At 36.5% G+C, this 106,978-nt stretch overlaps 1 protein-coding gene across 1 annotated transcript; it reads right to left on the minus strand.

Annotated features, from left to right (window-relative positions):
* Positions 1-4,789: 4,789 nt before the first annotated feature.
* On the minus strand, positions 4,790-82,089 carry LOC125827284 (CHD3-type chromatin-remodeling factor PICKLE-like). Its single transcript, XM_049506601.1, has 31 exons — positions 82,040-82,089; positions 81,588-81,737; positions 75,658-75,795; positions 75,388-75,542; positions 75,013-75,174; positions 67,348-67,592; positions 67,166-67,261; positions 66,843-66,979; positions 66,530-66,742; positions 66,338-66,445; positions 63,113-63,163; positions 62,918-63,017; positions 61,805-61,947; positions 61,632-61,729; positions 56,225-56,363; positions 55,956-56,125; positions 32,552-32,618; positions 32,275-32,397; positions 27,862-27,971; positions 26,840-26,921; positions 13,831-14,028; positions 13,468-13,624; positions 13,271-13,376; positions 12,997-13,071; positions 12,237-12,298; positions 12,047-12,123; positions 11,183-11,313; positions 9,330-9,795; positions 5,652-5,784; positions 5,486-5,559; positions 4,790-5,349 (listed from the first exon to the last, which is right to left on the minus strand). The coding sequence occupies exons 2-31, from the start codon at positions 81,732-81,734 to the stop codon at positions 4,921-4,923; spliced, it is 4,392 nt and encodes a 1,463-aa protein (XP_049362558.1). The 5' UTR covers positions 81,735-81,737; positions 82,040-82,089; the 3' UTR covers positions 4,790-4,920.
* Positions 82,090-106,978: the final 24,889 nt, after the last annotated feature.

Raw genomic sequence — 106,978 nt, forward strand, 5'->3', positions numbered from 1 at the left:
GGGTGGTTCTTAAAGAAAGGATTGTAAATGCAGAAATGAGAGTTAAAAAAATGTTGTGAGTATATATGAAGGTTCCCCAACTCATTACGGAGGTCCTTATAAAGGTTTTTGAGAAGAAAAAATTCGGGTGATCCGAGCGCCAGTTCCATGGGCTAATACTGACGACAAATCGGGGAATTTGGGTAGTTCTTAAAAAAAGGATTGTAAATGTTGAAATGACCGCTAAAAATGGTGTGAGCATACATGAAGGTCCCTAACTCATTACGGAGGTCCTCATAAAGGTTTTTGAGAAACAAATGTTGGGTGCTCCGAGGGCCTGATCTATGGGCTAATACAAATGAAAAATCGAGAAATTTGGGTGGTTTTTAAAAAGGGATAGAAAATGCAGAAATGAGCGTTAAAAAATGGTGTGAGTATACGTGAAGGTTCCCCAACTCATTACGGAGGTCCTCATAAAGTTTTTTGAGAAAAAATATTAGGGTGCTCTAGGCGCCAGATCAATGAGCTAATACACATGAAAAAATGAGAAATTTGGGCGGTTCTTAAAAATGGGATTGTAAATGTGGAAATGAGCGTTAAAAATGGTGCGAGTATAGGTTCCCCAACTCATTATGGAGGTCCTCATAAAGTTTTATGAGAAAATTTTTGGGTGCTCCGAGTGCCTGATCCATGGGCTAGTACACACGAAAAATTGGGGAATTTGGGAGGTTCTTTAAAAAGGGTTTGTAAATGCAGAAATAAGTGTTAAAAATGGTGTAGGTATATGTGAAGGTTCCCCAACTCATTACAGAGGTCTTTATAAAGTTTTTTGAGCAAAATATTTAGGTGCTCCAGGAGATACACACGAAAAATTGGGGAATTTGAGCGGTTTTTAAAAAAGGGCCTGTAAATGTGGATATGGGCGTTTAAAAAATAGTGTGATTATACGTGAAGATTCCCAACTTATTATGGAGGTACTCATGAAGTTTTTTGAGAAAAAAATTTCTAGTGCTCTGGTTGATAGATCCATGGGATAATACACACGAAAAATTAGGAAATTTGAGTGGTTCTTAAAAAATGGCTTGTAAATGCGAAAATGGACGTTAAAAAATAGTGTGAGTATACATGAAGGTTTCCCAACTCATTAGGGAGGTCCTCATAAGGTTTTTTCAGAAAAAAAATTTGGTTGCTCCGGGCGCCAAATCCATGGGCTAATACACACGAAAAATTAGGAAATTTGAGCGGTACTTAAAAAATGGCTTGTAAATGCGGAAATGGACTTTAAAAAAATGGTGTGAGTATATGTGAAGGTTCCCCAACTCATTACGGAGGTCCTCAAAAAGTTTTATGAGAAAAGAATTTTGGGTGCTCCGGGCGCCAGATCCATGGGCTATACACACGAAAAAATGAGAAATTCGGGTGGTTCTTAAAAAAGGGCTTGTAAATGCGGAAATGGGCGTTAATAAAATGGTGTGAGTATTCGTGAAGGTTACCCAACTCATTACGGAGGTCCTCATAAAGTTTTTGAGAAAAAAATTATGGGTGCTCCAGGCGCCAGATCTATGGGCTAATACACACGAAAAATTGGGGAATTTAGGTGGTTCTTAAAAAGGGCTTGTCAATGCGGAAATGGGTGTTAAAAAATGTTGTGAGTGTACATGAAGGTTCCCAACTCATTACAGAGGTACTCATAATTTTTTTTGAAAAAAAAACTCCGGGTGCTTCGGGCGCCTGATCCATGGGCTAATACACACGAAAAATTGGAGAATTTGGGCGGTTCTTAAAAAAGTACTTGTAAAAGTTGAAATAAGCGTTAAAAAATGATGTGAGTATACGTGAAGGTTCCCCAACTCATTACGGAGGTCCTCATAAAGTTTTTTGAGAAAATAATTTCGGGTGCTTCGAGCGCCAGATAAAATAAGTCAGATATTTGTGTGTCTATATATCATTTTATAAAAGGTAAAATGAATATTTTAAAATTAAATTATTACTAAATCTTGAAATGTATCATTTTTTTGGAACAGACTCAAAAAGAACGTAGGTCATATAAATTGGGCCAAGGAATGTTAAAAGGCTAGAGAAAGTTCTGTTTTACCTCTACATTCTGAATAATTCAACAAAAACGCATCTGCATATTTTATCATAAAAGAATAGATTCTTAAACTAAAAAGTTGAATTTCCTAAATATTTTTTAATTAATTTAATATTCTACTTATAAAAATTAAGCAAAAAAATAACAAATAAAAATACCATGTTAATATTCTGAAGTGTTTTCTGCCAAAAGTTGTATTCTTATGATTAGTATAACTAACTTCCCTCAATGACAAAGACCTTAAATGGGTCGTTTAGTTTGAAAACAAGTTATGATGAAATTATTTAGTACTTATAATATGTGGTTTCTATAATTTATACATAAGTTAATATTGAAATTATTTCTTATTGAGTGTTTGATTTGTTATATTCAAAATAATATGCATTGCATAAATTTTAAGAATAAGTTGTTTGTTTTCAAAATTACCCTTCACTTGATTTAGTTTTTATATTTTCTTTGAAAGCTTTAATTATTCATTTTTAAAATAAAATTTTCATTTATTTAGCTTAAAATTTGTGTGTACATTCCCACGATTATATATATGTATTTAAAAATATATATTTTTTCCTATTTAGCTTAAAATAAAATTTACATCTTAAATTTGATAAAGCAAAAAGATTTATGAGAAATCAAAATATAAATAAACATAAGAATTACAAATAAATTCATAATAAAAATTATATTTATATGGTGTAATTTTTTAATAGAAAAATATGAAAAATTATCATAAAAATAAGTAGTGGATATTATTATACATGACATTAAAAATAATGTAGGGGGTGGGGGTGGGGGGGAAGAATCGGGAGGACATGTGTTAATATTTTTATTTAGTGAAAAAATGAATTTATAATAAGATATGTACTATAATTTTGTATTACATCATATTTTTTAGTAATAAGTTTTTCTTTTTATAAAAGAATTATATAAGATCAAGGAGGTTGAAGACTTTCAAAAATAGTATATGAAAAGTGAGGTATAAATAGAGTTTAAAGGGATATATTTGTCATTTATGTATTTTATTCCGGATTTACTATACAACCCAAGGGAAGGGATAACTTATCCCAATACTAATTATTAAGCATGCGATAGGTTATCCCAAGCTTTGCAACCAAACAAGGGATTAAAGGCTACTTAAAATTTCTCCCGGGATTAACTCCCTCTATCAACCACACCAACGGTCCGTAAGAGTTTGTTTTGCATTGCTGTTGGGAAGTCAAAAACACTTATTTTGATTAAAAAAAAGGTGTTTGCTAATAAGTAAAACTGCTTTTAAATAGAAGCAAAAATAGTTTTTCTGCTATTGGGAAGAAGCTAAAAGTTTTTGTTTCTTAAAAAAGCAGAGACTGAAACAAAAAATTATTCATTTCAAGACCAAAAATTTTCTGTCATATATACATATTTATCAATGTATCCCTTATACTTATTTATTTTTATTGTGAATTTTTTGTATGTAGTGATTTAATTTGTGAAATGATTTTTAAGTTTATTTTGCTTGATATTTTAAATTACATTTAAACTATCATGTTAATATTATATCGATATTTGAATATTTACATTTTAATTTTAAAAAATATTTTAATTAAAAATTATACTAATATTTAAATAGATGCATCTCTATAAAATAATCTTAATATTAAAAGTGCATTGATACTTGTCCTTTTTCGTAATTTACTCTCAAACGTACTTTTCTAAAAAGTTAGTCAAACACAATTTGCTTATCAAAAACACTTTCCAAATGAATTAGCCAAACACAAATTATTATTTTTTTAAAAAACACTTTTCTGAAAATCTATTTTTAAAAAATACTTCTAAAAATAAGTAGTTTGTAACAATAATACCAAACAGTCTCTAAAACAATTACATTCATTCTTTCGAACCAGCTTATTCCATTTTCACTACCAACATTGAAGAAATATTTGCATAGATACATTGTGGCTTTGGACAATTATTTCATCATATGTATATGTGTTGTCACTCTTGAAAACTAGTCAAAAGAATATTCTTAACATTTTTTAGTCTTGAAAACAAACTTTTAATAAATGTTTACATTTTCTTTGATGTTGAGTTTTTTCCTAAATAAAGACTCTTCCTTCTTCATTCTACTACTACCTGAATTTATGTCCCATCATCAATATTCTCTCAATTTAATTTTCTGACAAAGTTCTTATGGTCACTTTGTGGGTTGAATCTTAATTAAAGAGCTTAACTTTTAATTATCTAAAGATTATAGAAAGGAAATATATTAAAATTTAATTGATAGTATGATGTTAAGCATAAATAGAATTGTTCGAGGGTGCGATCTTTCTATATCATATTTTATAACTAAATAAAATATCCTTCCATCCATGTATAAAATATACTTTTACGTACATAGATTCTTGAAAATATAAGATAAAGTAACATGTAACGCACGTGCTGAAAAACTAGTTAGTTACAAGTGAATATGAGGCATCCAAAGCTTTGCCAAGCTTCCCAAGCACATAGACCGTCTATGATACACAACATCAATTTAAACGAAATGAAAAATAGGCCAAAAGATTTGTCCTTATTATTGGTGAAGCAGAACATTTCATGTCAGCGATGAAGATGGGAAATTAAAAGACAACTAAATATATTCATCATTTTAAATCAACGAAATAGAGTTCTTTCGAGAATACCCAGCAAAACTGTCTGAGCTCCATCAAGGTTTCGTTCGACTGCAATTATGCTGAATCTCATTTTACATAACCCACTTAGCAACTTGGGAAATGAATTTGTCAATTACAACAGTCAGTCTAGGAGCTACCCAACAAAAGTACTTACTAATCTTCATCTATACGAACAACCTAAGAACCTAATCTTCTTTTCGGTCAGGCATTTGAAGTGGAAATGTCCACCATTTCTATATCAGCATCTCCAGTTGATATACTACTAGGTCTAGTCTCCAGAACTGCAGGAGTAACATTGTGGTTCTCAGTCATACTTCCAACTGTACAACTGCTAGCACTCTTGGATCCAGATTCTGGCTTTTTTAGAACACTGTCATGTTCTTTCTCAGCATTAAGCACCCTATCATCTACTTGAGAAGGAACTGGATAACTGGATTTACTAGCTTCAGAATTCCGATCTTCTTGAACCAGTTTCCTCTCAAAATTAGGAGTATTTTGCTGAGGAGAAGAAAGAATTTGGTTCATCTGTTGACAAATTGCTTCCAACGGAACGATGTTCTTTCTCATCCATGTACTAGGGTGACTCTCATTAAATGAGTCTTGGACATTTCCAGAAAGTACCAGGCACATCTGCAGAACAGACAGAAAAGGATTACATATATCATCTTCAGAATACTTTCCGGAGAAATGTGGTTTTATTGTCTTTATACTGGAAAGTAATTATACATAGATGAAAATAAAGTATGTTTTGGAGTGAACTATTCACCTTGTTATAAAGCTCTGCAACACTTAAACGGTCTGGTTTACCATCACAAGCAACTTGAGAGATTCCTTGTGGAGCTGAATGCAGATAAGTTCATGATTAGCTGCTAGGCCAGTACATTTACAACATGAAATACAATAGAAGCTTGAGAGGGCAAATGACTACTCACAAATTGCTACTAGTCTTGGGGAATGGTCAGTCATTTCAGTATTGGCTTCTTCAACATTTCGATTTGGTTCATCCACAACCTTGGTATCACACACCATCCCTTCATTGGGCAGTTCATGAGATTTTTCATCATCCTATAGGAAATGCACAACGATCAATATACCACACGAACAAGTGTAGATCCACAGAAGTAACCAATCGAGCTGACACCCCTAGTGACCTAGATTTCTAAACTAGTCCTCGAACACGTGTATCCCATTTTAAATTGTTCAAGTTTTTTTAAAATCACACACAAAAAAAAAATGTTAAACAATGTGTGATGCATAACATAAAATTCAGAAAAATGCTCAAGAACACAACATACAACATAACACAAAAATTAATCAATACTGTAACTACAAACCCCTTTAAGATAAGTAGCGAAAATTAGGCTAAATAAATCAAGTAGAAAAAAAATCATTAAAAAAATAAATTGAAACATAAATAAATCAAAAGCCCAAAATAATAAATAACGAAAAAAATCTCGAAGCTATACAACATAACAAATAACTTAACTAAGAATTTAATAAGGAAAACAATGAAAAAATATGTATATTTACAAAAGTCGAATTGAATTCTATGAGAGGCTACGAGCTTTGCTATCAGCCAAACCTTTATTTTTACCATGAATGGCCATAATCTAAGTAGGCAACCTAATTCCAAGAATGTGACTCACGGCATCAAAGAGTGCATGTAATCAAATTTCAATTTGAAGTTGAGAACACTTGATCAATAGAAAAAAGAAGATATCATTCACCAGACGTGAGAAACCTCCTAATTAAGGATGGAGGTGCATCATATAAGAAGTTGATACTACTCATGTTAGAACATGAATAGGTTTATACAATCCTATTAGAATATGAATAGGTTTATACGATCCTATTAGAGTAGGAATAGATTTATACAATCCTATTTACAATAGGAATACAAATAGAAATAGGAAATAGTATCTTACTTGGTAAAAGATTGTATTCTAGTGTCTATAAAGAGGGTCTCAATGTAATAATGTGGACACAACAACAATTCAATAATATTTTTCTCCTATATTTCTCACATGGTATCAGAGCCTCTACGATATTGGTAGAGAATCAAAGAGCTTCCGCTGCCGACGGGTGGCTATTACCCATATATGCTTCCGCCTGGCCAATGATTATGTTAACAAAAGTAGGATCAATGATATATGAACATATTCAAGGGAAGAAAATTCAGACAGACAAGTCACCGTGCATCGATTTGACTTTCTAGGGTTGTTTTGTGTCACCCCCATATCCATCGGTATTTGTGTAGCACCGTGTAATCTTTTTGGTGACAACTTTTTTCATATTTAATTTATGTAGCACTGTGTCATCTTTTCGGTGACTACTTTCCCATATCTAATTTGTGTAGCACCGTGTCATCTTTCCGGTAACTACTTTTTCATATTTAATTTGTGTAACACCGTGCCGTCCTTCCCATGACTACCTTTTTTTTGCATATTTGATTTGTGTAGTACCGTGCATCACTCTGGACTAAATTTAATTTGCATAGTACCATGAATTTTTCTGAACTACTTTCACATATTTGAGTTGCATAGCACCGTGTGTCTTTTCGGTGACTCCTCAGATTTGATTTGCATAGTTCCATTCGTCTTTCCGGTGACCCCTCAAATCTGATTTGCGTAGGGTTGTGCTACCATTCCGACCCTACCTATATTATTTCTCTTTATCAATAGGGTAGTGCCATCAATCCGACCTTTTCTATATAATTTCTATTTTCTAGTTGGGTTGTGCCATCATTCCGACCCTACCCATATAATTTTATTTCTTAGATTGTGACCAGTTTCAGCCATCAAATCTAATACTCCGGCGTATGAGCATGTTCCGGCCAATTTTTCGGTGACTTTCTTGTTTACTATCGACCCATCTATTGACTCCAACATGATCCATATACTTTATACTAGATTTTGAGCACTTTCCGGTGACGCTGCATTGTGAAGAAGTCTAAATGGAGCAATCACCTAATTTTGTTGCGGGGTGGGGGTGGGGAGTGGGGGGGGGGGTTAGTAGCCTTGTATGTCAATTTCGTAAGTCACTCTATGGTCTGAAACAATTTTTGCTAGCCTTGTTTGGGAAGTTCAACACTGTAATTTTATCACTCTGTATTTTATCGGCAATATGCATCAAATTCAATATTTCATGAGAAGATTAAACACATTGAGATTGACTTGACATTATGCATCAAATCTAGTATTTAATGAGAAGACAAACACATTGAGATTGACTGTCAATTATGTGAAGTCAACTGATCAACTTGCAAATATCTCACTAAGCCCCTCATCGGTCCTCGTATTAATTACATTTGTAACAAGCTAGGTACATGAAGTGTATGCACTAGCTTGAGGGGGAGTGTTAGACCATGAATAGGGTTATACAATTCTATTAGAATAGAAATAGGCTTATACGATCCTATTAGAGTAGGAATAGGTTTATACAAATTACAATCCTATTTACAATAGGAATATGAATACAAATAGAAATAGGAATAGTTAATAGTATCCTAGTTGGTAAAGGATTATATTCTAGTATCTATAAATAGGGTCTTAATGTAATAATGTGGACACAACAACAATTCAATAATATTTTTCTCCTATATTTCTCACAACTACTATCATATATAAGTAAAATAATTGATTCTTTAAAGAAGAGGAACCAAAAGGTCCACAATTACTGGGAATAAAAGTAACTTTGGGTCTTTCCTCTTCATGTCTTCTTTTTTCTTTGAAGCAATACCCGTAATTAAAAACACAAACACTTACTGCAAACAAAACAACATTAAATAACAATGAATTGTCAATAAATGGTATCTTTGTAATAACATTTGGAAGATGAAAGTAATTCAAACGTGGGTTGAATATAATGAGTCATTAAAATGACTTGATAAGGGTAACTAAAAAGTCTTAAATTGTGAATATATATGTGTGTATATATATATATATATATAAAAGAGGATAAATTATTATTTTGCTGGTGAGAAGGTACAAATAATCGTTTTCACTATATTTGTAATTAAATATTTAATAGGAGGTTATAACTAATTAATATTTAATTAATTAGATGTTTTATAATATTTTGATTTATTGCTGGGGAAAAATCGTAATCCAACTTTGAAGATAGGAGCTTCTCGCTTTTAGAATAAGAAATATATATATATATATATATATATATATATACACACACTAGTTCACTGACAGAATTGTAAGCAATTAAGCAAGTCCATGAATTGTAGCGAGTTCCAAACATGTCCAACAGTTGTTCCTCAAGAGAAGGGGTCATATTATAAAGGCCTGATTAATTATAGAGGAGAATATCCTTATATACAGTTGGGAATCCACAAGGTTCTATACTAGTTAAAGTGCAAATAGCTGAGAACATGCAGTTCCATTCATGAGCTAAACCAGCCAAACCAGGTTAGCTCATGAAATACTTGGATCTCAGAGAGTAAAAAATACTTGGAAGTGACATTCCTTTGATTAGTTTTCTGATACTGACTTGACATACACTGAAGGACAGAAAAAGGGGTCAATAAGCCCTTTGGACATGTCCATGACAGATAATAAGCAATCCAACATCATGTATTTTAAGAGTTTAATAAGACAACTTACACAGGCTTCTTTCTGATATTCTGCATTAAGGCCCTTCTCAAGAAGCAGCACCCTTTTCTTTATGAATTCAACTTGTCTTCTCTGCATCTCTCTAAAATGATGATACAATGAAGACGAATCTTGGATAACTTGTCGGTTTGAAGGATCACTTGTCCCATGCGAAAGTTCAGCTCCACAGATATTCCCATCACCATCACCTGTAACTTTCACCTGACCTCCAACAGACCCAGCATTTGCTGTATTTACACCATGTGGTGGTTGAGAAGCTCCAGGAACAGTAAATTGTGCTTGGGGAACTTCGGAAGCTGGCAGTTCCTGGGAAGGTCCTGGAGCAGGAGGAACTTGTGGTTGAGAAGCTCCATGAACGGGTAAATTTATGACGGGAAGATTCAGTTCTTTACAGATGATCTCTTGGATCCTCAACTCCTTGTCATCAACAATTGTCTGCCATCTTCCATAACCATGTCTGCACAACCATAGACCCAGAAAATTGAAAACAATATCAGCAGAACTTAGCAATTTGCCGCAATTATTGAATTTAATGTTTGTGCTGCCAGCTCCCGAAATCCAGAGATGAACTTATCAACTTAGATGAAGTTAATAAAAATGCACAGTGAAAAAGACGTGACCCTAAATACATTAACTTGTGTTTCAAGGAGCAAATGTGAAATGACGGTTTACATGGTATGGACACACAAAATTATCGAAAGATGATTAGTCAGCAAATATCAGGACTTGACAAAGTGCAATAGTTACAAGTTCATTCTAGAACATATGCAAAAGAGTTGCATGGCAATCTTGGATGTCAATCAGTGAAAATATTGATATGAAACATGAACTGATGAAAGCAAAATTTTCTGTTAATCAGCAAAGATTTGGGGCATTTTCACAAGTTTTACTTTTCCTAAGCTACTAAATTCTCCAATCAAGTTTTGAAGTAAAGGGTATAAGTATCTTATATTTTATGGAGAAGGGTCAAAAATGCCCTTTTTCCAAATAAATATACTATTTATTTTCTTTTTGCACACTTCTCATTCTTAATAATATTTTCTTATTAGCAAATGTTTATCCTATATCAATTTGGAAAAAAATATCTTATTTTATTATATTTATTTTTTATTGTTATCTAAAAGAAAATTAATGATGGTTTTACTATGATATTATATATTTGGCATATTATCCGTTAAAAGGGTACATTAAGTTATTCTATTTTAATTGATAAAATGAGATTAAGAAGAAAAAAATCATTTCCAAATTTTATTAGTTAAAGTGATTTTAAAAGAAAGAAAACAAGAATAAGGTTTCTTTAAAAGTAATATTTTTACGAGGAACAAGAAGTGTTTAATAGGAAAAGAAATAATATATTTATTCAAAAAGGTCATTTTTGACCCATGTAGTAACAATAGAGGCATTTTTGGACCAAACTATTAACAAGGGCATTTTTGGACCAAAGTACTGACGGCAAGGGCACTTTTAGACCAAACTATAAACGGAGGGCATTTTTGTTCATTTCACATAGTTTAAGGGTATTTTTGACCCTTTCCATATATTTTACTGTGAATTTGTCTGACCTACCGTTTCACTTTTTTTATAATTTTAGGAAATGGTTCAAGTAGTTGTGATAGATGAAAAGAAAGTAGGCCAATTAAATACTAAAGATCATCTATTCAGAGCCTTCATCCCTTTAATTCAATAGACTTTCACATGCTTTTCACTACTGGTAAATGCAATCTAATCAACTCCTGTAAAAGTCTTTCTTTATAAAGCGCAATTTCAGAACTACAGCCTTATTTCAGCTGGTTAAGTGATTCCTAAATTCATTGTATAGATCAGCAGAGATCAAGGTTACATACTTTAACAATGCCCGTAGCAGCAGCAGATCGTGCTCATCCTTCCAATGTTTTCCACCTTTCAATCCAGGGTACCGAGACATAATATCATCGGCAAAAAGAGAGCCACCTGTCATTTCTGAAAAAGCCTTCACCTGAAACAACAGAACATACTTATCAACCTTTAACCATGAAAACATCTCTATAGTTGTAGCTTAATGAAGATATGCTGTCATCTGACAACGCAACTGATGGTAGAAAGCTTCAGTTTTAACTGGAAATTAAAGATCTCAAATAAACATTTGACAGTGTCACGATGACTACACGAAAACCGAGCAAATGTCATAGTTCTAAATTATTTTAGACATTACAGGCAGAAGAAATTCAGCAACAGCACTGCATTTTACTATTCTATTTTTGGACAAGTTACATTATATTTATACCTGTCTGATATCTCAACCACATTGCAAAATAGCACTAGCCATGAAATAAGACACTTCCATTTTTCGTCTTTTCAAACATGAGAACAGAATCTTGTGGTTTCATGCCAAAAGAGCAAGTGGCAGTGGCAGTAGCACAAGTGAGGATGCAAATGATGTGTCGGATGTGAAACAAAAGATATGCTGATTGGAGCAATTTATAAAGACGTGAAACAAATTCTGAATTGAATATTAAGTTTGATCGTTATGATTTAGTTGTTGCCACGATAGACAAAAAAGTTGTTTGAAGTAAATAACAAGACAATGGGAACAGATAGGACATGAATATCGGAAAAGATCGAATACATTCTATCAAAGGTCCTGTTTGAGATACACCCTGTTACAACCACACATCAGTGAGAGTTCGATACTGCAAAGCTATATAGGACACTGGGGTATGAAAACTTGCCTTGTCCCTTATAAGAAGCAAGACGGCTATCCTAACAAGCACATCTGGTATTCTAAGTCCTTCTTTTGGAACACCATCTGCAATCAAAAATATTTAAATGTTGCCTGACCCGCCAGAAGGAAAAGGAGATTTGAAGCCCTATAAATTAGAATCATAAACCACGATTTGAGAATCAATATAATTTCTTAACCTGAAAATGTTGGTGAGTCGGTGATTTCTTCAGATATGTGTGACAAAAAGAGAGCTCCATAACTGTATAACAGTGATTAGAACATGTCAGTACATATGATCTACCATGGCTGTCCAATAAGAGACGTACAATACTAGGAATTTGTCAAAATAAAGATTCATGAAAAGAATCTGTGTCTTGGGGGAATAAGTTATACTGTCACAGTGATATTTCTTCACTTTCAACAGGTGTAATTTTACTTATAGTTACCATAACTTGAACATAATATAGACTGAAGATGTAATACCTATCAAGTTGTCTACTGCAATTGATACGGCATCAAAAATTGCACTTCCTTCGTTTCAATTTGTTTGTCTGGTTTTGACTTTGACTTTGCACAGGGTTTAAGAGAGTAAAAAAGACTATTGAATCATGTGGTCTTAAATTAAAGATATGTAGAATGTACCAAATGCCCTTTCATCTTGTGGGCTTAAGCATGCCATGTGGAAAGTTGAATTAAAGAGTTGCCAAAAGAAAGAGACATTCTTTTTGAAACGGACTAAAAAGGAAAATAGGACAAACGAATTGAAACAGAGGGAGTAGCAATTATCAAATTCATGATGAGTGACTTTCAAGAACAGAAAGTAGTAGTGGTTCGACATGGAACGTTTGATCTACGTATACCTTTGGCTGAGACATAGCTACAGCCTAGAGCAACAGAGAGTTTAAATGTACTAATAATCAGGGAATAGACAACTTCAAAGTTAATGTATGCCCATACTCTTGAATTTCTTCATAAGTTTTCTGCTTCAATCGTGGAGTGAAGTCTGCCCAGTCAAACTCACCAGCCCCAAATCTGTAAAGATAAGAAGTTATCTCCAACATTTTAAAAATTTTGCATGCACAGCAGATGTGAATACAGAATAGTAGGAAATCAGCACTACTACATCTAAAACAAGAACAACTATGTTCCAATATCAAACTCATGGTAGGAAGTCGTGAGAGGAAAATATAAAGAAAAATGTAGCAGAAAAAAAATACAGAAAAATTGAAACCTCATCAAAATTTGGACAAATGCTGCCCTTTGGCTTTGATTGAACCCCAGTACCCTAAATGATCTTCCTTCTCCTTCCATCAAAGGGAGTGGTTCAGCAGACTCAACTGTCAAAAGAAAATATATTCTTCACTAAGATATTGTTTTCCATTAGTCGTAACTGAAATTCAAAAATGAGATTGAGAACCCATATCCCACCGCGGGCTTTCTTTCTGTGAGCCTTCCTCACAACTGGCGCTCCCGGTGAAGCTGTCTCACCATCACTCGAATCAGCTTCAGCTTCATAGTTGTCATCCTCTCCGTCAGTGCTCACATCCTCCAGACCAGCAAGATCATCGTCCTCAACAGAAACCATCTAGGAAAAGAATAAGATATGAAACATGGAAATCAAAAAGGGAAAGTATCAAGAAATTACTAGACTAACGTGTCCAAGAAAGAGCACCCACCAGAAAATATCAAAGAACGTGAATGAGAAAGTCATGACACAGTGTCTAATAGCCCATCAAACATATTCAGAAGAACAAACAAAAAATTGAATTAACATGCAAAAGAATTTCACACCTGCTTACGACTCCTCTTGCCCTTCCCCATGGTCTTGAATTCTTCAACTTGATGCACTTCATATTTATCTCGTAGCAGTTCTTCCCAATAAGATGCTCTCTCAGAATTGTTTACAGTTGCTTTATTCTCTACAGGGGCAGTTGGGGCTTCCTCTTCTGCTGTTGCTTCTGCTTCTTCAACGTATTCAAAATTAGCAACCTAAGGCATTCATCAGTTTATATCAGCAAATGAAGAAAAATGGCAAACATTGTATATCACAAATTTCAAAATGATAGCACTTACACAACTAAATCAGAAATTTAGTATATCAATCGTCATAGCATTGTTTATTAGCTATCCTTAGTCCTTACAAAAAACCATCTAACCCATCAAACTAATTTCTTTCTTATTTAAAGCCAAATATTTGTAAAAAAAAAAAATACTCTTCAAATTCCTTTACTATCTTACCTCTTCAAATTCCTTTACTATCTTACCTCTTCAAATTCCTTAACAGCATGCTCTATTACAGATACGTTTGGGACATCCAAGTCTATCCAAACTGCAAAAGATGGTGCCTAGTTTGTCTAGTTTATCCACATTAGATTGTGAGTCGTGTCAACTTGGGAAACACACTCGTGCTACATTTTCACGTATTACTGAGGGTCGTTCAGAGTCTATTTTTTCATTAGTTCATTCTGATATTTGGGGTCCTAGTAGAGTCAGTTCCACCTTAGGATTTCGTTATTTTGTTAGTTTCATTGATGATTATTCGAGATGCACTTGGGTTTTCTTAATGAAAGATCGTTCTGAGTTATTTTCTATATTCAAAAGTTTCTTTGCTGAAATACAAAATCAGTTTGGTGTTTCTATTCGTACTTTTCGTAGTGATAATGCCTTAGAATACTTATCATCCCAGTTTCAGGAGTTTATGTCTCATCAAGGAATTATTCACCAAACATCTTGTCCATACACTCCTCAGCAAAATGGTGTAGCAGAAAGAAAGAATAGGCATCTCATTGAGACTGCTCGCACTCTCCTCATTGAATCCCATGTTCCACTGCGTTTTTGGAGTGATGCAGTCCTTTCATCTTGTTATTTAATAAATAGAATGCCGTCTTCTTCTATTCAGAATCAGGTTCCACATTCCATACTATTTCCTCAGTCACATCTCTATCCTATCCCCCCTCGTGTCTTTGGGAGCACATGTTTTGTTCATAATTTAGCCCCAGGGAAAGATAAATTAGCTCCTCGTGCCCTTAAATGTGTCTTTCTTGGTTACTCTCGAGTTCAAAAAGGGTATCGTTGTTATTCACATGATCTTCATCGATACCTTATGTCCGCTGATGTTACGTTTTTTGAGTCTCAACCTTACTATACATCTTCTGATCATCCTGATGTATCTATGGTCTTACCCATACCTCAGGTTTTACCTGTGCCAACCTTTGAGGAATCTACGATTACTTCTACATCTCCAGTTGTAGTGCCACCACTACTGACTTATCATCGCCGTCCACGTCCAACCCTAGTCCCAGATGATTCATGTCATGCGCCGGACCCTGCTCCTACTGCGGACTTGCCTCCTCCTAGCCAACCGCTTGCACTTCAAAAAGGTATACGATCCACTCGAAATACTAACCCACATTATACCTTCTTAAGTTATCATCGTCTATCATCACCCCATTATGCATTTGTGTCGTCTTTGTCCTCTATTTCCATTCCTAAGACTACAGGTGAAGCACTTTCTCATTCTGGATGGAGGCAGGCTATGGTTGATGAAATGTCTGCTTTACATAAGAGTGGTACTTGGGAGCTTATCTCCCTTCCTGCAGGTAAATCTACTGTTGGTTGTCGTTGGGTTTATGCAGTCAAAATTGGTCCAGACGGTCAGGTTGATCGACTTAAGGCTCGCCTTGTTGCCAAAGGGTATACTCAGATATTTGGGCTAGATTATAGTGACACTTTCGCTCCTGTGGCTAAAATAGCATCTGTTCGTCTTTTTCTATCTATGGCTGCCGTTCGTCATTGGCCTCTTCATCAGTTGGACATTAAGAATGCTTTTCTGCATGGTGATCTTGAGGAAGAAGTCTATATGGAGCAACCACCTGGTTTTGTTGCTCAGGGGGAGTCTAGTAGCCTTGTATGTCGATTGCGTAGGTCACTCTATGGCCTAAAACAGTCTCCTCGAGCTTGGCTTGGGAAGTTCAGCACAGTAATTCAGGAGTTTGGCATGACTCGTAGTGGAGCTGATCACTCTGTGTTTTATCGTCATTCTGCACCAAGTCTATGTATCTATTTGGTTGTTTACGTTGATGATATTGTTATCATTGGTAATGATCAAGATGGTATCACCAATTTGAAGCAACATCTCTTTAAGCACTTCCAGACTAAAGACCTTGGCAGATTGAAGTATTTTCTAGGTATTGAGGTTGCTCAGTCGAGATCAGGTATTGTTATTTCTCAACGCAAGTATGCCTTAGACATTCTTGAGGAGACAGGAATGATGGGATGTAGTCCTATTGACACTCCTATGGATCCGAATGCTAAGCTCCTTCCAGGACAGGGGGAGCCACTTAGTAATCCTGAAAGGTATAGACGGCTTGTTGGAAAGTTGAATTATCTCACAGTGACTAGACCTGACATCTCTTTTCCTGTAAGTGTTGTAAGTCAGTTTATGACTTCCCCGTGTGATAGTCATTGGGTAGCAGTTGTTCGTATTCTGCGATATATAAAGTCAGCTCCCGGTAAAGGACTACTCTTTGAGGATCAAGGCCATGAGCATATCATTGGATATACAGACGCTGATTGGGCAGGATCACCCTCTGACAGACGTTCGACATCCGGATATTGCGTTTTAGTAGGAGGTAATTTGGTGTCGTGGAAGAGTAAGAAACGGAATGTGGTTTCTCGATCTAGTGCAGAATCAGAATATCGAGCAATGGCGACAGCAACTTGTGAGCTAGTTTGGATCAAACAGTTGCTGGGAGAACTAAAATTTGGCAAAATTGATCAGATGGAACTTGTGTGTGATAATCAAGCGGCTCTTCATATCGCATCAAATCCAGTGTTTCATGAAAGGACTAAGCACATTGAGATTGACTGTCACTTTGTCAGAGAAAAGATACTCTCGGGAGATATTGTTACGAAATTTGTGAAGTCAAATGATCAGCTTGCAGATATCTTCACCAAGTCCCTCACATGTCCTCGTATTAATTACATCTGTAACAAGCTAGGTACATATGATTTGTATGCACCAGCTTGAGGGGGAGTGTTAGAATAGAAATAAGTATTTCCTACTTAGAATAGGAATAGGAATAGAATAGGAATAAGAATAGGAATCCTAGTTGGAAAAGGATTCCAATGTAGTGTCTATAAATAGGGTCTCAATGTAATTATTTAGATACACAATTCAATATTATTTTTCCCATATATTTCTCACAGGATTGATATTTTTGGCTCCAAGAATATAGGTAGTTCAAGTGCTATGATCACTTCAGAACCATTAATGGGAAGCTCAAACTATTTAGCCTGGGCTTCCTCGGTTGAGTTATGGTGCAAGGGGCAAGGCGTTCATGATCACTTAACCAACAATACTTGTGTGGTAGATTAAAAGGCAAAGGCTAGTGAGACAGATAATAACGTCAAAGCACAATGGGAGAAGGTTGATGCTCATTTATGTAGTCTCCTAAGGCGACCTATCGATTCCAAGTTGATGCCCTTGTTTCGCTCATCCCAAACATGTTATTCAGTTTGAGAAAAGGCTCGTGCTTTATATACTAATGATATATCTCGATTCTATGATGTGATATCTAGAATGACTAGCTTAAAGAAACAAGAATCCAATATGTCTACTTACTTGGGTCAGGTACAATCAGTCATGGAGGAATTTGACACGTTGATGCCAATCACTACAAATGTGGACAAACAACAAGAACACAGACAGACGTTGTTTCTAGTTCTTACACTTGCTGGACTCTCTACTGACCATGATTCAGTGCGTGATCAGATTTTAGCTAGTCCTACAATTCCTACAGTTGATGAATTATTCTCTCGTCTACTTCGTATTGCCGCGCCTCCCAACTACAAAGTAGTTTCATCACCGACCTTTGAATAAACAAAATGGTGTAGCGGAAAGAAAGAATAGACATCTCATTGAGACTGCTCGCACTCTCCTCATTGAATCCCATGTTCCGTTGCATTTTTGAGGTGATGCAGTCCTTTCATCTTGCTATTTAATTAATAGAATGCCCTCATCTTCTATTTCGAATCAGGTTCCACATTCCATACTATATCCACAGTCACATCTCTATTCTATCCCTTCTCGTGTATTTGGGAGCATATGCTTTGTTCATAACTTAGCCCCAGGAAAAGATAAATTAGCCCCTCGTGCTCTTAAATGTCTTTCTTGGTTACTCTCGAGTTCAAAAAGGGTATCATTGCTATTCACATGATCTCCGCCGATATTTTATGTCTGTCGATGTAACATTCTTTGAATCTCAACCTTACTACACATCTTCTGATCATCTTGATATCTCTGAGGTCTTACCCATACCTCAGGTCTTACCTGTACCGACTTTTGAGGGACCTACGGTATCTTTCTCCATCTCCAGTTATAGTGCCACCACTCCTAACTTATCATCGACGTCCTCGTCCAGCAATAGTCTCAAATGATTCATGTCATGCGCCGGACCCTGCTCCTACTGTGGCCTTGCCCTCTGCTAGCCAATCGATTGCACTTCAAAAAGGTATACGATCTACTCGAAATACTAATCCCCATTATACTTTCTTGAGTTATCATCGTTTATCTTCACCCCATTATGCCTTTGTATCATCTTTGTCCTCTATTTCCATCCCTAAGACTACATGAGAAGCACTTTCTCATTCTGGATGGAGGCAGGCTATGATTGATGAGATGTCTGCTTTACATTCGAGTGGTACTTGGGAGCTTGTCTCCCTTCCTACAGGTAAGTCTACTGTTGGTTGTCGTTGGGTTTATGCGGTCAAAATTGGTCCAGATGGTCAAGTCGATCGGCTTAAGGCTCGCCTTGTTGCTAAAGGGTATACTCAGATATTTGGGCTAGATTATAGTGACACTTTCGCTCCTGTGGCCAAAATAGCATCAGTCCGTCTTTTTCTATCTATGGCGGCCGTTCGTCATTGGCCTCTTCATCAGTTGGACATTAAGAATGCTTTTTTGCATGGTGATTTTGAGGAAGAAGTCTATATGGAGCAACCACCTGGTTTTGTTGCTCAGGGGGAGTCTAGAAGCCTTGTATGTCGATTGCGTCGGTCACTATAAAACAGTCTCCTCGAGCTTGGTTTGGAAAGTTTGGCATGACTCGTAGTGGCGCTGATCACTCTGTGTTTTATCGACATTCAGCACCAAATCTGTGTATTTATTTGGTTGTTTACGTTGATGATATCATTATCACCGGCAATGATCAAGTTGGTATCGCTAATTTGAAGCAGTATCTCTTTCAGCATTTCCAAACTAAAGACCTTGGCAGATTGAAGTATTTTCTTGGTATTGAGGTTGCTCAGTCTAGATCAGGTATTGTTATTTCTCAACGCAAGTATGCTTTAGACATTCTTGAGGAGACAGGAATGATGGGATGTAAACCCATTGACACTCCTATGGATCCGAATGTTAAACTCCTTCCAGGACAGGGGGAGCAACTCAGTAATCCTGAAAGGTATAGACGGTTGGTTGGAAAGTTGAATTACCTCACTGTGACTAGACCGGACATCTCTTTTCCTGTGAGTGTTGTAAGTCAGTTTATGACTTCTCCTTGTGATAGTCATTGGGATGCAGTTGTTCGTATTCTGCGATATATAAAGTCAGCTCCTGGTAAAGTACTACTCTTCGAGGATCAAGGCCATGAGCATATCACCGGATATACAGACGCTGATTGGGCAGGATCACCCTTTGATAGACGTTCTACATCCGGATATTGTGTCTTAGTTGGAGGTAATTTGGTGTCATGGAAGAGTAAGAAACAAAGTGTGGTTGCTCGATCCAGTGCAGAAGCAGAATATCGAGCAATGGCTGTAGCAACTTGTGAGCTAGTTTGGATCAAACAGTTGCTTGGAGAACTGAAGTTTGGAGAAACCGGTCATATGGAACTTGTGTGTGATAATCAAGCGACCCTTCATATCGCATCAAATCCAGTGTTTCATGAGAGGACTAAGCACATTGAGATTGATTGTCACTTTGTAAGAGAAAAGATACTCTCAGGAGATATTGTTACCAAATTTGTGAAGTCAAATGATCAACTTGCAGATATCTTCACCAAGTCTCTTACCGGTCCTCGTATTAATTACATTTGTAACAAGCTAGGTACATATAATTTGTATGCACCAGCTTGAGGGAGAGTGTTAGAATAGAATAGGAAAACACAATCCTACACAAACTAGGAATAGTTATAGTCTCCTGTTTGGTAAGGAATTGTATTATATAGTGTCTATAAATAGGGTTCTCTATGTAATTATTAGAACAACAATTCAATAATATTTTTCCCATATATATTTCTCACAATAGCAACACAAATTTCTATCACTTATTTTAGACCACAAGTTTCAAAAATCTTCCTTTTTTACTTAAACTCTGTGCAGAGTCAAACTAACTCATATAAAATGGGACGGAGGGAGTACAAAAGATACTTGAAAATATATGAATTTAGCGCTTATAACATCATCACTAGTACTACAACCATCATTACTACTTTCAACACCTAATACATAATAATATATTGATCCCAACTCAACTCAAATGTTGTTAAAATGTAAGTAGAACAAGCCCACAGAAGAAAATTTTCAATTGCAAAGTTACGTTTCAGTTTTCAATTTGTCAAACACAATATAGAAATAAGTCTGATATGGCCCCACCTTTGAAGACATATTTTAGAAAATGAAAGCATGAAAGGGGAAATAGAGAGTCTGGAACTGGAACTGCAGCCAAACATAAAGTAACTGCCTCTTAGATTTTCTCCCGCAGTTACCAATATTACAACTCCTATCAAATTAGGCTATAGAGTTTTCTAGTTGTTTGTTGTAGATAATACGTATCCTATAAATATCTAGATAGGATTATTTTTAAGGAGGATTGAATATATGTTTGAATATCAGTTTCTGGAGCTTTGTCCACTCCATATGAACAAATTTATTGGTTGTAAAATGTGTTTAAGATTCTTGCACAATAATAACCAGTAGCAATTTCCTTTCCTTCTCATTTACCTTCATAAGCTTTTCCAGCATCTAACATTTTGGTATAAGACCAGACCGATCCGACATGGTCAATACTAGATCTTCTACTTCTCAAGAAGATGTTCCCAATGGTCAATCCCTTGCCCAACAACTATGTGCCATAGAATCAAAAAATTAAATACAACTGATTCATTGGCAGCAGATGTTGCTACACTAAAAGCCCAGACTGGTCGCACCCAACAAGTTGAAACCAGTTACCGAACTCGTAATAGAGGAAAAAACGCAAATGATTGGCAAGAAGAAGAAGAAGACATCGATAATACAGGGTGGCCAAAAATACTTCTCGAAGGTCATACACGAAGACGGATTTTCCAGATTTGAAGGAGGGGACCCTAGAGGTTGGATTTTGAAGGCAGAAAAATATTTTTGCTACTACCAATTCAAGATGAACACAGTTAACATTGTTGCTATGTATCTGGAGGGTGATGCTCTTGATCTCTTCTCTTGGATTAATCGTGAACGAGTTTTGCTCTATCGGGAATAATAACTTGTTAAAGCATTGTAAGAAAACTATGGCCCTACAGAGTTTAAAAATTCGAATGAGTATCTTTGTAGCATCCAACAAACAGGTTCGATACAGGAGTACCCTCAAGAATTAGCAAAACATTCATCTAAAGTCACAGACTGGCCAGACCACTGTCTCTTAGGGGTTTTCATGAATGGGCTAAAAGAGAAACTTAAATCTGATGTTCAGATTCACAAGCCTAGAACAATCTATAGGGCTATGAGTTTGGCACTTGAATTTGAAAATAAATTAAGCCCAATGTGCCGCAAAAGAGGACCCAATTGGACCCCAACCAGTAGACCCACGTCGAAAAACTCGTCGCATCCTATGAAAAATACCCAGAACAATGCTACTTCTTTCCTCTACAGATCATAATTCACAAAGTAGCATTTCTTCCAATCTAATCACATCCCTACCTACTCAAACATGATCATGGGACACCTAGAGGAGAAATATGATGGCAAAGGAACTTTGTTATTGTTGCCATGAGAAATTTGCACCCGGTCATAGATGCAAATCCACGAAATTGTATCTTACAGAAGGGGATCTATTGGACGATGTTGATAAAGTCAATGCTACTAGTGGTGATGATGGCGACCCTCAAGAAACTGACATTACTAAAATTTCTTTCCATGCCATCTTGGAAAATTCAGTTGGTAATACAATGAAGCTTCAAGGTGAAATCAATCAGAGACGGGTTTTGATACTTGTGGATAGTGGTTTCACACATAATTTTGTCGCAGAATCCATTGTAGAGGAGCATAAACTTCCAATGGATACAGTTCCAACATTGAGTGTGCAAATAGGGAACGGGGACATTATCTGTTGCAATAAAGTCTATCGGAATGGCCCCCAAGGCCTACCTCGAGTGGAAAAAGGTGGAGGATTTGTGGCTTAGGTCACAGGTTCAAGCCCCACACCACGCAAAGCGAAGCCTAGTATATTTAGGTGGAGAAGGGTAGAGGGGCGGGCCCATTATCCACCGAGTTTAGAAGGCTGTAATTGGTCCAAAAGGCTGGTCATCGGCAGATTTCTCAGTTATCAAAAAAAAAATGTCTATCGGAATCTTCAAATTAAGTTACCAAGTTTTACCATCACTTAAGATTACTACCCATTTGCAATTGGAGGGGATGATTTGGTCTTTATTATCAAATGGTTAGCTTCTCTGAACACCATTCAAGCTTAATTGGAAGGATATGTTTATCATTTTCAAGTGGCAAGGGAAAAGTTACAAACTGCAAGGAGTGAGATCAACAAATTCCACTACGGCTTCCCTTCAATCTTTTAACAAATTGTTGGAAAATCCAGGTAATCCAATTCAGGCACTTTTAGATGAGTTTCAGCTGTGTTTTCGGAGCCAACATCTCTTCCTCCATTTAGAGCACATTCTCATGTTATTTCTTTGTTACCAAATTCCAAACCTCCTAACATAAGACCTTATCAATACCCTCATGGCCAAAACACTAAAATTGAGAACCAAGTTGCTTTGTTACTCGAATCTAGTCTCATTCATCCTAGTCATGTCCATTCGCAAGCCCAATAATGCTAGTGAAAAAGAAAGATGATTCGTGGAGGTTTTGTGTTGATTACCGCACCCTCAATAAGGTAATTGTAAGCAGATAAATATCTAATTCTCAATATAGATGAGTTACATGGGGCCAATATTTTTTCAAAGATAGATCTTTGTTCAGGGTACCATCAAATTCATGTCCAGCCAGCAAATGTCCACAAAACAGCTTTCCGAACTCTTTCAGGGCATTATGAATTCCTTGTAATGCCTTCAGGACTCACTAATGCTCCCGTCACTTTCCAATACACTAAGAATGACCTTTTTAGACCATATCTCAGAAAATTCATCTTGGTTTTCTTTGACGATATTTTGATCTATAGTCCTACCCTTCAACAGCACCAAAACCATCTCCAGATAGTTCTTCACCTTGTTTCCACCAATTCATTTTTTGCTAATCCCAAGAAGTGTGTTTGCACAACCTCAGATTGGCTTCCTAGGTCATGTAATTTCTAGAAAGGGAGTAGCTGTACAACCAGAAAAATATCTTGCAGTCTTGGATTGGCCTCTGCCAAAGAATGTGAAGGAACTTCGAGGTTCTTTAGGACTTACGAATTTTTTTTTTATTTTATAAAAGTAACAGTTAGTCTATATTTATCCACAGGTATACTACCTCAAAAGTGTAGTTCCCCTTCAAAAGTGTTGTAGTTACATAGGATCCTATACCTACCAAGTTACAGCCAGTCTATAGTTGTGCTGATTACTTCTGAGCTATCTAAGACTACTTGTTTACACCAAAAATAATACAGAGCTAAACATTTAAGCTTAAATCTTTGTATGTTGCTCTGCTTTCCTTCATGACATCTTTGGTTCCTCTCTAGCCATACTGTCCACCATATACATGATGGGACCATCTTCCATCTCTCCTCCTTTCTTCCTACATTTCCATCTCTATTCCAGCACTTCAAAACCTCTTTGATCCTTCCTGGTTTCACCCATTTAATCTCTCTCATATTGGTGAACATTTGCCACAGTTGGGTTGTCCACTTGCAGTGTAAGAAGAGATGGTTGACTGTCTCTCCGTGCTCTTCACACAAAAAGCACCTGGAACACAGGTGAACGCCTCTTTTGTTCAGGTTCTCATGTGTCAAAACTGTCTCCTTAGCTAACAGCCAAGTAAAACAATTTACTTTATAGGGTATCTTGGTTTTCCATATCATCTTCCAAGGCCATTCTACTTCCTCAAAGCCAACTGTGTTGAGATTGTGGTATTCTTGCTCATCCATGGACATATTTGACCAAAAAGGATGCTTTCATAAAAAATCCAAAGGCTGAAGCGGCTTTCAGCATCTTAAAGGAGTCTTAACATCAACTCCCATTCTTCTTCTACCAGATTTCACTCAACAATTTACTGTTGAATGTGATGTTTCAGCTGATGGTGTTGGTGCTATTCTACTTCAACAAAGTCATCCTCTTGCCTATTTCAGTAAGGGATTTTCCTTCTCTAATCGGGTTCAAATCTACATATGACCGTGAGTTATTGGCTTTAGTTCTTGCATTACAAAAGTGGAACCACTATCTATTGGGTCAACATTTTGTTGTCACAACTGATCATTGCAGCCTAAAATATCTCCTGGATCAGAGTATAACTACTGCTGAACAACAACGTTTGTTGATGAAGCTAATGCCGTTTTACTTCACTATTGTCTATAAAGCGAGTAGTGAAAATAAAGGAGTTGATTCGCTGTCTCCTCACCCTCAATATGCTGATCTTTTGACTCTAGCAATGCCGGTTTCATAGGATTTTAGCACTTTAAGGGAAGCACTTGAAGATGATGCATATACCAAGCAGCTTTTAGATCAACTCTCTGCTGACCCTTCTTCTCATTCGGATTTTTCACTGTCTTCCAGCCATCTTTACCACAAATCCAGGTTCTAATTCCTGATTATCCCTTAGCTTAAAGCCAAGATTATAGCTGAGGCATGTGATTCACCAACCGGAGGTCATGGCGGATATTTGAAAACTCTCGAAAGAGTTTCTGCAAATTTTAACTGGCCATGTTTAAAGCAGGATGTTAAGTTGTTTGTCCAGAACTGTTTAATTTGCCAGGAAAATAAATATGAAACTTTGGCTCCAAGTAGTCTTTTGCAGCCTTTGCCGTTTCCAAACCAAGTTTGGAAAGACATTTCCCGGGACATTATTGTGGGGCTTCCTTCTTCAAATGGTTATGACACTATCCTTGTGGTAGTGGACAGGTTCAGCAAATATAATCATTTTCTAGCTTTATCTCATCCGTTCACTGTCAAAACACTGGCTGCTTTGTTTTGTAGGGAAATTGTCCAGTTGCATGGCTTACCTCATTCTATGATTTCAGATAGTGATGTTATTTTCTTGAGTGCTTTTTGGCAAGAACTTTTTTGTCTTAATCATACTCGTCTAATATGGGTACTTCTTACCATCCCCAAACTGATGGCCAAACAGAGGTGGTTAATCGGTGCCTTGAAGCTTATTTGCGTTGTTTTGCTCATGAAAAGCCTACATCATGGTATCAATATTTAGCTTGGGCTGAGTATCCTTTCAACACGGGCTACCATTCATCGACAAATATGACTCCTTTTCAGGTTGAGTATGGGAGGGAGCCACCACCGTTGCATCATTTTGTTCCTGGTGAAACTAAACTTGCTGATCTTGAAGTGCAACTTTTGGCAGGTGACCAGATGTTAAAGTTACTGCAGTCCAATCTCTTGAAGGTTCAATCTCGTATGAAGTCCCAAGCAGATTCAAAGCGACGTGAATTGTCTTTTAATGTGGGTGATGTTGTTCTACTTCATCTACAACCTTATCGTCAAAAAAGTTAGGCCAAACGTCCTGATGAGAAGTTGTCTCCTCACTACTTGGGTCATATAAAATTGTTCGCAAAATGGGTCCTATTGCTTACGAGTTGCAGTTGCCTCCAACGGTGAAGGTACATCCAATTTTTCATGTTTCCTTGCTTCGTCCTGCTCATGGATATGCTGATATGCCATCACCCCCACCATTACCGCTTTCGGCTGATTTGGAATTCATGGTGGAGCCTGAAAAAGGTTTACGCATGGGTGAAAGGACCTGGGATTTCAACTTTAAAATTACTCATTCAATGGCATCATCATCCTATTGAAGAATCTAGTTGGGAAGAATGACTTACTAGCTGGTCAGTTTCCTTCCCTTTGCCTTGAGGACAAGGCGTCTTTTCAGGGGGGTGCACTGATACGACCCCGCCTTTGGGGACATATTTTAGAAAAAGAAAGAGTGAAAGGGGAAATAGAGAGTTTGGAACTGCAAATGGAAAGAGTCAGCCAAACATTAAGTAACTGCCACCTAGATATTCTCCAGCAGTTACCACTTACCAATATTACAACTATTATCAGATTAGGCTTTACAGTTTTCTAGTTGTTTGTTGTAGACAGTATGTATCCTATAAATATCTAGTTAGAATTATTTTTAAGGAGGATTGAATATATGTTTGAATATCAATTTGTGGGAGTTTTCTCCACTTCATACGGACAGATTTATTGGTTGTAAACTGTGTTTAAGATACTTGCACAATCTATTACCAGTAGCAATTTCTTTTCTTTCTCATTTACCTTCATAAGCTTTTCCAGCATCTAACAAAGTCGCAACACTTTACTTTAGTGAATTTTGCTATAATTCGAGTCAATTGCAAGAAAATATTCAAAAAATCAGTTCCCTGTCATAAAATGCTAAAATAGATAATAACCTTAAAAGCCTTCAGAAATGAATCCTCCTCTTCATCATTTGCTGCAGCATCCTCATCTATAACTTGCTCACGATCAAGTAGTCTAAAAAATAATAGAATGAATAAATTACTTGACTTATAATTATTATAAACATATACTCCCTCCGTCCCAATTTATGATGCACCATTTTACTTGGCACAAAGTTTAAGAAGAAAAAAAAAGACTTTTGAAACTTGTGGTCCAAAACAAACTTCAGATGGTTGCTTGACTATAAATCATTTCATTAAAGATAAGAGAGAATTTGAAAGTTAAGTTATTTCTAGTTATAGAAAAGGTACATTCTTTTTAGGATAGACTAAAAAGGAAAGGGTGTCACATAATTGGGACAAAGGGAGTAGTGCTTAGGTACTCCACTGACCCAACAAATCAGACCCAGTTTCACCTGTGTGCAATTTCAGAATAAAATGCTTGAGAAAAAAATAGTACATTGAATGTGAAGTCATGCTAAAAATTACAGTTTAAAATGTGAAACACCGAGCAGTACAGAATACAGTAGAATCAATATAGAAAGTTAGAAACAATATAAACTAATACCTTCTTCTTGGAAAGAAAGGTGGAAATAGGAGTATGACGGAAAAATAACTCAAAGTGTTGGTTTCAATTTGAATACCAATTTCTTTATGACTCAAAATTTATATAATTAGAAACTACACAATAAGACTACACTACATAATTTATTATAATTAAAAATACTTTTAAAATGCAGCAGAAAATCAAGGTAAACAAAGAAAAGCAGATCGACTCCACCAAGTTATAGTGCTATATAAAATAAAACAGAAAATTAACACTTCATATTAATTTTCTCTCAAGGGAGAAATATTTTCCATTTAAGGATAGGTCAGATTTCGGGATGGATAAAAAAGGAAGGTCCAACTTAATGAGATGGTGGGAAATGTATAATGCAAAATTTAAGAAATTATACCCCAAAATTATGTTTAAAAAGAGAAACTAAAGAAGGAATCTCTGGGTAAACAAAACTTACCTATCTATTGCAGCATCATCATAATGAATTTGTCGGGATTTTCCAGCCTCATCATTGTCATCAGCAAATAATTCTTTTGATCCATACCTTATGATGTCATCTAATTCTTCCTGCATTAGGGAACCACTCAAGAAGGAAGGTACATCAGCATTTTTTTTTTGATGAAATAAGAAGGAAATCATTAACAAAAAGCATCAAGAATATGCAAGCATTACAAAGAGATCATCAACTCCCAGGAAGGGAAAAAAAAGCTATCACAACTATCAACATAGATCTATGGAGCTGATAAATTCTAGGAAAGATTCAACAGTAATTACAGAGTAGTTGTTAACCCAACTAAAAAGACTAATCAAACATCTAGCCTTAAGAGAGGAAATGGGAGTTGGGATACCATCAAAACACCTTTTGTTCCTCTCTATCCATAAGCACAATGAAAATACAAGCAGGAATCAAAGACCAGATCTTTTTGATGGACTTCCTACATCAGCATTATTGTTGTACAGGGAGAAAGCAGAGCAGTAACAATTATTCCTGAAGGGACTTTAAAGAAGGATGGGGTAAGATTGCATTATAGATTCAAAGATTCATTAATGCTATACATACGACAGATAGAAGCTGGATATGGATTCATCTTTTGGGGCTTCCTCAGAATCTGTGGTCTCAAAAGGTTTTCCAAGAAAAAGAAACTTTTGTGGTGGATGTATCGAAACTGAAAAAGAAACCAGCTTAAGAAATCATTTGCGATGGGCGAGGATAAAACTGAAGGGAGATGGGGGAAACATTCCAAAAGTAAGAGGAGGTTGAAAGCGACGGATATGTTTACACTATTCTGATTTGGTGAGCAAATTCAGACAAGAGCAGCAGTCGGAGACAAACTTGGTGATAAAATCTCTATAGTAGCTATGAAATATAGGGCCAACAGATACTATAAATTGGGGGGCAAGGGGCATGGATTTCACATCAGATCCTAGATCATGCGGCCACATCGAAGGAAGCAAACAATTTCGACGTGAGGAGGCATGTGACATTTTGAAGTCGCCAATACCCGATGCTCCACTCAGCCACAAGTCTTTGGGCCATTATTTATCAGGCCCAACTGATCCTATAATAATTAAAAGGACCAAGGACCCTCTGGACATCTAATATAAACACACCAAATATCTATATAAGTATTCATTATTCTCACTGCGAACAATACAGGAAACATCACAACTCAAATTCAACCTTTTCTACCTTCAATTCCTCAGGGACAGTACAAGACCAGAGCAAAGGTGATCACACTGTGGTAACAAGCATCGAAGAAGGAAATATTTCTCACAAAAACGCCCAGGCGACATCAATCATGCAACTAATTGAAGTTACAATGGAACATCCAACGGTGATTGAACATGCAGAACCAATAAAATTTCAAGATGATGAGACGGATGCAACCCTCAGCCTCTTGGCAAGACTGTGTGCACTCTACCCTAAGAGGGGTCTCCCTGGGTATGTTGTTGTTGTTGTTGAGATGGATGCAACTCTCAGGGTGCATAGCAACATAATTAAATTGATCAATCAATTTGGAGAGGATGTCAAGGGATATGAAAAAGAGGCCTTTGCTATTTTTCCAGAAAACTGATAGCAACAAAAAGATTAACAATCTAGTGCCAAAGATTCTTACAATTCCAAGATGGAAAGGTTCACAAGAACTTACGAATTTAGTTGCTCTTAATGTCAAATTCAGAAGCAATAGGGACCGAAGCAGGGAGAAGTTACAGTCAGTTGTTGGTCCTTGAAGATGAATACAATCTCTTGGACCGTTAGGGGGATAAACAAATAGGAGGATATGAAGAAGTCCCATACTTAATGTAAATTGAACCCAACCCAAGCTAGGCAAGTGATGTGTAGTAATTGTAAAAAGAGAGAAAATCGGAACAGAGTCATGAAACACTATTTTCTTAGCATTGAACCTTACTTCAATGACTGGAAAGCTTACGACATAGGTAATAGAACAAAGCCTTAGGCTGATAACCATCAGTGGTCAAATGGATGGTCTCCTTATATGGTCTTGGGTAATCCATCTCTCAAACTAGCTTCAGGGGTTGAGTTAGGCCCAAAATTCATTTCTTTACGTGGTATCAGAGCAGTACCCATCTCACCTGATGTTGGGCCCCATATTAAATTACTCACGCTCCAAATGTTCACCCCTGCGTGGAAGGGGGGTGTGAAAAAGTCCCACATTTGTGGTTAATAGGATGGGTGGTCTGCTTGTATGATCTTGAGCAATCCTCCCCTCATGAGCTAGCCTTTGTGGTTGAGTTAGGCCCAAGATCCATTTCTTTAGAGAAGAAAAGAGCACTTTGCAGAGTTAAATACACAAGGGGAGGGACGATATTTACTGTCTACAAGAAACTAAAGTCAAAGAGAATATAGATGAATATGTGAAGCAACTTCGGGCAAATAGATGGGTGAAGTATGAATATTGACAGGCAAGTGGCACTAAAGGGGGAATTTTAACGATATGCGGACAGTAGAGTATGGAAAAGGGAAATCTGTTCCACTGGGTTACATTCCCTAACTGGTATCTTCATGTCACTGACTCAAGATTTTACATGGAATCTAACAGGGGTATATGGACCAAACAACAGAAAACAAAGACGTAATATTGAGGAGGAAGTTGGAGCATCCAGGGGACTCAGTGAAGATTTTAACACTCCCAGATTCATTTCAGAAAAGAAGAATTGCACTTCCTTCTCCAGCATATGACTGACTTATCAAAAATCATAGATGACATTGAGCTTGTGGATCTTCCACCAAATGGGATGAGGAATTCAAATGTGGCATGCAGTCTATTTTGCAGAGGGTAGCCTCAGACCACTTCCCTTTATCATTGTAGAGTGAGGATTTGGACCACAGAAAATCCTACTTTAAATTTTAAAATTGGTGGTTAAGAAGAGTTGACGGTTTTAATGTGAAAATTTAGTGGGACTCTATTGAGGTGGATGGCAGACTAGATTACATCTTGACTAGTAAACTGAAAGCTTTGAAAGGAAAGCTTAAGGAGTAGGACTTAACTAAACATGGGAAGGAACTAATCAAGTTTTTCCATCACTTCCCAATCTTTTCCCAAATTCTTCGTCAAAAAAGAATCAAAATTCTCACAAAAAAGGGGAAAGAAGAAAACTGAAATAAGGACTGCACTACTTCCTCAAATGGTTATGCTTAGGTGTTAAGATTGCGTAGTTTCAGCAGCATATATGTTGCTGACTCCAATAAGTTTTAATTGTCTCCAATACAATACAGCTTCACTACAAACTCACAATTTCTGCATGGCAATCGATCTCCCATCCCAAAACAAGAGAAGTAGGAGACCACGCTGAAGAACATTCTACGGGTTTTGAGAGAGGAAAGGGGATGTCTGATCATAAGGCGTGCAAAGGGAAGGTTCTTCAACAGAAACAAAAGGAACTACAAAAGAGACTTAGTGGATGTTTGGATTGACTTATTTTTAGTGACTTTTGGCTCACTTTTTAGTTTCGGAAGTGTTTGGGTAACACAAAAAGTGCTTTTAAACACTTTTTTTAAAGCTGAAAAGTTCCAAAAAAAAAATAGCCAAAAGCCAAAAGTTGGGGGTTCTGAACTTATGACTTTTGGCTTCTAACTTATAAGCCACTTTGAAAAAAAATAAAAATCCAAACACCCCCTTATAATAAGGAAAATGACCAATAGAGAACAAAAATCACAAGAATTACAGTCAGTGCTTAATCTTTCAGACAAACCTAAAAGGAAAACCTCATACTTCGTATGTCAAATACAACTCAGTTTTGAATGTGAATTGCATGTTATTCTACGTAATTTCAGTCCTTCCCCAGAATTCTCTTTATAACTCCCATTGTACTAACTTGCATTAAAATATCATTCTGATTGATTAACAAGGACCAGAAAAGCAACTTTTTTTATGGGCGTCTTTCTTCTTTGTTGATACTCGTGGTGTCTGGGCAAGCTTTCACGCACCTCAAATAATTTTGTGGGATACCTATCACCTCCCACAAACAAGGATAGGACAAGACTAGGACAAATAGAAAGAAATCACCTGGTAATGGCATTTTTGTCTGGATTTGAACATGAGGCCTCATAATTCTTAACCCACTGCATTGACCACTAGGCCACAGGTGTCTTGTATTTCCCCCACACACTTTTGCATAAAAGCTAGAGGTTTTTGAGCTACAATGATATACAACTTCCCTTCAGCACATTGTGACTGGTGAAACGGGTCAAGATCAGACTACAATAGTAGCAGGTACTGAAAATCACAGCTTCACTAAGAGGGAGAGTAGGACCTTATTCTAAGATATCTAAGACTATCGACCTTATTTACCAATGCATATTTGTGTGGTCTTGATGTACATTAATTCAAGCTTATGAATATGTTACCTGATTGATGTTTTGAGCTTTGAGCCGTCCAACAACGAGATGTTCCAAAATCATTTTCTTCTTAGTCATCTGCATCATTCTTTCTTCAATTGTTCCTCTTGTTATGAGTCGGAAGATCATCACCTGCAACAGACAAGTATCAGCTATCAATTCATCTATAGGTCAAGAATTCAATAAGCAAATTCAGACCATCTCCATTTTTGCATGGAAATGAGGGCTAAAAGGCTTATTATCATTTTAGGTGTGAGGTGGAATTTGGGGGAGCAAGACATATAACCTTATTTGTTTGTCCAAGCCGATGAGCTCTGGCCATTGCTTGTAGGTCAGCATGGGGATTCCAGTCACTGCAATTAACATCCAAGTAAGAGATCAGCTAGTAATCGGAGGCATCAGGAAATTAAAGTGGCAGGAATTTGTTCCTCCACAAACTCTTCTGTTTCAGGGAGAATTCCTGATATGAACCAGCAGCATGAAGTTCCAACATGGAGAAACAATTGTCCATACTGTTTTAGCTTTGTGCAGATTCACTTCGCTATATGCTTACCAAATGGACATTTATCACAATAAACAATGCACTTACCAATAGAATCTTATCATTCTTCTCACAACCATATTCCTAATTTACTCACTAAAAAGCTCACCAAGTGAATGTAAAGCAACAAAGATTGCTCAAATAGCTCTAATATTCTTGAGCAACACTTTTGTTGAATGTATTACACTGGGTATGCCTCCAGTGCCAAATTTCTATTGAGGTATTACAAATCTTCTTGCACTGTTGTTCATGCACATATGGCAACACTAAGGGCTCCAATGACCAAGTAAGACCCCGCAATTTCTGTTGAAACTGCTCAGTCTCACAAATAAAAGAGAAAAAGAGGGGAACCCCTAAAAGATGATAAATGAAGAGCAAAGCAGCTTTTTTTTTAATTACAGTGATGTCTGGGCCAGCTTTCGTGCACCTCGACTAATTTCAAGGGATACCAGCCACCTCCCACCAGCAACTGGTAGCGGGTAACTCTACCCACTAAGGCCAGGACAGATGGGACACCTAGTGTCTTTTGTCTCCGCTGGGAATTGAACCCGAGACCTCATGGTTCTCAATAACTAGGCCACACCCTTGGGTGCAGAGCAATGCAGGTTGTTTTCTTTTATGTTCTTACAACCTCCAATGACCTGGAATTTAAGGGAAGAGATTTGGATTCTCATGACAGAAGGATAAAAATAAAAGGAAACTAAGGCTGAAGAATTGACAAAAACGACTGGTAAATCAATGATAATAGGTATTCCTACTCCAGGGGAAAGAGAGCTAATTTGTTATTGCCTACTTTTAAGGATACCCAGAGGAAGAAAGAAGGGTAGGCCAACGTGATAAATTTCCATAGACTGAAATGTGTGACATTTTGACTAATCATAGACTCTTAGTTCTCATACAGCCTAGTCTTGTTTGCTGTCATCCAACCAATTCAAACAGAATTATGTGTTTCCAAAAACTTACACAACCATTTCACCTAAATGAGCAATGTTCTTTGAAATCAAATTATCCAAGACGAAACGATCATCTTAGAAAGGTTTCAACAAGCTATATGCCTACATGTTGAAAAAATAAGAGTAACCCACCGTGATAAATTTCAATATGTGACATTTCACCTAATCATATCATCTTAGTTCTCTCTCAGCCAAGGAACTGTTTGCTTTAATCAACCAATTCAAACAGAATCCAGATCTTCCAACATCTTACACAATCATTTTCTTAATTGAGTGATTATTTTTTTTAGAATGGTAATAATCCATATATTAACAGGTATTGTTAGAATAGAATAGGAAAACACAATCCTACACAAACTAGGAATAGTTTATAGTCTCCTATTTGGTAAGGAATTGTATTATATAGTGTCTATAAATAGGGTTCTCTATGTAATTATTAAAACAACAATTCAATAATATTCTTTTCCTATATTTCTCACATGGTATCAGAGCAATTGTGAGAGAAAAAAAAAATCGTACAGTTTTTTTTTTTCCGGTAACCTAGTGGCTGTCCAGGTATTTAATATTTTCCGTCACTGTTTTTCAAAAACTAACATCACCACTAGCTGAGGAACTTCCCGGCGAGCAAACCCCAATCATCCCTGCTGGAAACCAGTGCTACACGCGCCGTCACGCGCCGCCGGAAGAATTTCTCCGGCGAGTTGACAGATCCACGCGCCGGCGCGTGAGACCTGTTCCGGCCAGTTTTTCGACCAATTTTTTTTTTCATTGCGGTCGCCTCTCCATTCCGAGGCAGACTGTATATTTATTTTCTTATTCCGACCAGTTTCGGGCAGTCAGACCTAATTTTCGGCGACTGCACCCTTTTTTTTCCAGATTTTGACCAGGACCAGCCTTATTTTTTTTTATTTTTTTTTCCTCTCTCTAAATTCATAATATGTCTTTAGGGATTGATATTTTTGGCTCCAAGAATATAGGTAGTTCAAGTGCTATGATCACTTCAGAACCATTAATGGGAAGCTCAAACTATTTAGCCTGGGCTTCCTCGGTTGAGTTATGGTGCAAGGGGCAAGGCGTTCATGATCACTTAACCAACAATACTTGTGTGGTAGATGAAAAGGCAAAGGCTAGTGAGACAGATAATAACGTCAAAGCACAATGGGAGAAGGTTGATGCTCAATTATGTAGTCTCCTATGGCGATCTATCGATTCCAAGTTGATGCCCTTGTTTCGCTCATCCCAAACATGTTATTCAGTTTGAGAAAAGGCTCGTGCTTTATATACTAATGATATATCTCGATTCTATGATGTGATATCTAGAATGACTAGCTTAAAGAAACAAGAATCCGATATGTCTACTTACTTGGGTCAGGTACAATCAGTCATGGAGGAATTTGACACGTTGATGCCAATCACTAAAAATGTGGACAAACAACAAGAACACAGACAGACGTTGTTTCTAGTTCTTACACTTGCTGGACTCTCTACTGACCATGATTCAGTGCGTGATCAGATTTTAGCTAGTCCTACAATTCCTACAGTTGATGAATTATTCTCTCGTCTACTTCGTATTGCTGCGCCTCCTAGCCACAAAGTAGTTTCATCACCGACCTTTGATTCCTCTGCTCTCGCATCTCAAACTATAGAAAAACGAGTATATCAATCTATGGAGAATCGACGAGGAGGAGGTCGTCTTGGAAAACCTCGATCCAAGTGTAGTTATTGTCATAAGTCTGGACACACTCGTGACATATGTCATAATTTGCATGGTCCACCACCCAGTTATGATCCTGCTACTCTAAAGGAATATAATGAGTTCCTTCGTAATCGTGCAAGTAAGCATACATCTTCACAAGAAGCATTTGTTGCTCCGCCTGATCGACCATCCCATAATGCTCATATTGCTCAATCAGAATATGATGAGTTCCTTCAATATCGAGCAAGTAAGCAAATGTCTCCACAAGTAGCTTCGGTTGTTCAACATGATGTTGTTGCGGGTAATTCTTTTGCTTGTGTTTCACAGTCTAATACTCATGGATCATGGGTCATGGACTCGGGCGCTTCTGATCATGTTTCTGGTAACAAATCACTTCTGTCAGATATTGTTTATTCACAATCTCTTCCTACTATTACTTTGGCCAATGGGATACAAACAAAACCAAAAGGGGTTGGAAAGGCCACACCCTTATCTTCTGTCACTCTAGACTCTGTTCTTTATGTCCCTGGTTCCCCTTTTAATCTAGCATCTGTTAGTCGTTTGACACGTGCCCTACATTGTGGCATAACCTTTTTTGATGATTTTTTTTCTCATGCAGGACCGCAGTACGGGACAGACTATTGGCACAGGACATGAATCACAAGGCCTTTACTATCTTACCTCTTCAAATTCCTTCACAGCATGCTCTGTTACAGATCCTCCGGACCTCATTCACAAACGTTTGGGACATCCGAGTCTATCTAAACTGCAACAGATGGTGCCTAGTTTATCTAGTTTGTCCAAATTAGATTGTGAGTCGTGTCAACTTGGGAAACACACTCGTGCCACATTTTCACGTGGTACTGAGGGTCGTTCAGAGTCTATTTTTTCATTAGTTCATTCTGATGTTTGGGGTCCTAGTAGAGTCGGTTCCACCTTAGGATTTCGTTATTTTGTTAGTTTCATTGATGATTATTCGAGATGTACTTGGGTTTTCTTAATGAAAGATCGTTCTGAGTTATTTTCTATATTCAAAAGTTTCTTTGCTGAAATAAAAAAATCAGTTTGGTGTTTCTATTCGTACTTTTCGTAGTGATAATGCCTTAGAATATTTATCATCCCAGTTTCAGGAGTTTATGTCTCACCAAGGAATTATTCACCAAACACCTTGTCCATACACTCCTCAACAAAATGGTGTAGCGGAAAGAAAGAATAGGCATCTCATTGAGACTGCTCGCACTCTCCTCATTGAATCCCATGTTCCGTTGCGTTTTTGGGGTGATGCAGTCCTTTCATCTTGCTATTTAATTAATAGAATGCCCTCATCTTTTATTTCGGATCAGGTTCCACATTCCATACTATATCCACAGTCACATCTCTATTTTATCCCTCCTCGTGTATTTGGGAGCACATGCTTTGTTCATAACTTAGCCCCAGGAAAAGATAAATTAGCCCCTCGTGCTCTTATATGTGTCTTTCTTGGTTACTCTAGAGTTCAAAAAGGGTATCGTTGCTATTCACATGATCTCCGCCGATATTTTATGTCTGCCGATGTAACATTCTTTGAATCTCAACCTTACTACACATCTTCTGATCATCTTGATATCTCTGAGGTCTTACCCATACCTCAGGTCTTACCTGTACCGACTTTTGAGGGACCTACGGTATCTTCTCCATCTCCAGTTATAGTGCCACCACTCCTAACTTATCATCGACGTCCTCGTCCAGCAATAGTCTCAAATGATTCATGTCATGCGCCGGACCCTGCTCCTACTGTGGCCTTGCCCCCTGCTAACCAATCGATTGCACTTCAAAAAGGTATACGATCTACTCGAAATACTAATCCCCATTATACTTTCTTGAGTTATCATCGTTTATCTTCACCCCATTATGCCTTTGTATCATCTTTGTCCTCTATTTCCATCCCTAAGACTACATGAGAAGCACTTTCTCATTCTGGATGGAGGCAGGCTATGATTGATGAGATGTCTGCTTTACATTCGAGTGGTACTTGGGAGCTTGTTTCCCTTCCTACAGGTAAGTCTACTGTTGGTTGTCGTTGGGTTTATGCGATCAAAATTGGTCCAGATGGTCAAGTCGATCGGCTTAAGGCTCGCCTTGTTGCTAAAGGGTATACTCAGATATTTGGGCTAGATTATAGTGACACTTTCGCTCCTGTGGCCAAAATAGCATCAGTCCGTCTTTTTCTATCTATGGCGGCCGTTCGTCATTGGCCTCTTCATCAGTTGGACATTAAGAATGCTTTTCTGCATGGTGATCTCGAGGAAGAAGTCTATATGGAGCAACCACCTGGTTTTGTTGCTCAGGGGGAGTCTAGAAGCCTTGTATGTCGATTGCGTCGGTCACTATATGGTCTAAAACAGTCTCCTCGAGCTTGGTTTGGAAAGTTCAGCACAGTAATTCAGAAGTTTGGCATGACTCGTAGTGGCGCTGATCACTCTGTGTTTTATCGACATTCAGCACCAAATCTGTGTATTTATTTGGTTGTTTACGTTGATGATATCATTATCACCGGCAATGATCAAGTTGGTATCGCTAATTTGAAGCAGTATCTCTTTCAGCATTTCCAAACTAAAGACCTTGGCAGATTGAAGTATTTTCTTGGTATTGAGGTTGCTCAGTCTAGATCAGGTATTGTTATTTCTCAACGCAAGTATGCTTTAGACATTCTTGAGGAGACAGGAATGATGGGATGTAAACCCATTGACACTCCTATGGATCCGAATGTTAAACTCCTTCCAGGACAGGGGGAGCAACTCAGTAATCCTGAAAGGTATAGACGGTTGGTTGGAAAGTTGAATTACCTCACTGTGACTAGACCGGACATCTCTTTTCCTGTGAGTGTTGTAAGTCAGTTTATGACTTCTCCTTGTGATAGTCATTGGGATGCAGTTGTTCGTATTCTGCGATATATAAAGTCAGCTCCTGGTAAAGTACTACTCTTCGAGGATCAAGGCCATGAGCATATCACCGGATATACAGACGCTGATTGGGCAGGATCACCCTTTGATAGACGTTCTACATCCGGATATTGTGTCTTAGTTGGAGGTAATTTGGTGTCATGGAAGAGTAAGAAACAAAGTGTGGTTGCTCGATCCAGTGCAGAAGCAGAATATCGAGCAATGGCTGTAGCAACTTGTGAGCTAGTTTGGATCAAACAGTTGCTTGGAGAACTGAAGTTTGGAGAAACCGGTCATATGGAACTTGTGTGTGATAATCAAGCGACCCTTCATATCGCATCAAATCCAGTGTTTCATGAGAGGACTAAGCACATTGAGATTGATTGTCACTTTGTAAGAGAAAAGATACTCTCAGGAGATATTGTTACCAAATTTGTGAAGTCAAATGATCAACTTGCAGATATCTTCACCAAGTCTCTTACCGGTCCTCGTATTAATTACATTTGTAACAAGCTAGGTACATATAATTTGTATGCACCAGCTTGAGGGGGAGTGTTAGAATAGAATAGGAAAACACAATCCTACACAAACTAGGAATAGTTTATAGTCTCCTATTTGGTAAGGAATTGTATTATATAGTGTCTATAAATAGGGTTCTCTATGTAATTATTAAAACAACAATTCAATAATATTCTTTTCCTATATTTCTCACAGGTATAATATACCAAATTGTATAGTCCCCTGAACCAAGAAATTACAAAATATAGGAAACTTAATAAGAGGGTGTTTGGATTAGCTTAAAAGTTGGTCAAACTTACTTTTTAAGTCAGTTTTTTACATCTGGAAGTGTTTGGCAAATATAAAAATAACTTAAAATAAGTTAGGGAGTGTTTCGCAAAGTTAAAAATGACTTTAAGAAAATTAAAAAAAAAAAAAACAAAAGTAGGCCTCTCCCTACTTTTTATTTTTCGACTTAAAAGTCATTTAAGTTTGATTTTTATATTTTTTGACTTAAAGACTGCTTTTTTTAAGCCAATCCAAATGGGCTCTAAGTATGTTCCTTCTTACATGTTGTCTAAACCATCAAAAAATATCTTCAGTTTGCACTAGACGTTCCTCTTACACCAAAAGTAATATAGTGCTAAGAAGTTCATCTTCAGATTTAGGATGTTGCACTGCTTCTCCTCAAAACACCTCCAATTTCTATAATCCTGTAGTCTACCAAGCACAAGGTGGGACAACCCTCCACCTCTCTTTCTGATTGGATAGAATTCCTTCTCTACCCCAACTGTCTAGTGCCTCCTTTGTGCATGGCATCACCCATCTGATTTCCCTCAAGTTGAGTGATGTTCATCAACATCAAATTACCCAAGGTTCAAAAAATCCTCTTAGAAGGGTCTCAACAAGTTATAGAGTATAGACCTACAAGTAAAGAAAATCCATACACTAGCTACTTTATCTTATTTTCAGATCTTTCAAGGATTTTGAGTAAACCCAGCAAAGTGGTCTAGTATTGTAAAAGACAAAAGCAAGTTGTACAATTCCTTCGAAATAGGTGGCCTAACACCGGTTAACATACCATTAAGCATGGCTCTTTCTTTGATACCATGTTAAGAAAATAGACATCAAACCTAACTCAACCACAAAAGCGACCTCATGTGATGATTGTTCAAGATTGGATAAGGAGATCACAGAACATACAAGGAGATTACATGCCATGCGCTCGACTGGTATGGGATTCTAACAAGTGAAGAACTACAAGAGAGAAGAAAATATATTGACGACTTAGTGATTTGATGAATACAACAACACTTATTATGGGTTGAATACAAGAGATGTAGTATTGGTTCCCAATGGGGAAAATATCTCACATGGGAACATAACCGTTCTAACATTTAATCCCAACATGTTCCCTCAAACTCAAAGTTGAGAAACTAACCTGAGTTTGTCTATTTTGGAAACATAAAAAGGTATATATTTACAAAAAATACACCAAAAACCAAGGAAATCTAATTGGAAAAGCACTGCATGTCAGAAATTTTTTCCATAAAACAATGCTCAGAAAATCTGCCTCAATACCAGAATGATCATTGAATCAATGCGACGTCACTAGAGTTGAAGAAAAGAGTCACCATGCAACCGAAATGACATCAAGAAGAGACATGGCGTCTTCATAACACTCGGGAAAAAACTGAATGCGTCAGAAGGATCACCATAAAGAGTTGCAATGTCACAGATGCAGCTATCAGAAAGAGGTATTGTGCCACCAGAACAGCCCCCAGAAAGAAGCTAAGTGCTGCTGGAGCTACTGCCTGAGATGTGAATGCCAGAGAAGATGATAGCACTAATTGCTAAAAAGGAAGGAAATAAGAATAATATTGGCCGAGCAGGCAGCATAAGGCAGCACACCAGTAAACAAGCTTCATGAGTTACTACCAAAACAGTAAAGGAGAGAAGAGGTAAGAAGAAGAACATTGCCCACTGGAAACAGTTATTTGAGTCTCTTTTTTTTTTGAGAAAAGGGTAACTTTATGTTCACACCAAACAATTCATCATCCAAAAAATGATGAATTGGAAACTTATATCACCCAGGAGGGTATTTTTACAAGTTTCCTATAAGATCAACTAAATCTTCTATCTCCCCTACCAGTTTCTTTTTACACCAAAAATATAAAAGGCTTGTACAATTCATTCTAATCTTCTGTAAGTTACTGTTGTGACCATCAAAACACCTTGAATTTCTTTCTTTCAATAAGGTCCACCATATACTTGCTGGGATAGTTCTCCACCAGTGCTCCTTTCTTCCCCTGTTCTCAATACCTTCCCAGCTACTTAGAAGTTCCATTGTTGTCTTAGGCATCACCCAATTAACTCCTAGCAGACACAAAAACATGTTCCATAAACTCATAACTGCTTTACAGTGCATGAATAAATGAGCATTGACCTTTGCATCCTGCTTGCGCAATGCACATCTTGAGCAGATCAGCCAGCCAGCCCCTTTTCTGGAGTGCCTCATGGGTTAGGCCAGCCCTTTCGCATACCAACCAAGTAAAGCAAGCTACCATAGGAGGACATTTGGTCTTCCACACTAGCTTCCAAGGCCATATGTCTAGCATTGTTTGTAGTGTGTTGAGTTCCCAATAGCAATATTTTACTGTAAACACTCCCTTGCTGTGTAGTTTCCATCTAGGTTTGTCAGGCCTCATGGATAAAGTAGGGTGTGAGTTAAGTACTTCCAGCAACTTGGCCACTTCCCCAATTTCCCAATCATTAAGTGCACTTCTAAATACTAGTCCTTTGTAGACTTAAAGTGTAAAGGTGTGGGGAAGAAGTTTCTAAGACTGTTTTCTCCAATCCACACCTCATTCTAGAAATCAGTTCTTAAGTCATTTCCAACCGTGAAAGAAACATTATTGTTGATATGGGGCCATAATCGTCTTATGGTTTTCCAGACACTACACCCAAAGGAACCCATGACCTCCTCCGTTAGGGTTGGGCATTCGGTAATTCGGTTCGGTTTCGGTTTTTTTTTTTTTTTTTTTTTGAACTGGTAACATTGTATTCCTCAGCATTAAGGGCTATGCTGGCCACCTCCAAAAGTGTTAGTTACATAGAAAAACCAACAAAAAAAACAGGACTACTTACAAAGCTCCTATGAAATCCACTAGTTGAATTTCTTCTTCTATGTTCATTTCTTTACACCAAAAACCTAAAGTGGTAATTACTTTCCACTTAATCTTCTCTATAGTGCATTCTTTCCCTACAAAAATTCTCTAATTTCTCTCCTTCCAAATGATCCACCAGATACAAGCAGGTACTGTTCTCCACCACCTCCTCTGGCTCTTACTACCTCCCCTTCTGACCCAACAACTTAGTAGGTTTGTTGTATGTTCTGGCATAATCCAATTTAGGCTCTTTATATTGGTGAATACAACCCATACTTGTGTTGTTACTTTGCAGTGGAGAAACAGATGATTTTTGGTTTCTAGAGCCTCTTTACAAAGATAACATCTTGAGGCAATAATTTTTCCCCTCTTTTGAAGTTTATCATGTGTCACGCAAGCTCTCCTAGTTACCAACCAAGTGAAACACTTCACCTTAGTAGGGGCTACACTCTTCCATATAGCACTCCATGGCCCTGATTTTTTCCCCGCAATTGTGGCTAGATCCCTTTTATACATTCTGTTCACATAGAATTGACCATCAGTATGATGCCTCCATAGTAATTTATCTGTATTTGTGCCAGGAAAATCTCCAATCAAAGCTAGCATATCCAATACCCTCTCTATTTCCCAATCATTAAGAAATCTCCTAAAGAGCAAATTCCATCTGTATTTGTGCCAGGAAAATCTCCAATCATAGAGCTTGATCTTCCAAATTGTATCTCCACAACCATTTGGTAAGTAAGTTGTTGTTGTGTATCTTTAGGTTTCTTACTCCCAAACCCCCACATCTTTTGCTCTGTTGAACCGCCATCCATTTAACTAAGTTGTAGCTCTTCTCAATCTTGTTACCTTGCCAAAGGAAGTTTCTCCTCAATGAGTCTACAGCTTTGACTACCTTGCCGGGAATGGGAAAAAGTGACATCACATATGTTGGCAAAGAGTCTAAAACAAAATTAATCAAAGTGACTCTTCCTCTCAAGGATAGATATTGGGATTTCCAAAGTGCCAATCTCCTCTCTGATTTTTCTAGTACACCATCCCAATGCTAACTGCTTTATGCTTAGCACCTAATGGCAGACCTAGATAAACTGTAGGCAACCTCTCTATCTTGCACTTCAATATATTGGCCAAAGCTTGAATCTGTTGGACCTCTTTAATAGGAAAAATGCTACTTTTTCTCCAGTTCACCTTAAGTCCAGAGCATGCCTCAAAAATTACAAGAATAATTCTGATGTGACAGAGTTGTTCCTGCTCTGCTTCACAAAAAATTATTGTGTCATCCGCATACAATAAATGAGTCATATCCATCACCTCATTAACCCTATTTTTGATTCTGAAACCCCTAATCCAGTTGTTTAGAGAAGCTCTCTTCATCAAACTATCCAACCCTTCCATAGCAATGATAAACAGCAAAGGGGACAAAGGGTCTCCTTGTCTAAGACCTCTTTCAGCAGGAAAAAAACCTACAGGTTCTCCATTAACCAAAATGGAAAACCTGGTGGTTTTAATACAGAACTCAATCCACTTGAGCCATGTAGGGCCAAAACCCATTTGTCTAAGAATGTTGATCAGGAAGTCCCAATTAAGATGGTCATAGGCTTTTTCAATATCCAGTTTGCACATTACCCCTGGCACATCTCCTCTAATCCTAGTATCAATACATTCACTAGCAATTAAAGCAACATCCATTATTTGTCTCCCTTTAATGAAAGCCATTTGATTTTTGTTGACTAGCTTGTCTATCACCTTCTTCAGCCTTTCCGCCAACACTTTGGCAATTATTTTATAAACCCCAGTAATGAGACTGATTGGTCTGAAGTCTCTTAGATCATTTGCCCCCACCTTCTTAGGAATTAGAGCCACAAAGGTAGCATTGAAACTCTTCTCAAAACTTTGGTGGCAGTGAAAGTTTTGGAAGGTTTGCATCAGATCTTCCTTTATGGTTTCCCAGAATGCCTGAAAGAAGGCCATGGTGTAACCATCAGGCCCAGGTGCTTTATCATAAGCACACAATCTTATCCCTTCTAGCACCTCATCCTCATTGAATTCTCTAGATAACCAGCTCTGCTCCTCCATTGTTATTCTCTGTACATTAAGAATATTTAGTGAGGGTCTCCAAGTTTCTACCTCCTTATACAAATTCGGTTCGGTTCGGTTTTTGTTAATTCGGTTGCTGCCTTGCTGGTGGTCGCCGCCTCGCCGGTCGGTTGCTGCCTTGTTGGTGGTCGCCGCATAGCCAGTCGGTTGCTGCCTTGTTGGTGGTCGTCGTCTCGCTGGTCGGTTGATGCCTTGTTGATGGTCGCCACCTCGCCGGTCGGTTGCTGCTGGAGACTGGAGTGCTTGTCGGCTGCTGGTCGGTCGCTGGTTGACGCCGAAAGTGGGAAGTGGGAAAGCGCCGGAAGTGGGAACTGGTGATGTGTGAGGTGCGACGCTCATGTTCAGCAGGTTCTGAGAATTGAATGAAAAAGTTTGAAAAGAGAAGTTGAGTCTTTGACCTAATTTTGGATATAATATTTATTATTTAATATTAATAATTAATATAATATTAATATATATATTATAATCCGAACAATACAAAAATCACATACCGAAATACCGAAAAATACAAAAATCTATACCGAATACCGAACCAAAAACCGAAATACCGAAATACCGAAATAATTCGGTTCGATTAGGTATTTATGCCCAGCCCTATCCTCCGTGGTCCATTGTGTGAGTAAACCATCTCCCCTACCCCTTTTTCTGAGCAAAATCTCCATAGCCATTTTTGCAATAGTGAAGTGTTCTGTTTGTTGAGGTTCTTTAAACTTAGACCCCCTGCTGATTACTAAGGGCTAGCACATCCCACTTCACGAGATTATAACCTCTCGTTTCCTTGTTTCCTTGCCATAAAAATGATCTCCTTGCCCTGATGAGTTTCTTTACGGTGCTTTTTGGTATAGGAAAGAGACTCATCATGTAAGTTGGAAGTCCATCAAGTACTCACTTGGTAAGGGTCAATCTGTCACCTAGTGAAAGGTAGACTTTTCCACCTAGACAATTTCTTGTCGCACCTTTCTATCACCCCACTCCACACCTCTAATGCTTTATTTTTAGCTCCTAGTGGCAATCCCAGGTACTTAGTTGGCAGAGAGTTGCTTTGACAACCCAAAACCTCAGCCAATTCATTCAAGTTTCCAACCTGGTTGATAGGGAAGATGTGGCTTTTTAGCCAGTTTACACGAAGACCTAAAATTCCTTCAAAAACTGACAGGATGGTTCTCTGATGCCTGATTTGACATGACTCTGCTTCACAAAAAATTAAGGCATCATCTGCATAAAACAGATGAGAGATTTCTAGTTCATCCCCTCTTCCTGTCTAAGCACTGAAGCCTTTCACCCATCTATTTGCATTTGCAATCCTGAACATGTGATTAAGAACTTCCATAACTAACAAGAATAGGAAGGGTGACATGGGGTCCCCTTGCCTAAGACCCCTTTGATATTGAAAAAAGCATGTGGTGTTGCCATTAATGATGATGGAGAATTTCACACCAGAAACACAAAATCTGATCCATTTTAACCACATGTTCCCAAAACCTTGTCTTTTAGAATTTTGGGGAGAAAACTCCAATTGACATGATCATAGACCTTTTCAACATCCAATTTGCAAAGGATCCCTGGTTTCTTCTGTTTAACCCTTGAATCTACTAATTCATTAGCCACCAAAAAAGCATCAAGTATTTATCTCCCTTTCAGAAAAGTCATTTGGCATTCATCAACTAATTTCCCCATGACTATTTTGAGCCTTCCAGTTATGATTTTAGAGATGACTTTGTGGACTCCCCCAATCAGACTAATAGGTCTGAAATCCTTTGGCTCTACAGCCCCAGGCTTCTTTGGAATCAGTGTTATAAATGTTGCATTGAAAGATTTCAATGATCCCCCTTTGGTGAAAATTGTTAATAGTTTGCATTAGGTCCTCCTTCAAGATGTCCCAGCATGCCTTGAAAAAATTCATGGTGAAACCATCGGGTCTAGGAGCTTTCTCTCCATCACACAGTTTAATTGTTTGCAATACCTCTGTATCTGTAAAAGGTCTCTGAAGCCATTCATTCTCTTCTCTGGAGATTGTAGGACAACTTGTCAAGTCGAAAGAAGGTCTCCATGGCTCAACTTATCATTGCTTTCTTGATTTATTCAGGTTCCTATACCTCCTCCCCCCTTACCACCAACCTGTCAATTGTATTGTACCTTTTGTGTGTTGTTGCTATTCTCTAAAAAAATCTTGTATTCCTGTCCCCTTCCTTTAGCCAGAGTGCTCTAGATTTTTGCCTCCATTTCTCTCTTCATGTTTGTCCAGTACTTCGAGTTCCACAAGTATTGTTGCCCTAACCATCATCTCGTCCTGGGATAATTCTCTATCCTCCTGAGACCTATCCAAGTCAGACAATTCTTCAAGTAAGCTATTTTTTTTTGCTGGCCATTTCAGAGAGTGTTCTACTCCAGTCTCTCACTTTTCATTTCAACATTTTGAACTTGGTGTGAAATTTATAGTCTGGACATTCCTTCGACCATGAAGCCATTCCACCAATCTTGCACCAGCTTATTAAATCCCTCAACCCTGAGCCACCATTTTTCAAATTTAAAGTAAAACTGCCTTTGTTCCGAATCACCACACTCCAAAATGATAGGGTTGTGGTCAGAGGTTACTAAACTCTAGGCAGAATCATTTGCCTGATGTTCTTGAAACTTTCCTCCCATTCCATAGAGTAGAGAAATCTATCCAACCTTGCATAGTTCTAGTGTGTTCCAGGTTTATTTACTACCCCCAATTAAGATAGGGTCATGGATTTCCACTTTTTCAATCCATTTGGAGAAGTTAGCCATGACATTAGAGATTCTAGAGCACCCCCTTCTTTCCAACATATGTCTCACTGTATTAATGTCTCCCCCTTTTACCCATGGCCCTTAGCTCAAACCCCTCATTCCAGCTATTTACTCCCAGCAGTCAAGCTTCTCCTTTCTGGTGTGAGGGGCATAGACACCAGTAAAGGTCCAGAGGAAAGAGTCATGAAGAGCCTCAAATTTATACGTGATAGAGAAGTTGCCTTCCTCCACTTTGGTACCCCTCCACACCCTGTTGTCCCACATTGCCTTACTCCTTCACTTACCTTAGTTTCTTGCAAACATATCACATCGTCCTTCCAGTTTTGCAAACAAATCTTAACCAAGTTTTTTGTTGACCAATTATTAAGACCCCTCACATTCCATGTTAAAATCTTAACCTTCATTTAAAGGTTAAAAATAGGTTTTTCCCCCTACTCCTAGCCCCTTCCACCTCCTTGTCAAAGACTGGATTGTAGATTTTTAAGTTCATTCTTCCATATGCCTTTGCTTTTCGGAGTTGTGGAGCCTTTCACCTGTTTCGTTTTGTCAATTGCCATCTTCCTCATCAATTTTCATGAGAAGGTCTAGATTTTCACTTTCAAACCCCTCAAATGCTACCCCGTAAGTAATACTTAATTCCAAAAAATGAGAGTTCACCTAGTTTGGCGCCTTTGTCTCAGTCACCTCAAGTTGTGTGGAAATATGCATGTCAACAGGTTCTGGTTGATGCACTTGTTGTATTTGCAATTCTACTTCTCTTGTCCCAGATTGGTCAGAGGTTTTAGGCTTGCTTTCCCCCTCTGTTTGTCTCGACGTATCATTGTCCTTGGCATTGCAGTCCTTCGACTGGGATATCATGTTTGCAGTCTCCTCTATAGCAATGTCCGCTTCACTTCTCCCATTCGTCTCCATGAACGTAGTGAGCTCCCAAGATTTCGGTGTTGATATGAAATTTTTAGCTAAGGATTTGATGTCTTTAAGCCCTTTTAATCAGCCCATGTGTTGGTCACGTGTGTTTTTATTAATTGATTGCTTAGGGCCTTCCATGACCTTTGTATTAAGGCCCAATAAATCTTTGGGATACAGTTGACAAAGCCCAGTGTCACTGTCCCGGCTTCCTGCTCCACTAGACTCTGCTACATCACGTGGTTTTGCATGTGGCTCTAGTCTATTCCCTTTCAACAAGTCTCTGTCAGATCGCAACTCTTTACCCATCGATTTTTGACAACTTCTGGGTGAAGTAATTTTGGGATCTCCTTTCTCCATTATAAACCTTAGCCGGCAACTCAGCCTATACTTGTTGCTCAAAGATTATTCCGTCACTTTCGATTTTGATCTCTCTCAGGATATTATTGTGTTAGCTGCGAATTCTGATTCTCGCCCATTGGAGGTGGTTCCGGAGTGTGGTTTCCTCCTCTGTTTCGAGCCATCCACCACAAATATCTCCAATGGCTTTAAAGATCTTCTACGACTAGAGATGGAGAGGTAGGCCTATTACCTTAACCCATGTCGAGCTTGATGTATTCCTCTCCTCTTTAGTGTCAACCAGAGGAGCCCACCAACTAAGCTTAAATGGGGTTTTTCTCCATTCCCAAACTACCTTCCATGACCAGTTCTGCAAGTTGTTTGGAATTGCATTCAAAGAGAAAAAGACCATTCCACATTTAATAGACATTCAAACGATGTGCTTGTTTCCAGCTAGTAAAGGACCATTTCCAAATTTCTGATAGTGTAGAATCTGCATTGTATTCTCCCACCAGACTCCTTTTGAGCAGTGAGCACCTCACTACACAAGGGCCATTTAATGCTAACGATTCCTTCTTTCACAGCTCCATTAACTCTCCTCCTTACTCTATTTTCCCATTTAAAGCCCTTGACCATCTCAGCATAGGGAATGTTTTCATCTACAATTCTGAAGGCCTCCAAGTTAGTTTTTCCCTTATGGCTACTTATAAGACTTGACACCTTCTCCGTAATCTCTGCCCACCCTGCATTGAAGGTCAGTTCTGGGATGATGAGAACTGATCTTCTGCTGCCCATTACACTTATCAAACTGATGTATCTTCCGTACTTGTTATAGTTCCAAGGGCAAAAGATCTCAGATATGTTGTCTGTTTTTCCTCCATCTAAAGATTGTGCTCCCTTGAGTCCTGGATGCCTCCTTTAGAACCATTACTATCCACTCCAAGATGTTTTATCAAAGGTTGTCCTCGTGATTGCATTCCTACTTCTCTCTGTCTACTCAAACAGTACATCTGAGGTCCCTGGAATTCTTTCCATATCAAAAGACTTGAATCTAACCGCAAACTAGATGAAGTTGTACATACTGTCTAAGTAGCGTCCTGTAGAGGGCTTGTTGCCTCACTATAAATTGGAGCTTGAAAGGATGATGAAGAAGAAAAAAGAGGCGACCACCAAAAGAGATAGCTGAGAAGGAGGGAGGGTGGTGGTTCTCACTTCTCAGGTGATCCACCGGAAAGAAGGGTTCTCTCTCTCCTAGGAAGTAGGAGAGAGAGTTTTCCGAAAATGTGCCTGAGAGCATTCTAAAGGAAAAAACTTTTTTTCTTGTATTGTCGGTCAAATATTGCATCTCTACAGAGATATTTAAGGCTCTAATACCATACAAATAATAGAAAAGCAATAAAAGTATATTAAAACCTAGATGATTTATGGATACAGGAACACCTGTTTATTTGTATTTGTTAAATACAAGATATGATGTTTGTACATAGTCAGGCGATTTGGCGAAGATGTGGATTATACCTAGTGTCATCATGTTACCACCAGCTTATGGTGGACAGGACCAAAATGGCTCAGACTGTAGATGAACCATGCTAGACACAGTCAAGGATATGTTGTACAGTTGGGACTTTTACGGAAAAGACGCATAACATCGGATTTTTGCTCCTTTATCCCTCATGTGTATCCTTTGGAAAGAGATGAATAACAAAAAATTCGAAAGGATAGAAGCTAACTTTGTATATTTCAAAAATAGTTTTTGGCTTATAATGAATTTTGGTGCACCCATGAGGTTTTTGTTTGTATAGGAGAACTAGGTGTCTTTGTACATAACACTCTTAATGTGAGTTCGCTACTTTTTTGGTATATCGCTTGTATATGGATTTTTTTCTCCCAAAAGTAATATCGTTTACCTTATCAAAAAAAAAAGTGTGAGACTACAACAAGAACCCTGGGACCTTGGTTAAATTGGTAAAGGTGGTAAAGTGTGTGATGTGTGGTAGGCACATATTATCCATTCCATTATACTATGAACCAAGTCTGGTATTAAGTGGAGAAGGGTAAACGAGCAGATTATGCACCGAATTTTGAAACTAGAACAAAATTCTCAATTATCGAAAAAAATTCTCTCATATAAGAACATAACAGCTCTATACTCTATATTCCAATACTAACACTTAATTTCTAACAAGTATTGTTCCTTGATCAATGGAGAATGAAATGGAAATGTAGTAAAGGATGGATGCGGAGATAACATTATTAGTAGGAAGGCCATTCAACTAATGCTGCCGAAAGGTATGGGATAACATTGGAGAGGCATCAAACTTTTCTGGGTCCAATTAAAGGGCACGTGTAGGGTGAAAAAGATGATTAGGAATATATTTAAATTGCTTATCCACGTCGATTTTTGAAAGTTCGATTTAAAAGATATTAATGGAAAGTGTCACTGAGTTGAAGAATAGGAAATGGCATGGACAAGAGCAAGAGAAGGAAGTTGGAACTGAACGAAGAGGAAAACAATGGAACTATATAGACAAGTCAACTGAGAGACAAGGGTTGAGGTAAGCCCAAGAAAAGGGGCTTATTCATTGGTGGATCGGAAAGCTGAAAGTTTGGCAAATAAGGGTGAGGGAGGAGGTAAGCCCAAGAAAAGGGGCTTATTCATTAGTGTGAAGCTTCGCAAAGGCCTACAAGGACAAAATATACATATTATTTATACTCATTCATTTGTTCTGAAGTCAGCCATGAAGACAGACCAAAGCCTAAAATGAATAGAATGAAGTTAAAACCTCAATTAGACCCACTTACAAAAATGACAAACTTACTAATCTTCGCATAAATCTGGGAACCAATTTCTAGTAGATATGAAGCAAAAGTTGAACCATAAAGCTAAGCCAATGAAAGCAAATACTCTAAACTAACAATGACAAACAAAGAAGTGAGAAATTTAAAAGTTACTTAAAGCTAACAATTGTGATTGAGTAGCGAGCGTAAGAACACTGCTTGCTCTAATAATGTTTATTGGAGAGCATGTTGGGCCTTTAAGTCCTAAGAAAAAAATAAATGTTGTCGAATGTGGATGTTAAGATGGATGTGCGGTCATAGGAGAATAGATAGGATTAGTAATGATCACAAACGACAAACACTACAAGTAACACACACAGAGGGGTAAAATGAGAAAATGTCACTTGAAATAATTTGCCTATATCCTATACATATATCTAGATGTAACAAATCTATATATGATGATTGAACATGATAAAAGAGCATAAGGTAAACCTAAAATGAAGGAAGTTGTTTAAAAAGCCTATAATCCTCCAAAATCAACGCAGACTTAGCTAAGAACAGAACTTATGCATGACATCAACTTTGAAGATTAAGGCCGAGTTGTTGTAATATATTTCGATTAAATTTGGTGCTTTTCACGAGTCCGTTTATTCTAGTTAAAGACTTGATGTATGTGTAGAGTGATAAGAATGAGATCTAGAGAACATCTTTTAGATCACCATAATTTGTTTTATATTTAATGCTGGAACAAAAAGAATCTGAATAGAGTGGATGGACACAATGGCTCATATAGCCTCCCCAACTAAACTAGGATTAGGGCATAGTTGATTGACTCACAATTACAAGAAACATCAGTAGTAAAGGAGTGGGCATATGGACAGACGTACTTTTGTTTATTCAAGTGAGAAAAAAAAAAAAAAATTATTACAAATTGTGAGAATAATCTCTTTATCTGCATGTCATGATGTCAAATACTCAATTATTTAACTCAAGACAAGAAAAAGTGAGTGGTAATGTTTCACAAAATGGTGAGCTTTCCGTGAAATTGGGAATGTTTTCCGGAGGATCTTTTTATCCTTTCAGATTAAAACGAGTTGGAAGCAATCTTTTTATCCTTTCAGATTAAAACGAGTTGGAAGCAATCTCTTCTCTGCAGTTAAATGCTAATTATGATATGGTCTCCAGTGAAGCCAATGGACTTTCTTTAATGTTCCATTTTTAAACGACATGAAAGGGATTATCCAACCTTCCACTCATTATTATAGCCAGAGCCCATTGAAAACTAGTTCTAAATGCATGGGATGGCATAAAACTAGTTCTAAATAAAGAGTAATTCTAAGGTGTGGAGTTGACAAGCGAAATGAAAAGGGAAGATAGCGTCACTATGGACGAACGGAAAAACATGTAAATCAAGATAATTGTAGGAGTGTCACCTAAAAAAAACAAAGAATAATTCAACTACTATAGATAGTAAGATAATGGAAGGAAGTAGTGTGAAGGAAAAAGGCCACAATTTTTTTTGAGACAAAAACATGTAGGATATCGAGGATAGAAAGAAAAGGAGAGGAAAATAAATGAATCTGAAGGATATGATTCTTGATATTTCTGGGATTTTTCCTTGATACTCTTTTCATTTTCCAAAATATAATTTTCGGGATTATTTATCCCCAAAAGGAAAAAACAATTCCTAGTCTCAATGAAAGTATGGCTCACAGAATAGAAAGCATAAATGTTTTGGTAAAGAAGACAAGAGGTATATAAAATGAAGTTTTAATATATAACTAGTAAAATTACTCGCGCCTCGCGCGGGAATTAAATATCACGGAATTTATAAAATAATACTTAAAATCTATCGGTCATTATAACTAAAACATTATATTATCTTACATACAAGATTACATAGTAACGAACATAAATAACGTAAAGGAAAATGATAATTATAATATCTTATCATCGATCCTTCAATCAATCATCTTTAATCTGATTTTATAATTTATTCTTTTGCTTCCGGGAAGTGCTACTATTTGATATTTTTGGGGAATCAAATGAACATCAACCTGAGATATTAAATTTTCTAATAAATAAATAATCGTTGGTGAAGGGATAAATAAATTTTAAATGGCTGAAAAAAGTGAACAAATATTCTAATTTTAAAGTGTAGAAAGTTCAGTCCTACCTTTGCTTTACATATATTATTTAAAGTTCCCAATTTAAAAGTATCATAAGTAATTATTAAAATTGAAAATTAAAGGGAGAATGTATCATATTGGACAAAAATTCAACTTATTATATGTACTTGATAAGAAAAAATATTACACAAAACTATTCAGTTTGTTTGGGTGTTTCTTTAAAATAAACATACCAGAGTGACAAAGTTCAATTTGAAACTACACTTCTATTCTAATTGCAATGTCGAGAAACACATTTATTACTTCAAGAAAAGTATTTACAACCTGCAGTAAACTTGAGAATTTGTCCATACTTCATATTGAATTTTTTTTATGACAAGGAAAACCCGCAGCCGCTACCCTTTGGGTGCGCACAGGGTAAAACCCCCGCTCCTATGCAATAGCTCGCAAACCACATAGGACCATACTTCATATTGAATTTGAGCAATTAATTTTGTTATGTAGTTATCTATGTCTTTGAGATTAAAAGAGGCTCCAGCCTAGTCATATTCCTCTATAGGTCATCCGACACATCCTTCAATCCATGTTAAAAGTTTATTAATTCTTGTCTTCTTTCCTGGTTCACTTCACACATCAAGGGGTGATAAAGTTTTTAAGGTCTTTATGTCCTTATAATGGCATACCAAATTCGAATTTTGTCTTCAAGAGATGGTAGTATAGATCTTTAAGGAATTTTTTAATTGTACCTTCAACAATTTCAACATAGAAAACTTGTGTGAATACTCAATTAACGTATGTTATTTAATCTGTACTAACAAATACTTATAACAATAACTTTGCAGAAACATAAACAGTAAAGTTTAAAACATACACTCAAAAACAACAATTAACATCATAAGAATAAATTAATTATTGTAAAAAAAACATATCAGGATCTATAACAATAGAATGAAACAGAAAGGAAAAAATTGAGCCCACTGAATGCACAGTGTCCCTTTAAGGAAATTATTACCCTCTAGTACCCAAGGTTTAAAGGAATAGATCCTCTCAGGATGACAGATTCTATTCACCAGCATATTGATATAAAAACAACGGTGTCAGTGGGCAACTCAACAGGAGCAAAGTACACAAAAATTTAATTGTGCAAAAGATGAAGAATAAGCACAGAATTTTCGTTGATTTAAAATGAAAGGAAATCCCTCTATTTATAGACAACAAAGGGTAGTAGGGTAGTGTGAACAAATGCTTATTGTGTCTTATCGGAAAGGTCACAACTCTTTGGAAAAGTTACACCCCTTCGGAAAGGTTACAACCTTTCATAAAACTCGCATCTTTTCATAAAAGTCGCAACTCTTCATAAAAATCACAATTTTTCATAAAAGTCGCAACTTTTCATAAAAGCCACAATTTTTCATTAAAGGGGAAGGCTAGTTTTAGAAATAAATTAATTAAAAGGGAATCTTGGTTTGTGGTGGCGCCATGTAGGCGGACCTAGGGTTCTCTTTTATATATATATATATATGATATATGATTAGGAAGAAGTTAGAAAATAGTGTTTTTACTAGCTAGGGTAGTACGACAAGAATGGATGATGTGAGGTAATACAAAGAAAGTAAATCGGCGAGATTCCACTTGCTTCTTTACCTGAGTTGGTCGAAAATGGTTTGGTCATGCCTCCCTAGGGTTTTCAAGGAAACGCATGATATTTAGTTTCTCTGACAGAATTTGGGAAGTATAACAAGAACCAAACAAAAGCCTACCACACACCATTTGGTGCAACGACCACAAGGCTTTGGCCTAGTGGTATGAGCACGAGCGATGTGTGGTTTGAGTGCATCTTCACGAGTCCGAATCCTAACACAAACAAAAGCCTAGAGTTTTTAAATTGAGAAGAGTATAAAAGGGGGCATTATCCATCGTATTTTGAACTATGCCCAATTGGCTCTTGGGGATTTCTCGATTATCAAAAAATAATGGAACAATTTGGTGCATGCAGTATCCTCCTATTAATGAGGTGCTCCCAGAGTTTCATAATGTGGAACTAATTCTCCCATTGACTAAGCAAGATTTAAACGAGCACACAACTGAATCAAAGTTCATATCTAGAATTGACACAAAGTGGACAAAAAACTTCACTAAAGAGGCATAGGAGAGTTTGTCTCAGTTGACTTTGGAAATGCACCTATGATCCTAGATTACGAAATGAGTAACATGACTTTTGATCCACAGCGCTACAAGCAAAAAGCTAGTCAAATTGGCATGGCAAGGGTGAATCAAATATGCAAGAAAAAATGATATAGGTCAATTACAATATAACAATAAGAAAGAGGGAATGCAAATGGATTACACTGGTTAAGTTGTTGTTGTTGGATTGAAAAGGGAAAGTGCAATTACAGTGGTCACTCAAAATACTTTTTAAAACAAGATATAGAATAGTTTAGCTTAAGGAAAGGATAATAATGTTGTATCCCTTGCATTGCTAGCCCTAAGACTGAAAAACTTTACTAAGAAAACTACAGTTTGTAGAAAGAGTAGATACAAAGAAGGAGAAGAAGGTACTTTCAGTTTCTACAAAACAGCTGATAGAGAGAAAGAAAGATGGAGACCTGCTCAGCACGATTAAGTTTTATAAGATTTAGAGTTTTACCTATTAGCCCTCAGAAAATTGACTAAGATTTTATTCAGGAGGTAAGAAATCAATTTTCTTATTTTGGGACAAAAGCCATCATCCGAGGATGATGCTTCTTTAATAGCTAATTCCAATGACCCAAGGAGGAAAACCTCACACGGGTGTATAAAGGTTCCCACAATTATGAAAAGATTTCCACCTAAAGCAGTAAAGCAGCCACTTTTGAGGTATAGAGATGGTCCAGTGGAACAATAAAATTACCTGTCATAAATAATTACTGTATCAGCAGTTGCAAGGTTTATTCCTAAACCCCCTGCCCTTGTTGAAAGCAGGAAACAAAATCTTGAAGAATTCTTAGCATTAAATCGATCAATTCGGATTTGTCTCTCAGCTCCGCCAACTTTTCCATCAATCCGTTCATATTGCCATTTCTGAAAAATTAACATGCAAGTGTGTCAAACTCCAAATAGTGAAGACAGACATTGAACTAGATTTAAAAAACAATTTAGTGAACTTGTTTGAGTCCATACCCTATAATTACAGTAGTCTTCCAGCAAATCAAGCATATGCTGAAATTGAGAATATATAAGAACTCTGTGACCTTGTTCTTTCAGCCTAACCATCATCTTGTCCAGAAGTTGCAATTTTCCAGATGATTCCAGCAGCTGTCTGTGAAATAAAAATAAGCCATAGAGCAGATTTATAAAAGGTCAACAGAAAGAGCACAATGAACTTTCTTAAACTAAGGAACCTTTCATGTTCCCCAGGTCATCAAGAGTCACACTGTTGAGAATTGGCATAACACTTGCAATTTCAATATATGGATAATTCCACTTAAGGGCAACTGACAACATGTAACTCCACTTTGATCCCCCAGGTCAGAAGAAAAAAAGATTTTCTTCTTACTAAGGTAGCACTTCAGTCATAGTTTTGATGGTATCAGAAGGAAATACAAGAATTTTAAATGTCACTTCAAGGGAGATTGTGCACATCAGAATGCAGAGAAAGTAAGCGACTGAAAAAATAAAGAGAGAACATTCTGACCTGTGAGAAATATAAAAGAAAAATATTATTGAACGAGGTATCAACATTATTACACCGAGCCCTATTTATAGACAATACATTACAATCCTTATCTAGGTAGGATTCTTTATACTATTTCTATTCCAACACTCCCCCTCAAGCTGGGGCATACAAGTCATAAGTGTCGAGCTTAATATGAGGACCGGCAAGGGACTTGATGAAAATATCTGCAAGTTGATCACTCTATTTCACAAATTTTATAACAATATCTCCTAAGAGTATATTTTCTCTGACAAAGTGACAATCAATCTCAATGTGCTTTGTCCTCTCATTAAATACCAGATTTGATGAGATATGAAGGGCCTCTTGGTTATCACACACAAGTTCCATCTGACTGATTTCTCCAAATTTTAGTTCTCTTAGCAATTGTTTAATTCAAACTAGCTCACAAGTTTTTTTTTAGAAAAGGGTAACTTTATATTCACTCCAAAAAGTTAATCATCCAAAAAATGATGAATTGGAAACTTACATTTATTTGTGGATGACATAGTACTGATTGATGAAACGCGCAATGGAGTTAATGTGAAGCTGGAGGTGTGGAGACAAACTTTGGAGACTAAAGGGTTCAGGTTGAGCAGGACCAAGACAGAGTATGTGGAGTGTGAATTTAGTGAGGCGATGCATGAGGAAGGCGTGGAAGTGAGGCTTGACACACAAAGTACCCCAATAGAGATGGATTCAAGTACCTTGGATCTATACTCCAGGGGAGTGGGGGCATCGACGAAGATATCACACATTGTATTGGTGCGGCATGGATGAAGAGAAGGCTTGCCTCTGGAATCTTGTGTGATAAAAAGGTATCACTAAAACTCAAAGGTAAGTCCTATAAAGTGGTGGTTAGACTAACATTGTTATATAGGGTGGAGTGTTCGCCGGTCAAAAACTCGCATGTTCAGCAAATGCATGTTGCAGAGATAAGGATGCTGAGTTGGATGTGTGGTCTTACTAGGAGCGATAAGATTAGAAATAGGGATATTTGAAATAAGGTGAGAGAAGAGAGACTGACATGGTTTAAGCATGTGAATAGGAGATATGTGGATGCACCAGTGAGGAGTTGCGAGAGGTTGGTTGTAAAGCGTACGAGAGGGGGCAAGGGTAGACCAAAAAAGTATTGAAGAGAGGTGATAAGACTAGATGTTTGGTGTATGCCATTATACTAGTTGTATCATTATAGTTCTTGTTTTTTATATCTATCATTATTTAATATTGTTTTAATACTCTATCATAGTATGTTGTTTATTGTGTTTCGATCATTGCACTACTTCCTTCTTGTTGTTGCTCCCCTCTAGTAGACTTGGCACTGTTTCCTTGTGACTTTCTATATTTTCTTCTTTGTATTTGTGATTGCATCCTTTGTGTCGAGGGTCTTTAAACAACATCTCTACCTCTAAGAGGTAGTGATAAGGTCTATGTACATTCTACCCTCCCAAGTGGGATTTCACTGGGTATGTTGTTGTCGTTGTTGTTGTTTCCTATAAAATCAACAAATTCTACTACCAACCCTATTAGATTCTGTTTACACCAAAAAACAAAAGGCTTAATAATCTTCTCTAAATTAGTCTTGTGTCCATCATAACACCTTGAACTCATTTCTTTCCAAAGAGTCCATCATATGCCTGCTGGGATAGTTCTCCATCAGCATTTTTTTCTTCCTTTGTTACCAGTACCTTTCCAACTGCTTAGGAGTTCCATCATTGTGTTGGGCATCACCCAGTTAACTCCTAACAAACATAAAAACATGTTACATAGGCACATAGATGTCTTACAATGAAGGAATAGATGATTATTAACTTTTGCTTCTTGCTCACATACACTACATCTTGAGAAGAAAAACTGCTAGCCCCATTCTATAAAGCCTCATGAGTTAGGCAGGCCTTTCTGCATACCAAGTTACCAACCAGGTAAAACAAGCTTCCTTTGGAGGGCATTTAGTCTGTCACAAGTTATTACAGACATTGCTCAATATTCTGCTTTTGCATCGGATCGAGCAACCACACTATGTTTCATACTCTTCTAGGACACCAAATTACCTCCTACTAAAGCACAATATCTAGATGTAGAACATTTTATCAGAGGATGATCATAATCAATCGGCGTCTATATGTCCAATGATCTGCTCATGTCCTCGATCCTCGAAGAGTAGTCCTTTACCTAGAGCTAACTTTATATTGCAGAATACAAACAATAACATCCCAATGACTACCTCCAGAAGATAAACTGACTTACAACACTAAACCCGAAAACATATGTCAAGTCTAGTCAATGTGAGATAATTCACCTTTCCAACCAGACGCTTATACCTTCCAGGATCCCTAAGTGGCTCCCCCTATCCTAGCATGAGTTAAGCATACAGATCCATAGGGGTGTCATTGGGTCTACATCCCATCATTCATGCCTCCTCGAGAATGTCTAAGGCATACTTGTGTTGTGAAATAAAAATACCTAATTTGGACTAACCAACCTCAATACCTAGAAATACTTCAATCGGTCGAGGTATTTACTCTTAGAAATGAGGAAAGAGATGTTGCTTCAAATTAGTTATACCATCCTGATCATTGTTGGTGATAACAATATCATCAACATAAGTAACCAAATAAATACACCAATTTGGTGTAGAATGTCGATGAAACATAGAGTAATCAACTCCACAACGAGTCATGCCGAACTCTTGAATTAATAACCTAGACTTTCCCAAACCATGCTTTAGGATATTTCAGACCATAGAGTGCCCAGTACGACCGATATACGAAGCTATTAGACTCCCCCTTGAGCAATAAAACTAGGTGGTTGCTCCATATAAACTTCTTCCTCAAGATCACCGTGGAGAAAAGCATTCCAAATGTCCAATTATAAGAAGGCATTCAGAAAAGTGATTCTCGTCGAGATGTGCTCAGAATGTGGTATTAAGTGTATAGGTCATCTCGAAATCAAGAGACGAGTAAATCTCCACAAGAAAATCGCATAAATTGGCTAGAAAAGGCTCACTTGTTGGTGCACGATCAGATCTCGCTGGAGGTGACAACCTTTTGGGTGGCGCATGGGAGGTCAGTTTGTGGCAGCACTAATTGGGGTTTGATCGCAGGGAGATACTAGACCACTTAGTGGTATTGGTTTTCGCACAAAACTGATGAAAGTGGAACTATGCATATCATATTTTAGGAGTCAGCAGAAAGATGCACGATAATGGCTTTCTTTGTCCCGGATGCTTCTCAACTTGGCCCTGATACCATGTGAGAAATATTAAAGAAAAATATTTTATTTAATTGTGTAATTATCACACTGAACTCTATGTATAGATACTATATTAAAACCTTTATCCAAGTAGGATTCTATATACTATTATATTCTTATTGTAACATGACCCAAAAAGAAATGAGAGAAATAGAACAAGAAAAAATTCATAGTAATCTACTTTCTCAAGTTTAACTTCCACTCATCTTCTCTTCCCCTACAAAAAAGCAGCCACTGCGCACCACTACCTCTAGGACGACCTTTCACTTTCCTCACCACCCTCATCCCCATCCAACTTTTCCCCTTCCAATCGTTTGCCCGCCACAGCTCCTCATGATCCCCCAACCCTCGATCCTGCATGTCTTTCACCCCTCCCAGGCTGCTATCACCCTCTCTAATTTGACAATGTTTTTGAGGTTTGTGAACATCAGCAAAAATTTGTAGCCTCCTTCTACATCTGCACTTTTATAGTTCAAGGGAGAACCTTCCCCTCCTCCCATATCACCCCTACTCCACTCTCAGCCCTTACTAACAATGCCAAATTCCACTCACCAAGTGTTGCCAAAGGCATCAATGTTCTATTCAAACTTTAAACTTTAATGAAGAAAGACGTAGATGAAGAAAACATATAAAAAGATACAAAAAAGTAGCTACTCCCTGTGTTTTATTTTATATGGTACTCTTTCCTTTTTAGACTATTCCAAAAGAATTGATACTTCTGTTAATTTGGAAACTCCTGTACTTTAAACTTCTCATCTTACCCTTAATAGCATTCTCTTTATATCCATAAAAATGGCATGGCATGCTTAAGACACAAGCCTTTGTATGTGCCAAAATTCTTTATTTTTTAAACTGCATGTCTAGTCAAACACCTACGTATAAAAGGAAATGGAAGAAGTGATACATATACAATAATTATATGGATCAAGGAATTGAAAAGTCGACAATAAATAAGATACATGAAGCAAAAACTATAACAATCAAGTTCAAACACAATTTTGAATCTCAAATTTTATATGCAAAGATGTCGTTTTAGCTTTCTAATACACATTAATCATTGTTTTTATCATACAAAATTGTTTAGTTTTCATTCCTTTCACTAACTATACATCCATAACTTGGCCTTAACAAGGACTATTGCTTTGCTAGTTATACTTACTGCTTAATGGTTCACTCTTCAACTTGGAGCTCACGGGCATAACAATAATTGATTTGGTGCCTATCCTAACGCTCCACCTAAGTGAGACAAACTCAATGTGTGTTTGCACCTTAGCTTCAGGGCTTAAGTGGGATTTTATCAACATCACACTCACCCATGGAATTTCCCTTTTTGGGAAATAGTAAGAATTAAACTTTAATTTTTTTTGTCAAAAAAAACATTAATTTACCTGTAAATATAAGAGATTATGTGCAGTTCTACCAACAATTGACTTAAAACAGCCATTTTGAAGCATTGCATATGATATTTAATGTGACTAGAATTACAGAGGGTAAAACAAAACTTTGCATAACCAAAAGAGATACTCAAAAAGAAAAAGATCCCTTACGAAAAATCTCGACAACTCAATCTTCGGAAACAAGTATTAACAATCATATAGTTGACTATCAAGAAACATGACATACTTGGTAAACTCATCATTGTCCTCTGGCTCAACACCTTCTAACATAAATGGATGACAGCAAAGCTTGCGCAGCTCCATCACCACATTTATAAGCGAAATCTGATACACAAATATCCGGTGAGGTCAGAATTCCTATCGTGGCATAAAGGTATCTCAGACAAGAAATTGGCCCACCTGAGCACCTCCCTTGCGAGTCAGTATCTGGAAGTTACGAGTCAGAATAGCTTTGTAATATTCTTTCTGTTCACTACTCAGTTCCACACGTAAAATGAGTTCCTTTTTAGGAGGCAGCTCTGTCATGACATCTTTCTTGAGTCCTGAAATATCAAACATGCAACAATAATATTTTAAATAGATGTAAGTTACATAAATTCATGTTTCTTGAAACAATCTACTGCCTTGTGAATCTCTACAAAAATAAACTGAGTTACACTAAGGACCTGTTTAGTCATAAAATTATTCATTTTTTCAGGAATAATTTCCACTTTATTGAAAATCAGTGTTTGGCCATGAAAATTCCAAATTCAACTTGAAGTTGGATTCCAAATTTGAAAAACCTATAACCTGTTTTCCAACTCCATCTTTATAAATCCAAATAAAATGCCCTCCTCTCCCTTGTAAAAAAATATAACCAAACACAATACCATCTTCAAAATTTTCAAATAAAGTAAAAAATCTTTGATTTCTATGGCCAACACCAACAAAGAATTTACATGCTAGGATTACTTTTTTCTTCATAAGTTCCCTCCGTTTTGTTGAAAATATATGTGAACTGTAAGAAGCTCAATCATAACTCATATAGTCCCAATCAGTTGCATACGTTGGACCAATAAAGATAATCAAGAGAGAGTGCTACCTCAAGTCATATGAATATAGGCAGCTGATTTAGGAGGAGGCAAAAGCTCTACCAAATTAGAGTTTCTAATGACATGATAAAGGAGAAATTTGACATATCCTAGTTGAATAATTACAAATTGCCAATGCTTATTCTATTACCAACTATTTCCCCTGGGAGGGTGTAAACACGATAAGGCATAGTTTACAGTAAAGACAAACCCCAGAAGTTTGTGTTCACAATGAAAAGCTTCATGTTACTACAGTATCTATATTACAATTTGGAAAGAGGCTTTTACAAGGATATAGCTAGTATGACATCAAGAAATCATTAGAGAAAATTATGATGAACTATACCAAGGAAAAGTATAAAAAATGTACATTTCATCAATAGATATCATCAAACTAACAAATATTCAAAGACAAACACAGGAAAAAGTTTCAGAATCGTACTTCTGAGAAGATGAGGTGCCAGCATTTTATGAAGTCTTGAAACCTGTTCCTCCTGACTAATGTCCGCAAACTCTTGCTGGAATTCCTCCAAGCTACCAAACTGTATTTGACATCAGGTCCCATAAAACATCACATGATAACTCAACAAGTAAATAAGTTCTGTATGTTTTGCTAGAAACATGTTGTGGGGCTGACCTTCCCAGCATCAAGGAAGTGCATCAGCATGAAAAGTTCATCCAGATTGTTCTGAAAGGCATAGAAAAAATACTTACTACAGCCAACAGAAAGAAAGAACAAAGACGTGTGTCCTTATGCAAGTCAGTTTTTGCATGTCAAAAAACCTCGTTCTTGTCTATTTGAATGAAACAATTATTACGGAAATACGAAGTGTTGGAAGTGTGTTGATTGTTTTAGATAGATGGCAGAATCAAAACATACTGACATCAATAATCTAGAGAAGTTCAACATGTCACTAGTTCTTCTGGTTGCCCTTTCTTTCTCCCACATATCTGGTGATATTAAAATCACCAAAAAGTGCCCACCGACCATGACATACACCCCTAGTTGCATCCATCTCAAAGTACACATACTATTTATCTCTAGACTCTACTACAGTATGGTCTGTAAATCCCAGTTAATTACCAGCTATAGTTCTCTACAGTTTGGTCTGTAAATCCCAGTTAAGTACCAGCTATAGTTCTGAAAAAGTTTTTCAAGATGCACTGTTAAACTATATTGACCTAATGCACAACATTTGACTCCATAATTGTACGCACATAATCAGTACACCACCACTGCTACTTTCAGCTTCCACATATGTGTTCGCCATCTGTTTGGCAATAGTTATCTGATTAATGATGAAGTTATGACATCCAGTTTTGTTTCCTGCAAGCAATAAACATCACCCCTCCATTCCACTATCAATGTCTTCAGAACTCTACTTTTCGCCCTATTATTAAGTCCCCTTCATATTCCCGCTAAATATTTTCAGCTCCATGGTTACCCTGTAAGTCAGTAATCTTCCCTTGCAACTCTCACTATTACTATACAGTTTACCTAAAACACTATTTTTTTTACTTCAACTTTCCCAACCCTTCTTGGACTTGTTGGACTTACCATACCTTTGGAGGAGTTCTTTGAATTCTCATACTGTCTATTTTAGTCAATATAGTTTACATTCCTTCTTGTTTCAAAACCCTATAGGTGAACCCCATTTGTTTGCTCAGTTTCAGAAAATTTCGCCGAACCCATGCAGTGGCGTCAGCTTCCTTTGATTGGATCTGGCCTACGGGTTCATCATTATGACACTCAAATAATTGAATTTGTTCCTCTCTGTCAATTGGTTGAATTTATATAGTTGGTGTTGATACCACATCCATAATCATCTCCTTTATTTAACTTTGTTTTTGAGAAGATAACATTTTGTATATATTAACTACAAAACAGTACTGAAACCTTATACACAAGTGAGCAAAAGTCAGCAAACGAATCTTCCTGCCTAACATGAACCTAATGTGTCTAGGATAGATAGTGCATCTTCAGGGTAGGTTTGGTTGCACCAAAAACAGAAAACAATAATACAGTTGACTTTGATTTTTTGACTGTATTGCTGCTGCTTTCAGAGCATTCTTTTGTCTCCAAATAGTCCACCAAATGCATGCGACCATCCTCCATCTGCCTCTATGCTCCAGCTCCAGCTGCTTCCCAACTAAAGAGAGCTTTAGTAATCTTTCTAGGCATTGCCCATGCTATGCCTCTGAGATTAATGAAGATCTTCCATAACTGATCAGTTGTATTGCAGCGTAAAAACAGATGTCCCACTGTCTCCAGTTCCTTTTTAAGTAAAAAAAGAACATCTTGAACATAGAATCTACTTTGTCTTGATTAGATTTTCTTGTGCGAGCTCAGCCTCTTTTACCAGTAACCATGTGAAACATGCAACCTCAAAAGGTCTTTTGGTCTTCAGATATGTTTCCAGAGTCAATTACTTACTTGAGGTTGATGTTAATATATTTTTTATAAGATGCATTAACACTGACTCTTCCACTGCTATGTCCTTGACATTTCAGTGTGTCCTCTCCATCCTGGATTTGTGTGAAGTTATCCAGTTGTTTGAAAAACTCAAATCATTCTATTCATCTCCCAATCATTCAGGTTTCTTCTCCCCATCATCTCTTTTCTATTTTGCAGGTAAGGGTTCCATAAACTCAGCAAATTTCTGAAAACAGGAAGAATTTTGAAGAAGAAGAAGAAGAGAAGAGGTCTGAGAAGCATGGGTCAAGCCTCTGGTAGCACCTTCAATTTCAACAAAGATTGGGACTAATGCCTATTTTGTCAATACCAAAGAATTTGTTCGAAACTGGCTTTGTCAGGTTAAGATGACGACCCAAAATCAGGAAGTGCAGTCTCAGCAGCAAACTTTGGGTTATTTTTATTTTTATTGATTGAAGGCCCAGAATCTGGTCATGGGCTTTTATAAAAATTGTCAGGCACCTTACATCTATTTCCTTTATTAACAGGTTTTGCATTGTCCATATACCTGTAACCTGTCAGCCTCCTTTTCCCTTTGTCTCTCCCATTTGTAATTTTAACAGAGGCCAAAGGGATTGGCCCGATAATGTTTGGTCTGCTTCGGCTGCAATGTCTTTAAATCCTTGCCACGTGTCTCCCTAACTTTATCGTTTTGAAATTCAAATACTAAACCCCCACCATACCCACAACCCCTGCGTGCCCTATCACAAGTTTGTTGCACCCAAAGGACCAAGATTTTGTCTAGAAGATCCTAGATTCAGGTCGGACCATCTGGAAGGAGGTTCTGCTGCACTTCTACCACAAGTTCCAACCATTTTAGGACTGAAAGCTGTTGTGTTTTCCCACCCGAAGAGAGATCTTAAAGATCAAGTCTCCTTACTGTACTCTTATCTGGGGGGCCTTTGACTTGGATTCTAGCCCACCCTGTGTTTTGGTGTCTCCTCAGTTCCGAGCCAACCATCACACATCCTTCTTAAGTTGTCTTAAGATGAATAAAACTTCATTTCACAAGCTAAGTTAGTAACATATTTACCCCTAAATAAGCCCCAGCAGGCAGTGATATGGAAAATTAACATAGCATTTTGCCTAAAACTGTAGCATTCAAATTCAAAGTGGTTATGTGCACTCACATGTTTATGCAAAGCAGTTTCTACTACTAATACTTGTATATTTCTTTATGAAAAGTCAAATACGCATACTCATATATTTGTCCAACCAATGGAACCAAAATGAGACTCCGAGCAACGTAGGTATTTTGTACCAACTATTTTAGTATGGCAGATGCAACATCAGGATAGATACACCGGTATACTGTATACACCTTATGATTCTATGTAACTGGATATCGAAACATGAAATGGCACTAGAAAGCAACCTATTGCAACAAACCTGGAGAGGAGTTCCAGTCAAAAGAACACGATGCCTGCTAGAGTACTGCTTCAAAGATGAAAACAACTTGGAATCCTTGTTCTTGAGACGATGACCTTCATCAACAATCTAAATGCAGATGCCAAGCTTCTTTTAGAGGCAAAAGGAATAACAAAAGCTAATGGCACAATTAAGGATTTTGAAGGAAATTACCATGCACTCCCACATGATTGGCTTCAGAGAGGCACTATCCATGAGGATCATTTCGTATGATGTAAGGAGAACATCAAATTTTATCCTATCTTGCTTGCTTTCACCAACAATTTGACCAGATTTCTTTTTCTTGGTCTTCTTAAGATTTTTGGGGAAAAATAGTTCATATTCTCTAATAACAGCACGAGCTTGTGCGCCTCCCACATACATAACCTACGGATGTCAATTCTCCTCAGAGAAGAATGATCTGATATTCATCTTAGTAATTATTATTCTGCTATTCATAGTAGGAAATACATCACCTCAAACTTACCACATTCATTTGAGGAGCCCAAGTGGCAAACTCACGCTCCCAATTTCTCAATGTCGAAAGAGGTGCTATTACTAAATGTGGAGAGACCTTCTCTTCAAAAAGAGAGGCTAGAAGTGCAATACTCTGTATTGTTTTGCCTGCAAGATTGAAAATGCATCAATAAAAAAGAACTAGCAGTATTGCAGAATAAACTATATGCAATAAGGACAACAGAGAAAAATAATTCAGGAAAGGACCATGTTGCAGTTGTATATGATAAAGCAAATGAGAAAAAAGACGAGAATAAAAAAATTGAAGCAGTGGAAGAACAAAATAAATCTTACCTAGCCCCATTTCATCAGCCAGAATGACATGTGTCTGTTTGGACCAAGCAAAACGCAGGAAATTCAGCCCTTCAAGCTGGTATGGATGCAGTGATCCTTTATTTCAACCAGAGAGAAGATTAAGGAACTTCACTAGATGAATATAACATACATAGACTAATTAAAACTGGTACCATATATACCTCCAGAAAGAAATTCAGGACTGCTTTCATACTGTTGAAACTCTTTGGCTTTCTTGTTAGATTCAGTTGTCTCTATAGGCCTTCCCTTTTGTTTACTTGAAGATTTTTTACGTCTAGACTGAACTACATGAAATCTTTCAATTTCGTGCAGAAAAGAAGAAATGTCTGATTCAAATTCCCAGTAGCACTCATCATACGGAAGCTCCTTCCACTTTACAAGATACTCTTTTTCTTCACCATCTCCCCTAAGAACATCAGCATATTATTAGATGCAATTTACCCTGAGACTTGTACTTCATTTGTAGGCCCAAAATAGTAAATTTTAAATAAAATGAACAATTTAAGGAATAGAAAACTCAACTAATAGGCACTTTAACAATCAATTACAATACTAACATGCCACTTAATACCCCCATGTGGCCATTGACATGTATATGCTTGCTTTATTAGCACAATCATATTTCTTAATAAGGGTCTCTAGTTTCAAAATTATTTAGAATAAGGGAACTTGTTAATATGGCAAGAGCATATTCTAGTTAACATGGAAAATAACACAACTAAAATGAATTTCGGGCCAAAAAGTTTTTTACCTTATTTTTGTTCCAAAAGACACTAGTATCGTAATAATTTTGTAATTAGGAATATCAATTACTTATCTTTCCATTTTAGGATCACTTTTTTTAGAAAAAGGTAACCTTGTATTCACACCAAAAGATTCATCATCCAAAAAAATGATGAATTGGAAACTTACATCCCACATAGGGTATTCTTTACAAGTTTCCTATAAAATCAACTAATTCTACTATCTCCCTTATCTGATTTTGTTTACACCAAAAAAAACAAAAGGCTTATACAATTCATTCTAATTTTCTGAAAGTTTTTTGTCCATCAAAGCACCTTGAGTTCCTTTCTTTCCAAAGAGTCCACCATATGCATGCTGGGATAGTTCTCCACCAGAATAGAATTCTTCCACTGTTGCCAATACCTTTCCAACTGCTTAGGAGTTCCATAGTCGTGTTAAGCATCACCCACTTAACTCCTAACAAACAAACAAAAACATGTTCCGTAGGCTCAAAGTTGCCTTACAGTGAAGGAATAGATGATCATTGATTTCTTCTTCCTTCTCACACATGACACATCTTGAGCAAATCTGCCAGCCCCCCTTTTCTGTAAAGCCTCATGAGTTAGGCATGCCTATCTACATACCAACCAAGTAAAACAAGCCACCTTTGGAGGGCATTTGGTCTTCCAAACTAGCTTCCAAGGCCATCTCTCTAGCTCTGTCTGTAGTGTGTTAAGATTCCAATAACATGATTTCACAGTGAACACGCCCTTGTTGTGTAGTTTCCATCTAGGTTTGTCATGTCTCACAAATAGAGTTGGATGTGAGTTTAGAACTTCCAATAAATTGGCAACTTCTCCAATTTCCCAGTTATTAAATGCTCTTCTAAATAAGAGGTCGCAACCTTGTTGGCTCCAAACTTGGGCTACCTTGGCATTCCTCTGAAGACTTAAGGTATATAGGTGTGGAAAAGAGTTTCTAAGACTATCTTCTCCAATCCACACCTCATTCCAAAAGTCATTACCCACAGTGATTGAGATGTTATTGTTGAATTGTGGATTGGGGCCAGTCTTCTTATGGTTTTCCAGACACTACACCCAATGGTGCCCACAACTTCCTCAGTTGTCCATTGAGTAAGTAAACCATATTTCCCTGCTATAAATCTTCTCCAGATGGCTCCCTCTTCTAAGCAGAACCTTTTTTTTTAGGCTGGTAACATTAGTCTATAGATATCCACAGGTAAACTACAACCAAAAGTGTAGTTCCCCTTCAAAAAAAAGTATTACATCCTACAGAATCTTTGACTTAATAAGATTGAAGCCTATAAACAATCTAGTACATCAAAGATGTCTTCTGTTCTAGCTAAAATATCTTGTTTACACCAAAAATAGAGAAGAGCTAAGTAATTCATTTTAATCTTCTGAAGGCTATTATGTACATTCTCAAAGCTCCTATTGTTCCTCTCTTTCCAAATTGTCCACCAAATGCATGCTAGGACAAACTTCCATCTCTCCTCCTTTAAAGCATTGCCATCCCTAATCCAGCTACTTAGAACTCCTGATGCTTCCTGGTTTCACCCACGTAATTCCTTTCAGGCAAATGAACATTCTCCATAGCTGCTCAGTCCACTTACAGTGTAAAAAAAGATGGTTGATTCTCTCTGCTTGCTCTCCACACAGAGTACATCTAGAGGCAATTGATATCCTCTTTTCTTCAGATTTTCATGGGTCAGAACCACTTCTTTTGACAGCAACCACAAAAAGCAATTCACTTTGTAAGGCACCTTTGGTTTCCAGATCATCCTCCATGGCCAGTCTGTCTCTTGGTCTGCAGTCTTGTTGAGTGCCCTATATGCTGAATTGACTGAGAATTTACCATGAATGTCACTCTGCCAAACCAGTGAGTCCTTCTCCTCAGTAAGATTGCTAAAATTATCTACTGAATTCTGAAGTGCAATTACCTTCTCTATTTCCCAGTCATTTAGGTGTCTCCTTAGGAACAAATTCCAGCCTTGACCAGTCCACATTGTGGCCACTGTTGCCTGTTGTTGTTGACATAACATGTATAGTTCCGGATGCAGCTGTTTCATGGGTGTTGCTCCATTCCATTTGTCCTCCCAGAAGGAGGTCTTTTGACCATCTCCCACTTTGATTCTGGATCTGTAATACAACATAGGCACAGGTTCCTGATTGCTCTCCATACAGTGCAGTTGTATGGAGTGTTAACCACTTTTGTCATCCACTTGTCCTCAATGCCATACTTTGCTATGATGACCTCCTTCCAAAGCGTATGATCTTCATTGGCAAATTTCCACAGCCACTTCAACATGAGGCTTTGGTTTTGCTTCCTTAAGTTCCTGATGCCTAGGCCACCTGTATCCTTGTTCACTATCAGTTCCTCCCATTTAACTAGGTGGAACTTCTTTTTGTCTTCACTGCCTTGCCATAGGAAATTTCTCCTAAGGGCATCGATGCTCTTAGATACACTTGCAGGCATTGGATATACTGACATCATATAGGAAGGTAGTGCATCAAGGACACTATTGATTAAAGTTAGTCTGCCTCCCAAGGAGAGGTACTGACTTTTCCAATTGGTGAGTTTCTTTTCACATTTCTCAAGGACCCCATTCCAAATACCTTTGGACTTGCTATTTGCTCCCAGAGGCATGCCTAGGTAGGTTGTTGGAAGTTCCCCAATCTTGCCTCCTAGCTTACTAGCCAATCTTTCCATCCCTGTCACAGTGTTGATAGGATAGATAAAGCTCTTTCCCCAATTGATATGGCGTCCAGAGACTGCCTCAAAAATGACAAAAATAATCCTCAAAATCAAGATTTGGTCTGTTTTTGCTTCACAAAACACCAATGTATCATCTGCATATTGAAGGTGAGTTACCTCCAAGTTGTTTAGTTCTCCTGCTTGGAATCCTTTGATCCATCCTTTCCCATTTGCTGTGTTGATCAAGTTACTCAACCCTTCCATGGCTATAATGAACAGAAAGGGAGATAGTGGGTCCCCCTGTCTCAATCCTCTTTGGGAAGCAAAAAATCCAGTAGGTGCTCTGTTGATTAGGATGGAGAATCTCACAGTGCCAATACAATGTTTGATCCAGTTGATCCATTTAACTCCAAAACCCATTCTTTCCAGCATCTGGATGAGGAAATTCCAATGTAGGTAGTCAAAAGCTTTCTGGATGTCCAACTTGCAGGCAATCCCTGGCTTGTTACTTCTTTCTCTAGCTTCAATACATTCATTTGCGATTAAAGCAGCATCCATGATCTGCCTTCCTTTGATGAAGGCCATCTGTTGCCTGTCTACTATGCCTTGGATTACTTTTTTTAGTCTCTCTGCAAGGAGCTTAGCTATGATCTTGTAGAACCCCCCCCCCCCCGATAAGGCTTATGGGTCTGAAATCTTTTAGTTCCTCAGCACCCACCTTCTTTGGAATCAAAGCAACAAAGGTTGCATTCAGGCTCTTTTCGAAGAAGCACTTATCATGGAAATTTTGAATTGCAGCTACAAGGTCTACATTAATAATGTCCCAACACTGCCTGAAAAATTCCATGGAGAAGCCATCTGGACCTGGGGCCTTGTCCCCTGCACATGCCTTGATGCTTTCCAGTATCTCATGAGGTTCAAAAGGGGCTTCCAACATGGAGCTGTCTCTGTTATTGATCCTAGGGCGATTCTCCATCTCTAAATGAGGCCTCCATTCTTCTGTTTCAGCATATAAGTTCTCATAGAAGGTCACAATGAGAAGCAGAACCTCCGGAGCCATTTTTGCAAAAGAGAAGTGTTTTGTTTTCTAAAGTTCTTCAAACTAAGCCCCCCTTGCTGATTGTTGAGGGTCAATACATCCCATTTCACCAGATTGTAACCTCTCTTCTCCTTGTTTCCTTGCCATAGAAAGGACCTCCTCACCCTGTTAAATCTTTTCTCAATGCTCTTTGGTATAGGGAAAAGGCTCATCATGTATGTTGGGAGGCTATCCAGTACTTGATGAGAGTCAATCTACCCCCTAATAGATATTGACTTTTCCACCTGGACAATTTTTTCACACCTTTCCATCTCCCCACTCTACACTTCTAATTCTTTATTTTTGGCCCCTAATGGCAACCCCAAATATTTAGTTGGTAAGGAGTCCACTTGACAACCCAAAATAGCAGCTAACTCTTGCAAATTCCCAACCTGGTTGATAGGGAAAATGTGGCTTTTCAACCAGTTTACATGAAGACCTGAGATTCCTTCAAAAATAGTTAGGATGGCTCTTAGATGCCTGATCTGACTTGACTCTGCTTCACATAAAATTAAGGCATCATCTACACATAACAGATGAGATACTTCCAGATCTACCCCTCTTCCTGACTGAGCACGGAAACCTTTCACCCATCTATTTGCATTTGCTATCCTGAACATGTGATTTAGACCTTCCATAGCTAGCAAGAATAGGAAAGGTGACATGGGGTCCCCTTGCCTAAGACCCCTGTGAGATTGAAAGAAACCTTCTGTGTTGCCATTTATTATAAGGGAAAACTTCACACTAGAGATACAAAAGTTGATCCATTTGATCCACCTACTACCATAACCCATGTCTTTCAAAAAATTTAGGAGAAAATTCCAATTGACATGGTCATAGGCCTTTCCAACATCCAATTTGCACATGATCCCCGGTTTCTTCTGTTTAACCCTTGAGTCAACCAGTTCATTGGCTATCAGGGATGCATCAAGAATTTGTCTCCCTCTCAAGAATGCCATTTGGTGACCATCTACTAGTTTCCCAATAACTGTTTTGAGTCTTTCAGTTATCAGTTTAGAGATAATTTTGTAAAGCCCCCAACAACAACAACAACAACAACAACATACCCAGTGGAATCCCACTACGTGGGGTCTGGGGAGGGTAGATTGTACGCAGACCTTACCACTACCTCGTGGAGGTAGAGAGGCTGTTTCCGGAGGACCCTCAGCTCAAGTACATCAAAATCCAAGTAAAAGAAGAGGAAACAGTATATAAAACATAACATCCAATAAGAAAAATAGTGTATAATCAACAAAAGCGACAATAACATCAAGAAATATTGTGAGAGATGAAGCGCAGTAAACAACAAGTGGCTATAGGGATCACAGACAAGAACTACAATTGCAAGGCTAGGACTACTACAAACGCTACCAACCCATACCATCGCAAGGAAAGACAACACGCTAACCCTACTAACCTTCAACCTTAATACGCGACCTCCACTCCTTCCTATCTAGAGTCATGTCCACGGTAAGGCGAAGCTGAGCCAAGTCCTGTCTAATCACCTCTCCCCAATACTTCTTAGGCCTACCCCTACCCCTCCGCGTACCCTCTACAACCAGCCCCTCGCACCTCCTCACTGGGGCGTCTACGCACCGTCTCTTCACATGCCCAAACCATCTCAGTCTCGCTTCCCTCAGCTTGTCCACCACAGAGGCCACTCCCACCTTTTCCCGTATGACCTCATTCCTAATCCTATCGCTCCTAGTGTGCCCACACATCCATCTCAACATCCTCATCTCCGCAACATGCATTTTTTGAACATGTGAGTTCTTGACTGGCCAACACTCCGCTCCATACAACAAGGCCGGTCTAACTACCACTCTGTAGAACTTACCTTTAAGTTTAGGTGGAACTTTCTTATCACACAAGACTCCAGAGGCAAGCCACCATTTCATAGGCTCTCTGTAAACTAGATTCTACTTTTACTTCACCTTGTAACACTTTTTGAGGTAGCCAGCATTCCTTAATGTGGAGGAATACAATAGTACCATTTATCAAAAAATAATATTTCCTTCGAGTTTTGTATCGGTTACTCTTAGATTTATTCTTCAACCTTCAAGAATCAACTTAAGGGTGATAAGAATATTCTTTCTAAATCTTGGATCATGCTTAGATATTCAAGAAAGGTTGTAAGTTACAACTTATTGTTGGTGGTGTTGTTACTCTAAAAGAAGTCAGATCCTTTATTTATTTCCTAAATTATTTCTCCCCAAAAGCGTTCTTTGTGACTAATTATTGTTGTTAGGAATAAATTTTGAAGATAGAATTATCTTGAAGTTCTCAAAGTCATTCTTGACCTTCTTGATCCATCTTGAATTCAGGAATACTTTCTTGAAATCGTTCCATCTTTAATTTCAGTTTGGTTTCATTTCTTTATATTTATTTTTAGCTTCATCACATTTCCTAAATTTTCCTTAAGTTCTTGATTTTTCCTTATCAAGTTATTGGATCGGGTCGAAAACGCAATGTCACTCGATCATTTTCAAACTAACTGCAATCTTAATTTGTCGGTGAAGATCCCACCAGAACGCCCTCTACTTCTAGGATTCTTATCACCTAACATAGCAAAAAACTATAAAAATCGCAACTCCAAATGTGAGTTCCTGCTAAAAGCTTTTTTCACAATTGCCATCAAATCTAACTGACGGAGTTCTTTTAAATATTTGAAGGAGAGCAATGTTGGGAACTCTTTCTAAATATGTATGGTATCAAATGGGTAATGCCTCCCAATATTAGGAGCTTGTTCGAGACATGGCATTATTTTTAAAATGGCAAAAAGTAAACAAGCAGTATGGAGAACAATTCCTCTTTGCATGTTATGGACAATTTGGCCAAAAACGAATAAGATCTACTTTGAAGCGAAAGGGCAACATATATCCTGGGAATTGTTGTCTTTTGAATTTGTATTTTTGGTGTAAAAGCAGTGTCATTGAAAATATGGAGCAATACATGAACTTCCTAGAAGAGATTGGAGATCTGTAGTTTTGTCGTGGCAGTGTTGGTGGTTGGACTTTTGTATCCTACACCACTACCATCCACAGCTCATGAACGTTTCAACTGTTTACATGGAGCTTCCTTCTCAACAATGATTTCTACTTGACGATTAAATCAAAGCTCAACCTTAAGCTAAGGATAACAACTCTTAACTAATATTATCAGTTTTGCATGCATTAGGGGGAAGTAACTATACATTTTGGAAGCAAAAAAGAAAGCATTGACCAGAAAATTTTGAGGAGAGCTCAACTCCCCATATTTTTTAAATAAAGCATCTCAACTGAATATCTATAAGTCAGTTCTTTAAAAGCACCTGCAAGCAAGAATTCGATCAACTGTAGTCCACTCGGGTCGGATTGCGACGTATTCATCTTCAGAGTTAGTCATTGATGACATTTGGCGATGGAAGTTATTCACTTTAGTCTTCAAACGGGGATATGCTTTGTAAGCTTTTACGAACTCTTTCTCTGGCACCCTGCAATAGTTAAAGCGCAGTATGACTTCAAATACAAGATGTCAAAAGGTCTAAAGAGATAACATAACATATTAAACTGATCATTTACAGAAACAAGCATTATGGTGAAGCATAGAAGACAGTTATAAGCAGTACAAGATGATCTTTGTTGCTATATTGACATAGGTGTAAAGAGAATCTAGAGCAAATAAAGTAGTAGTTAAAAATAAATACCATGTGCAGTGAAGATAAGACAATCCTTTCCACTTAACAAGGTACTGTTTAACAAATACTTGCTTCGACCCTAGCTTGGAAGCATCCTGATCCTCAGCAACAGTAGGGCGCATTTCACAGTCCAATATTTTGTCAATATCATTCAGGGGACTCACCTACAGAAAAATGGCAATATCTAGCGTAAATCTAGGTGGGAAGGGAAGGGAACTGACGACAATAGCAGAATTCCATGTTTAAATATATAAATTTGATAGAAGGATGGGTACATACACATTCAGGGCAACTCCAACGGCTTGGAAGAGGAGCCTTTAGTGGAGGAACTAAACACTTGGGGTGGTAAGCATAGTTACACGTTTCACAATACAAAAGATTACTATCTCCTCCACAAGCTTGACAGGAATCGTCTTTCTATCAAAAGAAGCAATTTGCATTGTTATTTCTGATGTAAGTGAAACAAATAAAGGTCATTACAATTAAACACTACAAAAGAGAACATGTTTCCAGAAAGCTGCTAATACAACCATGAGAGACTTGTATTGTTATGTACTGGCACGTGTTTATGATTAATGGATCTTGCGTTGTTTATTCCTAAAATATGAGCAAAACTCCCTAAAGAAACTAAGATATGATGTAATCAATCAAGGACAAAGGGAAAGGATGTGATTTAACCAGAGGCGGTATATTCTGTAGTACTCCTCATCGGCCTATTTGGGTACATTACCATTCCATGAGTAAAGAAAAACCTTCCTCTTTCTTTTTTAACTTGATCGTTAGTAGCCATAACGAAAATGAAAGAATAGAGGTGTTAGAGGCGAAGAAGAAAACCCTACGGCTAAGAGGACTCTTATCGAAAACTTGGTACTATTCTATGTAAAGTGATGATAGCTTGTAAGTGGTTTGTGGCTTCATCGCTAAATATCCTCTTATAATATATTCTTTCTTTATCCTTTTTCCTGGATTAAATACGTCCTCTGTTTATACAAAGAAAGTTGTCCAGATTACAGTTAAATAGTTACTACTTTATCTAATCTATATAATAGCAGGTGCATGACACGATATTATATTTATTATATGTAAGTGAAACCAAAAAAGTCTTAGCGAAAAGATTAGATGTTTTATGTAACAAGCACAGTGTGTTGGTAGAAAGATACAAAATAAGAATAGACAAATAATTTGTGTATGCATGAACCTAATATGGAATGTCTTACAGATGCACTAAATGACAAAAATGCATTTTTATTAGTTAATTGTATCATTAATTGGTGTATTGCTTGTGCAATATCTTGTATCATTACTTTTTACTGATTATCAATTCTCATAAAAATACATTGTTATGCATAGAAATAATTTATACGTGGAAAGATCTAAAGTAAAATGTTGATAAATCAAAATATCGATGCAAAATTGGACAATCATTTTACTCTTCAAACGGAAAAAAGAAAGGGCAGTCTAGTGCACAAAGCATTGAATGCGGGTTCGGGGAAGGGCCGCACCTCAAAGGGTGTGATGTAGACGGTCTACCCTAATGCAAGCACTAATGGTTGCTTCTGGGTCTCAAACTCGTAGCCTAAAGTCACATGAAGACAACTTTACCAATGCTCCACGGCTCAAACCCGTCACTCTTCAAACAGACATTCCTATAAAATTTGTGTAACACTAATAGGTGTAAAGTCTCTCATTATACTCTTTAATGCAGCATAACATTCTAGAACCTTCTTTTTTTTTAAGAAAATTTTAGAACTATTTACAGTAATATCCCAATAAGACATCTAAGGAGTCAAGTGGGGCAGAATTTTGTCATATTATTAGCTTTTTTCTTAATTTTTATTTTACAACTCTAACATATTATTAAATAGTAATTATGTAATTTTTTAAAAGTATGTTTGTGATATGGGGACATCCATTTGCGCATACCCAGCAACTACTAAGCTACAAATGTATGAGAGGACATTTGACGTTAGGAGCAGAACCAATCCTGGCTGCAGTCCAGGAGCTCAGGCACTTGCAAGAAGGTAACATGTGCCCACTAACAACCTCTACACATACTGAAAGTACATGTTAAGACACTTCATTTGACCACGTCAAGAAATATTCAAACCGAATCTTAACTATATTGGCCACATAAAAAGTCACGCTAGGGATAGCCTCAAGTAATGAGTATCATTAATTATCTTTGTGAAGAAATGTTTCTTCTATTGATAAATTGGTACAAAAAGAAATTAAACTAAAAGTGAAGACATAGTAAGAGATGACACACTGAAAGATATACTCACATCTCACTGTATCCAAAAAACATGGTCCTACATTCATTATTGTTTCTCAGTATCCAGAGATGCTTGGAACTTCTGAAACTGAAACATTTAATGATTTTCCTAACCATCTGAATTTGTATATATAGTATATACAAAATCGTGGTGTTACCCAGTTACAAAACTTGTTATGTTTCTCTTCAATAATATCCATATAACACCCATCATAAAAAACAAATTGGAGGTTAAAATGGACACTACTTTTTTATAAGATCAAGATAAATAAATTAAGTTACTGGTTATTTCCTTTACTTCCACGCTACTTTCGGTCTCCGACACTATCCACTCTAGCTATTTTTTCCCAATTTATGTTTATTTTTCATAAGAGTTTAACCAAATCTAACGTATGGACACACAGCAGATGTGCCTTGGCATGTAGTAATTCTTTATAAATCAAATATATTTTCAACATGGAAAAGCATTTAATAATAAATCAAATATATGCATTGATACACATTAAGCTGGTGTTATCTTTACAAAATTGGCATGATACAAACATGCATTAAGCCTCACAAAAATTAACCAACTATCTCGTGTGCCCTAGTATCTAGTTTTCAGAAATTCATTTAATTTATGACTACCTTGCTACGGAATATAATGCTTGCAAAATAATTCACTAAATTACTATATGCACTTAAAACTTTTAGTCTAAGAATTTTCCACATGTCAAGTACTAAGATTAGATGAACCTGTGACAGCTGCATCTTCTGAATCAAATCATTTCTCTATACTTCTTTAGTATCACACTTTACTTTCCAAAGACAAAACATTTGAGTACAGGTCACATGTACAAATTTGTACATCTTAAGCTTCCACTAGCATGAATTAGAAGGCCATTTGTTTTATGATAAGTAAGATAGAAGCCCATTTGTGTCTGGATCTAATCAAAACAGCTACCGCCAGTCTTATCATGCAGAGCATGATATATGTTTGACTAAAAACTAATAAATTCTGTAGCTTCCTTTATTTTCCAGCTCTAGCTTCTGGAATATATGACTGTAGGTTTCTTTAGAAGACATTTCATGGTTCACAAATAAAAGCCAAGAAGATAAAAACTTTATATCTTCAGAAGAGATGATTTAAACCACAAACTTTTGCAGCCAGAGCTTTGGACTGTGATTTTTCTAAAATAAGAAAGCTCTGGGCTATGAGGTGAAACAAACTTTTCTTGGAGGCAGTTTAATCAAAATCCAAAATGACCATCCTGAGTCTGGAACTCCTTAATTTTTTTTTGATAAGGTAAACACGCGTTCTTAGTTTCACATTCATCAACTTTACTATACAAGAATTGCTTAGAAGAGTTTCTGTTGTAATATCTGACCTCAAAAACTGGATTTGGCAGAAATTACAAATATAATATGAAGAGAAAAAATGCTCAATCTATATATAATAAATTTCCTTTCATGAATCCACACTTTGATCACACCGTCGAAGAAAGAAGAACATTAAGTATCAGTTTCTTTTTTGGAATGCATGTTATTGTATTGTTTATTGTTTAGTATTCACAAGTTAGCGTTCCACTTTTTTTGATAAAGAAGTTAGTCTTCCACTTTTTAGTTACAAGTTACAAGATATCTCCGCCAAAAAAAAACTCAACATGCATCCCATATTAGAGTTTAACATCCTTGAACTATACTCTAAACTTAAAGCACATCCTTGTAATATCATAGTTAACAAAAAACATCCTTCAAATATCTAAACATTAACAAATCATATCCATTAGTTAAAGACTGTTAAAAATCTAACGGAGTGGGTGAAATTCATTAAAAACTCCTCAGATTTGAACACTTCATTGACACCCACATTCTCTCATTTCTCAGAAAAATGAACTTTAACTTTCATTTGTTGAAGTATGCTTCCTTTTCCATACCCATCCTCCCCGGTTATTATTAAATCTGTGATGCAATCATGCAAAGTCAAATCATGCAAACATGCAGATACTGAAATCCAGTACCCCTCAAGAACATGAAGAATGATTAACTTTAACTTTCATTTGTTGAAGTATGCTTCCTTTTCCATACCCATCCTCCCCGGTTATTATTAAATCTATGATGCAATCATGCAAAGTCAAATCATGCAAACATGCAGATACTGAAACCCAGTACCCCTCAAGAACATGAAGAATGATTGCTTTCATACGTGGAACATGTGTTGTTCACACTGTCTTTACTCTCAATTAGAAGAAGGTAAATTAAAGGCTATGGCAAGCATAGTTGATTTTTTTCTATAATGATCCAAAACCAATTAAGGTAACAGTGTATGTATTCTCCACTAAAACATGAAATATTTTCCCATCTCAATTTGGTTCTTTATTTTTAGCAATCAAAATTTAGCTAAGAGCTAACAACTTCTTGTAATTATGCTAATGTATATGTATATGCTCTGGCAAAAAAAATCGTAGAAGTGTCAGAAATGTCAATCCAACATCTTGTGCATATTTCATCTAGTAATGCTGCTAACATATTTCTCGTCTCATTCACATTATAATACCTATTTACGAACTCTCCTATTTTTATTTTTATTTTTGATAACCGAGAAATCCGTCGGTGGAAAATGGGCCCGCCCTACGAACTCTCCTATTTTCCATCTATCATTTTGTTTCTGCTCTTTGACTGTGAGCACTCAATGGCGTCCGCAAAAAGACGAAGTGCTAGTATTTAGAGATGATCGATGTTGATTCTTCTGGTTAACCAGCTTAAGGAGGAAGAAGATTGACTACGATTAAAAAAAGAACCAGACTATGATTAAAAAAAGAACCTAGTTGCAAATGGGGGAACTATAGTGGTGTCACATGAGTTTCGAAATGCTCTATTAGATTTCTAGCAGTTCTTGACAGAAGGGTGAAACTTGCTAGATTTTCAATAGTTGAAGGATGTTCCTTGTTCACTATGATATTACAAGGATGTATTTTAAGTTTGGTGTATAGTTGAGGGATGTTTTTAGCCAAAAACTCTTCCATACTACCAGGCAGATTCACGATTAACCGTGAACCTTGAAAGAGCGCCTGTTCTTTTATTTTTGACTGTAGATATTCAGATGGTCCAAACAATTAATAGATTGGCCGACCGTGATAGTCCTCAAAATCAGTTCCCCTCTTCATGAAAGTCCTCAGGAATATCATAAGAGGGAGTAATCCTAACTCTTCATCTTGGAGGATGCTATGACGCTAGATAAGATGCATTACCTATTGCTACTGCAAGTATTTTATGTATTCTCCTAGTGCATATCCTTCTGAAAGAAATCAGGAGGCACCAACAAAGACATGTATTTTAATAGAAGATCAAGGTGCAATAGTTACAATTAGAAGGAATTTACCAGATCAGAAAGGAAGCAACCAGAGATCAACCTACGATCCCAGTCTTTCACAAACACCATGAAACAAAGGACGAGCATATTAAATTGCTAAATTTCAAAACTTAGCTTAACTCTAGTGTTGCCATTCCAAATTTGAAAAGGAGAAAAAAAAGTATAAAAATGTATTTATCTTCCAACAAGCATACGCACCAAGCTGGATTAAGTTATCTATGCTTAACTTAGCAGACAGACGGATTCTTGTACGGCATGATGACCAAGCTAAAGCCCAAGTCGTGTCTAGTCTAAGTCATATCTTGAAGCTGAAAATGGATTCTTGAAGACGATACACACACGTAAACATAGGAAAACCAATACTAAAGTTGGGAGAAAGAACCCTACTATGGAATAAAAAAGTCAAGCAAAGAGATGGTAAAAGAATTAGCAATAACCAACAAAATATACAAGAGCAATTTATAAATGAAATTTAGAGTTGTAGATTCAATGGGATGAAGGACATCCAAAAAAAAAGAACCCTACTACAGAAAATGCCAAGTATATAAATAGTTAAAGACAATTCCCAATGTACAAGCAACTTACCACATCTGTTCGAACAATTTTCTCAATTTCCTGTTTCTTAGTCCCAGATTTTCCAGGCATCGTATCAGTTTCATCATCAGACTCATCTAACTTGTACATAGGTTTTCGATCTGACCGCACACGAAGTCTCTCCACCAAACTAGCCATTTTCTGCAATCAAACAAAGTCCAAAAATCTATACACATTCAAATTTCTATGGACCAACAAAATCGTTTCCATGACACCCAAAAACAAAACAAACAAAGCAAAGCAAAGCAAATGTCATGAATGAAAATTGAAAACACAGAAAAATCAACCACTTGAACAGCACTCAATCAAAAAGCAAACATGTTTGGTCCTCTTCAGTATCAGTATCAATGTCGACAACAGGAGAGCACCAAAAACCCTATAAACGTTAAGATGCTAAAATCAAATCAAAAACAAAAAACACCGATTTGAGGGAATGAAAATACCTGCTATCTGTTTGTGTAAATGCCACAAACAGAAAATGACTACACCGATTAAGAAGAGAGGCAACACTCAGAATCTTTGTCCCTACTTCCCCAATTTCGTATTTATATAAAATTATTCTCTTCCCTCTTCCCTCAAAATCTCGGCAGATACTGCCGCTTTGGCTCCCAAGTTAATAAGTGGAGTTCTTTTTTGCCAAAACATCCCTAAATTATACTCACTACTTAAATTATGTCCCTAAACACTTTATTCTGACAAAAAGATGTCCTTAAAGTATTGTTAAGTGATCAAGTTGCATTGCAAATTTGATAAAGTTTAATACCGATCAAAATGTTTTATATTTATATTATCTAGTAGTTATGTATCTCGTATGTTTCTTAGGAAAAAAGTAAATTTGGGATCAAATTAGTTTTTTCTTATAAATAACAGAGTCTTCTTAAGTGTATTTTATCCCTCAAGGTAAATTATGCAAAATGTCAGTGCGTAATCTCTACTTACCATGTTTTTAACCCTGTTTTAAAATTTACTTAAATGGCAATTCGGCCATGTTATTTTTCAAAAAAAATGGCTATATGGGTCTTTTTCTTTTTTTGCGTTCTTCGGCCTCCTTCTACTTATGCTTCTTCTTCGTACTCCCCTTCTTTTTCTTCTTTTTTGTCCTTCTTCTCCTATGTCTTCTTCACAGTTCTTCTTTTGCGTCTTCTTCTTCATCATTGCTTTCCCTTTATCATTGCTTTCCCTTTTTAAAAAAATTTGATGTTCCGCAAATGTGAATCATTTCGAGTATATTATATATCAAAAGATTCAAAACATCGACATGATCTCATATCTAAAATTTGAGATTGTTTAGAGGTGATTTTGAGTTGGTTGAAATTGAATAGTAATTGTATACTAATTTGTATTTGTTGTATTATTTTTCATGAATTTCGAAGAAAAAATACAAATACAATTTGAATTGTATCAAAATGAATAAATAGTAAGATGAGAGAAGTAAGCGAGATCGAGAGAAGGAAGAGAGAGGCGAGCGAGATCGGGAGAGTGAAGAGAGAGGTGAGCGAGATCAAGAGAGGAGGAGAGAGTATGAATATATGTTGTACTCATTGTATTTCAAATACAATTGATATAGAATACAAATATAGTTGAATACAAGTTTAACTTTTTTGATACAATCGATATAAAATACAAATCTCTCACCTATATTTGATTGGATACAATTGTACATAATATATTCACAGAGAGGATGAATGCATATTGTATTCATATGAATACAAATACAATTAATACAAAATACAAATATAGTTTTTTGTATATAATTGATATAAAATATGAAATCTCGCCTATATTTGTTTGAATATGATTGATACATAATACATTTGAATGGATTTCTTCTTATTGGCAGGGGCGAGAGGGAGGCAGGGAGAGAGTTTTCTACAAAAACATTTTATAGTGGTTTATTGTAATTTTTTAAACTATATCTATGTTTCATAAATATGTTGGTATTTTTGCCTTGTTGTATAATATTCCCTATTTTTTATGTGAGTAAAATTATGGTTATGTCCTTCGGGATAGCTCAGTTGGTTTGGAGGGTGACTATCCACACGAATGACTCAGGATTGATCCCCCCTCAATGTCTTTTGAGTCGAGTCTGCCGCATAGGGCTTGCCTAATGCGATTTACATTCCCTGTGCGGTTTGCATGCTATTACACAGTGGGGAGTTTATCCAGTGCGCACAAAGTGCTCACCCGAAGTTGTAGCAACTGTTGGTTGTCTTGGGGTTCCGAAAAAATGGTTATATTTGTTGTAAACTAATTATCGTATATATTTAAAACTGTGGAAAAATTAGACAAACATCCATTAGGTTAAATTTCATACACAAAAGTCGAATTAAAAAATAAATCATTTATTATTGAAAGTGACAATTTAGTATTATTTTCTCCCTCTCATCTCCCGCACATTACTCTCCATCTTTGTCACCCTTCACCACCTCCATTCTTGTCGGAAAACACTACCCCTCCACTACCTTTGCCTCCATTCCCTCCCTCAAATCCTCCTCCGACTCCCCCGAAAAAACCACCCCTTCCTCCCGCCTCTGTCGCCTCACCACCAATAAGTTGTTTAATACCACCTCTCATTCTCAAATTCTTGAATTAATAAAAAAAAACCTTAAACCTCTCCGTAATTTCCTTCCTAACACTTCACCGCCACCAAGCCTCACTAATAAACTCTTACCACCATTATCACCATCACCATCATCTCACCCACTATTAGCACCTACTGAAGGAGATGAAAGTGACTTGGACAGTTAGATACTCCAAAAAAAAATGAATTCAGGAAAAAGGGGAAAATTATTATTGGGAATTTTTGACTCACTTCTAGTCAATGTATATTTTTTATGATTTTTGACTATTTTTTATGTAAATAAAACACAATTGTAAACTAATTACTTTATTGTATATGTTTGAAATTATCCCTAAATTTTTTGTCCCTTCTCTACTTATTCTTCTTCTATTCTTATGATTTTATAACACGTTATCAACACGTGACTCTAAATTTCTCTTTGTTTTGGTTTCTTTTATTTGTTATAGAGAAATTAAAATGTTGAAAATTATCACTGGTATAATCATCATTTAAATATAATTCAAGTTAAATGTTAGACATATTTGTTGATCCAAACTTAATTTCATATTTAGTTGCAAATGCTCATATCGAGTGTTCCTGAAAGACAGAGTCTATATCATGCATGAAGCATAGTATGTTAGTAATTTCTATTTTATGGACTCACATATTAATATGTCAGTATATAGATATATTGTCATTTAAAGAAGCCTAATTTATGATTTAATAAAGTATTAAAATATTTGGACATAAAAGTAAATAAATATTAAAATGGAGTTAATTTAGTAGACCCATTATCATTTTCCTTATGTTTGATGGAGACTTATTGAAGAGGTACCTTTCTTGAAAAGTACATTTCTTGAAAAGACGCTTTAAAATCCTTAAAAGGGTTTGGTCCCTAAACCAGAAGATATGTTGTTTTTTTTCTTTCTCTCCATCTAAGAAATAGAACAATAGGAAAACAATCTTCAAGGTTTAAAAGACCAAGTTCTTCAATAAAGTTATTGTCATGGAACAAGGTTAGTTTCCATTTCAGTTTTATTAACTCACATTTCTGTCTAATGATTTACTTATGATCTTGGGTGAATTCTATAAAAAAAAATCCAACAGGTGATATTAGAGCGCAATCTTGTTAGATCATTAGATGTGATATTAATTTTTTTTGGAATCCAGCATATTGTCTTGGTGGGTGACTGCAAGTGGGTTTCCCATAGTGTTGGAGCAAGATACTCTAGGCAGTGTTTCAATAGGCATTATTATCATTGACAATTGCTTATGTTGGCCTTTTATTTGTTTTGTCGCAAAGCGACATTCAATATTATTGAAAAAGCTATTTTGTGGCAGTGTCATTTAATGGATCAAATTCTGGATAATAATGATAGAAGATTGATTATTTCATGATTCTCCTTTTAAGTTTATTGTTTTTTTTTTGTCATTTTTTTTTTCAATTGAGAGTCTAGTGAAAATATTTCATGGTAATGAATTACAAATCATTCACGAATATATGACTAAATTACAATGATAAAGAATCAAATTGGGAATAAAAATATAAACTCAATTCCAATATTTGATGGAGATGTACACAATTCAACATATGGATGCTCATTGCTCAGTAGTTTCTTATGCATTTCATAAAATATTTAAATTAGATGAAATAAATCTTAGCAAGTCCTCTTGATTTTATTCATTGCATCTTATGATACATGACATGCATGAAGGGTAAAGATGAGATACTACTTTTAAGGTGTTTTTTCCTTTTACGTAGCATGATCCATTGAGATTTGTTTTTGTTATTAAATATTTAAATATTAAAACATATTGTCTTATAAACTACATGTTTAAATAATGTATTTTTTCCCTTACTTTTGTTGGGTTTTAAAAAGTGTGAATGGAAAATGAAGAGTTGTGACTTTTGTGAAGAGTTATAACTTTTATGAGGAGTTGTGACTTTTCTAAAGAATTGTGACTTATATGAAAAGTTTCAACTTTTCTATAAGGTTATAACTTTTACGAAGAGTTGTGAATTTTGAATTTTTCAAAGGTTTGTGACATTTTTTATAAGGCACGTTAAGCACCTATTCATACTACTAAATATAGTATTTTAAATGTACTTTATTGTTTTTTAGTGATTCGATGACACCGTAGTTTTAGATATCGATACACCAGTGAGTAAGATTGTTCTATCTTGGAAGGATATATTCCATTAACTTCGGATACTTGATAATTATTTTGTCTTGTTTAAATTAAGAAGCTCAAATAATTAATCGATAATTATCCATCTCATTTTAATTTTGGCCAAATTTAGTTATTTGACTCAATTTTGGTAAGAATAGCAACTCAAATGGTCAAGTTTTAAATAAAATAGGTCATCCTCTTAATTTCTACATACATATACACGCCATCACACTCTCCTCTCTATTCTTTTCACACGTCAAACGGAAGACGCATTCCGCTCCCCTTTCTTCTTCCCCAAACACAAAAATCAAGACCAAGAATCCTAAGTTTTTCATCCAAACGACATTGTCCCCATCACCTTTGTCAGTCCCTCTCTGTATATTTGAAAGATTACACACCTTAGCTTAGATTTTTTTTACTTTGGCTTTGATAAATATCACCCAAATCTAATGCGAATCAGAAGATATCACATCGAATTCAGATTTTTTGGGGTATGTTTTTCTCTTACTTGTTTTCTCCTCCATATTTCCAATCAATCGCTCATCTCCCGCTCAAATGACTCAAACCTTTATTTTTGACTATAAATGCATGGTATTGGTGGTCATATAGGGTAGAGAATTTAAATTTGAAGATTGGAGAATAATATTCTTCAAAATCGAACCCATGAAGGTTTGAGCCTCAGATTTTTGTATTTTCTTTCAAGTTCTTTTACTAATATTTTTTTTAGTTGTTTCATATTGCCTCTAGTTCAATGTTAGTATTCAATTTCCTAAAACTTTAGTATGTGGCTTTCTATAGTTTTCCGTTTTGATTTTTGAGTGGGTATAATTTTATGAGCTTCATGTTTAATGCTTTGACGTCCTCTGCTTAAGTTCTTAGCCGAACATATTTGTAATAAAATGGAGTGTTTATTGGATTAGATCGACCTCTCTATTTAATGTGTTGTCATTTAAAAGGTCTCAAATTGAAAGCTTATTATTTCTTCTTTTCAATAGCATGTTTGTGCTTCAAACTTGCTGCAATAGATAAGTTTTAAAATAAGTATGTTACTATCTAACATTATGCATGTCACCTCTTGTAATCTTATCTCCATAAATAGTTCAAATGTTTTGAAGACAAATTTACCTAAGTTCCTGATTTATTTGAGTTATTGCCACTATGTTACATTGATTGCTCTCTTGATATTCTTATTTGTGTATCTCCTTTTTACTTCCATTTTTCTTACTCAAAAGTTTTGCACTATGGGATGTGCTAGTTGTCTTCATTAAAAACTTTTCCTTTTCCTTTTGTTACATTCAGTTCTTTCTTCTAAATTCATGGTTTGATGATAACATTGACTATATTAGTGTTTTGTTGATCTTAATATTTGAATTAGTGTGATGCATTATCCTTGAAAGTTTCATCAACTCTCTTCTCCTTAGTACTCTTAGTTTCTTCAATTTAAAGGGCATCCACTTGTCGGCTTCGAAATAACATTAACTTTGTGCTCATTGCTTTATGTTGAATTTTGATACAATTTACATGATGTTAAGTATATATGTTGTCTATGAATTCCAACAACTCACTAGAATGCCTTATATCCCTCTTATTCCATTTTCTTATATGATTTGGTTGTGTAATGGTATTTAAAAGTTGTTTTTATGCATTAATTATTTTGCTTTGGTAGATCCTAATAAATTCTCTTTTCTCTTATGTAATTTCCTATGAGTCCACATTTGGACTCGGGCTTACACTTTCATATGCCCAGGAGGCTCAAAATGTCGTTTTTCTCTTGAATTAGCCTCATCACTTTATAAAGGGAAGCTGCTAAGCTACTACATGCCTCGGAAGCTGAAGTGCAGGGTTATATGTAGCAAATTTGTGAATAATATACGTCATATACAGTGATATACTTTAGGTGTATACAAACAAAAGGGAATTGGGCTTGGACCCCCAAAGCATCAACAAATTTGGTCCAAGAAAAGGCCAGAATTCATTATCTCTTTGCTCTTCTAATTGTTTTATATGTAAATGTTTTTGACTAATTTTATTTAACTATTAAATCTTTTAATTAGCTTAATCAGATTTCCCAAAAGATGAACTATTTCCTTTGTGTTGATTACTTTAATATATTTTATTTTAACAACTCTTGTATTCTTTATTTACTTGATCAAATATCTTTAGTCCAAATTTTCACTTCTCTTCAATTAATTTAAGATAATTTCATGCCTTTATTGACCAAATTGGTTTAAGGTATGATCTTTAAAGTGATTCAAATACATTCGTACATAATTTATTTTTAAAGTTTTAATCTTAATCTATTTTTTAAAGTGTTTATCTTAATCTTTTTTTTTCTTAAAAGAAGTTTTAATCACTTTCTTTTTGTTTCAAACGTTTAAGTTAGGTTTCCCCTTTTCTTAAAAAAAAACACTCAAGAAAAGTTCTTTACTTAATTATTTTCTCAAAATCTAGTCAAATATTTCAATTAAATCATCGGATAATCGCATTTAGCGGCTACTTTAAGTGATAATACCTTCTTAAAGTAGAAATAAGAACCTCCAACCCATTTTCTCTAAAAATTTAACGGAAAAGGGCCTAAAATGCCCCTCAACTATTCGAATTGGTACAAAACTACCCTCCATCCACCTTTCGTCCCCCAAATACCCTTGACGTCAACCTTTAGGTTCAGAAATACCCTCGATATTAACCATCTACTTATATTTGCCCTTATTTTTAAAAGTTCCCCTAAAGTTAAATAATTAAATATTTATTTATTATGTTGTCTAATATGATTGGTCCAAATTTAAATCATTTTCAAATAAATAATAAAAACCACGTATAATTCATATTTTGACACGATACCCTTGAAAATAATTTTCAAAAAATTATTAATTTCATGATATTTTTTTATTAGCCTATTTTAAATCAATGCCCAATTTATTATCACCGAACTCATAAATTGGGATTTATCTAAAATGTGAATATGAATGTTCATATAAAAAAATATTTTTTATTAATATAACTTTTTCTATTAATTATTCAGTTGTCTTGTTCATTCCATTCTTTATTTTTTTTTATCTCTTATTCTTAATTAGGATATCAGAGACTCAAAATTGAAATGAACTTACAAGTTCATATTCTTTTAATTTATATTATTACCATGGTGGGGTAGGGTGGGTAGAAGAAAAAATATTAATTTTATTCGTTTATTATGAATTTTGGGTACACACAAAAGAAAAATTGATATTCAATTATCATTAATCGAACCAAATATTTCTATATGAATGTCTTTGTTATTTTCCTCCTTTTTCTCCATTGTTTTGTCACAAGTTTAAAGAAAATTAAAATTTAAAATGGTGGACAAGATTCAAGAAGGAAAAAAAGTAGAAGAGAGAGGAAGTAAAGAGGGGGTGGGGGAGGTGATTTTTCTATGGAATCCAAAATTAGGTCAATCATATGAGCTCATATATTAAGTAATTTCAAATTATTTTAACGGATAAGAGCCTAAAATATCCTTAAACTATGAGATTTGGTACAATAATATCCTCTTGTCTACCTTTTAAGTGTGGGCAGTTAGAAGTAAGGGCATTTTTGAGCCAAAAAGTTGACATTAGGGGTATTTGGAGGTTGAAAAGTAGGGCAGGGCATAAACACTGAAAAACCAAAATACCGAACCGAACCAAATTATTTTGATATTTTGGTTTTGGGTTCGGTATTTAGTATATATTTTTGTATTTTTCGGTATTTCATTTCAGTTTTCGATATGTAATTTTTGTGTTATTCGGTATTTCGATTTACCGAAATATATTATATTATAATTTATTAATATTATATTAATTATTAATATTAAATAATAAATATTATAATTTAATTTTAAAAGCAAAAGTAGGTCAAAAGTTTGTCGTTTCAAACTTTTCTTACTTTTCCACTTTACAGACTAGTGACTAGTCTACAACAACAGCACACACAACACATCAGCATCAACCACTTTCCCACTTTCGACGACCGGCGTCGACCAACAGCAACATGTAACAGCCGTCAGTCGACCATCAGGCAGCACAACAGTGATCGGCGTCGACCAACAACATGCATCATAACAGTCAGCAGCGAGCATACCTTTCCACACAGCCAGACGCCAGCCGTGAGCCGACCACTTTCCACTTTAAGCAACCGACCGGCGACCACCATCAGGTATTGTATTGGATAGATTGATTATTTTTTTGTTGTCAATATTTCTTCTTCCATTTTAAGTTAACAAGTTTCAAAATGAATATTTTTTCTTCCATTTATTTTTCTTTCTGATTTTTGCTTTTTTCACTAGTTAGTGTGTGAATTCATTGTGAAATAAATTTTTTTATATAGATGGCTGAACAAAATCAATTAAATGTGGGTGTGGCTAATCAAAGTCAAATAAGTATGGCTGGTTCTACGATAATATACCTACTAATAGCAATGATGCGTCAATTGGCACAGAGGAAACAAAAAAAAGGAAAGAAATGGATCCTAGATCTATTGTTTGGCAACACTTTGAATATTTAAAAAAAAAATGGTGTATTAGTTAAAGAGAACTGTTTACATTGTAAACAAAACTATGCTGCTAATACAACTAGAAATGGAACAAGTGGACTTAGACTACATTTGACTAACCGATGTAAAGTGTATAAGTCCCCACCTGTTGCACCTGGTATTCAAAAATTGTTAAATATCTAAAGTAACAGTTCTTCGCTAGAGACTTGGAAATTTGAGCAAGAGGTAGCTAGGAGAGCTTTAGTTGAGATGATAATTTTGGATGAACTACCTTTTAGTTTTGTTGAAAAAGAAGGCTTTAAGAAGTGTATGAGTAAAGTCCAACCTTTGTTTCATATTCCTTCTCGTAAAACCATAACAAGAGATTCTTATGAAGTTTATGGTGAATTGAGAATGAATTTGAAAAAGTCTTTTAAAGAAATACAATCAAGAATTTGTCTCACAACAGACATATGGGCTTCGGTGCAAAGAATCAATTATATGTGTTTGACTGCTCACTTTACAGATATGAATTGGGTGCTTCATAAAAGAATATTGAATTTTTTGTTTTATCACTAGTCATAAAGGTGAACATTTGGCTAAGTGTATTAGTAATTGTTTACTTGATTGGAACTTGGACAATGTCTTTACTATTACGAATGATAATACCTCTTCAAATGATGTGGCAGTTTTAGAGTTGTCCAAAACATTATATATGTGGGGAACTAATATGATGGAAGGTAAGCATCTCCACGTGAGATGTATGGCTCACATACTTAATCTAATTGTGCAAGATGGTTTGAAAGAAATTGGTCTTTCTATCGAACGAATGAGATAAATAGTGAAATATGTTAGATCATCTTCTACAAGGACAAGAAACTTCTTGAAATGTGTTGAAATGCAAAATATAGAATGTGATAAAATGTTGTTTTTAGATGTGCCTACTAGGTGGAATTCCACCTATTTGATGTTGGACACGACAAAAAAATTTGAGAAGGCTTTTGAGTGGTTTGATCTTTATGATGGTAATTTTAATTCTTTTCTTGCTACTAATGTTTGTGAAGATGGAAGTATTGCAGGTTTAATTCAAAATGAGGATTGAGCAAATGTGACGAATGTCACAAAGTTTCTTGAAAAAAATTATGAACTCACATTGAAAGTTTCAGGTTCACGGTATGTTACTTGTATTCATTTTGAGGATATATGTGAGCTTGATGCATATTTGAAAGTATGTATGACAAGTGATGATGTTGATTTGAGTAAAATGGCTTCGGGGATGAAAGAAAAGTTCAAGAAATATTGAGGTACTCCTGAAAAGATGAACAAATTGCTTTTTATTGCTTATGTTTTGGATCCTTGCAATAAATTTGTGTATGTTAGTTTTGCTCTTGAAGAATTACTTGGGAAAGATAAGGGGAGGATAGTGAATAATGAAGTAGATGTTTACTTGAAGAAATTGTTTGCGATCTATGTAAGTAAGTATGCAAAAGGTTCTAAAAATCAGTCATCTTCATCTGACTCATCTACTTGTGGTCTTTCTCAAAATGTGAAAACAAATTCTTTGAGAACTAAGTTTTACATGAAGAAACAAAAGGCAAATTCTGGAAGTTTTGGTGTTAAATCTGAGTTGGATAGATATCTTCTTGAAGATCAAGAGCCTGAATCTGAGGATTTTGATTTGGTGGAAAGTTAATTCTACTAGATTTTCTATACTTTCACAGTTGGCTCGAGATGTATTGGCTCTTCCTATGTCGAGTGTGGCATCGGAATGTGTATTTAGCACTGGTGGTCGTATTATTGACCCCTTTAGAAGTTCATTGACTCCCAAATGTGTGCAATGCCTTATTTGTGTCCAAGATTGGCTTAGACAAGAAACTAAGCCTATATGTTGAAGAAAGTTTGGAGTTTCTTGAAAAAATTGAACTTGGTAAGATATTTTATTTTTTATTTGTTTTTGGAAAAAATAAAATACTTATTGTGTTGTATGACATATTTGATTTTTTTATTTGTAGAGATGGCGAATAATGGAAGAAACTCTTCCATTGTTGATCTATGATTGGATTGCAAGTCTCAAGTATTTAATAGTGGTGAGTTCAATACGTCATTTATTTAATCATATCATTTTTTTAATCTTAAAAGTAGTATTCTAACATTTTGATTTTATCTTAAAAGGTCCAAGAGTCAAGACAATGAAGAAAGGCGTAAAGTACTAAGCTTTGTTAGTGTTTTTGTTGGCACTTGAAACTTAAAAGTGGTCTCATGGAAGAAAGTCAAGAAACTACATTGTTGCTCATTATTGTTATTTGTTATTGTTGGCATTTGAAAGTGATCTCATGGAAGAAGCAACATTGTTTGTTGCTCATTACTGTTGTTTGTTATTGTTGACACTTGAAACTTGAAAGTGGTCTCATGGAAGAAACTACATTAGTGCATTATTGTCACTTGTTAGATTGTTATTATGTTGTTGTGTAATGGCATGATCATTTGTAATTGTGAAGTGTAGTGAAACTTTATTCTTGTTAAATTGTTGCTTGTTAGTGCCTTTTTGACTTTATTATTTTTACTTGTTAAATGCCTAGTATAGTAGGCTAGATTGCTAGTCATTACTTAAGTCTAAATATTTAATAAATAGTAATAGCTAAAGGAATTAGGACCACTAAAGCCTATATAGTAGCATACCATAGAAACTAAAATATAAATTAGATATTTTGGAATAGCCACAAAAAATTAAAAGATGTACTAGTAATTTAATTAATCTAATTCTAAGAGACATTAGCATTGTTGCTACAAACATATCCATAACACTTTAAGGACCACTTATTTTTAGCCCATTAAGCTGAAAAATCAAACAAAAAAAATTGCAAAATGTTAAATTTTAAAAAGCCCACTAAGTAGGCCCATAACAAAAAACCGAACTAACAGAAACCGAACCGAAATAACAAAAATTGAACCGAAATAATAAAAATCAAATCGAATCGAATTATTTCGGTTCGGTATTTGGTACACGTTGTACAAGAACCGAAAATCAAAAAAAACAAAAAAAAAACGAAATCGAACGGAATTGCCGAATGCCCAGCCCTACCGAAAAGTAGACGGAGGGTAATTTTGTTTCAATTCAAATAGTTGAGAGGTATTTTAGACCCTTCCCCAATTTTTAAGGTTTATCTATTAAGACCCTTTTAAATCAAGTTTTCTTAATTTCTTTAAAAAATTCCCCAATTTTTAAGGTTTATCTATTAAGACCCTTTTAAATCAAGTTTTCTTAATTTCTTTAAAAAATTAAGTGACAAATCTTTTTCTAAGTATTTTTCTTAAATTGTTTTATACTTAATACATTTCAAAAGTGATTTTTCTAAAGATAGTAAAATTGCGACATAACTGAAATAATGACTCTTTGGGGAAAAAAATAAATTCTAACCATTAGACTTGACTGTTTTTTGACTAACTATTTGAGATTTTAGTAATTCTTAATTTATCTTTCCTTATTTGTGCCTTAAATATTTAAATTATGATATTAACTGTCATTTGCATTCATGACATACTTTCGTCACGACGACATTAATATGTTGTATATTAAAGAATGGTTTTGCGATTTCGCATCTAGTCTTTTTTATACTTAACCCTTTTCAGAACGATTGACAATTTATTTGTTCGTCCAGCGTCCAATGATTGTCATAGTTCCAATTCAAGTTGTCCATTTAGACCCCGGTCTTTCAAATACCGATTTAATAAAACTAGTGTAGAGCTAAATCAAATCTCTTATTAGGAACATTTACCTAAGATGACCCAATACCCTAGGTCTATTGGGCCAGTAGAATCTCACTTTGTGTCTATTTGGCCCATGACCAACAAAAGACAACCATATTAATGTGTTTAATTGAAGGAAGTGTCACAACGTAAACATGGACGTTAGGACACTTGTCTTATTCCACCAAGACAAGTCAGCCTAAAACTCAACTAATACAATAAATGCGGAAGTAAAACAAGAAAAAGAGACTAACACTATAAAAATAATGTGGAAATTATAATCATCTCAAAACAAAACTCAAAAACCTGATTGTCACGTGTACATGTCTTTAAAGTATTACAATTGATTCGAAAGAAAATACAAGCCTCAAATGACATTGTTTCTAGAATAGAACAAGATCATAAATAAAGAGCAAGAGGGGTTATTGAGATGACAAATAACTACATCACAAATCTTCATAGGAAGCTTCGGACAAGAAGAGAAGAGAGAACTATCATAAGATCCGGGATCGTAACCTACACAAGTGTAGAAGTAAGGGGTAGTACCAAACAACACGATACTCAGCAAGTGAACTCCTAAACACAAATTCAGGTAATATAGAATACGGGTACTCCTACCACTCAAACCAAACCTCCATAACTACAACCTACATAAAACCAGCTCAACCTAACAATTTACAATTTACATAACATATAGCTCAATAACAACACTTCAACAATTATTGATCAGCAACACACGAGATCAAGTTCATCAATCACAAATTCCATAGAAAGACACTTACAAGTTCACAAATAATAAAGATTATCAATGCAATGGAATACAATGCCAGGTATAGTGATCCATGTCTGACCTAGCGATACACATCCGCTGTCTCTTAGTCTAAGACCCATGGGGACATATCTGTCCATGCATATTTCGTGGTGTGTGACACGACTCTTGATAATAGAATCCGTCGTGGCATACAACATGTCACTGGAATCATAATATCTATCGCAACGCGTGACACGTCCCTCAAAATGTTACTTCATTTTTAGTTCCTTATTCTTTCTCAATTCACATAACACTTGTCACAACCATGTCTCAGAACCAATGCAAATGACATGTTCACACAATTAATAAGGTGTCATGACCCAAATTATACCTTAGGTGTAACATGGAGTGTAGAACCCCCAAGAGACCTTAGCATGCATCATACAAGATAAAAGAAATAAAGATTTCAAAAGTAACATTTTATATCATTTTATTTCATATGAGAGTTTGATAAGCGGGAGTCTAACATAGTCTCAACAAGTCATCTAAACATCAAAATAAGTGGTTGAAACGTAAATCATACAACACATACATCATCCAAAAACTAGAAAGGCATAAAACAAGTAAATATGTCTCGGTCCTCGGAACATCAGGACTCACTAACTCTTGAATCCAATAAAATGATCAACTAGCCACGAGTGTGAGAGATAGGAGCATTGGACCCTACATTTATGAGACAGTGTAGACACAAGTATGAATTAGTATATGAAATGTACTAAGTATGGGGAAATATACATAAAATAGGCATGGTAGCATGAATTGCTTAAAACATGTAATATATGACCAATATTTGAACATTTAAAAGCTTCTAAAAGCAACAACATATGAATAATTAGTTATGGTTAATGCATTTGAAATAGGAGACATTAGAATACTTTTAAGAAACATAATCATTTTGTAGGATATTAGCTTTAACCGTCAATAAGACCATGAGAGCTATGTCATGGAATCTGGTATATCCCTCATACCGAAAGAATGGAATTCTACTTGCCAAGGTAGAACCCATACACATCATTTTTTGCTAAAGTGGATCCACTAACTTGGTCATTTAAGACAATCCTATGGGGGCACATAGTTAGGGACTAGAGGTTGCTACTAGAGACTACCATATTTGAACCTCCACCTCAAAGCCCTCTTAGTGCTAAGTCTAAATCCTAACAGAATAGACAAAAAGTCAAATATCATTATAAAATAGGAAAGTCAATGATCAATAACAATCAATATCTTAAAGATCAAAACATAGAATAACTCCTCAAATTACAATTAAACATGGGTGAGAAAACCTTCCACCAATGTGAATCCATATGTGAGAAATATCTTTCACAATCATAATCATATTTGTATGTGAAAAAACCTTTCACAACAATATTTATACTTTAATCTAAAATCACCCTATCATCATAAACATCATTTCAAAAGACATGCATAATCTTCAAAAATTCATAGTTCATAGGTTCATGGGTTCATCATAGGTTCATAGTTGGAAATCATGAATCATGCATGGGTCCATATAATTTCAACTAAATATCATTTAATAACAATAAATCATGCATTAGAATACTTAATCAACAATAAAAATCACAATTAAATGAAACCCAGAAAGAATTAAGAAGAACCCTAATTTGATTAATTGAAATTGAAAACCTTGGGGACCCCATGGAGGAATGGACTCCATGGGTGTATTCTCACATACTTTGCTACTGAAAGCCCAAGATGAATGGTGAATTGAAGACTTTGGAGTGAACCCTAGCTTCTTCTTCTTTTTCTTCTTCTTTAGGTAGAGAGGGAAATTGGGAAAATGAATTTGGTTGAGTTTTGGGGAAATAGGAGAATAAGTTTAAAATGGGAAGATATAGGACTTAAAAGCTTTATATAGGGCTTAGGGTAGAAGCAAAAAGACATAGTATAGGTTTAAAACATTTAGAAAAAGACCCTAAAGCCCCTAAAAATAAACTGTCGGACGGGTCAACAAGTCAGACCTATGGACCGTAGAACTTTCTACGGTTCGTAATAGTCATCAGTAGACCAAGTATTGGGACCTTAAAAATACCCAACTTTTAACGGAACCCTTCTACGATCCGTAGACCCTAACCATAGAACTCAACTTGGACATTAAAATTTCATCAAGTCTGGATTGTTTTTACGGAGGCCATCTATGACCCGTAGATCACTCAATGCACCGTCCTGGTCAACCGTAGAATGGAGTCTTGGAACTTGATTTTCAAAATTATTTTCCTCCTTTCTATGAGACTGGTCTATGATCCGTAGAAATTTCTATGAATTGTAGATTGGTCTTGTAGACCTGAACCAGTAGCCAAAATTCATGCAATTTTTCCCTTTTATGAAATTCGAGGTGTTATATAAGGAGATTACCATTTTTATATCAATGCACAATTCACAATAACATTCAACATCAATAATGAATCAATAAATCTTTTCAATCATCCTCAACACACCACACAACAATATATAATCAAAGTTGACTTTTATTACCCTTTTTTTCTCATTAGGATCATTCAATATGAACAAGTCAACCCATCACCAAGCCCCATTACTCCTAAACACATACAACAAGGAAATACACGATTCTATATACTTAATAAGGGGTCAAGAAATCCACTTGCTTCAAATAATCGAACAATTACTTTGGACTTGAGCCTTTCCCTTTTGTTGGGCTTCCAAATCAATGAGATATATTCAAATAAACAGTCACAATAAGATTTTGAAACTAACAACACCCATATTATTATATGTCTAGTATAGATCCAAAAACTCACCCAAATCTATAATCAAGTTCCTAAATCTTGATGCCAATTAATATGTCAAGTATCATATTCCTAAATTTTAAGCCTAGGATTAAGTCTCAATTCTTTCGAATATTGTAAATTTGATAATATTCATATAATACAAAATATCTAAAATTCAATTACATTCATCCAATATTTCAAAAAGAAATCGAGAACTAAATTATCATAAGCCATCAATACATAACGATACCTTACTGAAAGCTTGGCATACTAGCCAAAGGAAACGGCCAAATAGCTTCTCAAAGAAAGGATGAATTAATGTCATATCACCTCACTATCAAGCAATCATCTCATCATTACCTAACTCACTAATTCTACAATTTTCCCTCCAATTATTTAATTACCCATCAATTAGAAAAACTTAGTCCAATTGCATCTACACTTACACTATAATAAATATTCACTATCCTCCAACTCCAAGTTACAATGCTTTGTATTGAAAGAAATTTGGAAATTTTGAAACCTTCACCTGAAGACGATTCCACTTCGTGTTGATGCCGCAAGTAAGTTTCTCATCTACTTTTCTTTCTTTTCTAAATTAATTACGTACTAAAAGTGACATATCCTACAATTATGAACTTGGCGTATTAACCACTGATGAGTCCGATATTTGGACTCATTTAGGGCTTTATTTGTATATATTTTATTTTCTCAAATGCTTGTTTTGTGCCAATAACTAATGTAAAATCCTTGATTTCCATGTATTTGGATTGAGGAACAACGCATGGATACTAACTTGCAAAAAGGAATGAAGTGAGCTGAAAGAAGGAAGAAAAGGGAGCCTGGTGATCGCCAAGTACATTTGGCAACTCACCTAAAGTTCCAGTGTGCCAAGCCCTGAAGGAGAAAATCAAGTTGGCGAGAGAAAGGGGCAGTCGGCGGATCACCGAGTGGTTCTGCGATGCAGTGTTGGATCGCCCAAAGTTAAAGAACTTGAGGATGTTGAAGGCCAAAGCAAAAAAACGATGAAATGGACCAAAGGGCGGATCACCGTGTTGATCGGCGAGCCCGACTTACTGCACCGAATGGTCCTTCCCAGCATATATTTGGTGACTATAAATACGTTTTTGAACATTTAGAATTTATCTCTTTTTCATCAAATTTTATTCTGAACATTCATTAGAGTAATTTTTGAGTTTGAACTCTGAGTGAATAGACTAAAGCGTAGGCAGTTCTTATTTGCTAGCTTGTTGGTGTTCGAGAGAAACCAACTTCATTTAGGGTAAATTGTTCGAGAGAAAGTTTATCCCCTCTAAAGTCTAGCTTAGTCACTAATTTACAACTATTTACTAACAGTTGCAATTACCCATTTGTCTATATTAGCCTACAATCGAATCACATCCCAAGAACCTATCTCATTATTGTTAATTTCGTGTCATTTGCTGTTGTTGTAGCTGATAGTTAAAACCAAAACCTCCTTATTTGACATTTGTGTCAACCCCTGATTTACATTATGTCTTTATTCGATAATGTATATTCATATGGCTGACTTGAACATATTCTTATTTTCCTATTGAATTTTTAACACGTACCACTCCCTATGGGATTCGACCCCAACTCATTTAGTTGGGTTATTATACTGACTAACGATCGTTGACGCTTAGAACTGGATTAAGTGTCCTTGAAACGTTAATCAACTAGCAACTAAATAAATTAATTATTTAATAAATATCTAGTAATTAAATAACCATAGTAATCGAATACTTTAAAAATCTCAAACCAACGTCACCGACTGATCGGAAATGACTCGGGGTAACTATCTAAAGGGGTAAAATGGTAATTTTATGAAAATTTCCTGTCCAGGTCATTACAAAAAATGTATGTCAATTTAAACAATCCATTTACAATTGGGGGAGGTGACTTAACCCTTTTTTGCTTTTGTAGGATGACTCAACTGTATGAACCTTTGAGGACCCGAATAGTGATTCAACCTCACCCCTATTTCCAAGTATGGTTGGAATTTATGAGTGGATAAGACAAAAAAAGAAGTCCAAAATCGCATAGGTTATCTCCCGTCCTTATTGAAAATGGAAGCTTGGCCGAATGTGATTAGGACAGTGGTAAAGTTTTGGAATAGTGAAAATATGGTGTTCCGTTTTGAGGAGGTGGAGATGACTGCATTTATTGAAGAAGTTATTGCAATATATGAGAGTGTAGGCATGTTCAATAAAAGGAAAAAGATGCCTGGTAGTGATAACTTGACTCCTAAATCATGGAACTTCAACAAAATCAAGGATATATTTTTACTTGTCAATGACGAATGGATGGATAAGCTCCCCAGACCAAACATTCCACTTTGTAGGCTTTATTGTTGATTTGAATGTGCAAGGGCCTTCGAGAAATTCAAATAAGAGTTCACTTCTGAGCAAACCTGGAAAGAAGTGCGCTTTTGCTTTTGCGGTATGCTTGCTTGGGTCCATAGTCTTTCCTCAAGGCCATTATCCATCCGAGTGTGGTAATGGACACTCATGCCATATTTTGTGGGGTAAACATGGTATTGGGGACTAAATATTACACTTTGGCGCCTATGATTGTTGCCGACATTTATAGAGATTTGGATAAGTCTCAAAGCGTAAAGCGCTTCTTTCAAGGTTGCAACCTAATACTCTAGTGGATGATGAAACACTTGCTTAAAGTGCATAAGCCAAAAGAACCAGGTCCCAAAGTTTGAACAAATAAATCTTCATTTCATATTATGTGGCTATATCTTAACCATTTCAAGAAAAAAGAGGGTCAAGAATTTTGGTTTCCAAGGCTTGAGGGGTTAAGAGATGAAAATGTGCAATGGGAAATTGATGTTCTTGTTATAAGAGAACCGTACTTTGAGGTGAATAAATCCTTTTCTTGGTATTCACCGGATTGAGAGGGACCCGATATTATGCTCCCTCTCGAGTTTTGAGGCAATTTGGAGGTAAACAAGTTCTCCCTCAAATTGGAGATATGAAGAAAATTGCAATGGACCACAAGAATGGCCAAGTCGCCTTTTCCAGAATGATCATTCGAGAATGGAAAACTCGAAAGGTGATGGGAGACCCGACTACAAATAGATTTTGACGCGAATGTAGTGGTGTGTACAAAGAATGGTTGAAGAATAACCTCGTCGTAATCATTAAGCCCGACCCAAATGTCCCTCATTGTATCAAAGACATTTACACTGAGAATAAAGTTCTAATCCACCCACTTCAAGAAAAGTACGAAGAAAATGAGTTGTCCCATCAACGCCGACACTTAGAGGATGCAGAGGTCATAGCCCAACTGAGGAAAAAACTAGGAAAGGCGAGGCAATATTCTAATCGCATGGAACTATAGATCCAGACCATAAAGATGACCGAGTATGAAGAAAGAGCTCAACTAGCAGGAGATCATTTTTGGAAGAACAGATACTTCATTGGGCAAGAAGTTGATACTGCCAAAAGAGCAAAATTGATGGAGGACCAGGGGAGATTTGATGTTTGTCATCATCCGATCCCTAACGTAAGATCATCACTTGTATTTGTACTTTGTTTTGTTATTTGTGTTTCTAAACTTGTATCCTCATGGGATAAGTCACAAGTACCCTGCTAAGTGTACGCTATCAAAGATACTTCATCCAATACTACGAATCAGCGATCGTTCAATAGTAATACAACCCAACTAGTGAGTTGGGGTTAAGTCCCAAGGGAGCGGTTCGTACTCAAGAATCAATAGAAAAGCACAAATTTGCTCTAGTCAATCATAGCTAAAAAATATTAACAAAGGAAAACATGGTTTAAATTATAGGGTGACACAAGTGTCAAATATCAAGGGGGTTTTGTATTCAATTATCAACTAAAACAACAAATAGCATGAAAATACGAATATGGAGACAAAATTCTTTGGATGCGATTGAATTATGGGCTAAGGTAAACAACCGGGTAATTGCAATTAATAGTAAACAACTGCAAATCGATGAATAAGCTAGACTTTAGTGGGGGTAAACTTTCTCTCGAACAATTTATGCAGAATCAAATTGGTTTCTCTCGAACACCAATAAGCAACAATGAAACACATCTTTCGCTTTAGTCCATTCACTCTCTCGAGCTGAATGTGTGGAAATTGGTTTAGGATTCACTCTCTCGAGCTGAACCCATGACAACCCAATACCCACAGACTATCGATTCAGTAATTTTGGTTTTGAAACCTCTCTCTTGAGCAAGCCAAAAACATGAAGTTAAGATTGTATTTGCAACTACAACCCATTAAATTCAACCACAATTACTGAACGAAATCACTTTTAAAGAACAAATAAACTATCAATTAACAATACCCAATAGTTAAATCAACCCATAATCACACCCCAAGAATTAGGGTTTTAGCTAGACATAGTAAAAAGGTAAAAATCGTTACTAAGTTGTGTTTCCATCAACTGGGTATGATTGATATTGTATTTACAAAGGTCTGAGATGAAGAATCTTCAACACCCACTTTAACTTTCTTAGAAATGGAAATCTTCAATTCTTCAAAGCTAAGGAAATATTGTCTCTCTATTCAGTTCTAAGCTCTCAGCTTCAAAAACTGAAAAATATTATGTTTCCACAATAGATCAAATACTAAGCTAACAAATTTAAACAAGTATTTATAATTGTCAAAAAGTGTTTTGAGGAGGTTCAGGCGCTGAAGTTAGTCGGGATCGGCAATCCAATCGGCGATCCGCCCTTTGGTCATTTTCATCGCCGTTTTGCTTTTGCCTTCCGCATCTTCAAGTTCTGTAACTTTGGGCGATATGACACTATATTGCGGAATTGTTCGGTGACTCACCGACTGCTCCTTTCTCTCGCCGACTAGATTTTCTCCTTCAGGGCTTAGCACTCTGGAACTATTAGGCGAGACCCTGGCCGTTCGGCGACTCGCCTAATGGGTTAAGCGATCCTCATGCCTTCTTTCCTTCGTTCTTTCAGCTGCCTTATTCCTTTTTGCTCAATAGTGTCCATGCTTTGTTCCTCAATCCAAATACCTGAAATTCAAGGATTTACATCTGTTATTGGTACAAAATATGCATTTGAGGACACTAAATCTATTAAAATATAGCCCTAAATGAGTCCAAATCGTGGACTCATCAATACCCCCAACTTAAACTTTTGCTTGCCATCAAGTAAAACTCAAGTTCACCAGTTCAAAAAGGATGTCTCAAACAGTGCTACACAAGATTCAATCATAAATGCACACAAAAAGACTCAACTTACTCATGCAAAGATCAATTGTGCACTCAAAGACTCAAGTTGTGACTCACCATTATCAAAGAATCTCAAGCTCACAATACTTGCGTCAAATGCAAGTTCAAGCTCAACAAAGGCAATCAAATACCCTCACACAAAGAATGATTCCATATTCACACACAATGGCTCAACAATTTAAAGTTCTGGAATCAAATGCTACTCTCACACTCACAAAGATGAACACAATGTATGATTTCACCCATAGGTTTGCCAGTATTTTCCAATCGATATTTGTTTCAGCTCACTCAAGATCCAAAAAGATCTTTTCAAGGCTTTTAACGGGGCTGAGTGCAAATGTATGGTCATTTAGACTTAATGGCTATAGTCCTCATGAAATTTGGTGTGAACAACACTTTCTTTCCTTTTCTTCATCATTTTTCATTCGTGCTCACAAGGCATCCCATTATTCACCTTCCATGGATTGTTGGAAACCCCATTTCTTTTTTCATTTTCACAACTTTATTCCGCAATTGTTTCTTTCTTTTTCTTTTTCATTTCTTTTTTCCTTTTTCATCTTTTTTTTTGTATGGAGGGGTTCCATTTTTCTCAAAACATGGGTAAAAGGGGACTTTCTTGCACTCCTTGATTTGCCTTCTCTTTTCACCACACCCACAACTTAGGCTTTTGGCCTAAGTTGACTATTCAAACAAACCACAAATCACGTGGATTATGGGTAATGGATCAATAAAGGGGTCACGATTTCATCAAGTTTCTTCCAAGAAAAGGTCAAGTCTCAAGGGGTGTTCAAGCAAGGGTCACACACTCATAAGGTAGGCCACAAAAGAGGTATATGTCAAATTGTTTCACACTCTTCAAAGTTGCCTAAGATCATATCAACAGATTGCATCACTTAGTCAATCGAAATACAGGGAAAATTCTAGGTGTCATCATGCATGGTTCACAATAAGCTCATCACACAAGGCATTGACACCGATGACAAACAAGACTCCACATCTTCGCTAGTGTACAATGTTCATCACAAGAGACTCAATTCGATACTTGGCTAGTCACAACGAGATGCAAAGAGTTCACATATTGACTATGCAACTTCATTTGGCCTCATCATAGTCGCACATTCATTTTTGTTCGATTATGAGCACTATTAAAGTCATTTGTATTGATCAAAACCAATACTCAAATTTGTAAAAGAACAACCATATTCAACACAAACATGAGGTGGAATTTTTTTTCGGGAGGGTCGAAAATCAAATACAATTAAAAACACATAGCCACAAGCTCAAACATACCACAAAAAGCGGTGCACAACACAATTTCAGCTCAAAACCCAATATATATATATAAACAATACCAAAATTCACAAAAGGTCACATAAAAGGTGGGCCTCACCCCACCACAAATTAAGTCATTTGTCCTCAAATGCAAACAAAAATATCCAAAAGTTAAAATAAAGTAAGACAGAGAGGGAGGTAAAGAGGGGTCTTGTCTAATCAGTCGCTTCATTTGTCTGGGCATCAGTGCCCGGTGCATCAATCTGAACTTGAGAATCAGTTCCCGGGGTCACCTTGGAATAAATAGTAGTTGCACTAGGGTCCGCCAAGGGTGTATCCGCCAAAGAGGCCTGCACAACTGCATCTACCATGGCCTCCTCAGTATCATTAAGGCCCTTATATAAAACCTCCTTAGCAACGCCATGCATCTCCTCATCCGTCTCCGCCTCAGACGAAGGATCAACTGCCTCCTCAACTCTAACCTCATTTCCGGTGGTAGCCGGAGGCATAACTGGGTCCCTTGGGATCTCCACCGTCCCAAAGATCATAAATATATCGGTGGACTTCAGCTTGTCCACCTCTCTCCTCAACTCAGCAATAGTGGCCTTTAAGGTCGTCACCTCCTCGGTGGCTACTTGGCTATGTTCACACACCGCTCTCCTTGCCACCAGGGCATCAATGGTAGCACTCAATGGTGTCACACCATCAGCCAGGGCAATCTGAATCATGCTCGGAATGGAGGCCTTGAGTCTGGCAGCCTGACGATCGGTAGAGTGGGAAAGTTTCCCCATCCGGAGTAATGAAGCCTCAGTGAGCAGGATCCGGGAGACAGTAGTAGTAGCAGGTCTCGGAGGCACTGCAACAGCAGAAGAACCTGGAGTATCAGAAGGGACAACGATAGGGGTACCTGAAGGCCCTGAGGCCGGAGTAGGCAAAGATGCCTCTGAAGGTAGTGAGGCTGTGTCCACACCCGGGGAAGAGACCACCGGGGCTGCTTTCTTCTTCTACTTTGCCTCATCCTTCAAATATTCTTCCTCAATCCTCTAGATATCAGTAGAGGATGTGGAAATCACTTCCACATCCTTCTTTGCATCTCTAGGAACCCTAGCTCGTTTGTACAACTCGGTGATCAATAGCGGGAAGAGAAGTGAGGTCTGGTGCTGCTTCGCCCTCATGACCATCTCCTGTGCCACAATCATACCTAAATTTAGTCTCGTCCCATCAACAATGTAACCCAGACAGGCTGTCTTGTCATGGCGGAGTATGGACTCGTTCTGGAATGGCATAATGGTAATGTTGATGAAGCCAAACCAGAATCATGCAGTGATGTTCAGATCCTTCTTCTTAATAGGTGCTCCAATCTCAAGCCACTTTGGAGCACTGTCTGATATTAACGGAGCCAACCACTTCTTCATGTTCTCCAGAGTCTTTGTTCAAATCATGCGCTGACAGTCATCGTCAATGTCATTTGAGCACTCCAGGACAGTGATAAGTCCACAAATTTGACTCATTTAGGGTTTTATTTTGATAGAAATAGTGTCGTCAAATGCTTATTTTGTCTCAATATCTGATGAAAACTCTTAAGTTTCAGGTATTTGAAGTTTTAGTGGAATCATGGACACTTAGGTGCAAAAAGGCTGAAAAGAATGAAGAAGATAAAGCATGCGCATCGCCAAGCACGCTTGGTGATTCGTCGAAGGGACGTACTCCGCCCTTTGTTCCAGTACGCAAAGCCTTAAAGGAGTAGGATAAAAAAAGTGATGAAAGAAGCAATCGACGTTTCGCCGAATAATTTCGCAAAGTAGTACTAGGTCGCCCAATGACACAGAGCACGATGATGTTGAAGGCTAGGGCAAGACGGCGATGAACTACACCAAAATGCAAGTCGCCGAGTTAATCGGCGATTTCGACTAACCTCGCCGAAAGATCCGCTAACACTATTTTTTGAAGTCTATAAATACTAAACTTGTTATTAATTTTTAGGGAGTCGATGATTTATTTTAATTTCCATAATAGAATAGTACTTTATGAGATATTTTCTCTCAAGTTTGGAGAGGGTTTTTGGGAGTCTTGAATAAAGAAGAATTTCATCTTCCCCAAGTTGGAAGTGGGTCTTCTCCATTACTTTTCCTTTGCTTAATCGAGGTTTAATTCCTTATACCCTTTTGATTTTAGTATCATTTTAGGTGTATTTTGTTATTTTTGATGTGTGGCTAAAAACCCCATTCTTGGGGGTGTGATTTAGCAAATATGTGTTGATATTGTTGCTGGGTCTTGCTTGCTGATAGGATAGATGTATTTTAATGGTGATTTCACCTAGTGGTTGTGATTTAATTT

This window comes from Solanum verrucosum, unplaced genomic scaffold (assembly GCF_900185275.1).
Source record: "Solanum verrucosum unplaced genomic scaffold, falcon-dt-bn FXZP01000106.1, whole genome shotgun sequence".
Taxonomy (NCBI): domain Eukaryota; kingdom Viridiplantae; phylum Streptophyta; class Magnoliopsida; order Solanales; family Solanaceae; genus Solanum; species Solanum verrucosum.

Bases quoted from the DNA above. Each gene is read 5' to 3' on its own strand.
- LOC125827284 (XM_049506601.1), bottom strand. From the start codon at position 81,734: ATGGCTAGTTTGGTGGAGAGACTTCGTGTGCGGTCAGATCGAAAACCT. The intron at 12,124-12,236 runs GTTAAGAAATTA...TTTTGATTGCAG, and splicing joins CGACTCACCAACATTTTCAG to ATGGTGTTCCAAAAGAAGGA. The intron at 5,350-5,485 runs GTGAATAGTTCA...TCTGTTCTGCAG, and splicing joins TTGCAGAGCTTTATAACAAG to ATGTGCCTGGTACTTTCTGG.